The sequence below is a fragment of the Ranitomeya imitator genome, chromosome 1 (assembly GCF_032444005.1).
Source record: "Ranitomeya imitator isolate aRanImi1 chromosome 1, aRanImi1.pri, whole genome shotgun sequence".
In the NCBI taxonomy this organism is placed as follows: domain Eukaryota; kingdom Metazoa; phylum Chordata; class Amphibia; order Anura; family Dendrobatidae; genus Ranitomeya; species Ranitomeya imitator.
Genome location: NC_091282.1, coordinates 306,358,887 through 306,503,065, shown reverse-complemented (window position 1 = coordinate 306,503,065; position 144,179 = coordinate 306,358,887). Strand labels below are relative to the sequence as shown.

General features: G+C 45.1%; 5 protein-coding genes across 7 annotated transcripts; 2 read left to right on the top strand and 3 right to left on the bottom strand.

The window, feature by feature from the left end:
• The first annotated feature begins 13,004 nt into the window (after positions 1-13,004).
• On the top strand, positions 13,005-20,875 carry COX6A1 (cytochrome c oxidase subunit 6A1). The gene is made up of 3 exons (XM_069758157.1): positions 13,005-13,163; positions 13,282-13,421; positions 20,629-20,875. Exons 1-3 carry the CDS (start codon positions 13,064-13,066, stop codon positions 20,725-20,727), a joined length of 339 nt encoding a protein of 112 aa, XP_069614258.1. The 5' UTR covers positions 13,005-13,063; the 3' UTR covers positions 20,728-20,875.
• Positions 20,876-63,400: 42,525 nt separating this feature from the next.
• Positions 63,401-67,897, bottom strand: LOC138657745 (uncharacterized). Its single transcript, XM_069745421.1, has 3 exons — positions 66,262-67,897; positions 64,234-64,393; positions 63,401-64,157 (listed from the first exon to the last, which is right to left on the bottom strand). Exons 1-3 carry the CDS (start codon positions 66,293-66,295, stop codon positions 63,575-63,577), a joined length of 777 nt encoding a protein of 258 aa, XP_069601522.1. The 5' UTR covers positions 66,296-67,897; the 3' UTR covers positions 63,401-63,574.
• Positions 67,898-85,766: 17,869 nt separating this feature from the next.
• Positions 85,767-86,446, bottom strand: TRIAP1 (TP53 regulated inhibitor of apoptosis 1). The gene is made up of 2 exons (XM_069758131.1): positions 86,162-86,446; positions 85,767-86,089 (listed from the first exon to the last, which is right to left on the bottom strand). Exons 1-2 carry the CDS (start codon positions 86,306-86,308, stop codon positions 86,000-86,002), a joined length of 237 nt encoding a protein of 78 aa, XP_069614232.1. The 5' UTR covers positions 86,309-86,446; the 3' UTR covers positions 85,767-85,999.
• A 5-nt stretch (positions 86,447-86,451) lies between these two features.
• Positions 86,452-98,450, top strand: GATC (glutamyl-tRNA amidotransferase subunit C). 3 transcript variants are annotated; one of them, XM_069758098.1, is made up of 5 exons: positions 86,452-86,601; positions 86,679-86,828; positions 97,852-98,021; positions 98,089-98,192; positions 98,273-98,450. In XM_069758098.1, the coding sequence occupies exons 1-5, from the start codon at positions 86,491-86,493 to the stop codon at positions 98,332-98,334; spliced, it is 597 nt and encodes a 198-aa protein (XP_069614199.1). In that variant the 5' UTR covers positions 86,452-86,490; the 3' UTR covers positions 98,335-98,450. The 3 variants fall into 3 exon arrangements, with proteins under 3 accessions (XP_069614199.1, XP_069614208.1, XP_069614219.1); XM_069758107.1 differs by having other exon boundaries at positions 86,454-86,601; positions 86,679-86,726; XM_069758118.1 differs by lacking the exons at positions 86,452-86,601; positions 86,679-86,828 and adding an exon at positions 86,869-86,982.
• Positions 98,362-115,760, bottom strand: SRSF9 (serine and arginine rich splicing factor 9). The gene is made up of 4 exons (XM_069758142.1): positions 115,507-115,760; positions 115,043-115,209; positions 99,068-99,240; positions 98,362-98,983 (listed from the first exon to the last, which is right to left on the bottom strand). Exons 1-4 carry the CDS (start codon positions 115,701-115,703, stop codon positions 98,846-98,848), a joined length of 675 nt encoding a protein of 224 aa, XP_069614243.1. The 5' UTR covers positions 115,704-115,760; the 3' UTR covers positions 98,362-98,845.
• Positions 115,761-144,179: the final 28,419 nt, after the last annotated feature.

Genomic DNA, 144,179 nt, shown 5'->3' with positions numbered 1-144,179 from the left:
CACAAATAATGACTGTGAGTGGAGAGGAAAAAGACATACACAGAATGAAACCAGGATGAGCACAGGAGGCCAGTCTAGCTTGATAGATAGGACAGGATGGAATACTGTGCGGTCAGTATAAAACACTACAAAAATCCACGCAGAGTTTACAAAAAATCTCCACACCTGACTAAAGGTGTGGAGGGAAACTCTGCTTCCCAGTGCTTCCAGCAAGACAGAAAATACTTCAAACTGATAATGCTGGACAAACAAAGAAAGCACAGAATGGATAAGACCACAAACTATGGACAGAAAAAGTAAGCAAAAACTTAGCTTTGCAGAACTGGTCAGGATAACAGGGAACTCCAAAGAGATGTGAATCCAACCAGGAACCATTTACAAGTGGCACTAGCTGAAGGAACAGCCAGGCTTAAATAGGCGAGAGAGGAGATGATAAGTGGAGGCAGCTGACCACAGCTAACTCCAAGGAGCAGCCATACCACTTGAAACCACAAGAGGGAGCCCAAGAGCAGAACTCACAAAAGTGCCACTTACAACCACCGGAGGGAGCCCAGGAGCAGAATTCACAACAGTATTCCCCCCTTGATGAGGGGTCACCGAACCCTCACCAGAGCCCCCAGGCCGATCAGGACGAGACAAATGAAAAGCACGAACCAAATCAGCGGCATGGACATCGGAGGCAACAACCCAAGAATTATCCTCCTGGCCATACCCCTTCCACTTGACAAGATACTGAAGTCTCCGCCTCGAAAAACGAGAATCCAAAATCTTCTCAACCTCATATTCCAACTCCCCCTCAACAAACACCGGGGCAGGAGGGTCAACCGAGGGAACAACGGGCACCACATATCTCCGTAACAAAGATCTATGGAAAACATTATGAATGGCAAAAGAGGCTGGAAGAGCCAAATGAAAAGACACCGGATTAATAATTTCAGAAATTTTATAAGGACCAATAAACCGAGGCTTAAACTTAGGAGAAGAAACCTTCATAGGAACATGACGAGAAGACAACCAAACCAAATCCCCCACATGAAGCCGGGGACCAACACACCGACGGCGGTTAGCAAAACGTTGAGCCCTTTCCTGAGACAACGTCAAATTGTCCACCACATGAGTCCAAATCTGCTGCAGCCTGTCCAAAACAGAATCAACACCAGGACAATCAGAAGGCTCAACCTGCCCAGAAGAAAAACGAGGATGAAAACCAAAATTACAAAAGAAAGGTGAAACCAAAGTAGCCGAACTAGCCCGATTATTAAGGGCAAACTCGGCCAACGGCAAGAAAGCCACCCAGTCATCCTGATCAGCAGACACAAAGCATCTCAAATAGGTCTCCAAGGTCTGATTAGTTCGCTCAGTTTGGCCATTAGTCTGAGGATGAAACGCCGAAGAAAAAGACAAATCAATGCCCATCCTAGAACAAAAGGCCCGCCAAAATCTAGAGACAAACTGAGAACCTCTGTCAGAGACAATATTCTCCAGAATGCCATGCAAACGAACCACATGCTGAAAAAACAATGGAACCAGATCTGAGGAGGAAGACAACTTAGGCAAAGGTACCAAATGGACCATTTTAGAGAACCGGTCACAAACAACCCAGATAACAGACATCTTCTGGGAAACAGGAAGATCCGAAATAAAATCCATGGAAATATGCGTCCAGGGCCTCTCAGGGACCGGCAAAGGCAAAAGCAACCCACTAGTGCGGGAACAGCAAGGCTTGGCCCGGGCGCAAGTCCCACAGGACTGCACAAAAGCACGCACATCGCGCGACAAGGAAGGCCACCAAAAGGACCTAGCAACCAAATCTCTGGTACCAAAAATCCCAGGATGACCAGCCAACACAGAACAATGAACCTCAGAAATAACCTTACTTGTCCATCTATCAGGAACGAACAGCTTCCCCACTGGACAGCGGTCAGGCCTATCAGCCTGAAATTCCTCAAGCACCCGCCGCAAATCAGGGGAGATAGCAGAAAGAATCCCCCCCTCCTTAAGAATGCCAACCGGCTCAAGGACTCCAGGAGAATCAGGCGAAAAACTCCTAGAGAGGGCATCAGCCTTAACATTCTTAGATCCCGGAAGATACGAGAACACAAAATCAAAACGGGAGAAAAACAGGGACCATCGAGCCTGTCTAGGATTCAGCCGCTTGGCCGACTCGAGGTAAATCAGATTCTTATGATCGGTCAGGACCACAACGCGGTGTTTAGCACCCTCAAGCCAATGTCGCCACTCCTCAAACGCCCACTTCATAGCCAACAACTCCCGATTGCCGACATCATAATTGCGTTCCGCAGGCGAAAACTTTCTGGAAAAAAAAGCACATGGTTTCATCAAAGAACCATCAGATTCCCTCTGAGACAAAACAGCCCCTGCCCCAATCTCAGAAGCGTCGACCTCAACCTGAAAAGGAAGAGAAACATCCGGCTGACGCAACACAGGGGCAGAAGTAAATCGGCGTTTAAGCTCCTGAAAGGGCTCAACAGCCTCTGAGGACCAATTCGCTACATCAGCGCCTTTCTTCGTCAAATCAGTAAGGGGCTTAACCACACTGGAAAAATTGGCAATGAAACGGCGATAGAAATTAGCAAAGCCCAAAAATTTTTGAAGACCCTTCACAGATGTGGGTTTGATCCAGTCATGAATAGCTTGGACCTTAACAGGATCCATTTCTATAGACGAGGGAGAAAAAATAAAACCCAAAAAAGAGACCTTCTGAACTCCGAATAGGCACTTAGACCCCTTCACAAATAAAGCATTATCACAAAGGATCTGGAACACCATCCTGACCTGCTTCACATGAGACTCCCAATCATCGGAAAAAATCAAAATATCATCCAAATATACGACCATGAATTTATCAAGATAATTGCGGAAAATATCATGCATGAAAGACTGGAACACAGATGGAGCACTAGAAAGCCCAAATGGCATCACAAGATATTCAAAATGGCCTTCGGGCGTATTAAATGCAGTTTTCCATTCGTCACCCTGTTTAATACGAACAAGATTATATGCCCCTCGGAGGTCAATCTTAGTAAACCACCTAGCCCCCTTAATCTGGGCAAACAAATCCGTAAGCAAGGGCAAGGGATATTGGAATTTGACCGTGATTTTATTAAGAAGACGATAATCAATACAGGGTCTCAAGGAGCCATCCTTCTTAGCAACAAAAAAGAAACCCGCTCCCAAAGGTGATGAAGAGGGCCGAATATGCCCCTTCTCCAAAGACTCCTTAACATAACTCCGCATGGCGGCATGCTCCGGCACAGACAGATTGAAAAGTCGGCCCTTAGGGAACTTGCAACCAGGAATCAAGTTAATAGCACAATCACAGTCCCTGTGCGGAGGAAGGGAACTGGACTTGGGCTCATCAAATACATCCAGGAAATCTGACAAAAACTCAGGAACCTCAGGAGAGGGAGAAGAGGAAATTGACATCAAAGGAACGTCACTATGTACCCCTTGACAACCCCAACTAGTCACCGACATAGTTTTCCAATCCAGCACCGGATTATGTTCCTGTAACCATGGGAAACCTAGTACAACAACATCATGCAGGTTATGCAACACCAGAAAACGGCAATCTTCCTGATGTGCTGGAGCCATGTACATAGTCATCTGTGTCCAGTACTGAGGTTTATTCTTGGCCAGGGGTGTAGCATCAATACCCCTCAAAGGAATAGGGCTTTGCAAAGACTGTAAGGAAAAACCACAGCGCCTGGCGAATTCTAAGTCCATTAAGTTCAGGGCAGCGCCTGAATCCACAAATGCCATGACAGAAAAGGACGACAGTGAGCAAATCAGGGTTACAGATAAGAGAAATTTAGGCTGTATGGTACTAATGGTAACAGACCTAGCGACTCTCTTAGTATGCTTAGGACAATCAGAGATAATATGAGTAGAATCACCACAGTAGAAACACAGCCTATTCTGACGTCTGAATTCCTGCCGTTCTATTCTAGTCAAAATCCTTTCACATTGCATAGGTTCAGGACTTTGCTCAGAGGATACTGCCATATGGTGCACCGCTTTGCGCTCGCGCAGACGCCGATCAATCTGAATGGCTAGAGACATAGATTCGCTCAAACCGGCAGGCGTAGGAAAGCCCACCATAACATCTTTGAGGGCTTCAGAAAGACCCTTTCTGAAAATAGCAGCCAGAGCCTCTTCATTCCATTTAGTGAGCACAGACCATTTTCTAAATTTCTGGCAGTATAACTCTGCCTCTTCCTGACCTTGACACAGGGCTAACAGGGTTTTTTCTGCATGATCCACAGAATTAGGTTCATTGTACAATAATCCGAGCGCTTGAAAAAACGCATCAACATTCAATAATGCCGGATCCCCTGCTTCAAGAGAGAAAGCCCAGTCTTGAGGATCACCCCGCAGCAAGGATATGATGATTTTTACCTGTTGAATGGGATCACCAGAAGAATGGGGTTTCAAAGCAAAAAACAATCTGCAGTTATTTTTAAAGTTCAAAAACTTGGATCTGTCCCCAAAAAACAAATCAGGAGTAGGAATTCTAGGCTCTAAAGCCGGAGTCTGGACAACATAGTCCTGGATGCTCTGTACTCTTCCAGCAAGTTGATCCACACGAGAAAACAAACCTTGAACATCCATGCCAAAGCATATATCCTGAACCACCCAGATATCAAGAGGAAAAAAAAAAAGACAAACGAGAACACAGAAAAAAAAAATGGTTCAGAACTTTCTTTTCCTTCTTTTGAGATGCACTTAATTCATTTTTGACCACTTGTACTGTTATGATGCGGTGGTCTAGGAGCAACATGGAACGAGCTCTGAGGGAAGTGGTAACTGTACTGACCGCAGACCCTAAGCTCAACACAACACTAGAAGCAGCCGTGGAATGCTCCTAACTCTCCCTAGGCATCTCGTCACAGCCTAAGAGCTAACTACCCCTGAAGACAGTAGCAGGAAAACTATCTTGCCTCAGAGAAAATCCCCAAAGGATAGATTAGCCCCCCACAAATAATGACTGTGAGTGGAGAGGAAAAAGACATACACAGAATGAAACCAGGATGAGCACAGGAGGCCAGTCTAGCTTGATAGATAGGACAGGATGGAATACTGTGCGGTCAGTATAAAACACTACAAAAATCCACGCAGAGTTTACAAAAAATCTCCACACCTGACTAAAGGTGTGGAGGGTAACTCTGCTTCCCAGAGCTTCCAGCAAGACAGAAAATACTTCAAACTGATAATGCTGGACAAACAAAGAAAGCACAGAATGGATAAGACCACAAACTATGGACAGAAAAAGTAAGCAAAAACTTAGCTTTGCAGAACTGGTCAGGATAACAGGGAACTCCAAAGAGATGTGAATCCAACCAGGAACCATTTACAAGTGGCACTAGCTGAAGGAACAGCCAGGCTTAAATAGGCGAGAGAGGAGATGATAAGTGGAGGCAGCTGACCACAGCTAACTCCAAGGAGCAGCCATACCACTTGAAACCACAAGAGGGAGCCCAAGAGCAGAACTCACAAAAGTGCCACTTACAACCACCGGAGGGAGCCCAGGAGCAGAATTCACAACAGAAATGCCTCAAGACAAGGAAATGATGCTGAGTAGTGTTTGTGGCCTCCATGTGCATGTATGACCTCCCTACAACGCCTGGGCATGCTCCTGATGTGGAGGCGGATGGTCTCCTGAGGGATCTCCTCCCAGACCTGGACTAAAACATCCGCCAACTCCTGGACAGTCTGTGGTGCAATGTGACGTTGGTGGATGGTGCGAGACATGATGTCCCAGATGTGTTCAATCGGATTAAGGTCTGGGGATCAGGTGGGCCAGTCCATAGCTTCAATGGCTTCATCTTGCAGGAACTGCTGGCACACTCCAGCCACATGAGGTCTGGCATTGTCCTGCATTAGGAGGAACCCAGGGCCAACCGCACCAGCATATGGTCTCACAGGGGGTCTGAGGATCTCATCTCGGTACCTAACGGCAGTCAGGCTACCTCTCACGAACATATGAGGGCTGTGAGGCCCTCTAAAAGAAATGCCACCCCACACCATTACTGACCCACTGCCAAACCGGTCATGCTGATGGTTATTGCAGGCAGCAGATCGCTCTCCACGGTGTCTCCAGACTCTGTCATGTCTGTCATATGTGCTCAGTGTGAACCTGCTTTCATCTGTGAAGCGCACAGGGCACCAGTGGCGAATTTGCCAATCCTGGTGTTCTGTGGCAAATGCCAAGCGTCCCGCATGGTGTTGAGCTGTGAGCACAACCCCCATCTGTGGATGTCAGGAACTCAGACCATCCTCTTGGAGTCGGTTTTTAACTGTTTGTGCAGACACATGCACATTTGTTGCTTGCTGGAGGTCATTTTGCAGGGCTCTGGCAGTGCTCCTCCTGTTCCTCCTTGCACAAAGGCTGAGGTAGCAGTCCTGCTGCTGGGTTGTTGCCCTCCTAAGGCCCCCTCCACATCTCCTGGTGTACTGGCCTGTCTCCTGGTAGCGCCTCCAGCCACTATGCTGACAGACACAGCAAACTTTCTTGCCACAGCTCGCATTGATGTGCCATCCTGGATGAGATGCACTACCTGAGCCACTTGTGTGGGTTGTAGAGTCCGTCTCATGCTAGCACAAGTGTGAAAGCACAACGAACATTCAAAAGTGACCAAAACATCAGCCAGAAAGCATTGGTACTGAGATGTGGTCTGTGGTCCCCACCTGCAGAACAACTCCTTTATTGAGTGTGTATTGATAATTGCCAATACTTTCCATCTGTTGTCTATTCCATTTGCACAACAGCATGCGAAATTGATTGTCAGTGTTGCTTCCTAAGTGGACAGTTTGATTTCACAGAAGTTTGATTTACTTGGAGTTATATTCTGATGTTTAAAGGGAACCTGTCACCTGAATTTGGCGGGACCGGTTTTCGGTCATATGGGCGGAGTTTTCAGGTGTTTGATTCACCCTTTCCTTACCCGCTGGCTGCATGCTGGCCGCAATATTGGATTGAAGTTCATTCTATGTCCTCCGTAGTACACGCCTGCGCAAGGTAAGATTGCCTCCCTCCCTTTTGAGCTTTGCACTGTGCCTCAAAAGTAGTTTCCACCCACACATGGGGTACTGGCACATTCAGGAGAAATTGCACAACAAATTTGGGGGTCCAGTTTCTCCTGTTACACTTGAGAAAATAAAAAATGAGAGGCTAAAATAAAAACTTTGCGGGAAAATTTTATTTTTAAAAAAAATTTCTTAGCTCTGTTATAAACTTCTTAAAGGGAATCTATCACCGCCAAAATCAACGGTGAGGTAAGCCCACCGGCATCAGGGGCTTATCTACAGCATTCTGTAATGCTGTAGATAAGCCCCCGATGTATCCTAAAAGATGAGAAAAAAAGGTTAGATTATACTCACCTGGGCGGTCCCGCTGCCGTCCGATGCGATGGGCGTCGCGGTCCGGGTCCTCCCATCTTCTTATGATAACGTCCTTTTCTGGTCTTCACGCTGCGGCTCCGGCGTACTTTGTCTGCCCTGTTTAGGGCAGAGCAAAGTACTGCAGTGTGCAGGCGCCAGGAAAGGTCAGAGAGGCCCGGCGCCTGCACAATGCAGTACTTTGTTCTGCCCTCAACAGGGCAAAGTATGCCTGCGCCGCAGCGTGAAGACCAGAAGGACGTCATCTGATGAAGATAGGAGGCGCCGAAGCGGACCAGTAGCGGGATCGCCCCTGGGTGAGTATAATCTAACCTCTTTTTCTCATCTTTTAGGATACATCGGGGGCTTATCTACAGCATTACAGAATGCTGTAGATAAGCCCTTGATGCTGGTGGGCTTACCTCACCCTCAATTTTGGGGGTGACAGGTTCTCTTTAAAGAACCTGGTGGATCAAGATGCTCACGACACATCTAAATAAGCTCCCTGAGGGGTCTAGTTTCCAAAATGGTATCAATTGTGGGGGGTTCCACTGTTTAGGCACATCAGGGGCTCTCCAAACACGACATGGCATCCACTCTCATTCCAGCCAATTTTGTGTTCAAAAAGTCAAACCTTGCTCCTTCCCTTCCGGGTCCTGCCATGCGCCCAAACCGTGGTCTTCCTCCCCACATGGGGTATCAGTGTACTCAGGAGAAATTGCACAACAATATGAGACTATTTTCTCCTGCTACCTTTGTTAAACTAAAAAATTTGGGGCTAAAATTTGATTTTTGTGGGAAAAAATTAGATTTTTAATTTTTACAGCTCTACTTTATAAATTTATGCGAAGCATCGGGGGGTTCAGGGTGCTCACAAACATCTAGATAAGTCCCTTGATGGGCTTAATTTCCAAAATGAGGTAACTTGTGGGTCTTTCCAGTGTTTGGGCACATCAGGGGTTCTCCAAACGCGACAGGGCATCTGATCTCGATTCCAGCCAATTTTACTTCAAAACATCAAACGGCGCTCATTCCCTTCAGAGCCATGCTGTAACCCAAACAGTGATCTTCCTCCATGCATCGGATATCGGCATACTCAGGAGAAATTAACAATTTTTGAGACTATTTTCTCCTGCTACCTTTGTTAAAATAAAAAATTTGTGGCTAAAAGATGATTTTTATGGAAAAAAAATTAGGTTAATTTTTACAGCTCTATGTTATAAATTTATGTGAAGCACCTGGGGGTTCAGGGTGCTCACAAAAATCTAGATAAGCCCCTTGATGGGCCTAGTTTCCAAAATGGGGTAACTTGTGGGTCTTTCCAGTGTTTGGGCACATCAGGGGCTCTCCAAATGCGACAGGGCATCTGCTCTCGATTCCAGCCAATTTTACTTCAAAACATCAAACTGTGGTCCTTCGCTTCCGAGCCATGCTGTGACCCACTCAGTGGTCTTCCTCCATATCGGCGTACTCAGGAGAAATTGCACGACAATTTTTTGGGTTCATTTTCTCCTGCTAGCTTTGTTAACATAAAAAAATTGGGAGTAAAAGATGATTTTTGTGGAAAAGTCTAGTTTCCAAAACAGGGTCACTTGTGGGGGGTTTCCACTATTTAGGCACATCAGGGGCTCTCCAAACGTGACATGGCATCTGCTTTCAATTCCAGCCAATTTTACGTTCAAAATGACAAATGGTGCACCTTCCCTTCTGAGCTCTGCCATGCTCTCAAACAGTGGCTTTTCCCCACATACAGTTGTGGCCAAAAGTATTGACACCCCTGCAATTCTGTCAGATAATACTCAGTTTCTTCCTGAAAATGATTGTAATCACAAATTCTTTGGTATTATTATCTTCATTTAATTTGTCTTAAATGAAAAAACACAAAAGAGAATGAAGCAAAAAGCAAAAACATTGATCATTTCACACAAAACTCCAAAAATGGGCCAGACAAAAGTATTTGCACCCTCGGCCTAATACTTGGTTGCACAAACTTTAGCCAAAATAACTGCGACCAACCGCTTCCGGTAACCATCAATGAGTTTCTTACAATGCTCTGCTGGAATTTTAGACCATTCTTCTTTGGCAAACTGCTCCAGGTCCCTGATATTTGAAGGGTGCATTCTCCAAACTGCCATTTTTAGATCTCTCCATAGGTAATCTATGGGATTCAGGTCTGGACTCATTGCTGGCCACCTTAGAAGTCTCCAGTGCTTTCTCTCAAACCATTTTCTATTGCTTTTTGAAGTGTGTTTTGGGTCATTGTCCTGCTGGAAGACCCATGACCTCTGAGGGAGACCCAGCTTTCTCACACTGGGCCCTACATTATGCTGCAAAATTTGTTGGTAGTCCTCAGACTTCATAATGACATGCACACGGTCAAGCAGTCCAGTGCCAGAGGCAGCAAAGCAATCCCAAAACATCAGGGAACATCCGCCATGTTTGACTGTAGGGACCGTGTAAACTCTATGTTGATGCCTTTGCCCAAAAAGCTCTACTTTTGTCTCATCTGACCAGAGAACATTCTTCCAAAACGTTTTAGGCTTTTTCAGGTAAGTTTTGGCAAACTCCAGCCTGGCTTTTTTATGTCTCGGGGTAAGAAGTGGGGTCTTCCTGGGTCTCCTACCATACAGTCCCTTTTTATTCAGACGCTGACGAATAGTACGGGTTGACACTGTTGTACCCTCGGACTGCAGGGCAGCTTGAACTTGTTTGGATGTTAGTCGAGGTTCTTTATCCAACATCCGCACAATCTTGCGTTGAAATCTCTTGTCAAATTTTCTTTTCCGTCCACATCTAGGGAGGTTAGCCACAGTGCCATGGGCTTTAAACTTCTTGATGACACTGCGCACGGTAGACTCAGGAACATTCAGGTCTTTGGAGATGGATTTGTAGCCTTGAGATTGCTCATGCTTCCTCACAATTTGGTTTCTCAAGTCCTCAGACAGTTCTTTGGTCTTCTTTTCTCCATGCTCAATGTGGTACACACAAGGACACAGGACAGAGGTTGAGTCAACTTTAATCCATGTCAACTGGCTGCAAATGTGATTTAGTTATTGCCAACACCTGTTAGGTGCCACAGGTAAGTTACAGGTGCTGTTAATTACACAAATTAGAGAAGCATCACATGATTTTTCGAACAGTGCCAATACTTTTGTCCACCCCTTTTTTATGTTTAGTGTGGAATTATATCCAATTTGGCTTTAGGACAATTCTTTTTGTGTTTTTTCATTTAAGACAAATTAAATGAAGATAATAATAACAACAAAGAATATGTGTTTGCAATCATTTTCAGGAAGAAACTGAGTATTATCTGACAGAATTGCAGGGGTGTCAATACTTTTGGCCACAACTGTATGGGATATAAGCGTACTCAGGAGACATTGTTCAACAAATTTTGTGTTCCATTTTCTTTTGATACATTTGAGAAAAAAAAACAGGGCCGAAGTAATTTTTTTGTGAAAAAAGTTAAATGTTAATTTTTTTTCTTCCACATTGCTTCTTGAATGTGGTGTTGAACAGAGAGAGATTCCCCTGACTACAAAATCCTTCCAGGCATGCTCAGAATACAAAAACTGGATACGTTGCTGGATTTCTGTTTTTGACGGTCAGCGATGGATCCTGCGTCCATAGGCTTCCATTATAGCCAACGACGGGCAGCGCAGGACCCGTCGCTGAGCGATTTTCCGATGTGCAGAAAAAACATTCCTCTTAACATTTTCTCCACCCGACGGACAGCAATTTTCCGACAGATCCAGTGCACGACGGATGAAACGTGTGGCCATCCGTCACAATCTGTCGATAATACAAGTCTATAGGAGAATACAGGATCCTGCAGAAAAATTTGCAGGATCCTGTTTTTTCAAAAATCGAGGGATTTCGATGAGAGCTAAAAGACGGAAGTGTGAAAGAGGCCTTATGTATGTTTATATGAGCATGGCTATTTTTTGCAATCATTAAAGTTATGTTTTAATGGTACTCTCAATGCCTGATATATATAAAGATACAGCGCCACCCCTAAAAATGGATTGTGTATGGAATTGTTCACATCAATAGGGCTGAGTCGCAATACCATGCACAAGTCATTGCCAGGGGTGGCGCTCTTTCAGAAAGCAGCCATGTTATTCTAATCCAAGACAACTCCTTTAACACCATTGTTCCCTTTTACGCATTGCATTATAGTAATGCATGGACCCAGTCTAGATCAGGGGTAATCTTGGCACTCGCTTCACCTTTTGACTCCTTTCCAACTTATGACTCGTTTTTATTAAGTTGTTAAAATAATTGAAAGGCTTATTCCCCAAATCACAAGTAATTCCCCAGCCTCTCCCATGGGGTCCCCATGGGTAGTGTTCACCGACACAAAAAGACTTAGAAATCCTCCATTTTTTCAAAAAACACCAGAAAAAAGGCAGAGATGCTTACCTGCCCAGGCCTCCAAACAAATGCAGTATCAGGGTGCAGTGGACCTGATTAAAGATGGAGGCAACACAGGTGCAGCAATACCGATGAAACAGCCGCTCTCAGCCATCAATCTGTGGAGGAGGGGCGGCTGCTTGGTATATTAGTGCACAATAGATACTAATCTGTATTCGGTGTTATTCACATACAGGTGATACAGAGCATCTGGCTTACAGCCTATTAGTGACGCCCATATTCTTAGATCAGGTGGGCTGCCCAGTGCTAACCAAAAGCATCCGGTGTGAACAGAGGCCACAGTTTACAGAGGAATCTGGGCCCAACTGCACCCTGAAGGGTAAAGTGCAAAAAACACATAGTGAGGTATATGTGAGGTATTAGTTGATATTATGGCCAAAAATGGAAGCGCGCAAGGGTCCCCATGCTTGCTGCCATCTTTAATCAGGTCTACTGCACCCTGTGCATTTCTTTGAGGTCCCCGGTTAACAAGTATGGGCAGGAGATAAATAGTGAACTAGGAAATAATTCTTTAAAGTTGTTTTTTTATTTCAGTGCTGCAGTGTTGCCATGAACACAAGTTCCCTGCCCGTAGTAATATACTCAGCAGCTGCCGTCTTCTGCTCTTGCGCCATCTTGTTCCCGCAGCTTCGGACTGATTGGGAGTCAGACGTAACAGACACAAGCGCTCAGTGTAAGTCTATGAGACTCGTTCTTGCTCTCATACAATTACATCGAGAAGTGACCTCCGTATCACAAACACTGCAGCGATCCGGCAGGTCATATCCTGCAGAAGACGACCGAAGCGGCACCGACAACAGGCGAAGACGGCGGCTGGCAAGTGTAAGACCGGGGCCAGGAACTTACATTAGTGAAACCACTCTGAGGGTGAAATAAGAAAACCTCCCTGGAGTAGTGCATTAATGAAAATTTGCATCTACGGCTCCAAATTTTCCTATTTTCTATGAATTGTTTGATTTTGACCCTATGACAATAGTGAAAGCAATAAGATTCCCTCATGACAGAGACATGACATTGGGAGTCCTCACAGCAGACATTTCCTCCTCCACGTTGTCCTCGTCGTCAAATTCCCGCCCAGCTGCTGCACGTGACGCATGCGCACTCACGGATGAAATTTGAGTTCGCCTGCAGGCAAGAATTTGAACGCATGCGCAGCACGCCGGTCCCCTCCCCTTCCGGTCCCTTGGATAGCAGGTGTCTCACGTCCGCATCCGCTCTCAGTGAGGACATCATGGCGGCGTTGGGCAGGCTCTCTGGCATCCTTGGTCGTTCTGTGGCTAACCGTGGTCGCCTGTTTTCTGCAGCAGCTCATGCTGAGCATGGGGATGCAGGTATAGGGCGACACCAGTGCGGCGGGGTGGCCGGTACTGTGGGTCACCTTCAGCAGGCCGCTGTCCGTGAAGGTCACCCCGGTGATGCAGCCGCTCATCTGTACTTCTCTCCCCACAGCTCGTACATGGAAGATCCTGACCTTTGTGGTGGCGCTGCCCGGTGTGGCCGTGTGCATGCTGAACGCGTACCTGAAGGCGCAGCACCATGAGCCCCGGCCGGAGTTCGTAGCCTATGAGCACCTGAGGATCCGGACCAAGGTAGGGTCTCATCCTGAGGGAGGGGGTCTCATCCTGAGGGAGGGGGTCAGTAATGGCACCTGTGACTGGTCACTGATCTGCAGCGTCCTCCCTATGGAGGTGATCGGGGTGGATGTAAGATTACATGGACACTGGTCACTGATCTGCAGCGTCCTCCCTATGGAGGTGATCGGGGTGGATGTAAGATTACATGGACACTGGTCACTGATCTGCAGCGTCCTCCCTATGGAGGTGATCGGGGTGGATGTAAGATTACATGGACACTGGTCACTGATCTGCAGCGTCCTCCCTATGGAGGTGATCGGGGTGGATGTAAGATTACATGGACACTGGTCACTGATCTGCAGCGTCCTCCCTATGGAGGTGATCGGGGTGGATGTAAGATTACATGGACACTGGTCACTGATCTGCAGCGTCCTCCCTATGGAGGTGATCGGGGTGGATGTAAGATTACATGGACACTGGTCACTGATCTGCAGCGTCCTCCCTATGGAGGTGATCGGGGCGGATGTAAGATTACATGGACACTGGTCACTGATCTGCAGCGTCCTCCCTATGGAGGTGATCGGGGCCGATATATGACTACATGGACACTGGTCACTGATCTGCAGCGTCCTCCCTATGGAGGTGATCGGGTTGGATATGTGACTACATGGACACTGATCTGCAGCGTCCTCCCTATGGAGGTGATCGTGGTGGATATGTGACTACATGGACACAGAACTGCAGCGTCCTCCCTATGGTGGTGATCGGGGCCGATGTATGATTACATGGACACTGGTCACTGATCTGCAGCGTCCTCCCTATGGAGGTGATCAGGGCGGATGTATGACTATATGGACACTGGTCACTGATCTGCAGCATCCTCCCTATGGAGGTGATCGGGGCGGATGTATGACTATATGGACACTGGTCACTGATCTGCAGCATCCTCCCTATGGAGGTGATCGGGGAGATGTATGATTACATGGACACTGATCTGCAGCGTCCTCCCTATGGAGGTGATCGGGGCGGATGTATGACTATGGACACTGGTCACTGATCTGCAGCGACCTCCCTATGGAGGTGATCGGGGCGGATGTATGACTATATGGACACTGGTCACTGATCTGCAGCATCCTCCCTATGGAGGTGATCGGGGAGATGTATGATTACATGGACACTGATCTGCAGCGTCCTCCCTATGGAGGTGATCGGGGCGGATGTATGACTACATGGACACTGGTCACTGATCTGCAGCGTCCTCCCTATGGAGGTGATCGGGGTGGATGTAAGATTACATGGGCACTGGTCACTGATCTGCAGCGTCCTCCCTATGGAGGTGATCGGGGCGGATGTATGACTATATGGACACTGGTCACTGATCTGCAGCGTCCTCCCTATGGTGATGATTGGGGTGGATGTATGACTACATGGACACTGGTCACTGATCTGCAGCGTCCTCCCTATGGAGGTGATCGGGGTGGATATATGACTACATGGACACTGGTCACTGATCTGCAGCGTCCTCCCTATGGAGGTGATCGGGTTGGATATGTGACTACATGGACACTGATCTGCAGCGTCCTCCCTATGGAGGTGATCGCGGTGGATATGTGACTACATGGACACTGACCTGCAGCGTCCTCCCTATGGTGGTGATCGGGGCCGATGTATGATTACATAGACACTGGTCACTGATCTGCAGCGTCCTCCCTATGGAGGTGATCGGGGCGGATGTATGACTATATGGACACTGGTCACTGATCTGCAGCGTCCTCCCTATGGAGGTGATCGGGGCGGATGTATGACTATATGGACACTGGTCACTGATCTGCAGCGTCCTCCCTATGGAGGTGATCGGGGAGATGTATGATTACATGGACACTGATCTGCAGCGTCCTCCCTATGGAGGTGATCGGGGCGGATGTATGACTACATGGACACTGATCTGCAGCGTCCTCCCTATGGAGGTGATCAGGGTCGATGTAAGATTACATGGACCCTGGTCACTGATCTGCAGCGTCCTCCCTATGGAGGTGATCGGGGCCGATGTATGATTACATGTATACATTCTGACAACCCCTAGTCTATTCCTGCCTGTGGCATTAAAGTTTGACACATGAGACCTTGGGTTTTTATATAAATATTATATATTTGGGGCTTTGTGTAAAGTCACTTCTGCGCCCATCTTTGTGGTCTCTTCTAGGGAAGTCCAGGCCACAGTGGAGCTGAGATCATTTAGCCATTAACCAGAATTGTATTGGTAGAGGTTGTCTGCAATGAGCTTCAGTGACAGGCTGCTCGGAAACCACCGTGTAAAATCTCTAGTGAACATCAGATTTCCTACGTACGCTACATAAATGTTGTTGGGAACAACTTTTTTTTATTTAGTATATTGGACTGCGAGAAAGTAAAACTTGTTACTAGAATTGGCTCATGCAGATTAGTTTGAGCACATGCAGCTGAAATACTCGTGCGGTATATTCCAAACTTTCAAGGGCTTGTCCAGTTTTCACTTTCATTATTCCTTAACCCCATAGACATGAAAAATAGCGTCTGCTGCTGTTACTTGCACTTCCTGGTCCAGAGCTGCTTGTCTGCTACTGCCTTAGTCATTGATCAGCCGCAGCAGTGATATCACTTGTCCGGTGCAACCAATTGTTGGCTTCAGAGGCTCTGCATATATAGACCGCACAAGCCACTGAACCAAGGGATTGGCTGCAGTGGTGCCTAGATTTTGTGCCTTTAATTGGCATCGTCGGCTCTGCCCTACTGGTGGTAGAGCACAAGTAAAGGCCCCGTCACACATAGCGAGATCGCTAGCGAGATCGCTGCTGAGTCACAAGTTTTGTGACGCAACAGCGATCTCAGTAGCGATCTCGCTATGTGTGACACGTACCAGCGATCAGGCCCCTGCTGTGAGATCGCTGGTCGTGTCGGAATGGCCTGGGCCATTTTTTGATCGTTGAGGTCCTGCTGACATCGCTGAATCGGCGTGTGTGACGCCGATTCAGCGATGTCTTCGCTGGTAACCAGGGTAAACATCGGGTAACTAAGCGCAGGGCCGCGCTTAGTAACCCGATGTTTACCCTGGTTACCATCCTAAAAGTAAAAAAACAAACGCTACATACTTACCTATCGCTGTCTGTCCTCGGTGCTCTGCTTTTCTGGTCTGGCTGTGAGCGCCGGTCAGCCGGAAAGCAGAGCGGTGACGTCACCGCTCTGCTTTCCGGCCGCTGTGCTCACAGCCAGACCAGAGAAGCAGAGCAGCGGGGACAGACAGCGATAGGTAAGTATGTAGCGTTTGTTTTTTTTACTTTTAGGATGGTAACCAGGGTAAACATCGGGTTACTAAGCGCGGCCCTGCGCTTAGTTACCCGATGTTTACCCTGGTTACCGGGGACCTCGGGATCGTTGGTCGCTGGAGAGCTGTCTGTGTGACAGCTCTCCAGCGACCAAACAGCGACGCTGCAGCGATCCGGATCGTTGTCGGTATCGCTGCAGCGTCGCTATGTGTGACGGGGCCTTAACTGTATGCACCCAGAAGATGTCATTTCGGCAAATAAGTTCCTGTAAACAACAAAAAAAAAAAGCCAGAAAGATGTTTCCTGGGAACGCATACGCAGTTAAGTTTTGTCCTCAGCCCCCCAGTAGGGCAGAGCAAAGTGCTACTGTGCAAGCAGACGATGCTAATACCCATGCGCGAGAGCCTTCGCCTATGTGGATGATGTGAAAGCTGAACGCATCATCCACATCAATCAAAGCCCGGATGACTGCTTTTGGTGGCAAGGAGGCGGCACAGGCGCCATCGGACCGAATAAAAATCATTTACGTGCAGCATGGGGAAATTTTAAAACGTAGTTTTGGTGGTATACAAGGGGAGTAAGGGGATGATGGCCACGTGTGTAATGCTGTACAGGCGCTCAGAAAGGTGGTAGCATTGTTCACACTAAAAGCACAGTTCCCTTTAATCTGACTTGTGAAAACTATAAAGGCAAAAAAAATTGAAATACCAGAATTGCTAATTTTCTAGTTGCCACAACTTCAAAAGAAAATGCAATAACAAGTGATCAAAACGTCTTATCTACCCCAAAATAGTATCACTAAAAACACCAGGTCATCACACAGAACACAAGCTCTCATACAGCTCCATCGATCAAAAAATAGATATGGTAAAATGTGACTCAAGCTACATTTTTTTCTGTAATTTAAACACTTAAAAAAAAAAATAATAATAGATAAAATGCAAGTTTGGTATTGTAATCATACCTACTCAGTCATATTTCCAAGTCACTTTTATTACAGAATGAACTCCTAAAAAGTAAAATGCTAAAAGTTTTTTTTTTGCCTACAATCTCTTACCAACAGTGGCCGTTTTCAGATTTGAGTCCACCTGAGTCAATATCTGATTTTTGTTTACTTTTACAATGTCTGGTTTTCTTGGATACACAAAGGACGGCGATGGACCAGAAGGTGCAAAACAGTCACTTCTCCTTCGTCATTGTCATAATCATTGGAGAGTATATTGGCCAGCCAGCAGCGCCAATCATATTCACTGGTCACATAACCAGTTATGTCATCTATTGCCAATCTTGTGCCGCCTTCAATCATTTCATGGACTTCACTGTCGTTGCTGGATTAAAAAATCCTTGTTTTTATTTGTTTCACTACCTGGAATGACAGTTTGTATTGCCGAGTCCCTTCTTCGAAGTCCTGGTTTGTACAGTACATAAACTGGATGTTAGAAAAAATTTTTCTTACTCCACTTGAAAAGTTGCATGGGTATTAAGATTTGGTGTGAACAAGACCTCTGGAGGCTAGCTCGAGGTGCAAGGCGATTCACGGGGTCTCCTAAACCATCACATACACCTTTGCCATGAACTGTGGCAAAAAAGTACCCTTTAGCTTCCACTCCAATCTTTGTCTTGACATACATTTATAAGGTTTTTCCTATTTTATACTGGGCAAAAGAGCCAGAGAAGTAGTAGACCTTGCTCAAACTTGGTAGGATGTCAGTTTTTATCACTGAAATCAATTTTTTTTTTTTTGGGGGGGGGGGGGGACAAATGGACAGCTATTTAATCATGAAGTGAGCACTCGGATACCATAACTACACTCTTGTATTTTATTTCTGACTGTAAGCAGTGCCGGCTTATTACTTTTCAACGTAGCAGACAACAGACCGGATGCTGCGCTCATTGTACAGGGTGCTGAGGAAGATATTGCACATGGGAGACACTACGGGGACCAGTCCTTGAAACGAGCATCACTGATGATGCTTCATTTCAGGGCGGCAAACAAAGTAAGGGGAGTGACAGGATGTGCCAGCCCCTTCGCTGATTCTATGTTTCTGGCAGGAAAGGGGAGTGACAGCAGTTTCAGCCAGCAGATGACTATTTGTTTGAGTATCCCATCATGCACTGAGGATTCTCAGACGAATCGTCATTGGACGTAGGTAATATATAGAGGCATTCTACCATGACCTGTTACAAAAGTCATTAGTTTTTAAAGATTTATTAATTCAATTTCCTTTTTGGACTAACCCTTTAAGGACTATCAGCTGGTCACAAAAACGTTTTCCAAAGTCTTCTGAACTTTAAGAAACAGTGTCAAAAGTCTATCTGTCACCAGATATCCACTGTTTATAAGTTATACTATCTACCATGGCCTCTTCAAAATGATTTAAAGGGAACCTGTCACCCCCAAAATCAAAGATAAGATAAGCTAAGCCCACCAGCATCAGGGGCTTATCTACAGCATTCTGGATTCCTGTAGATAAGCCCCCGATGTATCCTAAAAGATGAGAAAAAGAGGTTAGATTATACTCACCCAGGGGTGTTACCCACTGTGGTGGGCATCGCGGTCTGGGGCCTCCTCTCTTCTTACAATGATGTCCTCTTCTTGTCTTCACGCCAAGGCTCCGGCGTACTTTGTCTGCCCTGTTGAGAGCAAAGTACTGCAGTGCGCAGGCGCCAGGAAAGGTCAGAGAGGCCCAACAAAGTACGCCTGCGCTGGAGCCGCAGCGTGAAGACAAGAGGGCGTCATCTGACGAAGATAGGTGTCGGACTGCGACATGGACCGGGACAGCCCCTGGGTGAGTATAATCTAACCTCTTTTTCTCATCTTTTAGGATACATCGGGTGCCTATCTACAGGATTTCAGAATGCTGTAGATAAGCCCCTGATGCCGGTGGGCTTGGCTGACCTTCGATTTTGGGGGTGACTGGTTCCCTTTTAATATATACATTTTTTGGAGAGACTTTTTTTCTGGGCACATTATTAGAGACACATTCCCAGATTGGTGATCACAAGTATCTTTCAGCTTACCTCCTTCAATCCTAAGCTTAGTGTTCTGTGGCTGTACATACGCACAGTGAGTGTGCACTACTACTACCAGCCAGGACACAATTGAAAATCCTATTTTGGCAGAAGTTGGGGAAAAAAAAAATTCATAGGTCTCTTTCAAATTGACAAGAACCAGCCTGTTATGGATATGTTTCCTTACACTTAACTTTCATACAGTCCTTTCTTAGCAGGTATAATTCAGCTCATGTCATCCCTATTGTTAAAACCTTTCACTTTAACCACTATAGATTAATTTAATGATTTGCTCGGTTTAATGTTAGAAGTCATGAAACTTTTTTTTTAATTTTTTTTTTATTTTATTTGGAAAATACAGGCCCTACTCTTTAAGAGTTTAAGACCATATTCTGAACAGATCTGAATTTGAGAGCATAGGAGGCACATGTGAATTGTTGAAACATTTTATATCCATTTTTTTTTTTTTTTGAAAATGCTTTTCAAAATTTAGCGTGTTAGCCTGCAAGGGTAAAACATGAACAGATATTCTTGTGACATATCGGTTGAAAGCCTGTATGGTTATGAGTGCAATGTAGTTTTTTTCTGTTTTTCTATCTTGGTTCTGGCCTGAGTTGAGGAGAAACGTAAAGGTACGCAACACAGAAATTCACATTTTTAAAAAAAAAAAAAAAAAATTTTTTTTTTTTCTTCCCATTTTTCATTCTCTAACATAGTATTACCAGAGAACAAAATCTCAAGATAATTAAAAATATACTGTATATAGAAAACCTGAACTCAGGAGTGCTAGAGATGATGCGCCTGACCCAGGGTTAATGGGTCTGAGAATTTCCCTATTATACAGTTATAGTAATAGTGTAATAAATCTCTGTACTTTGCATTTACTGGTGTGTGTGTTCTTTTTACAGAAATTCCCTTGGGGAGATGGAGTGAAGAGCCTTTTCCACAATTCCCATGCAAATGCTCTTCCCACTGGCTATGAAGAGTCTGAGCACTCTGAACATTAGACCTCGGACACCTTGTTATCTGGACCAGTGTGGTGTATGGGCCCATATAATGAGCAGGGATCACGCTATTCTATTTAATGCTGTACATGCCCACAACCTTCTATTGCTGCGGTAGAAGTTGTCTAAATAAAGTTTCTGATTGGACCTATATGCATTGACTGATCCTTTATGGAGCCTGTGCTTTATTATATCTAAATCTGCTGCCTCCTTTCAGTATCCTGTCTCAGCGAATGCCCGCTGATGGTATAGACTGTTGCAGTTATTTGATGTTAGTGACCCCAGGACAGACAGTGGGGAGTAACGAGAAGCTGCACAAGGCTAAAAATGCACATTATTCATTTTTTTCTGCATAAGACTGCAGCTATTAACATCTTCACGCTCCATGAAATGTCTAAGACTTGCTTGTTCCACAGAGGGCAGATGCCAGCTATATCATATAGCATATTCACACTAGCCACTAAATAAACAATCTAAGATAATAATAAAGTGAGCAAATTGGGCATGAAAATAAAATAGGGCACTTAGTTAACATGATTTTGATGATAAAAAAAAAGTAAAAGCCATTCCACCAAGGTGACCCTATTCGGGATGGTCCTAACCTTTAGTATTAAAACCTTATGATCTGGCAAATGACGTATTTGTGATTAAGGGCCGAGCAGAACCGAGACCCCCTACTACATAAACCGTGTCCTTATGATATACATGCATTGTGTAGGTGCACGTTCTCACTGGCCACTAAACAGACAAACCCTAAGATAATAAAGTGAGCAAATACCCTGCAGTAAATAAATTAAATGGCATTACTGTATGACAATAACATGGGGTACTTGGTTAACAACAAAATGCCAGAATTATGGAATTCTTGGCCGCCACAACATTGTAATAAGAGGCGATCAAAACATTGTATCTACCCCAAAGAGGTACCTGTAAAAAAAAAAAACGTCAGCTCAAACCGCCCATATCCCAAAAAAATGAAAACATTACAGGTCACGGAAAATTCTTAAAAATTTCAGAATTTTTTTTTTTTTCAACAATAAAACCCCCCAAACTATACATATTTTGTATCTTCGTACCGACAAGAAGAATCATATTGTCAGGTGAGTTTCACCATATATTGAACAGGTTAAATAAAAAACAAAATAAGGTGACATTGCACTTTTTCTCTTTTTACATTTCAAAGCACTTTGAATTTTGTTTCCATTTTTCAGTACACTGTGATAAAATGAATGGTGTCATTCAAAAGTACAACTCGTCCCACAAAGAACAAGCCCTCATACGGCTATATTGACGGAAAAATAAAAACATTATGGTTCTGGGAAGGAGGGGAGGAAAAACGGAAAATGGTTATGGCGGAAAGTGGTTAAGTGCAGTATTTCAACCCGAAAGTTAGTTTGGGCGCCACTCTGCCCTACCGTGACATGAACGCAGGGAGCTGATGTGATGCCATGACAGCCGGGCATCAGCTAAAGCCGCTGTACCTGTCTTGTGATCTCTTCTGTGGCTGGCTTCATGGAGGTCTGTAATGAAAATACTGCGTTGCATGGTGAAAACGACACATGCACAAGTCCCCTAGAGGAACTAACCAATTAAATCTTTTAAATATAAAAATTTAGAATCCCTTCACCTCCCTCGCCTTTCTCCAATTCACAATAAAACAAAATATGCATATTTGGCATCAGAAAAGTCTATCAATCTAAAATTAAGTTGGTTGGTAAACGCTGTAATGAGAAACAAAACGCCACACATTTTATTTGGCTGCCACAATGATTGAGTCTTTTTTTTTTTTTATAACATTAAAGTATAGTATTTAACATTTTATTTAATTTCTACAAATAAAAGCACCAGCTTGCCATGCCAAGAAGAGGCCCTCTTGCTGCTCCATCAATGATAATATGTCATGGGTCTTGGAAAATGGCTGTTTTACAAAATTCTGACTTTTAAAGCCAACAAAATAGGAAAATAACTATGTTTGGAATAATCATACTGGTCTGGAGAATCATGTTTAGGTAATTTTTATTACACAATTAACGTTGTACCAATAAAACCCCAAAGAACAATGAATTGAATTTTTTTTCCCATATTCAGTGCTTTTGGAAATTTGCCAATTTCCCTTACTCTACATGGTAAAATGTATGGTGTTATTTAAAGGGAACCTGTCACCCCGTTTTTTCAGTATGAGATAAAAATACCGTTAAATAGGGCCTGATCTGTGCTTTACAATAGGGTATTTTTTGTCCCCTGATTTCCCACCTATGCTGCCGAAATACCTTACAAAAGTCGCCGTTTTCGCCTGTCAATCAGGCTGGTCTGGTCAAAAGGGCGTGGTCACAGCACTGTTTCTCCCCCACATCTTGCTTATGTTCCCGTTGGTGGCGTAGTGCTTCTCGCATGCGCAAGTGCCGAATGCACTGCGCAGCTGTAGAAAAAGAGCGCGCTCTCCGCTATTCAGCGGTTTCTCGCTGGGCGAGGCCATCTTCCTGAGGCCGCGCATGCGCAGATGGAGTGTCCTGCTTCCCGGGGCTTCAGGAAAATGGCCACGGGATGCCGCGCGTGCGCAGATGGAGATCGCGGCGGCCATTTTCCTGAAGCCGAGTTCGCAAGATAGCGTCCCATCTCCATTCCAGCCAATTTTGCATTGAAAAGTCAAATGGCGCTCCTTCCCTTCCGAGCTCTCCCATGCGCCCAAACAGTGGTTTACCCCCACATATGGGGTATCGAGGTACTCAGGACAAATTGTACAACAACTTTTGGGGTCCATTTTCTCCTGTTACCCTTGGTAAAATAAAACAAATTGGAGCTGAAGTAAATTTTTTGTGAAAAAAATAAAAATAAAATTTAAATGTTAATTTTTTTTTTTTTTTAAAGATTCCAAAAGTTCCTGTGAAGCGCCAGAACGGTTAATAACCTCTTGAATGTGGTTTTGAGCACCTTGAGGGGTGCAGTTTTTAGAATGGTGTCACACTTGGTTATTTTCTATCATATAGACCCCTCAAAATGACTTCAAATGAGATGTGGTCCCTAAAAAAAATGGTGTTGTAAAAATGAGAAATCGCTGGTCAACTTTTAACCCTTATAACTCCCTAACAAAAAAAAATTTTGTTCCCAAAATTGTGCTGATGTAAAGTAGACATGTGGGAAATGTAATTTATTAAGTATTTTGTGTGACATATCTCTGATTTAAGGCCATAAAATTCAAAGTTGGAAAATTGCAAAATGTTCTAAATTTTCGCCAAATTTCCGTTTTTTTCACAAATAAACGCAGGTAATATCAATGAAATTTTACCACTATTATGAAGCCCAATATGTCACGAGAAAACATTGTCAGAATCACCGGGATCCGTTGAAGCATTCCAGAGTTAAAACCTCATAGGGACAGTGGTCAGAATTGTAAAAATTGGCCCGGTCATTAACGTGCAAACCACCCTCGGGGCTTAAGGCGTTGAGTGTACATGGGCGTAATGTACCAAATCACACAAGGAGTGCACCTGTAAACATAACGTTATAGCCACTAGGGGGCAGGATAAAACTTCCAATACACATCGCTTGACTGTTTTCAGTATCTTCATATGTTAGTCTTGTTAAAAAGTGACTGCATTCATGTGTTGCTTTTTTTGCAGCAGCAAAACGAAAGCAATTTTTTAAAGGGAACCTGTCACCCCCAAAATTGAAGGTGAGCTAAGCCCACAGGCATCAGGGGCTTATCTACAGCATTCTGTAATGCTGTAGATCAGGGGTGTCAAACTGCATTCCTCAAGAACCGCAAACCATGCGTGTTTTCAAGATTTCCTTAGCTTTGCACAAGGTGCTGTAATCATTATGTGTGTAGGTGATTAAATTATCACCTGTGCAGTACAAGGAAATCCTGAAAACATGACTTGTTTGCAGCCCTTGAGGAATGCAGTTTGACACCCCTGCTGTAGATAAGCCCCCGATGTAACTGGAAAGATGAGAAAAAGAGGTTAGATTATACTCACCCAGGGGCAGGCCCGCTGCTGGTCCGGTCCTATGGACATTGTTGTCCGGGGCCTCCCATCTTCTTACCATGACGTCCTCTTCTTGTCTTCATGCCGCGGCTCCGGCGCAGGCGTACTTTGACCTGTTGAGGGCAGAGCAAAGTACTGCAGTGCACAGGCGGCAGGCCTCTCTGACCTTTCCCGGCTCTCCTCGAATGTGAACGGCTGAAAGAGAGCGAAAGTGAGCTTCGGCAATGTCGAGTATGTCTGTGGTGGTGTTCATTAGACACCTTGACCTTGTCCCTCCCTGATGGTTGAGATATGCTACTACTGTTGTATTGTCAGACTGGACCCTTACATGTGAATCCCGCAGAGATGGTAGCCACCTGAGTAGGGCCTTTTTTACTGCCGTAAGCTCCTTCCAATTCGAGGACTCTTGGGCCTCTAAGAGAGACCATTGCAATTGAGTCCAAACATCTCCTATATGAGCTCCCCATTCTATTGGACTGGCATTTGTTGTAACTGTGTTGTTTAGCCACCATCTCAGACTGCTCAGAGTGGTGGTGGATAGCCTGAGTCTTCCGCCTAGATGACCCTGAAGACTCCTTTCCGCATCCAGGACTTGGGCCTGCAATACTCGAGTGTGGATTTGAGCCCACTGGACGGCCGGTATGCAAGATGTTAAGGATCCCAAAAGGGACATTGCGTCTCTCAAGGTCAGATCTGTTTTTTTTTTTTGTCACAGTACTGACTTTGTGCACAATCCTCTGCTTCTTTTCTTCTGGAAGAAACCATAGTTGATTTTCTGAATTTAGCAGAATACCCAGAAAAGTCTGAATCGTTGATGGTTCTAATCTTGATTTTTCCAGATTGACCAGCCAACCCAAGTCCTGTAAGGAAGATATATGTTTTAGGCGACTTTTACACAAAAAACGAATTTCCCACTACTAGGAAGTCATCCAAGTAGGGTATAATTAATGTATCTTGTTCTCTGACATAGGCCATCACTTCCGCAATGATCTTAGTAAACACCCTCGGTGCCATAGATAGACCAAATGGCATTGCAGTAAACTGAAAGTGTCTGACCTGATCGTTTAAGCGCACCGCCATTCTGAGGAATTGTTGATGATCCTTCTGAATGGGCAGATGGTAATACGCATCTTTTAAATCCAGAACTGTCATATAACCTCTGGGAAAAAGTTTAGTCGCCGTTTTAATTGATTCCATTTTAAAGGCATGGTATTGTAGATACTTGTTCAGTCTCCGTAAATTTATGATGGTTCGAAAGGATCCATCTGGTTTGGAGATCAAAAATAGAGGGGAATAGAACCCTTCCCCCTGCTGATCTTTTGGAACCTCTACAATAACCTCCTTTTGTCTTAACATCTGAACCTCTTTTTCCAGGGCCTTCTGTTGGTCTAAGGAATCAGGGGCAGTCAAAATATAAAAATCAGAAGGTTTTTCCTGGAATTCTAATTTTAATCCTGACCTAACCATACCCAGAACCCAATTGCTGTAAGTTATTCTGGCCCACTGAGTATAGAAATGTTTTAATCTGCCCCCTACTCGGAGATCTGCATTAACGGTAATTTTCCTATCGCCACGACAGCACCCCTACGACAGCACTTCTACGAGAGAGGGGATCCGCCCACCTTCCGGACAGGAACCTACAGGATTTAAAGGGGCGGTCCCCCTCACCACTCCAGTTTGGGTTCCTGTCCGGACGGCGGGAGCCTGCAGCAGCAGTCTTACCCGGGCCTCCATGCCTCCGCGCGGTATCTTTTAGGAACAGCGGAATCGGGGGCTTGGAAGCAGCGTCGGGGGTGTCCTGCGTGCAGACCCCCCCTCGTCTGGCCATGAGGAGCGTGTCCCAGGAGTCGGGCAGTGCCGTCCTGGTCCGCGGTTGAGCGCGGTGTGCAGCGTCCACACCGGCGCTGGTGAACCCGGAAGTAGTTGATACGCTTCCGGGGGAGGAGCGCTGCAGCGCTGTAAAAGAGCGACGCCTAGGGTAGGAGGCGCGCAGCCATGTCCTCATTAGGGGACGCCGAGCACCCTCATGGAGAGGGAACGGAACAGCGCAGTAAGAGCGGTAGCGGCCGCTCAAGGAGAAGCAGCAGCAGCGTGGTACGGGGGCAGCAGCGTGCGAGCGCCCCAGCGTCACATTTGGATCCTACTCCAGAACCGGTATTCACAGAATCAGCCTTATGGTGAGTGTTAAATCAGACACCTGGTGCTGATATGGTCTGTTATTTGTGCTTTGTTTTAGGGAAAAAAGACCACAAAATCTAAGCACAAGCAATGTGCCTTATGCATGACTCCAATGCCTGACAGTTATACCAAAAGGCTGTGTCAGGCTTGCATATCTCAGACCTTAGAAGAGGAAGCTCCCCTTCGGTCAAGACCTTAGAGCGGTCATCAGGGAGGAAATTAGCTATTCCCTTAGAGGCAGCCGCCAGGAAAGGTCGGGCAGGGACATATCGCCAGGATCTAGTCTGTCCCTGCAAGAAGGGGAATGTTCCCGCTCCTCATCTCCATCCTCCTCCGATGAAGAGGGAAGGCCTTGTTTCTCGGTGGACAACATGGACATGTTAGTTAAAGGAGTCCGAGCTACCATGGGTGTTGCAGAGAGCAAGGAACCAAGGTCCGCACAGGACAATGTTTGCGGGCTTGTGCCAGAGGAGTCGTAAGGCGTTCCCGGTGGTGGATACGGTTAAGACTCTTATAAAGAGAGAATGGGATAAGCAGGATAAGGGTATCCTTCCGTCATCAGCTAAAAGAAGGTATCCCTTTGAAGATAATGAGCTGGCAGAGTGGATGAAAGTCCCGAAAGTGGATGCAGCGGTGGCTTCTACGTCTAAAGCCGGTACTTTGCCGCTGGAGGACGTGGGCCTTCTGAAAGATCCATCAGATAGGAAGGCGGACATGTTTTTGAGGAAAGTATGGGAATCAACTGCGGGGGCGTTCAAACCTGCTATCTCTAGCACGTGTACGGCTAGATCCGTCATGGTGTGGATATCCCAACTGGAAGAGCAGCTGAAGTCCAAGGTGCTCAGAGACAAGATGTTGAACTCACTTTCGCAAATATGTGAAGGGGTGGCGTATTTAGCGGACGCGTCAGTGGATTCTTTAAAATTGGCGGCAAGATCAGCAGGTCTCTCAAACGCTGCTCGCCGAGCCCTATGGCTTAAGACCTGGAAAGGGGATGCCCAGGCGAAAGCTAAACTGTGTACAATACCGTGTAGGGGTGAGTACCTGTTTGGCCCGGTATTGGATGAAATCCTAGCTAAGGCTGAGGATAGGAAGAAAGGTTTTCCTAAAGCTTTCAATCCTACCTTTAGGAATACCTTCAGGAGACGCTTCCAATACCGAAGACCTTACCACAACCGAGACTGGGAACCATCAGACCCAAAAAAGAAAGGTTCGGACTTTAATGCTTCGTCATCTTCCTCAAGAAGAAGAAGAAACTATCGTTAATAGAGATCTTCCAGTAGGGGGCAGGTTAAAATTCTTCTATGTTCAGTGGGCCAAAATAACTTCGAGCAATTGGGTTCTGGGTATAATCAATTCAGGGTTAAAATTAGAGTTCCGGGAAAGACCTTCTGAATTTTATATCTTGACTGCCCCTGATTCCTTAGACCAAGAAAAGGCCCTTGAAAAAGAGGTCCAAATGTTAAGACGGAAGAAAGTCATAGTAGAGGTTCCAAAACAACAGGGGAAAGGGTTCTATTCCCCTTTATTTTTAATCTCCAAGCCAGATGGATCCTTTAGAACCATCATAAACTTACGGAGATTAAACAAACATCTAGAGTATCATGCCTTTAAGATGGAATCTATTAAAACGGCAACTAAACTTCTCTTTCCCAGATGTTATATGACAGTCCTGGATTTAAAAGATGCGTATTACCATCTGCCCATTCACCAGGATCATCAACAATTCCTCAGAATGGCGGTGCGCTTAAACGGCCAGGTCAGACATTTTCAGTTTGCTGCAATGCCCTTTGGTCTATCTATGGCACCGAGGGTGTTTACTAAAGTCATGGCAGAAGTAATGGCCTATGTCAGAGAACAGGATACGTTAATTATACCCTACTTGGATGACTTCCTGGTAGTGGGGAATTCCTTTTGCCAGTGTAGTACTCGCCTAAATTATGTAATATCTTCCTTACAGGACTTGGGTTGGATAGTCAATATGGAGAAGTCAAGACTCGACCCATCAACAACTCAGACTTTCCTAGGTATTCTGCTGGATTTGGAAGTGCAACAATGTTTCCTTCCGGAGGAGAAAAAGCAGAGGATTGTGCACAAAGTCAGTACGGTAACAAGGAAGCCAGATCTGACTTTAAGAGACGCTATGTCCCTTCTGGGATCCCTAACGTCCTGCATACCAGCCGTCCAGTGGGCTCAATTCCACACTCGAGTGTTGCAGGCCCAAGTCTTGGATACAGAGAAGAGTCTTCAAGGGCAATTAGGCGGAAGACTCAGGCTGTCCACCACCACTCTACACAGTCTAAGATGGTGGTTAAACAGAATACATTTAGGGAAAGGAGTACGCTGGAGTGTAGTACCAGACAACACGGTCACAACCGATGCCAGTCCAATAGGTTGGGGAGCTCACATAGGAGATGTCTGGACTCAAGGGCAATGGTCTCTCTTAGAGGCTCAAGAGTCCTCAAACTGGAAAGAGCTCACGGCAGTGAAGAAGGCCTTACTCAGGTTGCTTCCATCTCTGCAGGATTCACATGTAAGAGTCCAGACAGACAACACAACAGTAGAGGCGTATTTCAACCATCAAGGGGGTACAAGGTCAAGATCCCTAATGAACACCGCCACAGACATACTCGAAATAGCCGAAGCCCACTTTCGCTCTCTATCAGCTGTTCACATTTGGGGAGAGCTCAACACAGAGGCAGATTACCTCAGCCGTCATTCTCTACGTCAGGGAGAATGGGTTCTAGATCGACGGGTGTTCAGACAGATAGTGGACCTGTGGGGATTGCCCGTTATCGATCTATTCGCAACGAGAGAGAACAGGCAGACCAGGAAGTTCGCTTCTCTTTGGGTGGCGAACAAGCCCTGTATAATAGACTCCCTTCAAATACACTGGGATTTTCCTCTGGCTTACGCGTTCCCCCCAATGTGTCTGATCCCGATAGTCCTCAGGAAGATCAGGGAGGAGAGGGCGAGAGTAATCCTGATTGCCCCCTTTTGGCCCAGGAGGGCATGGTTCTCGTTACTCAGGGCAATGTCTGTGTCCGACCCCTGGGTACTGCCGACCAGCCCGGAGCTTCTTTCTCAGGGTCCATTCAGTTACCCCAATGTGGAATCCCTACATCTGACGGCGTGGAATTTGAGAGGGAGTTATTGAGGAGAAGAGGGTTTTCAGAGGCTCTCATATCTACCCTTTTAAATAGCCGGAAAGAAGTCACCACTAAAATCTATGCTAAAACTTGGAAAAAGTTCCTTGCCTTCTACCAAAATCACTTTTCTGGCAAGGTCCCAATTCCGGCTATTCTGGAGTTTTTACAGAAGGGCCGAGAATTGGGCTTGGCGGTAAATACCCTTAGAGTCCAAGTATCAGCTTTGGGAGCGTTATATAACAGCGATGTGGCGGGAAATAGATGGGTTTCCCGATTTATCAGGGCCACTGAATGTAGTAACCCAGTGTATATTCCTAGATTACCACTATGGGATTTAAATTTGGTTTTAGACGCCTTAACAGAACCCCCCTTTGAGCCATTAGATTCTGTCTCCATAAAAAATTTAACTTTAAAAACAGCCTTCCTAGTAGCCCTGACCTCTGCTAGGAGAGTGAGTGACTTACAAGCTTTGTCGATAGACCCTCCTTATTGTCTTTCAGGACAGGGTAGTGTTAAAACCTGATCCAGCATACCTACCAAAAGTAGCTTCCAAATTTCATAGAAGTCAGGAAATAATTTTACCATCTTTCTGTGACAGTCCGAATTCAGCTGACGAGCAGAAATATCACATGTTAGATGTCAGAAGAACTCTATTAGAGTACCTACACAAAACAGAACCATGGAGGCAGAGTAGGGCTCTGTTTGTTTCCTTTCAGAATCCAAGGAAAGGGGCGAGTGTAACTAAAGCGTCTATCGCCAGATGGATAAGAGATGCCATATATCTTGCTTATACTGCTAAAGGCCAGACACCACCAGATGGCATCAGGGCCCACTCCACTCGAGCCATGGCCTCATCCTGGGCGGAAAGAGCGGACGTCTCCATAGACGTAATATGTAAGGCGGCAACTTGGTCATCTCCTTCCACCTTTTATAGACATTATCGCCTTGATTTATCTTCAGAGGCCAATTTAGTTTTTGGCCGTACAGTACTTAGTGCTGTAGTCCCTCCCAGGTGATTGATCTTTGAAAATCTCTCGTAGGGGTGCTGTCGTGGCGATAGGAAAACCGGTTTTTACGTACCGGTAATAGGATTTTACGGAGCCACGACAGCACCCGCACATTCCCCCCCGTAGTTATTCACTGGTTTCTGCACCCTTTGGGGAAAGTGTGCTTGTTAAAAAATCACTCTTTAGAAAGTGATGGTATTTAGTAATGTTGAAGTATATATGTTTATGTACTAACTCAATGGCGGTGTCCCTTATACTCTGAAACACAAACTGGAGTGGTGAGGGGGACCGCCCCTTTAAATCCTGTAGGTTCCTGTCCGGAAGGTGGGCGGATCCCCTCTCTCGTAGGGGTGCTGTCGTAGGGGTGCTGTCGTGGCTCCGTAAAATCCTATTACCGGTACGTAAAAACCGGTTTCATCTACGTCTTGAAGAAGATGATGGGGTATTAAAGTCTGAACCTTTCTTCTTCGGCTCCGTCGACTCCCAGTCTCGGTTTTGGTAAGGTCTTCGGTATGGGAAGCGTCTCCTGAAGGTATTCCTAAAGGTAGGATTGAATACTTTAGGAAAACCCTTTTTCCTATCCTCAGCTTTAGACAGGATGTCATCCAATACCGGGCCAAACAAGTACTCACCCCTACACGGAATAGTACATAGTTTAGCTCTTGCCTGAGAATCCCCTTTCCAGGTCTTAAGCCATAGTGCTCGGCGAGCAGCATTCGAGAGACCCGCAGATCTGGCTGCAAGTTTCAGAAAATCCACTGATGCATCTGCCAAATATGCCACACTCTCACGTATCTGAGATAGGGAGTTTAGTATCTTGTCTCTAGGCACTTTGGATTTCAGCTGTTCCTCCAGCTGGGTTATCCAGACCATAACAGATCTAGCTATGCAAGTACTAGAGATCGCAGTCTTGAATGCTCCAGACGATGACTCCTACACCTTTTTCAAAAACATATCCGCCTTTCTATGTGACAGATCTTTCAAAAGACCTACATCCTCCAGGGGCAAGGTACCTGCCTTAGATGTAGAAGCTACGGCCGCGTCCACTTTAGGGACTTTCAACCATTCCGCTAAGTCGTTATCGTCAAAGGGATACCTTCTCTTTGGAGATGACGGCAAAAATCCTTTGTCCTGCTTATCCCATTCCCGTTTAATAAGGTTTTTAACTGTTTCTACTACCGGGAATGACTTACGACTTTTCTGACACAAGCCTGTAAACATTATATCTTGTGCAGATCTTGGTTCTCTGTTTGCTCGGACCCCTTTGACTAATACATCCATATTTTCAACTGAAAAACATGGCCTTCCCTCTTCATCTGAGGAGGATGGCGATGAGGAGCGAGAACATTCACCCTCTTGCAGGGACGGGCTAGATCCAGGAGATACGTCCCTGTTGTGAGTTCTGTTTTTGGGCTCCCTCTGGTGGTTACTGATGGTACTGGGTGACTTGTCTTTCCTGGGTTTCTGGGTTCCACCTGTTCCATCAGCATATGGGAGTTTCCTATTTAACCTGGCTTTGCTGGCATTTCCTCGCCGGTTATCAATGTATCCAGTGTGTCTTGTTACCTCTGCTCCCTGCTCCTAGAACCTTCTGGACAAGCTAAGTTTGGATTTTCCTGTTTTGTGTTTTGCTTAATTTGGTTTTTAGTCCAGCCTGCAGATTTGTGATTCTCTGCTGCTGGTTGCTCTAGTGGGCTGAAATTGCTTTTCATGTACCATGAGTTGGCACATGAGTTCAAGTAATTTCAGGATGGTTTTTTGAAGGGTTTTTCGCTGACCGCGCAGTTCACTTTTGTATCCTCTGCTATCTAGCTTTAACGGGCCTCATTTTGCTGAAACTGTTTTCATACTACGTATGTGCTTTCCTCTCATTTCACCGTCATTATATGTGGGGGGCTGCTATTTGCTGTGGGGTATTTCTCTGGAGGCAAGAGAGGTCTGTGTTTCTTCTGATAGGGGAAGTTAGATCTTCGGCTGGAGCGAGACGTCTAGGATCATCGTAGGCACGTTCCCCGGCTACTTTTATTTGTGTGTTAGGTTCAGGGTCGCGGTCAGCTCAGGTTCCATCGCCCTAGAGCTTGTTTGTATCTGTGCTTGTCCTTTTTGTGATCCCCTGCCATTGGGATCATGACAGTATAACCGGCCCACAAAGTGTTAATTGTATTGGCTGAAGTAGGAGGATAAGTAGTCTGAGGAAGTTTTTTTTTTTTTTTTCCCCTCAGAGTTTGCTGCCTAGCCTTATTGCAGCCTGGCTACTTCCTCCTCCTCTTAATCTTTGAATGGCTCTGATCTCAGCTGTTTATCATGGACGTCCAGAGTTTGGCTTCCAGCCTGAATAATCTTGCCACTAAGGTTCAAAATATACAGGATTTTGTTGTACATGCTCCTATGTCTGAACCTAGAATTCCTGTCCCAGAGTTTTTTTCTGGAGATAGATCTCGTTTTCTGAATTTTAGGAACAATTGCAAGTTGTTTCTTTCTTTGAAATCTCGCTCCTCTGGAGACCCTGCTCAGCAAGTCAAGATAATTATATCTTTCCTGCGGGGTGACCCTCAGGATTGGGCATTTGCATTGGCACCAGGGGACCCTGCGTTGCTTAATGCAGATGCGTTTTTTCTGGCATTGGGTTTGTTCTATGAGGAACCTAACCAAGAGATTCAGGCTGAAAAAGCTTTGTTGGCCCTCTCTCAGGGGCAAGATGAAGCAGAAATTTATTGCCAAAAATTTTGGAAGTGGTCGGTACTTACTCAGTGGAATGAGTGCGCTCTGGCTGCAAAGTTTAGAGATGGCCTTTCTGAGGCCATTAAAGATGTTATGGTGGGGTTCCCTGCGCCTGCTGGTCTGAATGAGTCTATGACTATGGCTGTTCAGATTGATCGGCGTTTACGGGAGCGCAAACCTGTGCATCATTTGGCGGTGTCGTCTGAACCGTCACCTGAGATAATGCAATGTGATAGAATTCAGTCCAGAAGTGAACGGCAAAAGTATAGGCGGAAAAAAGGGTTGTGCTTTTATTGTGGTGATTCAGCTCATGTTATATCAGCATGCTCTAAACGCACAAAAAAGGTTGATAAGTCTGTTGCCATTAGTACTTTACAGTCTAAGTTCATTCTGTCTGTGACTCTGATTTGTTCATTATCATCCATTTCCGTCGATGCCTATGTGGATTCAGGCGCTGCCCTGAGTCTTATGGATTGGTCATTTGCCAATCGCTGTGGGTTTAGTCTGGAGCCTCTGGAAGTCCCTATTCCTTTGAAGGGAATTGACTCTACACCTTTGGCTATGAATAAACCTCAGTACTGGACACAAGTGACCATGCGTATGACTCCCGTTCATCAGGAGGTGATTCGCTTCCTGGTACTGTATAATTTGCATGATGTTCTAGTACTTGGTCTGCCATGGTTACAAACTCATTATCCAGTCCTTGACTGGAAATCAGTGTCTGTGTTAAGCTGGGGTTGTCAGGGGGTTCATGATGATGCACCTCCGATTTCTATCGCTTCATCTACTCCTTCTGAGATTCCTGTGTTTTTGTCTGACTATCGGGATGTTTTTGAGGAGCCTAAGCTCAGTTCGCTTCCTCCTCACAGGGATTGCGATTGTGCTATAAATTTAATTCCGGGCAGTAAATTTCCTAAAGGTCGTTTGTTCAATCTGTCAGTGCCAGAGCATACTGCTATGCGGGATTATGTTAAGGAGTCCTTGGAAAAGGGACATATCCGTCCATCTTTGTCCCCTTTGGGAGCAGGTTTTTTTTTCGTGGCCAAGAAAGATGGTTCCTTGAGGCCTTGTATAGATTATCGTCTTTTGAATAAGATTACCGTAAAATATCAGTATCCTTTGCCATTGTTGACTGATTTGTTTGCTCGCATTAAGGGGGCTAAATGGTTCACTAAGATTGATCTTCGGGGTGCGTATAATCTTATACGAATAAAGCAAGGTGATGAGTGGAAAACCGCATTTAATACGCCTGAGGGCCATTTTGAGTATTTGGTAATGCCTTTTGGACTTTCTAATGCTCCTTCAGTCTTCCAGTCCTTTATGCACGATATTTTCCGTGAATATCTGGATAAATTTATGATTGTGTATTTGGATGATATTTTGGTTTTTTCTGATGACTGGGAGTCTCATGTTCAGCAGGTCAGGAAGGTGTTTCAGGTCCTGCGGGCCAATTCCTTGTTTGTAAAAGGTTCAAAGTGTCTCTTTGGAGTCCAGAAGATTTCTTTCTTGGGGTATATTTTTTCCCCTTCTACTATTGAGATGGATCCCATCAAGGTTCAGGCTATTTGTGACTGGACGCAGCCTACATCTCTTAAGAGTCTACAGAAGTTCTTGGGCTTTGCTAATTTCTATCGTCGTTTTATAACTAATTTTTCTAGTGTTGTTAAGCCTTTGACGGATTTGACTAAGAAGGGTGCTGATGTTGCTAATTGGTCTCCTGCGGCTGTGGAGGCCTTTCAGGAACTTAAGCGCCGGTTTTCTTCTGCTCCTGTGTTGCGTCAGCCAGATGTTTCGCTCCCTTTTCAGGTTGAGGTTGATGCTTCCGAGATTGGAGCGGGGGCGGTTTTGTCACAGAGAAGCTCCGATGGCTCAGTGATGAAGCCATGCGCGTTTTTTTCTAGAAAGTTTTCGCCGGCTGAGCGGAATTATGATGTTGGTAATCGGGAACTTTTGGCCATGAAGTGGGCATTTGAGGAGTGGCGTCATTGGCTAGAGGGTGCTAGACATCGTGTGGTGGTCTTGACTGATCACAAAAATTTGATTTACCTTGAGTCTGCCAGGCGTCTGAATCCTAGACAGGCTCGTTGGTCACTGTTTTTCTCTCGTTTCAATTTTGTGGTTTCATACCTGCCAGGTTCAAAGAATGTGAAGGCGGATGCTCTTTCTAGGAGTTTTGTGCCTGACTCCCTTGGAAATTCTGAGCCCTCTGGTATCCTTAGGGATGGGGTGATTTTGTCTGCTGTCTCCCCAGACTTGCGACGTGCTTTGCAGGAGTTTCAGGTGGCTAAACCTGATCGTTGTCCGCCTGAGAGACTGTTTGTTCCGGATAATTGGACCAGTAGAGTCATCTCCGAGGTCCATTCTTCTGCGTTGGCAGGTCATCCTGGAATATTTGGTACTAGAGACTTGGTGGCCAGGTCTTTTTGGTGGCCTTCCTTGTCGAGGGATGTGCGTTCTTTTGTGCAGTCTTGTGAGGTTTGTGCTCGGGCTAAGCCTTGCTGTTCTCGGGCCAGTGGATTGTTGTCACCTTTGCCTATCCCGAAGAGGCCTTGGACGCACATTTCCATGGACTTTATTTCGGATCTCCCTGTCTCTCAAAAAATGTCCGTTATCTGGGTTGTGTGTGATCGCTTTTCTAAAATGGTTCATCTGGTACCCTTGCCTAAGTTGCCTTCCTCCTCTGAGTTGGTCCCTCTGTTTTTTCAGAATGTGGTTCGTTTGCATGGGATTCCTGAGAACATCCTTTCTGACAGGGGATCCCAGTTTGTGTCTAGATTTTGGCGGACTTTCTGTGCTAAGATGGGCATTGATTTGTCCTTTTCGTCTGCATTCCATCCTCAGACGAATGGCCAGACTGAACGAACTAATCAGACCTTGGAAACTTATTTAAGGTGTTTTGTTTCTGCTGATCAGGATGACTGGGTTACCTTTTTGCCGCTGGCCGAGTTTGCGCTTAATAATCGGGCTAGTTCTGCTACCTTGGTTTCTCCTTTCTTTTGTAATTCGGGGTTTCATCCTCGTTTTTCCTCTGGTCAGGTGGAACCTTCTGATTGTCCTGGAGTGGACATGGTGGTGGATAGGTTGCATCGGATTTGGAGTCATGTGGTGGACAATTTGAAGTTGTCCCAGGAGAAGGCTCAGCAGTTTGCTAATCGCCGTCGCCGCGTGGGTCCTCGATTTCTTGTTGGTGACTTGGTGTGGTTGTCTTCTCGTTTTGTTCCTATGAAGGTCTCTTCTCCTAAGTTCAAGCCTCGGTTCATCGGTCCCTATAGGATCTTGGAAATTCTTAACCCTGTGTCGTTTCGTTTGGATCTCCCGGCATCGTTTGCTATTCATAATGTGTTTCATCGGTCGTTGTTGCGGAAGTATGAGGTACCTGTTGTTCCTTCTCTTGAGCCTCCTGCTCCAGTGCTGGTGGAGGGAGAATTGGAGTATGTTGTGGAGAAGATCTTGGATTCTCGTGTTTCCAGACGGAAACTCCAGTATTTGGTCAAGTGGAAGGGTTATGGTCAGGAGGATAATTCTTGGGTGGTTGCCTCGGATGTTCATGCTGATGATTTGGTTCGCGCTTTTCATAGGGCTCATCCTGGTCGCCCTGGTGGTTCTCGTGAGGGTTCGGTGACCCCTCCTCAAGGGGGGGGGTACTGTTGTGAGTTCTGTTTTTGGGCTCCCTCTGGTGGTTACTGATGGTACTGGGTGACTTGTCTTTCGTGGGTTTCTGGGTTCCACCTGTTCCATCAGCATATGGGAGTTTCCTATTTAACCTGGCTTTGCTGGCATTTCCTTGCCGGTTATCAATGTATCCAGTGTGTCTTGTTACCTCTGCTCCCTGCTCCTAGAACCTTCTGGACAAGCTAAGTTTGGATTTTCCTGTTTTGTGTTTTGCTTAATTTGGTTTTTAGTCCAGCCTGCAGATTTGTGATTCTCTGCTGCTGGTTGCTCTAGTGGGCTGAAATTGCTTTTCATGTACCATGAGTTGGCACATGAGTTCAAGTAATTTCAGGATGGTTTTTTGAAGGGTTTTTCGCTGACCGCGCAGTTCACTTTTGTATCCTCTGCTATCTAGCTTTAACGGGCCTCATTTTGCTGAAACTGTTTTCATACTACGTATGTGCTTTCCTCTCATTTCACCGTCATTATATGTGGGGGCTGCTATTTGCTGTGGGGTATTTCTCTGGAGGCAAGAGAGGTCTGTGTTTCTTCTGATAGGGGAAGTTAGATCTTCGGCTGGAGCGAGACGTCTAGGATCATCGTAGGCACGTTCCCCGGCTACTTTTATTTGTGTGTTAGGTTCAGGGTCGCGGTCAGCTCAGGTTCCATCGCCCTAGAGCTTGTCTGTATCTGTGCTTGTCCTTTTTGTGATCCCCTGCCATTGGGATCATGACACGTCCCTGACCGATCTTTCATGGCGGCCGCCTCTAAGGGAATAACTTATTTCTTCCCTGATGACCGCTCTTATGAACGAAGGGGAGCCTCTTCCTCTAAGGTCCGACAAATGCAAGCCTGGCAAAGCCTTTTATTATAGCTATCAGGCATTGGAATTGCGCATAAAGCACACTGCTTATGCTTAGATTTTGATGTCTTTTTAACTTAAAACAAAGCACAAAATAAAGTACCAAATCAGCACCAGGTGTATTTTTAACACTCACCAAAAGCTGATCCCATGAATACCGATTTCTGAGGAGACGAATCCACGTGTGACGCTGGGGCGCTCGCATGCTGCTGCCCCCGTACCACTCTGCTGCTACTTCTTGAGTGGCCGCTACCGCTCTTGCTGCGCTGCTCCAGCACCTCCACCTGAGGGTGCTCTGTGTCCCCTACTGAGGACAACTTGCTGCACAGCACATTCCATAGCCGCCGCTCTTTCATAGTCGCAGCCGCACTCCTCCCCCGGCTTACCCCGGAAGTGTAACAACTACTTCCGGGTTCACCAGCGCCAGTGAGAACAGGCAGCAAAGATTGAGACAGAGAGACTCATTGCCAGAGAGAGTAAAAATAATCCTAAAATATTCTTTAACTACATAAATAGTAAGAAACTAAAAAATGATAGTGTTGGCCCCCTTAAAAATAGTCTGGGTGAAATGGATGAGGATGAGGAAAAAGCCAATATGCTAAATGACTTTTTTTCATCAGTATTCACACAAGAAAATCCCATAGCAGTCAAAATGACTAGTGATAAAAATTCCGAATTAAATGTCACCTGCTTAACCCAGCAGGAAGTGCGGCGGCATCTAAAAATCACTAAAATTGACAAATCTCCGGGCCCGGATGGGATACACCCTTGAGTACTGCAGGAATTAAGTACAGTCATTGATAGACCAATATTTTTAATCTTTAAAGACTCCATAATAACAGGGTCTGTACCACAGGACTGGCGTATAGCAAATGTGGTGCCAATATCCAAAAAGGGGACAAAAACTGAACTCGGTAATTATAGGCCAGTAAGCTTAACCTCTACTGTGGGTACAATCCTGGAGGGCATTCTAAGGGATGCTATACTGGAGTATCTGAAGAGGAATAACCTCATGACCCAGTATCAGCACGGGTTTACTAGGGACCGTTCATGTCAGACTAATTTGATCAGTTTCTATGAAGAGGTAAGTTACGGATTGGACCAAGGGAACCCAGTGGATGTAGTGTATATGGACTTTTCAAAAGCTTTTGATACGGTGCCACATAAAAGGTTGATACATAAAATGAGAATAATGGGGATAGGGGAAAATACGTGCAAGTGGGTTGAGAGCTGGCTCAGGGATAGGAAACAAAGGGTAGTTATTAATGGAGCACACTCGGACTGGGTAGCGGTTAGCAGTGGGGTACCACAGGGGTCAGTATTGGGCCCTCTTCTTTTTAACATATTAATGACCTTGTAGGGGGCATTCAGAGTAGAATTTCAATATTTGCAGATGACACTAAACTCTGCAGGGTAATCAATACAGAGGAGGACAATTTTATATTACAGGATGATTTATGTAAACTAGAAGCTTGGGCTGATAAATGGCAAATGAGCTTTAATGGGGATAAATGTAAGGTCATGCACTTGGGTAGAAGTAATAAGATATATAATTATGTGCTTAATTCTAAAACTCTGGGCAAAACCATCAATGAAAAAGACCTGGGTGTATGGGTGGATGACAAACTCATATTCAGTGGCCAGTGTCAGGCAGCTGCTACAAAAGCAAATAAAATAATGGGATGCATTAAAAGAGGCATAGATGCTCATGAGGAGAATATAATTGTATCTCTATACAAGTCACTAGTTCGACCACACTTAGAATACTGTGCACAGTTCTGGTCTCCGGTGTATAAGAAAGACATAGCTGAACTAGAGCGGGTGCAGAGAAGAGCGACCAAGGTTATTAGAGGACTGGGGGTCTGCAATACCAAGATAGGCTATTACACTTGGGGCTATTTAGTTTGGAAAAACGAAGACTAAGGGGTGATCTTATTTTAATGTATAAATATATGAGGGGACAGTACAAAGACCTTTCTGATGATCTTTTTAATCATAGACCTGAAACAGGGACAAGGGGGCATCCTCTGCGTTTGGAGGAAAAAAGGTTTAAGCATAATAACAGACGTGGATTCTTTACTGTAAGAGCAGTGAGACTATGGAACTCTCTGCCGTATGATGTTGTAATGAGTGATTCATTACTTAAATTTAAGAGGGGACTGGATACCTGTCTGAAAAAGCATAATGTTACAAGGTATATACACTAGATTCCTTGATAGGGCGTTGATCCAGGGAACTAGTCTGATTGCCGTATGTGGAGTCGGGAAGGAAATTTTTCCCCAATGTGGAGCTTACTCTTTGCCACATGGTTTTTTTTTGCCTTCCTCTGGATCAACATGTTAGAGCATGTTAGGTTAGGCTATGGGTTGAACTAGATGGACTTATAGTCTTCCTTCAACCTTAATAACTATGTAACTAGCTTACATCTGCGGACCAGGATGGCACTGGCCGACTCCTGGGATGCGCTCCTTATGGCCAGACGAGGGGCGGTCTGCATGCAGGACATCCCCGACGCTGCTTCCAGCGACCCCGTCTCTGCCGTTCCCACGGACACCGCGCAGAGGCTTAGGACCCGGGTAGGAACCTTCCTGCTTTAGCTCCTGTGTTCCCATCTAGGACAGGAACCCAAACTGGAGTGGTGAGGGGGACCGCCCCTTTAAATCCTGTAGGTTCTTGTCCAGATGGTGGGCAGATCCCCTCTCTCGTAGGGGTGCTGTCGTGGCGATAGGAAAACATATTTTCATTCCTGTCAGGTCACTTTGGATTAATTGCTGAAGATCACCTGTAGGGTAAATAAACTACCTGACAGCAGTTTTCAATATATTGAGGGGTGCGGTTTTTAACCCCTTAAGCCCCAAGGGTGGTTTGCACATTAAGGACCGGGCCAATTTTTACAATTCTGACCACTGTCCCTTTATGAGGTTATAACTCTGGAACGCTTCAATGGATCCTGATGATTCTGACATTGTTTTCTCGTGACATTTTGTACTTCATGTTGTTGGAAAAACTTCTTTGATATTACCTGCGTTTATTTGTGAAAAAAACTGAAATTTGGCGAAAATTTTGCAATTTTCCAACTTTGAATTTTTATGCCCTTAAATCACAGAGATGTCACACAAAATACTTAACATTTCCCACATATCTAATTTACATCAGCACAATTTTGGAGCCAAAATGTTTTTTGATAGGGAGTTATAAGGGTTAAAAGTTGACCAGCAATTTCTCATTTTTACAACACCATTTTTTTTAGGGTACACATCACATTAGAAGTCATTTTGAGGGGTCTATATGATAGAAAATAAAGTGTGACACCATTCTAAAATCTGCACCCCTCAAGGTGCTCAAAACCACATTCAAGAAGTTTATTAACCCTTCAGGTGTTTCACAGAAATTTTTGGAATGTTTAAAAAAAAAAATGAACATTTAACTTTTTTTCACTAAAAATTTAATTCAGCTCCAATTTGTTTTATTTTACCAAGGGTAACAGGAGAAAATGGACCCCAAAAGTTGTTTTGCAATTTTTCCTGAGTACGCCGATACCCAATATGTGGGGGTAAACCACTGTTTGGGCGCATGGCAGAGCTCGGAAGGGAAGGAGCGCCATTTGACATTTCACTGCAAAATTGACTGGAATTGAGATGGGACGCCATGTTGCGTTTGGAGAGCCCCTGATGTGCCTAAACATTGAAACCCCCCACAAGTGACACCATTTTGGAAAGTAGACCCCCTAAGGAGCTTATCCAGATGTGATGTGAGAGCTTTGAACCACCAAGTGTTTCACTACAGTTTATAACGCAGAGCAGTGAAAATAAAAATTATTTTTTTTTTCACAAAAATTATTTTTTAGCCCCCAGTTTTGTATTTTCCCAAGGATAACAGGAGAAATTTGACCCCAAAAGTTGTTGTGCAACTTGTCCTGAGTACGCTAATACCCCTTATGTGGGGGGGACCACCGTTTGGGTGAATGGCAGAGCTTGGAAGGGAAGGAGCGCCGTTTGGAATGCAGACTTAGATGGATTGGTCTGCAGGCGTCACATTGCATTTGCAGAGCCCCTGATGTACCTAAACAGTAGAAACCCACAAGTGACCCCATATTGGAAACTAGACCCCCCAAGGAACTTATCTAGATGTGTTGTGAGAACTTTGAACCCCAAGTGTTTCACTACAGTTTATAACACAGAGCTGTGAAAACAAAAAATAATTTTTTTTCCACAAAAAGGGTTTTTTAACCCTCCAAATTTTTATTTTCCCAAGGGTAACAAGAGAAATTCGACCCCAAAAGTTGTTGTCCAATTTGTCCTGAGTACGCTGATACCGCATATGTTGGGGTAAACCCCTGTTTGGGCACACGGGAGAGCTCGGAAGGGAAGGAGCACTGTTTTACATTTTCAACGCAGAATTGGCTGGAATTGAGATCGGACGCCATGTCGCGTTTGGAGAGCCTTGATGTGCCTAAACAGTGGAAACCCCCAATTCTAACTGAAACACCAACCACACCCCTAATCCCAACCCTAACCACACCCCTAAATTCAACACACCCCTAGCACTAATCCCAACCATAACCCCAATCCCAACCGTAAATGTAATCCAAACCCTAACTTTAGCCCCAACCTTAACTGTAGCCCTAACCCTTGCCCCAACCCTAATCCTAGCCCCATCCCTAACCCTAATGGGAAAATGGAAATAAATGCATTTTTTAAATTTTATTATTTTTCCCTAACTAATGGGGTAATGAAGCGGGGTTTGATTTACTTTTATAGCGGGTTTTTTAGCTGATTTTTATGATTGGCAGCTGTCACACACTGAAAGACACTTTTTAGTTTTTGCATCTCCACATTTTGAGAGCTATAACTTTTCCATATTTTGGTTCAAAGAGTCATGTGAGGTCTTGTTTTTTGCGGGACGAGTTGATGTTATTATTGGTGCCACGTGATATTGGGCACGTGATATTTTTTGATCGCTTTTTATTCTGATTTTTATGAGGCAGAATGACCAAAAACTACTATAAGTTTTATATTTTTTCGCTGATGGCGGGTCATTTTTTGCAGGACAATGTGACGTTTGCAGCGGTACCATGGTCATTTATATCCGTATTTTTGATCGCGTGTTATTCCACTTTTTTTTGCCTTTTTTTTTTTTACGGTGTTCACTGAAGGGCTTAAATAGTGGAACAGTTTTATAGGTCGGGTCGTTACGAACGCGGCGATACTACATATGTGTACTTTTATTATTTTTTTATTTTAAGAAATGTATTTATGGGAACAATATATATTTTTTCTTTATTTAGGATTTTTTTTTTTTACACGTGAATATTTTTTTGTTAACTTTATAACATTGCCCCAGGGGGGGCATCATGCCATAGGGTCAGATCGCAGATTTGCAGAGCACTGTGTCAGATCAGCGATCTGACAGGCAGGGCTGCAGGCTTACCAGCGCTTGCTCTGAGCAGGCGCTGGTAAGCCACCTCCCTGCAGGACCCGGATGCAGCCCCGGGGCCATTTTGGATACGGGGCATGCAGGGAGAAGGAGGTAGGAGACCCTCGGAGCAACGCGATCACATCGCGTTGCTCCGAGGGTCTCAGGGAAGCACGCAGGGACCCCCTCTCTGCACGATGCTTCCCTATACCGCACTGCGATCATCTTTGATCGCAGTGTGCCGGGGGTTAATGCTCCGCTCCATCGGCCTCAAGGACACCGTTCTCTCCTGGTTCTCCTATCTCTCTGACCGATCCTTCACTGAATGTTTTGCTGGTTTCTCCTCCTCTCACCTTCCCCTTACTGTTGTGGTTCCTCAAGGATCAGTCCTAGGCCCCCTCCTCTTCTCGTTGTATACTGCCCCTATTGGACAAACAATCAGTAGATTTGGTTTCCAGTACCATCTCTATGCTGACGACACCCAATTATACACTTCTTCTCCTGATCTCACGCCTGCCTTATTAGAAAACACCAGTGATTGTCTTACCGCTGTCTCTAACATCATGTCCTCCCTCTATCTGAAACTAAACCGGTCAAAAACTGAACTCCTCGTGTTCTCTCCCTCTACTAACCTACCTTTGCCTGACATTGCCATCTCCTTGTGCGGTTCCACCATTACTCCAAAGCAACATGCCCGCTGCCTTGGGGTCATCCTTGATTCTGACCTTTCATTCACCCTCCACATCCGATCACTGGCTCGCTCTTCTTACCTGCATCTCAACAAACATATCTAGAATTCGCCCTTTTCTTACAAAAACTGCAAAAACTCTTACTGTTTCACTTATTCATTCTCGTCTGGACTATTGTAACTCTCTACTAATCGGCCTCCCTCTTACCAAACTTTCCCAGCTCCAATCTGTCCTGAATGCTGCTGCCAGGATCATATTCCTCACCAACCGTTACACCGATGCCTCTACCTTGTGCCAGTCATTACACTGGCTACCCATCCACTCCAGAATCCAGTACAAAACTACTACCCTCATCCACAAAGCACTCCATGGCTCAGCACCACCCTACATCTCCTCCCTGGTCTCAGTCTACCACCCTACCCGTGCCCTCCGCTCCGCTAATGACCTCAGGTTAGCATCCTCAATAATCAGAACCTCCCACTCCCGTCTCCAAGACTTTACACGTGCTGCTCAGATTCTTTGGAATGCACTACCTAGGTTAATACGATTAATCCCCAATCCCCACAGTTTTAAGCGTGCCCTAAAAACTCATTTGTTCAGACTGGCCCACCGCCTCAATGCATTAACCTAACGATCCCTGTGTGGCCTATTTAAAAAAAAAAAAAAAAAAAAATCAGGTTCCTCGCATTATGTTCTCATTCACTTTATGCAGTTAATAGCCCTCTGTGTCTGTACTGCTACATACTTAGGCAGTTAACTGGTTCATGCAGCTTTACATGAACACCCGAGCCTTACACTATGGCTGGTCCGAATAACTATAGCAATTGTTACCATTCACCTCTCGTGTCTCCCCTTTTCCTCATAGTTTGTAAGCTTGCGAGCAGGGCCCTCATTCCTCCTGGTATCGGTTTTGAACTGTATTTCTGTTATGCTGTAATGTCTATTGTCTGTACAAGTCCCCTCTATAATTTGTAAAGCGCTGCGGAATATGTTGGCGCTATATAAATAAAAATTATTATATTATTAATCTGCCAGGAGCGGTCCGTGACCACTCCTGGCACATAGTGCCGGATGTCAGCTGCGATAGTCAGCTGACACCCGGCCGTTATCAGCTGATCGCATATGACGTACTATCCAGTCACTGGGAATTAAGTCCCAGGTCACCTCGACGGGATAGTACGTCATATGGGATTAAGGTGTTAAAATGGTATCACTTTTGGGGGTTTAAATATATAGTGACCCCAAAGTCACTTAACATGGATAGGTTGTTAAAAAAATAAATTTTGTGAATTTCCTTGAAAAAATGAAAACTTACTGCTACATTTTTAAACCTCCTAAAATGTCAGCAAAATAAAATAGCTTTTTAAAAATTGTGCTGATGTGAGAAAAATGTTATTTATTAATGTTTTTCTGTGGTATGACTATCTGGATTAAAGGAATAATCATTCAAAGTTTGAAAATTGCTAATTTTTTTTTAATTTGTCGAATTTCTGATTTTTTTTTTTTTTAAAAACACAAAACATATCAACCTAAATTTAACACTACCATAAATTATAATGTGCCATGAAAAAAAAAAAAATCTCAAAATCACTGGGAATTGTCTAAGCATTCCAGAGTTAAACACATAAAGTGACACTGGTCAAATTTCAAAAATTTGGCTTGGTCACTAAGGGGTTAAGCAAGAAATGGTCCTTATTAACAAAGGCTGACATTCTAGTAGATCATCCACCACCCACTGTCATATCAAGGGTACTGGATTCAGAGGCTGATCAGGGGTACATACGATGCCTCTCCTGGATACCGAGGAGTCCTGCGATCTTCCACTCCTCTGCCCAGGATGGCTGCCACTTGAGCGGCTGCTCCCCTTAGTGCACCTGTTCTGGTGACCAGGCACTGGTAGTGGTGACTGCTGCTGCAAAGGCTGCTGTCCTCTCAGATCCACCATGATGGGTAGCTTTGGACATAAGCACGTCTATGGTGATCATCTCCCATTTTGTAAGGGATCCATTGAGCTTCTCCTAGGACCCGCCTCCTCCGATGCCCGAAACAATGCCCGAAACAATGCCCCTATACACTCTACCTCCCCCGCCAGGATGCGCAAAGTCCCCACGGATCCCAACCGACTTTTTTTTTGCCTATAGCTGGAATAAAAATATCTTCCACTCGCCCGGGTCTCCGCACGAGGGTTCCCGTCAGGACAGGAAACCCAACTGAAGCCGGGGGGAGGTACCACACTTATTTCAGTGGGTTTCCTGTCCGGGGTGAAGGGAAAAAATGTAGTTTTTTTTCTTCACTGCCCAAATGGTATAAAATTCTGTGACACACCTGCGGTGTCAATATGATCACTGCACCCCTAGTTGAATTCATTGAGAGGTGTAGTTTGTAAAATGGTGTCACTTATTGGAGGGTGGGTTCTGCTGTTCTGTCACATCAGGGGTTCTGCCAATGTGACACCGCACCAAAAAACCATAACAGTAAAATCTACACTATATGATACATTCAGCAACTGCAGTGGTGCATGGGAAGGGGAGGGGGAGAAAAAAAACGAAAAAAAAATTAAATGTGATCATCTCGTTATTGAGGCATATGCAGCAAATCATCCTTCAAAGTAGCATTTTCTGAATGTTAGATGACTGTTACGGCACTAGTCTATGGAGATTTCCATATGCGCACAGTGAAGATCCACTAAGCTCAGGTACAAGACTATTCTAGATCAGTGCTTATTGTCCGCTATGGGACTTTTCCGTATCTCTGCATGCCTCTGATTGTATCTTGAAACCGCTAGTGTAACTTTTTGCCCAAGAGACTTAATTAAAAAATTCTCATGAGGGCCCCCAACTATAATGGGGTTATTAATAGGATTGGAATTCGCATATGGGCCAATGGGCCTTTTAGGCCACCATAAGTTCCTCCCCCAGGTGCGACTACAACCCTTGCTGTCACTCTAGCTACACCTTTGCTTGAGGCACAGTGTTGTTCTGGCACACATATATATATTACAGGTATTCTTCCTGTACATGGGCATTATACAACAGCAAATATATTGCCAGATTACAGATCTAATATAACACTAATGAGCTCAATCTGTACCTTAATGACACATTTTATAAGGACCCGTGTTCCTTAGCTGCCAAAAGATTTAGACATTCTCTCTTAAAAAGATTAATTTTATAAGTCTTAAAGGGGCTGGCTGTCTAATCCAAATCGATAAGTCTGCAGTCACTCTGTGTGACTGCAGACTTACGAATCACCCCAGCACACGTATTTTGTGCTGCAGGGATTCCCTGATTTCTGACCCAGGACTGGAGGGTATGTATGTGTTATACATACTCGTGGAAAGTGGGCGCAACCTCACCTCCAAACACTTGTATTGAGCGAGTCTACGCCCTCTAGTTGACCACACCCATGTCACTAGATTGGAGCAAGTGAGGCCACATCCTTAGTATGAAGGCAGAGCCAAGCACATTGGCAGGATTATGTATAACTCATACATACCTTCCGGTACCGGGTCAGAAACCGGAGAATCCTGCAGCACACAGTGCATGCTCACAAGTCTGCAGTCACACAGTGATTTATCGATTTGGACCGGACAACCCCTTTACCTGACTTGGGACTCTCCACAAGAAGAAACTTTAACCCTTGTACCACCTGTCAGAGCCATATCACCCAAAATCAGTTGTTCTGCTTTGCACTGATGAGAGGCAAGCACACTGAAACACTTCTCTGTAAATGGAGTTTCTAGTTTGTTTTCTTACCCCAAGCCATGATCAGGCCCTTTAAAAGGGTGCCGTCATGGGTTCTGGAAAAAACAGCTACCAGTAAGTAACCTTGGTGTTTTTACTTCACCCATGACAGCACACCCGAGAGATTTTTGGAGAACTGAAACACCTTAGGGAGGGACCACCTCTTGCAGCACCCTTCTACCAAATGTCAAGTCAGCAGAGGAGGACAGATTCAGTCTGTAGTGCTTAAAAGAAAGTAGAATGGCGAGGACCAGGTAGCGGCCTTACAGATCTGATCAATTGATACCTTGCCTTCTCTGCTGAGGAGGTTGCCACAGCTCTGGTGGAGTGAGCCTTGATGCCTTCAGGAATCAGAGCACCACTTGTAGTGCAAGGTAAATGAATGAGCTCCCTGATCCATCTGGCAATGGTACCCTTGGATACCTCATACCCCTTTCTGCTACCTTGAAAGGCTACAAATAGGGACTGGTCCTTGCTCCACTGACTGGTCATGGTCATGGACATATACTCCAACTTGGACCTCCTCCATTCTAAGGTATGGAATTTTTCCTCCACTGGATTTTTAGGGGTATTACAAAAGGAAGACAAAATAATCTCTTGGCTCCTATGGAATTTAAGAACCACCTTGGGGAGATAGGCCGGGTCCGGCCTTAGAACAACTCTATCATCATACACCTGTGTGTAGGGGAGACATATGGACAATGCCTGTATATCACTCACCCTGCGAGCTGATGTCAAGGCCACTAGTAAAACTGTCTTAAGTGTGAGGAACTTTGCAGATAAATCCTGTAAGGGCTCAATTGAGTTACTAGTTAGCGCCTCTAAAACTAGGTTCAGGTCCCATGGAGAAATATTTGGGACTATAACCAGTCTGGACCTACTACAGGATCTTATAAACAGAGACACCCATTTATTTGCTGCTAAGTTGCAATTATATAAGACAACCAGGGCCAATACCTGTACCTTGAGAGTAACATAGTAACATAGTAACATAGTTAGTAAGGCCGAAAAAAGACATTTGTCCATCCAGTTCAGCCTATATTCCATCATAATAAATACCCAGATCTACGTCCTTCTACAGAACCTAATAATTGTATGATACAATATTGTTCTGCTCCAGGAAGACATCCAGGCCTCTCTTGAACCCCTCGACTGAGTTCGCCATCACCACCTCCTCAGGCAAGCAATTCCAGATTCTCACTGCCCTAACAGTAAAGAATCCTCTTCTATGTTGGTGGAAAAACCTTCTCTCCTCCAGACGCAAAGAATGCCCCCTTGTGCCCGTCACCTTCCTTGGTATAAACAGATCCTCAGCGAGATATTTGTATTGTCCCCTTATATACTTATACATGGTTATTAGATCGCCCCTCAGTCGTCTTTTTTCTAGACTAAATAATCCTAATTTCGCTAATCTATCTGGGTATTGTAGTTCTCCCATCCCCTTTATTAATTTTGTTGCCCTCCTTTGTACTCTCTCTAGTTCCATTATATCCTTCCTGAGCACCGGTGCCCAAAACTGGACACAGTACTCCATGTGCGGTCTAACTAGGGATTTGTACAGAGGCAGTATAATGCTCTCATCATGTGTATCCAGACCTCTTTTAATGCACCCCATGATCCTGTTTGCCTTGGCAGCTGCTGCCTGGCACTGGCTGCTCCAGGTAAGTTTATCATTAACTAGGATCCCCAAGTCCTTCTCCCTGTCAGATTTACCCAGTGGTTTCCCGTTCAGTGTGTAATGGTGATATTGATTCCCTCTTCCCATGTGTATAACCTTACATTTATCATTGTTAAACCTCATCTGCCACCTTTCAGCCCAAGTTTCCAACTTATCCAGATCCATCTGTAGCAGAATACTATCTTCTCTTGTATTAACTGCTTTACATAGTTTTGTATCATCTGCAAATATCGATATTTTACTGTGTAAACCTTCTACCAGATCATTAATGAATATGTTGAAGAGAACAGGTCCCAATACTGACCCCTGCGGTACCCCACTGGTCACAGCGACCCAGTTAGAGACTATACCATTTATAACCACCCTCTGCTTTCTATCACTAAGCCAGTTACTAACCCATTTACACACATTTTCCCCCAGACCAAGCATTCTCATTTTGTGTACCAACCTCTTGTGCGGCACGGTATCAAACGCTTTGGAAAAATCGAGATATACCACGTCCAATGACTCACCGTGGTCCAGTCTATAGCTTACCTCTTCATAAAAACTGATTAGATTGGTTTGACAGGAGCGATTTCTCATAAACCCATGCTGATATGGAGTTAAACAGTTATTCTCATTGAGATAATCCAGAATAACATCCCTCAGAAACCCTTCAAATATTTTACCAACAATAGAGGTTAGACTTACTGGCCTATAATTTCCAGGTTCACTTTTAGAGCCCTTTTTGAATATTGGCACCACATTTGCTATGCGCCAGTCCTGCGGAACAGACCCTGTCGCTATAGAGTCACTAAAAATAAGAAATAATGGTTTATCTATTACATTACTTAGTTCTCTTAGTACTCGTGGGTGTATGCCATCCGGACCCGGAGATTTATCTATTTTAATCTTATTTAGCCGGTTTCGCACCTCTTCTTGGGTTAGATTGGTGACCCTTAATATAGGGTTTTCATTGTTTCTTGGGATTTCACCTAGCATTTCATTTTCCACCGTGAATACCGTGGAGAAGAAGGTGTTTAATATGTTAGCTTTTTCCTCGTCATCTACAACCATTCTTTCCTCACTATTTTTTAAGGGGCCTACATTTTCAGTTTTTATTCTTTTACTATTGATATAGTTGAAGAACAGTTTGGGATTAGTTTTACTCTCCTTAGCAATGTGCTTCTCTGTTTCCTTTTTGGCAGCTTTAATTAGTTTTTTAGATAAAGTATTTTTCTCCCTATAGTTTTTTAGAGCTTCAATGGTGCCATCCTGCTTTAGTAGTGCAAATGCTTTCTTTTTACTGTTAATTGCCTGTCTTACTTCTTTGTTTAGCCACATTGGGTTTTTCCTATTTCTAGTCCTTTTATTCCCACAAGGTATAAACCGCTTACACTGCCTATTTAGGATGTTCTTAAACATTTCCCATTTATTATCTGTATTCTCATTTCTGAGGATATTGTCCCAGTCTACCAGATTAAGGGCATCTCTAAGCTGTTCAAACTTTGCCTTCCTAAAGTTCAATGTTTTTGTGACTCCCTGACAAGTCCCCCTAGTGAAAGACAGGTGAAACTGCACAATATTGTGGTCGCTATTTCCTAAATGCCCAACCACCTGCAGATTTGTTATTCTGTCAGGTCTATTAGATAGTATTAGGTCTAAAAGTGCTGCTCCTCTGGTTGGATTCTGCACCAATTGTGAAAGATAATTTTTCTTGGTTATTAGCAGAAACCTGTTGCCTTTATGGGTTTCACAGGTTTCTGTTTCCCAGTTAATATCCGGGTAGTTAAAGTCCCCCATAACCAGGACCTCATTATGGGTTGCAGCTTCATCTATCTGCTTTAGAAGTAGACTTTCCATGCTTTCTGTTATATTTGGGGGTTTGTAACAGACCCCAATGAGAATTTTGTTACCATTTTTCCCTCCATGAATTTCAACCCATATGGACTCGACATCCTCATTCCCTTCGCTAATATCCTCCCTTAAAGTGGACTTTAGACAAGACTTTACATAGAGACAAACCCCTCCTCCTCTCCGATTTTTACGATCCTTTCTAAACAGACTGTAACCCTGTAAGTTAACTGCCCAGTCATAGCTTTCATCTAACCATGTCTCGGTTATTCCCACTATGTCAAAGTTACCTGTAGATATTTCTGCTTCTAGTTCTTCCATCTTGTTTGTCAGGCTTCTGGCGTTTGCGAGCATGCAGTTTAGAGGATTTTGTTTTGTTCCAATCTCCTCACTGTGGATTGTTTTAGAAATGTTCTTACCTCCCTTCTGAGTATGTTTTCCTGGGTCGTCTTTGTTCGAGTCTAATGTTTTTCTTCCCGTCCCCTCTTCTTCTAGTTTAACGCCCTCCTGATGAGTGTAGCGAGTCTTCTGGCGAATGTGTGTTTCCCAGGTTTGTTGAGGTGTAGTCCGTCTCTGGCGAGGAGTCCATCATACCAGTAATTCACACCGTGGTCCAGGAATCCAAATCCTTGTTGTCTGCACCATCGTCTTAGCCAGTTGTTTGCATCAAGGATCCTGTTCCATCTCCTGGTGCCATGCCCGTCTACTGGAAGGATAGAAGAAAAAACTACCTGTGCATCCAGTTCCTTTACTTTCTTCCCCAACTCTTCAAAGTCCTTGCAGATTGTCAGTAGGTCCTTCCTTGCCGTGTCATTGGTGCCAACATGTATCAGAAGAAATGGGTGGACGTCCTTGGAGCTGAAGAGCTTTGGTATCCTATCGGTCACATCCTTGATCATCGCACCTGGAAGGCAGCATACTTCTCTTGCAGTTATGTCCGGTCTGCAGATGGCTGCTTCGGTGCCTCTCAGTAGTGAGTCTCCCACCACCACCACTCTTCGTTGCTTCTTGGCTGTACTTTTTGCTGTCACTTGTTGCTGTGTGCCCTTTTCTTTTTTGCTTGCTGGTATTGCTTCATTCTTAGGTGTGCCATCTTCATCCTCTACAAAGATTTGATATCGGTTCTTCAGTTGTGTGGTTGGTGATTTCTCCATGGTCTTCTTGCTTCTTTTGGTCACATGCTTCCACTCATCTGCTTTTGGAGGTTCACTGACACTTTTTGCACCTTCTGTGACCAGTAGAGATGCTTCTGTTCTGTCTAGAAAGTCTTCATTCTCTTTGATGAGTTTCAAAGTTGCTATTCTTTCTTCCAGACCCCGCACCTTTTCTTCTAAAAGGGCCACTAGTCTACACTTCTGACAGGTGAAATTGGATTCTTCTTCTGGTCGATCTGTGAACATGTAGCACATGCTGCAGCTCACCATGTAGGTTGTCACATCTGCCATGTTGCTCCTAGATCCTGCTGACTTGCTGTGTGTTTTCCTTCTTGTGTAATCTACTCAGCCAAGCTCTCTTGCAATAATGTCCTACAGGCAAAATTACGGCGCGCGGTTTGGTGATGCTTTCGAAGCAGCTGGTCCCGGCTGTACCCAACGATCTTCTAGCTTAGGGAGACTTCGCTTCTCCCAGAAGGCACCTGGAATATGCAAATTAGCCTCCTGAAGCTTGAATCCCTGGTTTGGTGATGCTTTCGAAGCAGCTGGTCCCGGCTGTACCCAACGATCTTCTAGCTTAGGGAGACTTCGCTTCTCCCAGAAGGCACCTGGAATATGCAAATTAGCCTCCTGAAGCTTGAATCCCTGGTTTGGTGATGCTTTCGAAGCAGCTGGTCCCGGCTGTACCCAACGATCTTCTAGCTTAGGGAGACTTCGCTTCTCCCAGAAGGCACCTGGAATATGCAAATTAGCCTCCTGAAGCTTGAATCCCTGGTTTGGTGATGCTTTCGAAGCAGCTGGTCCCGGCTGTACCCAACGATCTTCTAGCTTAGGGAGACTTCGCTTCTCCCAGAAGGCACCTGGAATATGCAAATTAGCCTCCTGAAGCTTGAATCCCTGGTTAGAGTGTTAGTTGCTAACCCTAGTTACGACCCAGATCGCAGAAACTTTAGAATGGACCCCACACGGGGCCTCATCCCCTAAGGGCTGCCCTGAATAATCCAGAAATTTATTCTATGTCCTACCATAGATCCTTGATGTAATCGGTTTCCTACTTTTCGACAGCTTGGAGACTACCCTGGTGAGAACCCCTGCTGACTCAGTAATGCCCTCTCAAATTCCATGCTGCTAGATGGAAGTCCTTCACTTGAGAGTGGCAGGATCCATGGATCGGACACAGACATTAGATTAGCCTTTTGAAGGGAAAACCATCGTCTCTTCGACCAGAATGGAGCAATGAGAAACACCCTCGCCTGATCCTCCTCACAACTGTTGGAATGAGCTATTGGAGAAAATACATATGCCATCCTGAATCTCCAAGGAATCTGAAGAGCATCCACTGCAAATTGTTTCTCCATTGGGTTTAATGGACAGAAGTTCTTCACTTTTCAGTTGTGTAAGCTGGCAAACAGATCTATCTCCATCCGCCTCCATGCCCGCACTAGCTGATGGAAAATCTGGGAATATAGAGACCATTCTCCCTGTCTCAAATTCTCGAGACTCAGAAAGTATGCCTTTTGAGTTGTCTATTCCCTTTATGTGAAGTGATGTAAGGTACAGTAAGTTTTGCTCTGCAAACTGGAGTAGAATGTCCGCTGCCATCATTAGGGTATGCAACCTTGCTCCCCCCTGGTGGTTGATATAAGCCACGACTGCTCGATTTTCTGATATCACCTGGTCATGGCGACCCTGGAGAAAATGTCTCAAGGCCCTTTCCACAGCTCTTTCAAGTTCGATCTCTGGCCCCTCTCTAGAGGAGCCCAGATCTCGTTAACTGAGTGAGACATTAGATGTGCTCATCTGGTAATGCTTGCATCTGTCGTGGTAAGGTCCCCTACTGGTCTTATCCTCTGGACCCCTGACAACAAGTTTTTCCTGACTGTCCACCAAGACAGGAATCCCCTATTGTAGAAGAAAGATGTATCTTTCCTTCTAAATGCCCTTTTAATGACCTCTGCGCAGACAGGACTTCCCACTGTAGCTGCCTTAGGTGAAATTGGGCCCATCTTACTGCCGGGATACAAGAGATTAGGGATCCTAGCAAGGACATTGCTTTTCTTAGGGTCTTTCTTGGCTGATCTATCGCTGACTGTGCCAGAGCCATTATCTTGGCTATTTTGTCCTCTGGTAGATGACAGATCTGGTGCTCGGAGTCCAAAACCAGACCCAGGAAGGACTGAATCCTTTCTGGTTTGAGTCTCGATTTGAGGATATTTACCATCCAGATCAGCTCTCCTAGGACAACAGTTACCTCCTTCAGCTGTTCTGCACAGGGATCTTCCAACCTTCTGACTATAAGGAAGTCGTCCAGGTAAAGGGATGATAACGGTTTCGAGAACGAAGGTAGACCAGCACCTCCGATATTACCTTGGTGAATACTCTGATCTATTGTCAGTCCGAACGGAAGGGCTGTATATTGGTAATGCCTGACCCGTCCTTGGACATAGAGAACCACCTGCAGGAATTTTTGATGGTCCTGATGGATTAGGATGTGATAATAAGCATCCTTCAAATCAATGACCATCATGAAACAATTCTGGAATAACAGCTTTATAGCTATTTTGACTGATTCCATCTTGAAGGAATAATTCACAATCCATCAGTTGAGCTTCCTCAGGTTGATAATAGTTCTTAGGGAACCATCTGGCTTCATTATAAAAGAAAAAAAAGGGGGGAATAAAATTCCATTCCTATCTCTTCCATTGGGACTTCACACAGAACAACGCTTTTGCAAGAGTCCCATGATCTCTGCCTCCAGAGCTACTGTTCTCCTGGTGATTTCCTGAAGGGTGTTAATATGAAGGTCTGGCGAGGTGGATGGACACCTAAGTCTAAAATCCAGCGACTGGGGGAGATGTTCACCCAGGAGGGCTTTTTGGAAGATGTAGCGGGTCCACTTAACATATACCCGGACTTTCTTCTACCCTAGAACTCCCACCTCTTCCTTTCTCCCGGAGGACGTCCCCTATTTAAACTTCCTCATTCAAAAGGAAGGCTTCCTAGCTTCAGCAGGGAAACGAGGGAATCCCTTCTTTTTGTTGCCTGCTTTCTCCAAAATGTCTTCCAATTTCTGCCCAAAGAGAAACTGGCTGTCACATGGGATGAAGCAGAGTCTATTTTTTTTGAAGGCAGGTCTCCTGGACACCCTTTCAGCCATAAGACCCATCTGGCTGCACTGGATAGGCTCACCAACCTAGCCGCTAACCTCAGTCTGCAGAGGTGTCCGCCAGAAAGGCCGCTGCTCCATGCAACAGAGGCATATTGGCTAAGATTTCATCTCTCAGGGCCTTGTTCTTAAGCTGCTCCTCCATTTGTTGCAGCCAGATCATAAGGGAGCTGGCAGTACAAGTCCCAGCTATTGCCGGCTTCAGACCCCCCCACGTGGCTGCCTCTCAGGTGTGACTCAGGGACCCATCAGCTTTTTTATCCAATGGGTCTCTAAGTGCATTGGAATCCTCATAAAGGCAGTACTGACTTCGTGGAGGATGTTGCCACTGCCCCGTCGATTTTAGGGATTTTATCCCAACTCTATGAGCCTTTCTCCTCAAAGGGGTATCTCTCTTCTTTGAAGATGAGGGCAAGCTACCAGATCTTTCCGGCTTTTTCCACTCTTATCTATGAGAGCTCATATCCTGGAATTAAGTGGAAAGGCTTGCTTCCTACATTATATCATCTAGGGATTTAGATGCTTTCTCCTCCTTCAGGCCCATTGTTGACCTGACTTCCCTGACAAACCTATCCATATCCTTAGCCGGAAAACAAGGTCGGCCACATATATCACTGTCTGAGGAGGACGGGGATTCACTATGGCATTCTTCAAGAGACCGTGGAAAGGCCTCAGATTCTGTTACGACCTCCTGAGCTCTTTTGCTCTGCCTCTTTTGCTCCGAACTTTCCACCTCAGCTCTCATCACAGACCTAAGGCTTGTGGCGAAGTCAGGGGTCTCATCCCCTATGTTGTTTTGGATGCAGTCCGAGCAGAGACTTTTCTGCCAATGGATTGCCAGCGGGGTCCTACAAAGGGCACATTCTTTGTTCTTTTTGGCGCTAACCTTCCTAGGCCCATAGTGATTTAACCCCTTAATGACTGCCAATACGTCTTTTTACTGATCTGAGATATAAGAGAATAGCATCCCTATGCAGGTGACAATCCAGCAGCTGTCGGCTGTACACTATAGCTGACGAATTGGTGCACCAGTCACGATCAGTGTTGTCACTGTCTATATCTGTTTAACGCCTTAGATGCTGCTGTCAATAGTGACTATATTATACAAATGTTTAACAGTGTGGGGGCTCTCTCTTATCCCCATTGGCATCAAGAGATCGTGATTGTGTGGTCCTGATGTTTGCCATGGCAATTCACGACCAAATAGTGGCCTTTGAGTCTGCCGGCTACAGTAACCTATTCATAAGTTAGCGATATTTAGATGGTAAAAATACCGGTTTTTACGTACCGGTAATAGGATTTTACAGAGTTCACGACAGCACCCCTACGAGAGAGGGGATCCGCCCACCATCTGGACAGGAACCTACAGGATTTAAAGGGGCGGTCCCCCTCACCACTCCAGTTTGTGTTTCAGAGTATAAGGGACACCGCCATTGAGTTAGTACATAAACATATACACTTAAACATTACTAAATACCATCACCTTCTAAAGAGTGATAATTAATGGCACACCTTCCAAAGGAGTGTAGAAAACCAGTGATTAACTACGGGGGGAAATGTGTGGGTTTTCCTATCGCCACGACAGCACCCCTACGAGAGACTTTCAAAGATCAATCACCTGGGAGAAACTACAGCACTAAGTACTGAACGGCCAAAGTCTAAATTGGCCTTAGATGATAGATCAAGACGGTAATGTCTATAAAAGGTGGAAGGAGATGACCACGTTGCCGCCTTACATATTACATCCGCTCTCTCCGCCCAGGATGAGGCCATGGCTCGAGTGGGCCCTGATGCCGTCTGGTGGTATCTGGCCTTTGGCCGTATAAGCCAGATATATCGCATCTCTTATCCATCTGGCGATAGACGCTTTTGTTACACTCGCCCCTTTCCTTGGATTCTGAAAGGAAACAAACAGAGCCCTACTCTGCCTCCACGGTTCTGTTTTGTGCAAGTATTCTAACAGTGTTCTTCTAACATCTAGCATATGACATTTCTGCTCTTCTGCTGAAACTGGATTGTCACAGAATGATGGTAAAAATATTTCCTGACTTCTGTGAAATTTGGAAGCTACCTTTGGTAGATATGCTGGATCTGGTTTTAACACTATCCTATCCTGAAAGACCATTAAATAAGGGGGGTCTATCGACAATGCTTGCAAATCACTCACTCTCCTAGCGGAAGTCAAGGCCACTAGAAAGGCTGTTTTTAAAGTTACATTTTTAATGGAGACAGAATCTAATGGCTCAAAGGGGGGTTCTGTTAAAGCATCCAAAACTAAATTTAAATCCCATGGCGGTAATTTAGGAACATAAACCGGGTTACTACGTTCGGTGGCCTTAATGAATCTAGATACCCATCTATTTCCCGCCACATTGCTGTTATATAATGCCCCCAAGGCTGAAACCTGGACTCTAAGGGTATTTACCGCTAAACCCAGTTCTCGGCCCTTCTGTAAAAACTCCAGAATAGCCGGAATTGGAACTTTGCCTGTAAAGGGATGTTGGTAGAAGGCAAGGAATTTCTTCCAGGTTTTAGAGTAGTTTTTAGTGGTAACATCTTTACGGCTATTTAAAAGGGTAGATATCAAAGCGTCTGAAAAACCTTTCCTCCTCAATAACTCCCTCTCAAATTCCACGCCGTCAGATGCAGGGATTCCACATTAGGGTAACAGAATGGACACTGAGAAAGAAGTTCTGGACTCACAGGCAACACCCAGGGGTCGGTCACCGACATTGCCCTGAGTAAAGAGAACCATGCCCTCCTGGGCCAGAAGGTTGCACTCAGGATCACTCTCGCCCTCTCCTCCCTGATCTTCCTGAGAACTATAGGGATCAGACATATTGGGGGAAATGCCTATGCCAGAGGGAAATCCCAATGAATCTGAAGGGAGTCTATTATACAGGGTTTGTCTGCTACCCGAAGAGAAGCAAACTTCCTGGTCTGTCTGTTTTCTCTCGTTGCAAATAGGTCTATATCGGGTAACCCCCACAGGCCTACTATCTGTTTGAACACCAGTCGACTTAGAACCCATTCTCCCTGACGTAGAGAATGACGGCTGAGGTAATCTGCCTCTGTGTTGAGCTCTCCTCGAATGTGAACGGCTGAAAGAGAGCGAAAGTGAGCTTCGGCAATGTCGAGTATGTCTGTGGTGGTGTTCATTAGACACCTTGACCTTGTCCCTCCCTGATGGTTGAGATATGCTACTACTGTTGTATTGTCAGACTGGACCCTTACATGTGAATCCCGCAGAGATGGTAGCCACCTGAGTAGGGCCTTTTTTACTGCCGTAAGCTCCTTCCAATTCGAGGACTCTTGGGCCTCTAAGGCTAGGGTCACATTGCGTTAGTGCAATCCGTTTAGCGCTAGCGGATTGCGCTAACGCAATGTTTTCTATGGGGCTGCGGTCGGGGTCGCGGTAACGTCCCCGCTCTTGCAGATCCCCGATCTGCGAGAGTGGGGAACGGACCGCGGGCGCGCCTCGGACGCTGCAAGCAGCGTCCGCGGCGCGCCAGGAATCACCGGCGCGTCGCTAGCGCGTGCTGAACATGGCACGCGCTAGTGAAGCGCGTTCCCATTGCCTTCAATGGGCGCGTTAACGGCCGTGCAACGCTGTCCGTTTAACGCGGTCCCATAACGCAATGGGAACCCAGCCTAAGAGAGACCATTGCAATTTAGTCCAAACATCTCCTATATGAGCTCCCCATCCTATTGGATTGGCATTTGTTGTAACTGTGTTGTTTAGCCACCATCTCAGACTGCTCAGAGTGGTGGTGGATAGCCTGAGTCTTCCGCCTAGATGACCCTGAAGACTCCTTTCCGCATCTAGGACTTGGGCCTGCAATACTCGAGTGTGGAATTGAGCCCACTGGACGGCCGGTATGCAAGATGTTAAGGATCCCAAAAGGGACATTGTGTCTCTCAAGGTCAGATCTGTTTTTTTTTTTTGTCACAGTACTGACTTTGTGCACAATCCTCTGCTTTTCTTCTGGAAGAAAACATAGTTGATTTTCTGAATTTAGCAGAATACCCAGAAAAGTCTGAGTCGTTGATGGTTCTAATCTTGATTTTTCCAGATTGACCAGCCAACCCAAGTCCTGTAAGGAAGATATATGTTTTAGGCGACTTTTACTCTGAAAAAACGAATTTCCCACTACTAGGAAGTCATCCAAGTAGGGTATAATTAATGTATCTTGTTCTCTGACATAGGCCATCACTTCCGCAATGATCTTAGTAAACACCCTCGGTGCCATAGACCAAATGGCATTGCAGTAAACTGAAAGTGTCTGACCTGATCGTTTAAGCGCACCGCCATTCTGAGGAATTGTTGATGATCCTTGTGAATGGGATTTCAGCTGTTCCTCCAGCTGGGTTATCCAGACCATAACAGATCTAGCTATGTAAGTACTAGAGATCGCAGGCTTGAATGCTCCAGACGATGACTCCCACACCTTTTTCAAAAACATATCTGCCTTTCTATCTGACAGATCTTTCAAAAGACCTACATCCTCCAGGGGCAAGGTACCTGCCTTAGGCTAGGTTCACATTGCGTCAAGTACATGGCGTTAAACGGATTCGTTAAACGCATGTATAGAAAAGGAGCCAAAATATGTGAAATTCGTCGTCACGGTAACGCTAGCGTTAACGCATGTGATCGCGTTTTTTTCATTTTGATGTCCGTTTACGAAGTATCCGTTTGGCACTGTCAAAGTTGTTGTTTTTTTTTTTTTTTTTTCCCTTTTGTCATTGTCGGGTGTGGGCACAGACTCATTCTCCATTTTGAAAGCATTGAGTGAACTTCTGCTAGCAAGATGTTTGTGTCTGAGCTCGTCAGATTTCGCTTGATGCGGTTGCGACTTCGGCAGAGAAAGCGTAGTTCGCAAAGGAGATATTGGATCCACGAAGTGAATTTCTTGCGGAGTACATATGGTGCCTTTCACACTCTGTATGTGCAGCTTTGGGATCATCCCTTCAAATTCCAACGCTATCTACGGATGTCCATTGAGACCTTTGATGTTCTGCTCTCACATGTGAAGGATGAGATACATCATCATCGCAGCACTTTTCGTGAAAGCATCAGTGCGGAGCAACGTTTAGTAGTGACTGTGAGGTAATTATACATTTTTTTTTATCATTCTATTGACAAAGACTAGATCTCGGTATCGTGTGGCCTAATGTTCATTTAGCAATTGTATATTCTATTGTAACTAGCCTTTAGATGATCATTAAAATCCTAATTTTTTTTGTTTTTGTTTTTGAATGTCGACAGATATCTGGCTACCGGAGAAACTTTTGCGTCACTGCATTATCAGTTTAGACTTGGGAAGTCAACAATTTGTCAACTGGTTCGGGAAACTTGTGATGCCATTTGGAACAACTTGCAACCACTTATGCTACCAACACCAACATCAGAAATGTGGCTAGCGATTTCCCAACAGTTCGAGGATGTGGCTAATTTCCCCAATTGTATTGGTGCCGTGGACGGAAAGCACATTCAGATTCAGAAACCTGCGCATAGTGGTTCCCTCTACTATAACTATAAGAAATACTTTTCTATAGTATTGATGGCGATTGCGGATGCCAGGTACCGTTTTGTTGCTGTGGATATTGGTGCTTATGGCCGGACTAACGATTCCAGAGTCTTTAGAGACTCCAACATGGGCCGATGTTTGTACAGCCAAAGTTTAAACATACCCTCATCACGACCTCTTCCGGGGACCGAAGGCCCCAGTTTGCCCTATGTTTTAGTTGGTGATGAGGCCTTCCAACTAGGACAAAATCTCCTCAAGCCGTACTCAAGCCGTAGTCTAGACTCCAGCAGGCGCATTTTTAATTATCGCTTGAGCCGGGCTAGACGTTATGTGGAGTGTGCCTTTGGGATTTTGACATTAAAATGGCGGATTTTACTAACCTGCATGCAACTGCAACCAGAAAATGTGGACCGTTTTGTGAAGGCGTGCATCTGTCTGCATAATTTTGTGGCGAGACATGAACCCCAGGTGGTAGACCCCGATGATTGTGAGTCGAACCTCAGTAGCATTGAATCGAATGCAGTTCGGTCTACAGCACAAATAATGAGGATTCGTGATCAATTTGCACATTACTTCACACATGAAGGCCAGGTTTGTTATGAGAGGCAATTCAGTAACACAATGTACATAGCGATCAGAGCACATACAGTGATCTGACAATAACCCAAAATAATAGAACGAGCTCTGAGACGTGGAAACTCTGTAGACCGCAATTCCTGATCCTCTCCAAACACAACTAGAGGCAGCTGTGGATTGCGCCTAACGCTCCCTATGCAACTCGGCACAGCCTGAGAAACTAACTAGCCTGAAGATAGAAAAATAAGCCTACCTTGCCTCAGAGAAATACCCCAAAGGAAAAGGCAGCCCCCCACATATAATGACTGTGAGTAAGATGAAAAGACAAACGTAGGGATGAAATAGATTCAGCAAAGTGAGGCCCGATATTCTAGACAGAACGAGGATAGGAAAGATAACTTTGCGGTCTACACAAAACCCTAAAGAAAACCACGCAAAGGGGGCAAAAAGACCCTCCGTACCGAACTAACGGCACGGAGGTACACCCTTGCGTCCCAGAGCTTCCAGCAAAACAAATAGACAAGCTGGACAGAAAAAATAGCAACAAATAGCAAAGAAGCACTTAGCTATGCAGAGCAGCAGGCCACAGGAATGATCCAGAGAAACACAAGTCCAACACTGGAACATTGACAGGAAGCATGGATCAAAGCATCAGGTGGAGTTAAGTAGAGAAGCAGCTAACGACCTCACCAGATCACCTGAGGGAGGAAACTCAGAAGCTGCAGTACCACTTTCCTCCACAAACGGAAGCTCCCAGAGAGAATCAGCCGAAGTACCACTTGTGACCACAGGAGTGAACTCTGCCACAGAATTCACAACACAGGTTCCATGGCAAGACAGATACGTGTGAAAATATTTTAAAGTCTTCCTGATGTCGTGTAAAAAGTTATGTTGTTTAAAGGGAACCTGTCACCTGAATTTGGCGGGACTGGTTTTGGGTCATATGGGCGGAGTTTTTGGGTGTTTGATTCACCCTTTCCTTACCTGCTGTCTGCAATATTGGATTGAAGTTCATTCTCTGTCCTCCGTAGTACATGCCTGCACAAGGCAAGATTACCTTGTGCAGACGTGTACTATGGAGGACAGAGAATGAACTTCAATCCAATATTGCAGCCACCATGCAGACAGCGGGTAAGGAAAGGGTTAATCAAACACCCAAAAACTCCGCCCATATGACCCAAAACCAGTCCCGCCAATTTCAGGTGACAGAGTCCCTTTAACCTTATGTCGTGTAAAAAGTTGTTTAACCTGATGTCTTGTAAAAAGTTACCTTATGTCGTGTAAAAAGTTATGTTGTGTTAAAAGTTAAAGTCATACAAGAATCTTAAATTTGAAACAGTTTACTAAATGTTTTTTTATTTTTCCAACAAACTGTTGGTACACAGGTTTAACATATGATATCCCATAGGGATGAAAAAAAAGGAAAATAGAAATTTACAACAAAAAACATAAAAAAAAAAAAAAAAAAAACTTGCAACGCAGTAATTGCACCTGGCTGGGGACAGTGAACGGTACTAAAGACTTTGGTACTGCACGGGAGTATTGTCTGCCCAACTGTATGATGGACTGCTACATTGTCTATGAGGTTCCACGCTCGTTTCACCCCGGCCTCTATATTGAGGGTTGTAGGCCGGCATGTCCATTCTTCTTGTTCCCGATGGAGCGGGTTCCTGGGGGCCCACAAATTCCTCAAGAAGGTCGTTCAGTCTTTGTCTAAACATAAGGTTTCTATGTGCCGGGATATTTTGTGCTACAGGCACATAGGATAAGAAAAGTAGCTTCCACTCATTAGCAGAGTATACAGACTCGCGTGCTTGCAGCTCGGTAATTTCCCGCCTCAGGTCTTTGAGCTCACTGCAACACATGTCCTCTACCCGTTGGAGTCCATCCACGATAATTGCATCAGCTTCATCTTTTTGTGATGCTCGCTTGCGTCCACGCTGTGATTGCAACCGGGCACTCACACCTGCAGTAACAGTGCTTCTATCCACAGATCGTGGCTCGCTGATGCCAGACACATCTTCAGGTTGGGTTGGTTCCACTGGAGAAGGCTCAAGTTCCTCTGCCGGTCTAGGCTCAGCGGTACTGCATATCGTGCTGTAACCCAAAAAAAAAAAATTAATTATTTTCCTTTCAACAATTTTGTCTCGCACACAGACCTATTTGTACTTACGAGCGCTGAGACACTGTTTTTTGAAGAAAGAGCAGTTGTTCGTAATGCACATACGGGGTCACCCGTTTGCCACTTGATCCGCTTGGTGCATTCTGACTGTTCCGGTAGTCACGGACAAAGCGATCGCGGATGGACCTCCAACGGGTATGGACAGCATCGGCTTTAAATTTAAACAAAAACAAAAAATATATAAAAATAGTATAGATAGTTTTAAGATATAGGAAAAATTGTTCATAGTTTGTTAAGATAGTTGATATATAAATACAGTGGGGCAAAAAAGTATTTAGTCAGTCAGCAATAGTGCAAGTTCCACCACTTAAAAAGATGAGAGGCGTCTGTAATTTACATCATAGGTAGACCTCAACTATGGGAGACAAACTGAGAAAAAAAATCCAGAAAATCACATTGTCTGTTTTTTTAACAATTTATTTGCATATTATGGTGGAAAATAAGTATTTGGTCAGAAGCAAACAATCAAGATTTCTGGCTCTCACAGACCTGTAACTTCTTCTTTAAGAGTCTCCTCTTTCCTCCACTCATTACCTGTAGTAATGGCACCTGTTTAAACTTGTTATCAGTATAAAAAGACACCTGTGCACACCCTCAAACAGTCTGACTCCAAACTCCACTATGGTGAAGACCAAAGAGCTGTCAAAGGACACCAGAAACAAAATTGTAGCCCTGCACCAGGCTGGGAAGACTGAATCTGCAATAGCTAACCAGTTTGGAGTGAAGAAATCAACAGTGGTAGCAATAATTAGAAAATGGAAGACATACAAGACCACTGATAATCTCCCTCGATCTGGGGCTCCACACAAAATCCCACCCCGTGGGGTCAGAATGATCACAAGAACGGTGAGCAAAAATCCCAGAACCACGCGGGGGGACCTAGTGAATGAACTGCAGAGAGCTGGGACCAATGTAACAAGGCCTACCATAAGTAACACACTACGCCACCATGGACTCAGATCCTGTAGTGCCAGACGTGTCCCACTGCTTAAGCCAGTACATGTCCGGGCCCGTCTGAAGTTTGCTAGAGAGCATTTGGATGATCCAGAGGAGTTTTGGGAGAATGTCCTATGGTCTGATGAAACCAAACTGGAACTGATTGGTAGAAACACAACTTGTCGTGTTTGGAGGAAAAAGAATACTGAGTTGCATCCATCAAACACCATACCTACTGTAAAGCATGGTGGTGGAAACATCATGCTTTGGGGCTGTTTCTCTGCAAAGGGGCCAGGACAACTGATCCGGGTACATGAAAGAATGAATGGGGCCATGTATCGTGAGATTTTGAGTGCAAACCTCCTTCCATCAGCAAGGGCATTGAAGATGAAACGTGGCTGGGTCTTTCAACATGACAATGATCCAAAGCACACCGCCACGGCAACGAAGGAGTGGCTTCGTAAGAAGCATTTCAAGGTCCTGGAGTGGCCTAGCCAGTCTCCAGATCTCAACCCTATAGAAAACCTTTGGAGGGAGTTGAAAGTCCGTGTTGCCAAGCGAAAAGCCAAAAACATCACTGCTCTAGAGGAGATCTGCATGGAGAAATGGGTCAACATACCAACAACAGTGTGTGGCAACCTTGTGAAGACTTACAGAAAACGTTTGACCTCTGTCATTGCCAACAAAGGATATATTACAAAGTATTGAGATGAAATTTTGTTTCTGACCAAATACTTATTTTCCACCATAATATGCAAATAAAGTGTTAAAAAAACAGACAATGTGATTTTCTGGATTTTTTTTTCTCAGTTTGTCTCCCATAGTTGAGGTCTACCTATGATGTAAATTACAAACGCCTCTCATCTTTTTAAGTGGTGGAACTTGCACTATTGCTGACTGACTAAATACTTTTTTGCCCCACTGTAGTAGATAGATAGTTGTTAGATAAGAAATAGTTTAGATAGATATATAGTGTACAGATAGTTGATAATTGAGAGATAGACAACAAGTGGATAGGTTGATAGGATAAAAAAAAAAAAAAATTTTTCTAACATTTTCCGATGTTACGTCACCAATATTTACCAATTTTTTTCTTTGAGGTTGTCGACTTCTCCATGTATCGGGGATCAAAGTGACATATAATTTGATCCCACAACTTGCGGTTCTTCACGATGTCATGGTGGGAGCTGTCGCTCTGGTCCCATATGGAGGGGTTGGCTTCCACAAGGTTGATCAGTGTCTCGTTGTGAATAGTCAATGGCTCTTCGTCAACGACAATCCTTTTTTTTTTGGTCGCTGACTTGGACTATGTAAACACAAAACGTTATGTTGATAGTGTCAATTTCACTGGATGGCCATATTCCTATATACAGAGATAGATACATAGATATAGCGATATATAGATAGATAGATACATAGATATAGATAGACAAATAGATGGAGCGATAGATAGTTGATAGATAGTTTATAGGTATAGTAGATAGAAAGTGAATAGATAGATTGTTGGTAAATATTGGATAGAATATTTCTAGTTTTATATTTACCACTGGCAGTTGTGGCGACGACAGACGGCTAGGGACCTTCTTTCTTTTGTGTCCTCCGTGTGCCACAACCTATTGTGTATGTAAAATGTAAAAAAAATTATTTTAACATTAAATAATGTTAACATTCATTGGATCAATAAATTTATGCCTGAAAAATTCAACATGTGTGCTATGTACCTTTGTGGTTTTTGCATGTTTTTTTTGGGGGAGGTCTAGCAGCCTCGGGCTCAGAAGACTCCTATTCACAAAAACAATAAACATGATTTTTATTACGTGCCTAGCTCAATACAATGGAGTTTCACACAACATTATTGTGGTTTTTTAAAGTGCAAGCCTACCGACTGAGACGAAAAAAATCGCAGACACGGTGCTGCTGCTGCTGACATCTGTATCCGACATCTGTGTGCAACAAAGCAATACATGTTTAGTACACACACATCCGACGGACATTACAGACTCCCATGATGTATACAGAGATATATATATAGAAATGTACTTACATTTCCGGTGATCTCTTGCAACACTCTGTCACGTGCAGTAGACCTCAGGAGAAATGTGTGGGTGGGATATTCCTCCTTCAATGGCCGAAATCACATTTCCTGTCACATGACCACATGTGACCACCCTCAAACGCTATTAAAACGTGTGGTCCTATTTAGAAATTTTTCATGATTTGCGTCTGACTGCGTTTGCCATAGCCTTCTATGGCAGAATGAACGCTTCCGTTAGTAGTGCGTTAGCTTGGCCGGACCCGAAAACGCTGCAAGCCGCGTTGAAGGTCCGTCAGAAAAAAAACGTTATGTGACAAACGCATACCAATTTAGGGATGCGTCACGATGCTTCAGACAATGCAAGTCTATGGGCGTGTTAGTATGTGCGTTACATTGCGTTTTTACTACTTAAAAACGAGTCTGTTAGACGGACACACCTAGCGCAATGTGAACCCAGCCTAAGATGTGGAAGCTACGGCCGCGTCCACTTTAGGGACTTTCATCCATTCCGCTAAGTCGTTATCGTCAAAGGGATACCTTCTCTTTGGAGATGACGGCAAAAATCCTTTGTCCTGCTTATCCCATTCCCGTTTAATAAGGTTTTTAACTGTTTCTACTACCGGGAATGACTTACGACTTTTCTGACACAAGCCTGCAAACATTATATCTTGTGCAGATCTTGGTTCTCTGCAACGCCCATGGTTGCTCGGACCCCTTTGACTAATACATCCATATTTTCAACTGAAAAACATGGCCTTCCCTCTTCATCTGAGGAGGATGGCGATGAGTAGCGAGAACATTCACCCTCTTGCAGGAACGGGCTAGATCCAGGAGATACGTCCCTGACCGATCTTTCATGGCGGCCGCCTCTAAGGGAATAACTTATTTCTTCCCTGATGACCGCTCTGAGGTCTTATGAACGAAGGGGAGCCTCTTCCTCTAAGGTCTGACAAATGCAAGCCTGGCAAAGCCTTTTATTATAGCTATCAGGCATTGGAATTGCGCATAAAGCACACTGCTTATGCTTAGATTTTGATGTCTTTTTAACTTAAAACAAAGCACAAAATAACGTACCAAATCAGCACCAGGTGTATTTTTAACACTCACCAAAAGCTGATCCCATGAATACCGGTTTCTGAGGAGACGAATCCACGTGTGACGCTGGGGCGCTCGCATGCTGCTGCCCCCGTACCACTCTGCTGCTACTTCTTGAGCGGCCGCTACCGCTCTTGCTGCGCTGCTCCAGCACCTCCACCTGAGGGTGCTCTGTGTCCCCTACTGAGGACAACTTGCTGCACAGCACATTCCATAGCCGCCGCTCTTTCATAGTCGCAGCCGCACTCCTCCCCCGGCTTACCCCGGAAGTGTAACAACTACTTCCGGGTTCACCAGCGCCGGTGAGAACAGGCAACAAAGATTGAGACAGAGAGACTCATTGCCAGAGAGAGTAAAAATAATCCTAAAATATTCTTTAACTACATAAATAGTAAGAAACTAAAAAATGATAGTGTTGGCCCCCTTAAATAGTCTGGGTGAAATGGATGAGGATGAGGAAAAAGCCAATATGCTAAATAACTTTTTTTCATCAGTATTTACACAAGAAAATCCCATGGCAGACAAAATGACTAGTGATAAAAATTCCCAATTAAAGGTCACCTGCTTAACCCAGCAGGAAGTGCGGCGGCATCTAAAAATCACTAAAATTGACAAATCTCCGGGCCCGGATGGGATACACCCTCGAGTACTGCAGGAATTAAGTACAGTCATTGATAGACCAATATTTTTAATCTTTAACCCCTTCATAACCCAGCCTATTTTGACCTTAAAACCCTTGCCGTTTTTTGCAATTCTGACCAGTGTCCCTTTATGAGGTAATAACTCAGGAACGCTTCAATGGATCCTAGCGGTTCTGAGATTGTTTTTTCGTGACATATTGGGCTTCATGTTAGTGGTAAATTTAGGCCAATAAATTCTGTGTTTATTTGTGATAAAAACGGAAATTTGGCGAAAATTTTGAAAATTTCACATTTTGAATTTTTATTCTGTTAAACCAGAGAGTTATGTGACACAAAATAGTTAATAAATAACATTTCCCACACATCTACTTTACATCAGCACAATTTTGGAAACAAATTTTTTTTTTGCTAGGAAGTTATAAGGGTTAAAATTTGACCAGCAATTTCTCATTTTTACAACGAAATTTACAAAACCATTTTTTTTAGGGACCACCTCACATTTGAAGTCAGTTTGAGGGGTCTATATGGCTGAAAATACCCAAAAGTGACACCATTCTAAAAACTGCACCCCTCAAGGTGCACAAAACCACATTCAAGAAGTTTATTAACCCTTCAGGTGCTTCACAGCAGCAGAAGCAACATGGAAGGAAAAAATGAACATTTAACTTTTTAGTCACAAAAATGATTTTTCAGCAACAATTTTTTTATTTTCCCAATGGTAAAAGGAGAAACTGAACAACGAAAGTTGTTGTCCAATTTGTCCTGAGTACGCTGATACCTCATATGTAGGGGTAAACCACTGTTTGGGCGCACGGCAGGGCTTGGAAGGGAAGGAGCGCCATTTGACTTTTTGAATTAAAAATTGGCTGCACTCTTTAGCGGACACCATGTCACGTTTGGAGAGCCCCCGTGTGCTTAAAAATTGGAGCTCCCCCACAAGTGACCCCATTTTGGAAACTAGACGCCCCAAGGAACTTATCTAGATGCATAGTGAGCCCTTTAAACCCCCAGGTGCTTCACAAATTGATCCGTAAAAATGAAAATGTACTTTTTTTTCACAAAAAAATTCTTTTAGCCTCAATTTTTTCATTTTCACATGGACAACAGGATAAAATGGATCCTAAAATTTTGTTTCTATAAAAAGACCAGTAGCGCTTCAACCCTTAAGAAACTCGGCAGCAAGTAATGATACAATTCCACCTTTTTGTATCGTAATCTATATACAAAAATAAAAAACAAGTAATACCTGCGCTAAGTAACAAAAAATCCTCCAAACCACACAATTTATGTTGTCAAAGAGAAAGAATTTCTATAGGTTACCATACCAAAATAACCAGAGTATAACCGTGGTATGGATAAGTGTCCTATTTCATAGGATACCAGGAGCGTTTTGGTTATCAAATGGGTAAATAAATTGTTACCTTTGAATAATCAGTGGAATTAACCGGCCCCTTGTGGTGGTCTTACTGAATCATGTCCATTGCATCCGTAGTATGAAAGAAACTGGCAGGCTTCCTGCAATTGTCTTATTAGGCTATGTCCACTGCGGTTTATGTCTTCAGATAAAGCCACTCTGGGTTGAGTCCGCTGCGTCCGTCTTTCCGGTATGTCTCTTCAGGTGGAGCCGCTCTGTGCGCTGCCCCGGCCGGCGGCAGAACGCTCAAAGCACGCTCCCCGCTTGGGATTATTGAGCGCTGGAGTAGCCGCTGGGTCCTCTGCCGAAGCAGGACCTTCCGTGACGTCACGGTCACGTGAGTAAACACGTGACTAGGCTAAGGAGAGCAGCGAGGACCAAATCCTACGCGTTTCGGAACTACCGTGTTCCTTCTTCAGGGATGGAAGGGGTAATTTACGCCATTAGGTGCCCGTGTGATAAGATCTACGTCGGGAGGACGAAGCGTCCCCTACATGTAAGGATAAACGAACATCTTAGGAACATAAAGAAAAAATTTCAGGGTCACCCTTTATCTAAGCATTTCTTCACCTATCATGGAAGTTCACCCAGTGGTACATGTATCACAGGTTTGAAAACTGTACCTAAAAGTTGGAGGAAGGGTGACTATATTAGACAAATGTCAAGAGAAGAAACAAAAATGATTTTTGAACTGGATACGTTGGCCCCAAGGGGCCTTAATAGCGAAGTAGAGCTGTTTGCGTTCACCAATTAAGGGCATTGCTAGAGCGCTGGAGGATATATAAGATGGAGAGCTGCTAGTACGGACCATCCCTGAAGAAGGAACACGGTAGTTCCGAAACGCGTAGGATTTGGTCCTCGCTGCTCTCCTTAGCCTAGTCACGTGTTTACTCACGTGACCGTGACGTCACGGAAGGTCCTGCTTCGGCAGAGGACCCAGCGGCTACTCCAGCGCTCAATAATCCCAAGCGGGGAGCGTGCTTTGAGCGTTCTGCCGCCGGCCAGGGCAGCGCAAAGAGCGGCTCCACCTGAAGAGACACACCGGAACGACGGACGCAGCGGACTCAACCCAGAGTGGCTTTATCTGAAGACATAAACCGCAGTGGACATAGCCTAGTAGGACAATTGCAGGAAGCCTGCCAGTTTCTTTCATACTACGGATGCAATGGACATGATTCAGTAAGACCACCACAAGGGGCCGGTTAATTCCACTGATTATTCAAAGGTAACAATTTATTTACCCATTTGATAACCAAAACGCTCCTGGTATCCTATGAAATAGGACACTTATCCATACCACGGTTATACTCTGGTTATTTTGGTATGGTAACCTATAGAAATTCTTTCTCTTTGACAACATAAATTGTGTGGTTTGGAGGATTTTTTGTTACTCAGCGCAGGTATTACTTGTTTTTTATTTTTGGACCCTAAAATTTGTTGGGCAATTTCTCCTGAGTACACCGATACCTCACATGTGGGGGTAAACCACTGTTTGGGCACATGGTAAGGCTCGGAAGGGAAGGAGAGCCATTTGACTTTTTGAATGAAAAATTATCTCCATCGTTAGCGGACACCATGTCGCGTTTGGAGAGACCCTGTGTGCCTAAACATTGGAGCTCCAACACAAGTGACCCCATTTTGGAAACTGGACCCCCCAAGGAACTTATCTAGATGTCTAGTGAGCACTTTAAACCCTCAGGTGCTTCACAAATTGATCCGTAAAAATGAAAAAGTACTTTTTTTTCACAAAAAATTTCTTTTCGCCTCAATTTTTTCATTTTCACATGAGCAATAGGATAAAATGGATCCTAAAATTTGTTGAGCAATTTCTCCCGAGTACGCCGATACCTCATATGTGGGGGTAAACCACTGTTTGGGCACACGGCAGGGCTCGGAAGGGAAGGCGCGCCTTTTGACTTTTTGAATGGAAAATTAGCTCCAATTGTTAGCGGACACCATGTCGCGTTTGGAGAGCCCCTGTGTGCCTAAACATTGGAGATCCCCCACAAGTGACCCGATTTTGGAAGCAAGACCCCCCAAGGAACTTATCTAGATGTGTGGTGAGCACTTTGAACCCTCAAGTGCTTCACAGAAGTTTATAACGCAGAGCCATGAAAAAAATAAAATAATTTCTTTTCTCAAAAATGATTTTTTAGCCCGCAATTTTTTATTTTCCCAAGGGTAACAGGAGAAATTTGACCCCAAAAGTTGTGGTCCAGTTTCTCCTGAGTACGCTGATACCCCATATGTGGGGGTAAACCACTGTTTAGGCACATGCTGGGGCTCGGAAGTGAAGTAGTGACGTTTTGAAATGCAGACTTTGATGGAATGCTCTGCGGGCGTCACGTTGCGTTTGCAGAGCCCCTGATGTGGCTAAACAGTAGAAACCCCCCACAAGTGACCCCATTTTGGAAACTAGACCCCGAAAGGAACTTATCTAGATGTGAGGTGAGCACTTTGAACCCCCAAGTGCTTCACAGAAGTTCATAACACAGAGCAGTGAAAATAATAAATACGTTTTCTTTCCTCAAAAATAATTTTTTAGCCCAGAATTTTTTATTTTCCCAAGGGTTACAGGAGAAATTGGACCCCAAAACTTGTTGTCCAGTTTCTCCTGAGTACGCTGATACCCCATGTGTGGGGGTAAACCACTGTTTGGGCACACGTCGGGGCTCAGAAGGGAAGTAGTGACTTTTGAAATGCAGACTTTGATGGAATGGTCTGCGGATGTCACGTTGCGTTTGCAGAGCCCCTGGTGTGCCTAAACAGTAGAAACCCCCCACAAGTGACCCCATTTTGGAAACTGGACCCCCCAAGGAACTTATCTAGATATATGGTGAGCACTTTGAACCCCCAAGTGCTTCACAGACGTTTACAACGCAGAGCCGTGAAAATAAAAAATCATTTTTCTTTCCTCAAAAATGATGTTTTAGCAAGCAATTTTTTATTTTCTCAAGGGTAACAGAAGAAATTGGACCCCAGTAATTGTTGCGCAGTTTGTCCTGAGTATGCTGGTACCCCATATGTGGGGGTAAACCACTGGTTGGGCGCACGTCGGGGCTCGGAAGTGAAGGAGCACCATTTGGCTCTTTGAATACAAGATTGGCTGGAATCAATGGTGGCGCCATGTTGTGTTTGGAGACCCCCTGATGTGCCTAAACAGTGGAAACCCCTCAATTCTAACTCCAACACACCCCTAACCCTTATCCCAACTGTAGCCGTAACCCTAATCACAACCCTAACCCCAACACACCCCTAACCACAACCCTAATTCCAACCCAACCCTAAGGCTATGTGCCAACGTTGCGGATTCGTATGAGATTTTTCAGCACCATTTTTGAAAAATCCGCGGGTAAAAGGCACTGCGTTTTACCTGCGGATTTACCGCGGATTGCCAGTGTTTTTTGTGCGGATTTCACCTGTGGATTCCTATTGAGGAACAGGTGTAAAACGCTGTGGAATCCGCACAAAGAATTGACATGCTGTGGAAAATACAATGCAGCGTTTCCGCGTGGTATTTTCCGCACCATGGGCACAGCGGATTTGGTTTTCCATAGGTGTACATGGTACTGTAAACCTGATGGAACACTGCTGCGGATCTGCAGCCAAATCCGCACCGTGTGCACATAGCCTAATTCTAAAGGTATGTGCACACGCTGCGGAAATCGCTGCGGATCCGCAGCGGTTTACATTCCGCAGCATGTCACTTCTTTCTGCGGATTCCGCAGCGGTTGTACAACTGCTCCAATAGAAAATCGCAGTTGTTAAACCGCAGTGAAATGCACAGAAAAACCGCGGTAAATCCACAGCGGTTTAGCACTGCGGATTTATCAAATCCTCTGCGGAAAAATCCGCAGAGGACCAGAATACGTGTGCACATCCCGAACCCTAACCCTACCCTTAGTTCTTACCCCAACCTTAGTGGAAAAAAAAAATTCTTTACTTTTTTTTATTGTCCCTACCTATGGGGGCGACAAAGGGGGGGGGGGGGTCATTTACTATTTTTTTTTTATTTTGATCACTGAGATATAACCTATCTCAGTGATCAAAACTCACTTTGGAACGAATCTGCCGGCCGGCACTGCAAATGCGCCCGCCATTTTGGAAGATGGCGGTGCCCAGGAAAGAAGACGGACGGACCCCGGGAGGCTAGGTAAGTATAAGGGGGGGGGGAGATCAGGGCACGGGGGGGGCATCGGAGCACGGGGTGGGGGTGGATCGGAGCATGGGGGGGGGGGGTGGATCGGAACACGGGGGGGTGTGGATTGGAGCACGGGGTGGGGGATCGCTGTGCGGGGGGGTGGATCGGAGCACGGGGGGGATCGCTGTGCGGGGGGGGGGATCGGAGTGCGGGGGGTTGGATTGGAGCACGGGGGGAGCGGACAGGAGGACGGGGGAGCGGAGCACAGGACGGAGGGGAGCGGACCAAAGATCGGTGGGGTGGAGTGGGGGCACATTAGTGTTTCCAGCCATGGCCGATGATATTGCAGCATCGGCCATGGCTGGATTGTAATATTTCACCAGTTTTTTAGGTGAAATATTACAAATCGCTCTGATTGGCAGTTTCACTTTCAACAGCCAATCAGAGCGATCATAGCCACGGGGGGGGGGGGGGGGGGGGGTGAAGCCACCCCCCCTGGGCTAAACTACCACTCCCCCTGTCCCTGCAGATCGGGTGAAATGGGAGTAAACCCTTTCACCGGATCTGCAGGGACGCGATCTTTCCATGACGCATATGCTGCGTCATGGGTCGGAATGGCACCGACTTTCATGACGCAGCGTATGCGTCAAAGGTCGGGAAGGGGTTAAAGACTCCATAATAACAGGGTCTGTACCACAGGACTGGCGTATAGCAAATGTGGTGCCAATATCCAAAAAGGGGACAAAAACTGAACTCGGTAATTATAGGCCAGTAAGCTTAACCTCTACTGTGGGTACAATCCTGGAGGGCATTCTAAGGGATGCTATACTGGAGTATCTGAAGAGGAATAACCTCATGACCCAGTATCAGCACGGGTTTACTAGGGACCGTTCATGTCAGACTAATTTGATCAGTTTCTATGAAGAGGTAAGTTCCGGATTGGACCAAGGGAACCCAGTGGACGTAGTGTATATGGACTTTTCAAAAGCTTTTGATACGGTGCCACACAAAAAGTTGATACATAAAATGAGAATAATGGGGATAGGGGAAAATATGTGCAAGTGGGTTGAGAGCTGGCTCAGGGATAGGAAACAAAGGGTGGTTATTAATGGAGCACACTCGGACTGGGTAGCGGTTAGCAGTGGGGTACCACAGGGGTCAGTATTGGGCCCTCTTCTTTTTAACATATTAATGACCTTGTAGGGGGCATTCAGAGTAGAATTTCAATATTTGCAGATGACACTAAACTCTGTAGGGTAATCAATACAGAGGAGGACAATTTTATATTACAGGATGATTTATGTAAACTAGAAGCTTGGGCTGATAAATGGCAAATGAGCTTTAATGGGGATTAATGTAAGGTCATGCACTTGGGTGGAAGTAATAAGATGTATAATTATGTGCTTAATTCTAAAACTCTGGGCAAAACCATCAATGAAAAAGACCTGGGTGTATGGGTGGATGACAAACTCATATTCAGTGGCCAGTGTCAGGCAGCTGCTACAAAGGCAAATAAAATAATGGGATGCATTAAAAGAGGCATAGATGCTCATGAGGAGAATATAATTTTATCTCTATACAAGTCACTAGTTCGACCACACTTAGAATACTGTGCAGTTCTGGTCTCCGGTGTATAAGAAAGACATAGCTGAACTAGAGCGGGTGCAGAGAAGAGCGACCAAGGTTATTAGAGGACTGGGGGTCTGCAATACCAAGATAGGCTATTACACTTGGGGCTATTTAGTTTGGAAAAACGAAGACTAAGGGGTGATCTTATTTTAATGTATAAATATATGAGGGGACAGTACAAAGACCTTTCTGATGATCTTTTTAATCATAGACCTGAAACAGGGACAAGGGGGCATCCTCTGCGTTTGGAGGAAAAAAGGTTTAAGCATAATAACAGACACGGATTCTTTACTGAAAGAGCAGTGAGACTATGGAACTCTCTGCCGTATGATGTTGTAATGAGTGATTCATTACTTACATTTAAGAGGGGACTGGATACCTGTCTGAAAAAGCATAATGTTACAGGGTATATACACTAGATTCCTTGATAGGGCGTTGATCCAGGGAACTAGTCTGATTGCCGTATGTGGAGTCGGGAAGTAATTTTTTCCCCCAATGTGGAGCTTACTCTTTGCCACGTGAGGTTTTTTTGCCTTCCTCTGGATCAACATGTTAGGGCATGTTAGGTTAGGCTATGGGTTGAACTAGATGGACTTATAGTCTTCCTTCAACCTTAATAACTATGTAACTATGTAACTTGCTTACATCTGCTGACCAGGACGGCACTGCCCGACTCCTGGGATGCGCTCCATATGGCCAGACGAGGGGGGGTCTGCACGCAGGACACCCCCGACGCTGCTTCCAGCGACCCTGTCTCTGCCGTTCCCACGGACACCGCGCAGAGGTTTAGGACCAGGGTAGGAACCTTCCTGCTTTAGCTCCTGTGTTCCCATCTAGGACAGGAACCCAAACTGGAGTGGTGAGGGGGACCGCCCCTTTAAATCCTGTAGGTTCCTGTCCAGATGGTGGGCAGATCCCCTCTCTCGTAGGGGTGCTGTCGTGGCGATAGGAAAACATATTTTTATTCCTGTCATGTCACTTTGCATTAATTGCTGAAGATGACCTGTAGGGTAAATAAACTACCTGACAGCAGTTTTCAATATATTGAGGGGTGCGGTTTTTAACCCCTTAAGCCCCAAGGGTGGTTTGCACATTAAGGACCGGGCCAATTTTTACAATTCTGACCACTGTCCCTTTATGAGGTTATAACTCTGGAACGCTTCAATGGATCCTGATGATTCTGACATTGTTTTCTCGTGACATATTGTACTTCATGTTGTTGGAAAAACTTCTTTGATATTACCTGCGTTTATTTGTGAAAAAAACTGAAATTTGGCGAAAATTTTGCAATTTTCCAACTTTGAATTTTTATGCCCTTAAATCACAGAGATGTCACACAAAATACTTAACATTTCCCACATATCTACTTTACATCAGCACAATTTTGGAGCCAAAATGTTTTTTGATAGGGAGTTATAAGGGTTAAAAGTTGACCAGCAATTTCTCATTTTTACAACACCATTTTTTTTTTAGGGACCACATCACATTTGAAGTCATTTTGAGGGGTCTATATGATAGAAAATAAAGTGTGACACCATTCTAAAATCTGCACCCCTCAAGGTGCTCAAAACCACATTCAAGAAGTTTATTAACCCTTCAGGTGTTTCACAGGAATGTTTGGAATGTTTAAAAAAAAATGAACATTTAACTTTTTTTCACTAAAAATTTAATTCAGCTCCAATTTGTTTTATTTTACCAAGGGTAACAGGAGAAAATGGACCCCAAAAGTTGTTTTGCAATTTGGCCTGAGTACGCCGATACCCCACATGTGGGGGTAAACCACTGTTTGGGCGCATGGCAGAGCTCGGAAGGGAAGGAGCGCCATTTGACATTTCACTGCAAAATTGACTGGAATTGAGATGGGACGCCATGTTGCGTTTGGAGAGCCCCTGATGTGCCTAAACATTGAAACCCCCCACAAGTGACACCATTTTGGAAAGTAGACCCCCTAAGGAGCTTATCCAGATGTGATGTGAGAGCTTTGAACCACCAAGCGTTTCACTACAGTTTATAACGCAGAGCAGTGAAAATAAAAAAAAAATTTTTTCTCAAAATTATTTTTTAGCCCCCAGTTTTGTATTTTCCCAAGGGTAACAGGAGAAATTTGACCCCAAAAGTTGTTGTGCAACTTGTCCTGAGTACGCCAATACCCCTTATGTGGGGGGGACCACCGTTTGGGTGAATGGCAGAGCTTGGAAGGGAAGGAGCGCCGTTTGGAATGCAGACTTAGATGGATTGGTTTGCAGGCGTCACATTGCATTTGCAGAGCCCCTGATGTACCTAAACAGTAGAAACCCCCCACAAGTGACCCCATATTGGAAACTAGACCCCCAAGGAACTTATCTAGATGTGTTGTGAGAACTTTGAACCCCCAAGTGTTTCACTACAGTTTATAACACATAGCCGTGAAAACGAAAAATAATTTTTTTCCCACAAAAAGGGTTTTTTAACCCTCCAAATTTTTATTTTCCCAAGGGTAACGAGAGAAATTCAACCCCAAAAGTTGTTGTCCAATTTGTCCTGAGTACCCGATACCGCATATGTTGGGGTAAACCCCTGTTTGGGTACACGGGAGAGCTCGGAAGGGAAGGAGCACTGTTTTACATTTTCAACGCAGAATTGGCTGGAATTGAGATCGGACGCCATGTCGCGTTTGGAGAGCCTTGATGTGCCTAAACAGTGGAAACCCCCCCAATTCTAACTGAAACCCTAACCACACCCCTAAATCAAACACACCCCTAGCACTAATCCCAACCATAACCCCAATCCCAACCGTAAATGTAATCCAAACCCTAACTTTAGCCCCAACCTTAACTGTAGCCCTAATCCTAGCCCCATCCCTAACCCTAATGGGAAAATGGAAATAAATGCAATTTTTAAATTTTATTATTTTTCCCTAACTAAGGGGGTAATGAAGGGGGGTTTGATTTACTTTTATAGCGGGTTTTTTAGCTGATTTTTATGATTGGCAGCTGTCACACACTGAAAGACGCTTTTTATGGCAAAAAATAGTTTTTGCATCTCCACATTTTGAGAGCTATAACTTTTCCATATTTTGGTTCAAAGAGTCATGTGAGGTCTTGTTTTTTGCGGGACGAGTTGATGTTATTATTGGTGCCATTTTTGGGCACGTGATTTTTTGATCGCTTTTTATTCTGATTTTTATGAGGCAGAATGTCCAAAAACTACTATAACTTTTTTATTTTTTCGCTGATGGCGGGTCGTTTTTTGCAGGACAATGTGACGTTTGCAGCGGTACCATGGTCATTTATATCCGTATTTTTGATCGCGTGTTATTCCACTTTTTTTTTGCCTTTTTTTTTTACGGTGTTCACTGAAGGGCTTAAATAGTGGGACAGCGTTATAGGTCAGTTCGTTACGGACGCGGCGATACTACATATGTGTACTTTTATTATTTTTTTATTTTAAGAAATGTATCTATGGGAACAATATTTTTTTTCTTTATTTAGGATTTTTTTGTTAACTTTATAACATTGCCCCAGGGGGGGCATCATGCCATAGGGTCAGATCGCAGATTTGCAGAGCACTGTGTCAGATCAGCGATCTGACAGGCAGGGCTGCAGGCTTACCAGCGCTTGCTCTGAGCAGGCGCTGGTAAGCCACCTCCCTGCAGGACCCGGATGCAGCCCCGGGGCCATTTTGGATACGGGGCATGCAGGGAGGAGGTAGGAGACCCTCGGAGAAACGCGTTCACATCACGTTGCTCCGAGGGTCTCAGGGAAGCACGCAGGGACCCCCTCCATGCGTGATGCTTCCCTATACCGCACTGCGATCATCTTTGATCGCAGTGTGCCGGGGGTTAATGTGCCAGGAGCGGTCCGTGACCACTCCTGGCACATAGTGCCGGATGTCAGCTGCGATAGTCAGCTGACACCCGGCCGTTATCAGCTGATCGCATATGACGTACTATCCAGTCACTGGGAATTAAGTCCCAGGTCACCTCGACGGGATAGTATGTCATATGGGATTAAGGTGTTAAAATGGTATCACTTTTGGGGGTTTAAATATATAGTGCCCCCAAAGTCACTTAACATGGATAGGTCGTTAAAAAAATAAATTTTGTGAATTTCCTTGAAAAAATGAAAACTTACTGCTCCATTTTTAAACCTCCTAAAATGTTAGCAAAATAAAATAGCTTTTTAAAAATTGTGCTGATGTGAGAGAAATTTTATGCATTAATGTTTTTCTGTGGTATGACTATCTGGATTAAAGGAATAATCATTCAAAGTTTGAAAATTGCTAATTTTTTTTTAATTTGTCAAATTTGTTAAACACATAAAGTGACACTGGTCAAATTTCAAAAATTTGGCCTGGTCACTAAGGGGTTAAGCAAGAAATTGTCCTTATTAACAAAGGCTGACATTCTTGTAGATCATCCACCACCCACTGTCATATCAAGGGTACTGGATTCGGAGGCTGATCAGGGGTACATACGATGCCTCTCCTGGATACCGAGGAGTCCTGCGATCTTCCACTCCTCTGCCCAGGATGGCTGCCACTTGAGCGGCTGCTCCCCTTAGTGCACCTGTTGTGGTGACCAGGCACTGGTAGTGGTGACTGCTGCTGCAAAGGCTGCTGTCCTCTCAGATCCACCATGATGGGTAGCTTTGGACATAAGCACGTCTATGGTAGTCATCTCCCATTTTGTAAGGGATCCATTGAGCTTCTCCTAGGACCCGCCTCCTCCGATGCCCGAAACAATGCCCCTACACATTCCACCTCCCCCGCCAGGATGCGCAAAGTCCCCACGGATCCCAACCGACTTTTTTTTGCCTAGAGCCGGAATAAAAATATCTTCCACTCGCCCGGGTCTCCGCACGAGGGTTCCCGTCAGGACAGGAAACCCAACTGAAGCCGGGGGGGGAGGTACCACACTATTATTTCAGTGGGTTTCCTGTCCGGGGTGAAGGGAATAAATGTAGTTTTTTCTTCTTCACTGATTAAATGGTATAAAATTCTGTGACACACCTGCGGTGTCAATATGATCACTGCACCCCTAGTTGAATTCATTGAGAGGTGTAGTTTGTAAAATGGTGTCACTTATTGGAGGGTGGGTTCTGCTGTTCTGTCACATCAGGGGCTCTGCCAATGTGACACCGCACCAAAAAACCATAACAGTAAAATCTACACTATGATGGCACTCCTCCACTTCTGAGCTTTGCACTATGCCTCAAAAGTAGTTTGCAAACACATATGGGGTATTGGTGTACTCAGGACAAATGGTACAACAAATTTTGGCTTAAATTTTCACGTTACCGTTGTGAAAATTAAAAAAACTAAAGCAAACCTTTTTTTGGGGAAAAATTTGATTTTTTTAAATTTTCATGGCTCTACGTTATAATCTAGATTGTTTTGCGCAGGCGTGTACTACGGAAGACATAGAATGAACTTCAATCCAATATTGTGGCCAACATGCAGCCAGCGGATAAGGAAAGGGTGAATCAAACACCCGAAAACTCCGCCCATATGACCGAAAACCAGTCCTGCCAAATTCAGGTGACAGGTTCCCTTTAACTATTTTGTGTGACATCTCTGTGGTTTAAGGGCTTAAGGATTAAAATCTTGGAAGTTGCAAAAATTTCCACATTTCTGATATTTTCACAAATAAACTCAAATCATAGTGAATCAATTTTTACCAATGTCATGAAGTACAACTGTCAATAGAAAAATCTCAGAATCCGTTGAAGCGTTCTCGTTATTACCACATAAAGTAACACTGATGAGAATTGTAAAATTTGGCCTAGTCATGAAGGTAAAAACAGGCTGGGGGTGAAGGGGTTAAAGGGCTACAGAGTCAAATTATTTTTTTGGTGGGAAAGCCTTCTTTCCTTACACTTTAGTTCTCTATGTGGAGTGCCATCTGGCAGTGGTTAATTTGACTACTGAACAAAGAAATGGGCAACTCAATTCAAAGCTTTGCAATATTGCTCTCCTGAAATCTTTTGGGGGAGGTCGGCAGACCTAGATACACATTGAATGGTTGGTGGTTTCAGATGACTTGGGGAGTTGCTTTTATATAGAAAACTTACACATCTGCTGTACGTATGATCCTTCTATACTTTGATATTACCAGAAAACAGAACTAGTAAGTAAAACGGAATATTAAATTCCTTGTGTCTGGTGTACATAGAATTAACTGCACTGTGGTCTGTATGTACGGAGCAGGGTGAGGTGCCGCCTGAAGAAGTCCAAACGAAACATGCATTGGCGCAGCGCGGACAATTCTGTTACTTTCCCTCACTTCAGTATTTTCTTCCTCCCATCTTTGCACACATGCCGGTTAGGGTATTCTTACCCACCGCCTGTTGTCTTGACTGCACCGCCATTCAGGCCTTTTTCATTAGTTGCACTAATGCACACAATTCAGTTTGTTTCTACACTTAGGCCGGTTTGGTACGATATATAGATTTATATTGATGTGCACTATGCACTTTACTTGATTACATTTAATAGCCCTGCATTTTTGTGCTCAGCAGCCTTGTATATATTACGTATCGTCTATATTGTAATAATAAAATGAATATTTTGGGATTATACTCTGTATACCCTTTGTGTCCAATAGTTTGAGTTGTTCTTTATATATTTGGGACATTTGTGTTAAATACTATAATAATAAGACTTACAATATCACCATTTCTGACAGAACTTCTCACTCCACATTGCACAGATTCTTAAAATGTTCCTATTGGACATGGATAAAAAAAAAAAAATTTGACATTCAGCCACCCATACAAATAACTGTGAGCTTAATGGCCCCCTTCCCATTACCCAGAAAAGCTTGGGGATGCGTGAGGAGCGGTGTGAGGTGCCACCACAATCACCTAGTTGTTTATACATATTAGTCCAAAAAGGTGAATACGGAACACATTCACAATATCAATACCTCAAAAGAACCTAGTAGATGTATAAACCAGGCTATAGAATGTTCTTGTTCAAAACTAGAAAATTTTATTGACATAAATAGAATAAAATATATACACACACAGTAATAAAACAGGATGCCTCCAATCCAAACACCAGCACTGAGAGTGTTAACAGTTATGTAGCCAATAATAATTTAACTTTAAGACACAATATGTAAGGAACATTTCCATTATAGTCATGTGACTAATATTTTGTGGCTACAAAGAATGTCTATGATCGAGTAGGGTGCTGGGGAGAGATTGCTATACTCTGGTACTACTAAGGCTGTATAAAAATACTAAAGAAAGCCTATTGCATATGTATATGTTGTTTTCTTATAATTCTGACTACCATGCCTTGCATGTATATGTTCCCAGAGCATATACACCTCACTAACGGTATAAATGCATGCAAATAACAAAAGTACAACATCATTACGATAAATAGTCAGGGAACCCTATAACCGATGGTATCCAGATACTATTACCCTAATTAGTAAAGGCTGAATGCACTCCAAACCCCAGCAGTAACCTAATCAGATTTCATAGTTACCTCTAAACACTCACTGTGCCGGAAAGTACCCCTACGCGCGTTTCGATAAGCTTCTTCTTCCGGGGGCGTGTGTAGTTAGGAGGAGAAATGAGGGCTAATTTAAGTAAGTTCCCAGCCAATCACCATAGATGAAAAGTCCATGTGAGCCACCCTTATAAGTACGGTATCTTGCGCTATATCCTGTGCGGCCTAGTTCAATCATAAAAAAGCGCCAGGTTGCTAGATTACCGTACGCTTGGTATGAAGCACTGTGCAGTTGTACGCAAGAGCGGAAGTCAAAGAACATCGTACACCCATGATCCAATGCGCAGCTGCTAACCACGATGCTGCCCAGCAGTCATAATGCCAGGTTGCTAGGTTACCGTACGCTAAGTATAAAGCACTGCGCAGTTGTACGTAGGAGCGGAAATCAAAGAACACCGCACACCTATTATCTAATGCGCAGCCGCTAACCAAGGATTTGCCTAGCAGCCATAATGCCAGTAGAGGATTGGTGCACACAAGAATGGCCTCTACATACCTCCAAATATGCAGCCGCAGGTCCGGTAAAACTGAGCAGGAAACCCTACCGTTATCCCCCTAGGGAAAAATCAGCTGATGCCTAGTATAGCGCTGATATAGATACAACACATCTATACCAGCGCGAGCAGTGGAAGAGTGCGCAAGCGCACGAATGACCGCACCAGCCGCCCACCTCACACTGCGCAGCTGCAAACAGAATACAAGTAGATAAGAACCGGCTACTGTCCCACTACGCAACAGCCAAGGTGAACGCCCACCCACCGCATCACCCAGCAACGGTAACCAAGACGCTTGCTGCGGATAAGGAAACCCTAAGCCAGACACAAGCAATGCTGAGCTGTAGTAAATACGGCAATATATGAACAAGGGGGTCACATCAGTATCCCCAAAGGTACATGACAATACCGCCAAGCTCACCACTACAAATATATGATGAAATACATGGGATTAAAATTCACAACCGTAAATTAAACAAAAACAATGTAAGCCTCAGTAACTCTGAGGGAACCCTAACATAGTGCATAAACAAAAGGAAAGTGGGTTAGAATGGCGCATGGAAATACAGTGATGCCACAGCTATAAGGATCCACGCATCACCGCAAATTTTCGTTTAATGTTGCTTTGTTCACCTTAGTATAAATTATTTATTATGTTTCACATTAAAACCTCATCCATGAGGTTATGTTTATGTATATATATTCACTTTAGCTGATGAAGCTACATGTATTCCTTTGGCTGTACACTGCATTAGGAAGTTGGTGTGCGCATGGCGTCACGGGGCCACATTCTGGATCCTCTTATCCCCGGTATAGGATCGTCGCTGCATCCCACCCCTTTGGTTTGTGTGCGGCTGCGTCCACCTCCGGTGATGCGTGGATCCTTATAGCTGTGGCATCACCTAGTTGTGCAATATCTTTCCACAGAAGGGATCGGATTATTGAATGCCAACCGCCTGATGCGTATGTCCCCTCACTTAATTTGTCGGGGGACAACACCCTCCCTTCAACTCTCCATACAAATTAGCTGGGCAGCGTTTTATATAATACACAAGGGGGTCTTTCCTAATGGGATGACCCTTCACACACTGTTGCCTTGTACAGTGCTGTTTGTGCTACCCCAACCCTGGTGACATGAGAAATAATAGAGGCACAAAGATTTAGGGAACGCTGGTCCAGCATCCACACTGGTGCCCTATGGCAGCTGGACCAGGGGCCCGTGAAGATTCCTAGGTTGGCACTTGAATACTGAAATCCTGGGCCGCTCTGGCGTTTACAAGACCCCTGCAATGTCATGATGTATCCAGGATGCTGGAGGAAGGCTCCGGCCGCCATGGGCAACTGGCATGGCCGCCATGGGCAACTGGCATGGCCGCCATGGGCAACTGGCATGGCCGCCATGGGCAACTGGCATGGCCGCCATGGGCAACTGGCATGGCCGCCATGGGCAACTGGCATGGCCGCCATGGGCAACTGGCATGGCCGCCATGGGCAACTGGCATGGCCGCCATGGGCAACTGGCATGGCCGCCATGGGCAACTGGCATGGCCGCCGGACCATGGGAGTGGGAATCTTAGGCAGTTTCCCAGCAGTAAGCAGGAGCTGCAAAAAAAGAGCACAATTTATGTATTAAAGAAGCCACCATTACATAAGTCATTTATTCTTATATACAGGGAGAAGTACAACGCTCCGACACCACGGTACGAGGAGGCCGCCCGCACTGCACTACCTCCCATTTCTGGCCCCTCCAGAGAGACAATAGGGGACTCTCCACAGCCCCCATTATAGTATGTACTGGGGCACACACCAGTCCTCACATAGAACCAGGCAGAAGCACGAGGTCGGGCCCCAACACTAGGGCCCTGCTGGCCGTCACGACCCGGCGTCAGCCTCCGGTTTGTCTTTGCTCGGTTCCATGAACTCCACTCCGTCTACCGGGATCTCCTTGTCCTTAATGGCTTTCTGCAAAACACAAGAGACACGTTCCAGACAACTGTGCAGCCACCACCGTCGGCCGGTCACCGCTGCCCTCACCTGCACACAGTGCCGGTAGCGCTGGAACAGCTCGTTGCACGGGTCCCCGCTGCCTTCCCCTTTAAGGAACTTCTCCGCGAACCACCGGTTGAAGCACTGGTCGTACTCGCGCTTCATTTCTGTGCATTCCTCCCCAACACTGTTCATAATGTCAGGAGAGACCACCGCCAACAGGCAGCACTTCAACTATTACCGACACCGCACTCACCTAGGTCAGGACGCTGCAGACGCCATCTCATATGAGGGCGAGGCACAAGCTGCTCTTACAGCCGCCCTTAGTAAACATGGCCGCCGCGCTCATCAAGGTCACGTTGGTGTAATGGTGGCGCATGAGCTCTGACGTCACACAAATAACAAGCATGTGGCTGCAAATGGCAGCTAGTGCTGCTCGCTGCTGGCGGCCGGCGGAATTCAAGCGGCTGCTGTCCCTGCAGAGTAAGGTAAAGGCTTGTCCGGTGCGCAGTGTGCGGCTGGCAGGGAGCAGCAGTCCGGTCACCACGTGACGTTTGCCTTTCAGGTACCACAGAATCCAACTTGGAACATTGAAGCAGACACAAGCAAGCAGGTAATGGCATCCTTATATACCAGCCTCCATCATAACCTGGGCATACAGGCAGGTAATGGCATCCTTATACCAGCCTCCATCATAACCTGGGCATACAAGCAGGTAATGGCATCCTTATATACCAGCCTCCATCATAACCTGGGCATACAAGCAGGTAATGGCATCCTTATATACCAGCCTCCATCATAACCTGGGCATACAAGCAGGTAATGGCATCCTTATACCAGCCTCCATTATAACCTGGGCATACAAGCAGGCAATGGCATCCTTATATACCAGCCTCCATTATAACCTGGGCATACAAGCAGGCAATGGCATCCTTATAGACCAGCCTCCATCATAACCTGGGCATACAAGCAGGTAATGGCATCCTTATATACCAGCCTCCATCATAACCTGGGCATACAAGCAGGCAATGGCATCCTTATAGACCAGCCTCCATCATAACCTGGGCATACAAGCAGGTAATGGCATCCTTATATACCAGCCTCCATTATAACCTGGGCATACAAGCAGGTAATGGCATCCTTATAGACCAGCCTCCATCATAACCTGGGCATACAAGCAGTTAATGGCATCCTTATATACCAGCCTCCATCATAACCTGGGCATACAAGCAGGTAATGGCATCCTTATAGACTAGCCTCCATCATAACCTGGGCATACAAGCATGCAATGGCATCCTTATAGACCAGCCTCCATCATAACCTGGGCATACAAGCAGGCAATGGCATCCTTATAGACCAGCCTCCATCATAACCTGGGCATACAAGCAGGCAATGGCATCCTTATAGACCAGCCTCCATCATAACCTGGGCATACAAGCAGGCAATGGCATCCTTATATACCAGCCTCCATCATAACCGGGGCATACAAGCAGGCAATGGCATCCTTATATACCAGCCTCCATCATAACCTGGGCATATGACTGAGAGGACCACAGGTTCCGTTCATTTGCACCGTCACTCCCACAATTGTCGAGTGCTAGCCTTCTATACTCTCTCTCTCCATCATAACCTGGGCATACAAGCAGGCAATGGCATCCTTATAGACCAGCCTCCATCATAACCTGGGCATACAAGCAGGCAATGGCATCCTTATAGACAAGCCTCCATCATAACCTGGGCATTCAAGCAGGCAATGGCATCCTTATAGACCAGCCTCCATCATAACCTGGGCATACAAACAGGTAATGGCATCCATATAAGAGCAGCCTCCATCATGGGCATTGATGGATAATACATGACCATACATATAGCGGTTTGTTATTTAAAGGGATTGTCACCTCAGTGTGCTGAGCAGCATGACATAATCTACACTTATTGCTTCAGCCAATCAGTATCTTATATAATCTTTGTCAGATTCTGTTCTGGGGAAAAAATTGAATTGTTGCTGTTTATGTCCAACCAGCTGGGAGCCGAGCAGCGGCACTTGTCTTTGAGGCAAGGATTGTGTTTCCCCTTTATCTAGTAATTTGGCTTATTAATATTCTGTTGCCCAGAAATTGACAATCCCCAAAGAGTAATAAAATGGTCTCCGTCACATAAAATTGCAGCATGTTTTCGTCACTCGTCAGGATGGCTGCAGTCAAAACCCAGCTCCCGAGACCTGTGTCTCAACTGGCAGAGGAGCTGTATCTAAGCACATACCAGTGAGCTGCTGGAAAATCCCTGTGACTGGAGAAATGCATCCCCTCGGCTGCCTGTACACACAGGACTGAGGCTGGGGGGATAAAATCCTTTGTACACAGTCAGCCGAGAAGATTTATTTCTTCTCCTTGACACTTTGTTTGTTTCTTCAGACTGCAGCATGTCCTGAATCATGTCTAAGATGGACTACTATTTGAATGATATGACTCTGGCCATTTTATTACATTCTTGGATAATCCTTTTAAGGGTTTTTTTCCCCCCATCTCAGCCTTTTATGGCTAAGACGGGAATAACTGCTTTTAGGTCCTGGCTGCCAGTGGCTGCACTACACGGTCTTCCATAGAAGTGAATAGTAATTGTAGAAACGGGGTAGCACCGCGAGCTATGCGACTTCCTCTCAGGAGATGCGCCAACTGCCTGCCTCGTGACAATGCTTCTATAACTCCCGTTCGTTTCTAGGTGTTACACAAGCAGTGCTCGACAATGTTTATATTCCCGGCTCTGGTGGTCGGGACATAGAAGCAGTTATTCCTGTCTTGGCCATGAATGGCACAGATGCGGTTAACCCTTTATCACATAGAGATCACAATTTGTTATTGACAGGACTTGGGCTTCAGACGTTTTATATATCACAGTCTGTGTAGTTTGATCTTCGTTCTCCTGACCCAAACTCAGCAGCCTCATACACCTAGGACCCCATCAGGAGACCCACAGCCCGTTCATGTATCGTGGTCCGTACTCATACAGGGATGCATGGACCGGACATCTGAACCTAGCCTTGGCTACCTTACACAAAGTTGTTCTGGAAGTTACTTCAATGCTACTGCCTTGTAAAACTTACAACACCTGATGTCTAGAAGGGGAAATATTAAATGGAACCTGTCGCCCCGTTTTTTCGATATGAGATAAAAATATGGTTCAATAAGGCCCGAGCTCTGCTTTACATCAGTACCTTTCATATCCCGATTCCCCACCTTTGCTGAGAAAATACCTTAGTAATCTCTGTTTTCGTATGTCAATCACCCCGATGGGCGTGGCCTAATTGCCGTCTCTCTCCCCCGCTCCTCGGCGTGTCAGATGTAACTAGATCTGTGAGTAGCACAGATCCTGGTCACTTTCTGCGCGTGCGCATTGAATTGGCCTTTAGCGTCTACGCAGTATGCTTTGACCAACTGTGGGCAAAGCATGAAATCATTATTGCGCATGTGCCGGCTTTTGACCCTATGCTCTGTGCCCCACATAGAAAGACTTCCGGGGCACAGAACGTCAAGAAAAATGCCGGCGTATGCGCAATAATGAGTTGTATGCTTTGCCTACTGTTGGGCAAAACATACTACGCATGCGTGAGAGGCCACTTCAATGTGCAGGTGCAGAAAAACCCGCCAACATCGGAAAGAAGATTCGTAGAGCAAGGCAGGAGGTGGGGAGAATCAGGCGAACAGGCTACACCCATCTGAACGGGGTGATTGACATGCAAAAACGGAGAGATTACTAAGGTATTTCCTCAGCAAAGGTGGGGAATTGGGGGATATGAAAGGTACTGATGTAAAGCAGAGCTCAGGTCCTATTGAACCATATTTTTAACTCGTATCGAAAAAACGGGGTGACAGGTTCCCTTTAAAGCATTACAGAATGCTGTAGATAAGCCCCTGATGCTTGTGGGCTTAGCTCACCTTTGATTTTGGGGGTGACAGGTTCCCTTTAATAAAAACTAAGTACAAGTACCTTGCCTATCAGTGGAAACTTCTGTTATGGTATGTGCACACGTTGCGGATCCGCAGCGTTTTTTGCAGTACAGAAACGTTGCAGATCCGCAATTGATTTACAGTACAATGTAAATCAATGAGAAAAAAAAATGCTGTGCACACTTTGCGAAAAATCCGCTGTGGAAACGCTGCGGTTTAAAAGTAGCATGTCACTTCTTTTTTGTGAATCTGCAGCGTTTTTGTACCCATTCCATTATAGAAAACCGCAGGGGTAAAAAAATACAGCAAATCCGCAAGAAAGCGCCGCAAAAATGCACAAAAAACGCTCCGAAACCGCACAAAAAATGCGACAAATCCGCAGGTGCGTTTTCTGCCAGGAGAGGCAGAATCCGCACCAGAAATTCCTAAGGCTAATCTGCAACGTGTGCACATAGCCTTAGGCTACATTCACATTTCACTCGATCGCCAAATTTATGCATATGGCCCTATTCACCCAAGAAAGGGTGCTTGTTCACCTTTTCTGTGGACTAGTGCAGCAAACTGCTCTAATATCACACAGAGGCATCCCGAGGTACAAGGGAAATATTATGTATTGTACTTAGCCTTTTTTTTTTTTAATTGCCAAAACATAACATGTTACAAATGTTTGCGCCAAACAGATGTGAAAGTTGCACTTTTTTTTTACCAATAAAATGTCTTGTACTCAGACTAGTTTTATCACTTCTTCCCCTTGTATGATCGCTCCAGTTAACTGACCACCAAAATTAGGAATGTTAGATATGCTTTCCTGATATCGCCATACACATTTGGTGGATGTCAGGAGTGGGAGTACGTGGTCCCAGGAGCAGAGCCTGTGGCTAAAGGCTATATTCACACTTTGCGGATTTTGCTGCGGATCCGCAGCGGATTTGACCGCTGCGGATCCGCAGCAGTTTCCCATGAGTTTACATTTCAATGTAAACCTATGGGAAACAAAAAACGCTGTGCACATGCTGCAGAAAAATCCGCGCGGAAACGCTGCGGATTACATTCCGCAGCATGTCACTTCTTTTCTGCGGATTTTCAGCTGCTCCAATAGAAAACTGCAGTTGAAAATCCGCAGAAGAAAACGCAGTAAAAACCGCGATAAATCCGCAGTAAAAACCGCGATGGGTTTTCACTGCGGATTTTGCAATTCCGCTGCGGAAAAATCCGCAGTGGAATCTGCAAAGTGTGCACATAGCCTAAGACAGAAGCTGGGTGTGTTATACAGCTAGAATTTGCCTGTGACAACTGCGATCACTGCTGTTAATCCCCCTACAAAAGTCTATTTCTGACGGTAACATTTAAAGGGACCTAGTCATGTCTAATGATGCTATGAAAGGAACTCATCAACTCAGGATGGCTGGTGAAATGAAGTACTTCCACTCAGTGCTTCATGGTGTGGCCAATTATTTATATACACCTTCCCACATGCTTTGTTTTACCTCAATCTTCACCCCCTCTTTGACAGATCTGGCTTCATAGGGCCATAGAAGGGCGGAGATGAAGTGAAACCAAGCAGGTGGGAAAGTGCATATAAACGATTGGCCTGGCACCATCAAGCACCGAGTGTCTGTATTTGGTTGAACAGTCACTGTCCCTTTAACCCCTTTACCCCCAAGGGTGGTTTGCACGTTAATGACCAGGCCAATTTTTACAATTCTGACCACTTTGTTAGGGAGTTATAAGGGTTAAAAGTTGACCAGCAATTTCTCATTTTTACAACACCTTTTTTTTTAGGGATCACATCTCATTTGAAGTCATTTTGAGGGGTCTACATGATAAAAAATAACCAAGTGTGACACCATTCTAAAAACTGCAGCCCTCAAGGTGCTCAAAACCACATTCAAGAAGTTTATTAACCCTTCAGGTGTTTCACAGGAATTTTTAGAATGTTTAAATAAAAATGAACATTTAACTTTTTTTCACAAAAAATTTACTTCAGCTCCAATTTTGTTTTATTTTACCAAGGGTAACAGGAGAAAATGGACGCCAAAGGTTGTTGTACAATTTGTCCTGAGTACGCGGATACCCCACATGTGGGGGTAAACCACTGTTTGGGCGCATGGCAGAGCTCGGAAGGGAAGGAGCGCCATTTGACTTCTCAATGCAAAATTGACTGGAATTGAGATGGGACGCCATGTTGCGTTTGGAGAGCCCCTGATGTGCCTAAACATTGAAACCCCCCACAAGTGACACCATTTTGGAAAGTAAACCCCCTACGGAACTTATCTAGATGGGTGGTGAGCACTTTGACCCACCAAGTGCTTCACAGAAGTTTATAATGCAGAGCCGTAAAAATAAAAAATCATATTTTTTCACAAAAATGATCTTTTCACCCCCAATTTTTTATTTTCCCATGGGTAAGAGAAGAAATTGGACTCCAAACATTGTTGTAAAATTTGTCCTGAGTACGCTGATACCCCATATGTGGGGGTAAACCACTGTTTGGGCGCATGGCAGAGCTCAGAAGGGAAGGAGCGCCATTTGACTTTTCAATGCAAAATTGACAGGAATTGAGATGGGACGCCATGTTGCGTTTGGAGAGCCACTGATGTGCCTAAACATTGAAACCCCCACAAGTGACCCCATATTGGAAACTAGACCCCCCAAGGAACTTATCTAGATGTGTTGTGAGAGCTTTGAACCCCCAAGTGTTTCACTACAGTTTATAACGCAGAGCCGTGAAAATAAAATCTTTTTTTTTCCCACAAAAATTATTTTTTAGCCCCCAGTTTTGTATTTTACCAAGGGTAACAGGAGAAATAGGACCCCAAAAGTTGTTGTCCAATTTGTCCTGAGTACACTGATACCCCATATGTGGGGGGAACCACCGTTTGGGTGCATGGGAGGGCTCGGAAGGGAAGGAGTGCAATTTGGAATGCAGACTTAGATGGAATGGTCTGCAGGCGTCACACTGCGTTTGCAGAGCCCCTAATGTACCCAAACAGTAGAAACCCCCACAAGTGACCCCATATTGGAAACTAGACCCCCCCCCAAGGAACTTATCTAGATGTGTTGTGAGAGCTTTGAACCCCCAAGTGTTTCACTACAGTTTATAACGCAGAGCCGTGAAAATAAAATCTTTTTTTTTTCCACAAAAATTATTTTTTAGCCCCCAGTTTTGTATTTTCCCAAGGGTAACAGGAGAAATTGGACCCCAAAAGTTGTTGTCCAATGTGTCCTGAGTACGTTGATACCCCATATGTGGGGGGGAACCCCTGTGTGGGCACATGGGAGAGCTCGGAAGGGAAGGAGCACTGTTTTACTTTTTCAACGCAGAATTGGCTGGAATTGAGATCGGACGCCATGTCGCGTTTGGAGAGCCCCTGCTGTGCCTAAACAGTGGAAACCCCACAATTATAACAAACCCTAATCTAAACACACCCCTAACCCTAATCTCAACGGTAACCCTAAACACACCTCTAACCCAGACACACCCCTAACCCTAATCCCAACCCTAGTCCCAACCGTAAATGTAATCCAAACCCTAACTTTAGCCCCAACCCTAACTGTAGCTTTAACCCTAGCCCCAACCCTAACCCTAGCCCTAACCCTAATGGGAAAATGGAAATAAATACATTTTTTAAATTTTTCCCTAACTAAGGGGGTGATGAAGTTTACGTTTATAGCGGGTTATTTATCGGATTTTTATGACTAGCAGCCGTCACACACTGATAGACGCTTTTTATTGCAAAAAATATTTTTTGCGTTGCCACATTTTGAGAGCTATAATTTTTCCATATTTTGGTCCACAGAGTCATGTGAGGTCTTGTTTTTTTGCGGGACGAGTTGACGTTTTTATTGGTAACATTTTCGGGCACGTGACAATTTTTGATCGCTTTTTATTCCGATTTTTGTGAGGCAGAGTGACCAAAAACCAGCTATTCATGAATTTCTTTTGGGGGAGTCGTTTATACCGTTCCGCGTTTGGTAAAATTGATAAAGCAGTTTTATTCTTTGGGTCAGTACGATTACAGCGATACCTCATTTATATCATTTTTTAAATGTTTTGGCGCTTTTATACGATAAAAACTATTTTATAGAAAAAATAATTATTTTTGCATCGCTTTATTCTGAGGACTATAACTTTTTTATTTTTTCGCTGAAGATGCTGTATGGTGGCTCGTTTTTTGCGGGACAAGATGACGTTTTCAGCGGTACCATGCTTATTTATTTCCGTCTTTTTGATCGCGTGTTATTCCACTTTTTGTTTTTCAGTATGATAATAAAGCGTTGCTTTTTGCCTCTTTTTTTTTTTTTTTACTGCGTTCACTGAAGGGGTTAACTAGCGGGACAGCTTTATAGGTGGGGTCGTTACGGACGTGGTGATACTAAATATGTGCACTTTTATTGTTTGTTTTTTTATTTAAATAAAGAAATCTGTTTATAGGAACAATATTTTTTTTTTTGGGGGGGGGGGAATTTTTTTTACACATGTGAATATTTTTTTTTTTTTTACACTATAACATTGCCCGGGGGGCATCATGTTATAGTGTAAGATCGCTGATCTGACACTTTGCTGTGCACTGTGTCAGATCGGCAATCTGAGGTGCACAGATCCAGGCTTCACAGTGCCTGCTCTGAGCAGGCGCTGTGAAGCCACCTCCCTCCCTGCAGGACCCGGATACCGTGGCCATCTTGGATCCGGGCCTGCAAGGAGAAGGAGGAGGTAAGAGACCCTCACAGCAACGCGCTCACATCGCGTTGCTGTGGGGGTCTCAGGGAAGCCCGCAGGGAGCCCCCTCCCTGCGCGATGCTTCCCTATATTGTCGGCACACTGCGATCATGTTTGATCGCGGTGTGCCGGGGGTTAATGTGCCGGGAGCGGTCCGTGATGTGTATATGGCGATGACTATGCAGGGAAGTGGGGGGAGCACCTTATCAGCACGCACACCGGAGGGCACTGAAGTCGCCTGCGCAGAAGATCCCTGAATGCAGCAGCGCCCTTAGAAGGAAGGATCAGGTATGTATTTCTCAGGGAGTGCACTGCGCAGGATTCCAGGCCCGTAACGGACGCTGATGGGGAGGGGGCAAGTATTACAATGAAGACAGGAGGCCGAGATTTCTTCCAGGCACCAAACACCCCGGAGCCTGGAAAAAAATCATTAACAAAGAAAGGATATAACATTTCTCAGCATCTAGACCATTAGGCTGGGTTCATATTGCGTTAATGGCAATGCGCTGACGGCATCTGTTACATAGCGGCACTAACGTTATGTAACGGATCCGTTAGCGCACCCATTAACTGCCATTATGTAGCGCATTGCTAACGCATGTCATAATTGGCATGCGTTAGCAAAGTGCCATCATTCAGTGACAGCCCCTCGGACGCAGTCTGCAGCGTTTTCGGGTCTGTCACCGCTAGCGCAGATGCTCTTAAACACGATCTTTTTCGGCACTTGTGTTAACGCAGTCCGTTTAACATATGCGTTGAACGGACTGCACTAACGTAACGTGAACCGAGGCATACAGGTAGGACTAGTGTAACATTTCTATTACCTGTATGCCCATATTAATAGGTCATATGTCTTGTGGGGTAACAGATTCCCTTTAACCTGCACAGATGGTGTTAATCTGCAAGTTACGGTAATAGCATTATGAAGGTGCCCGGCTGCAGTACTGAAAGTGTGGCATCCTGGAGAAAATGAACTTTTTTCATCTAGGAGCCACTAGCTTTCAATCATGCAGGCATTCCTGGAGCAATTAGTCACTGTTCAAAGCTGTGAGAGCGGCGGCTGTATGTAGGACGTCCAGCTCTACACTGCTGCACCACAATGCCGACTGTCAGCCACTGTTCAGTGTAGTGAGCTCTGACTGAATTTGCCTGAAAGCCAACAGTTCCCTGGAGAAAGTCATTTTTCTCCCAATCCTAAATAAAACACCATTTAACATTTTAAGTTAGAACTAGCGCCAATCATGTTACAGTGCACATTATTATACGGTATTTGTAGCTACATAGGTGTACAGCTCAAATAGCCTCAGGTGGTATTACAATCCCTGATGGTTAGATACTGTAATGTAGGGCAGTTGCTTGACACTAGTTATTAGTAATGAGCGAGTGTACTCGTTGCTCAAGTATTTTTTAATGCTCGGAGATTTAGTTTTCATCGCGGCATCTGAATGATTTACAACTACTAGCCAGCTCGATTACATGTGGGGATTCCCTAGCAACCCCCACATGTACTCAGCCTCTGCTAGTAGCTGTAAATCATTCAGCTGCCCCGATGAAAACTAAATCTCCGAGCATTAAAAAATACTTGGTCACCCGAACAACGAGTACACTCGCTTATCACTACTAGTTGTACAACTGGAGGCTATTTGAGCTGCACACTTATTTGGCAACAAATGATTCCACTTCTGCACAATTTGCTTGATACATTAAAACAGGCAGGACCAGTAAGTTTAATGTGCACCACAACGTATAATTTGCACTATTGACTCACTTTAATGAACAATTAAAAGTTTTGCTTGGTTAGATTTTTTTTTTTTTTTTGCCTCTGGCTATTAGATTTAAAATGACTTAGTCTCTACAGATGCCATTGAGCAATTTGGCGACATGAAAATGGCAGCTTGCGCTTTGTAAAAAAAATTAGAAGGCAACTCAATTTCAGATTATTTTTTTCCTTCAATAAATAAAAGTATATGAAGCTTGGTGGCAGCATGATCACATGAGAATCATGGTGTAGTTATTTTTCCAACACATCTATATTGCACCATTGCTTTTTATAGATTATTATTATTTATATAGCACCACTGATTCCATGGTGCTGTACTTGAGAAAGGGGTTACATACAAATTAGATATCACTTAGGCTAGGGTCACATTGCGTTAGTGCAACCCGTTTAGCGCTAGCGGGTTGCGCTAACGCAATGTTTTTAATGGGGCCGCGGTAACGTCCCTGCTCTCGCAGATCCCTGATCTGCGAGAGCGGGGAACGGACCGCGGGCGCGCCCGGAAACACCGGCGCGTCGCTAGCGCGTGCCAAACATGGCACGCGCTAGTGCTGTGCGTTCCCATTGCCGTGAATGGGCGCGCTAACGGACGCGTTGCACGGCGTTAATTTAGCCGTGCAATGCTGTCCGTTAAGCGCGTTCCCATAACGCAATGGGAACCCAGCCTTACAGTAAGCAAACTAGCAATTACAGACTGATACAGAGGGGCGAGGACCCTGCCCTTGTGGGCTTACATTCTACAGGATTATGGGGAAGGAGACAGTAGGTTGAGGGTTGCAGGAGCTCCGGTGTTGGTGAGGCGGTATCTCCAGGAGTGATGAGGAGGCAGATGGGTCATTGTAGGCTTTCAGGTTCCGTCTGAAGGATCTGAATGTGGTGGATAATCGGACATGTTGGGGCACAGAATTCCAGAGGATGGGGGATATTTGGGAGAAATATTGGAGGCGGTTGGATGAGGAGCGAACAAGTGTGGAGGAGAGAAGGAGGTCTTGGGAGGACCAGAGATTACATTGCTATTTTTTCCAATATATTGATAAATTAATTTAATGCAGGTTTTACCCCCTATAGCCACAGGTAAATGGTGGTTCTGATCAATGCAAGTTCTCTTTAAATGGATCCAATCTAATGAGCATCCACCATCTTGCTCACTTGTGGCAGATAAGCCATCTTGCCCCTTTTCCATCTATATACTTTACTCTTGTTCTGTATTAAATCTATTCAGCGTGCTAATGCAAATCATTTCAGGAAACCTTATTAAACCTAGAGTATTAAAAAATGTATGTATTCTTTTTAGGACTGTCATGTATCTGCAGATGTAATAGATCACCTAGAACGACTGGCATTAGTTGACTTTCGCAACCAAGAAGGAGTAGAACGCTTGGCGACAGCAATTCATTTTGCCAATCAGCTGCACAATGTGAACACAGAAGGTGTTGAACCACTGTCATCGGTGTTAGAAGACAGGTACAGTAAAGTAGTGTGTCCTCCAACCTACCAAAAAAGTTAACTACAAATCCTGCTTCTATTGTAGGACACTTTACATGAGAAATGACGCAGTCACAGCTGGGAACTGTACAGACCAACTACTAGAAAATGCAAAGACTGTTGTTGAAGATTATTTTGTAGCACCTCCCGGTATTCATATATAATATACTATGTATATGTAGAGATGCAATTGTGCAGTGGAAGCTGATTATATTCCTCTATACCAACAGGAAACATTCCTTTACCACCCCAGGACCATGTATACCTCTCTTCCAGCAAAGATGATCCATGACTTGTGTGAAAACAAAGAATGCCGCACTTGGAAATCTCACTGTTTTATTAGGACAGCTACAGATGTTTATTCAACTGAAACACTTTCATAATAAAAGGAAACACATACAAACTTGATCGGGGATTAAAAGTTATTTCAAATAATATTGTTCTAACAAATTTGTGGGAGTAGATCTATATAGAAGACAAACATCAACATTCCCTTATGTTTGTCTCAGTGCCACAGCATTCCACCTTGCTATGTCCCGTATACCTATCACTCACTGCACACTTACTCAAACATCAGATCAGGCACAATACTGTGTTGCCTTATTAAAAGATGACAAATTGAAAGAAACCATAAACATCTGATGTACAGAGCACACGTCTCCTAAAAAATAAAATAAAAACAAAACGCAATACGGGCAGAAAATAATGGTATAAAAGACAGTTGATGAAATCCATCAGTTGTGGAATGTAAGAGCAGATGGTCTTCAGAATTAAACGCATAGAAAGTGTCTCTGCGTGGCCGCTCAGTACTGTCGGAAGGGGGAGGCATAACGGGGGGAACGACGACTTTGATAGGGAGAATCACGGCCCCTAGAGCGGGATCTGGATCGGGAATAGCTGGCATTCCTTTCAGCACAGACACGGATATAAGAGGTTTCGCCCTAGAATGAAAAAAAAAAAAAAAAATTAAATTCCTTTCTGTACAATGATGTACAAAATACACAATCACATATAAGCCATCTTACTTCATGAGAACGAAACTTTGTGTCATCCAGTTTCCTCAAAGCATATTCCATGTCTTCCTTGCGAATAAACTCCACGATCCCCATTCCATCCTTGTGTACATCAGCATAGCAGACATCTCCAGCTTCTCTCATGTGATCTTTCAGATCCTGCCAACTGCCTGATGGGGGCAGCCCTGAAACAAGAGATCATATTGTTTTTATGGGTGTAGAAAGGAACATGGGGTTGTTACAATGGGAATATAGGTTTAAAAAAAATGGCTGTGCCTACAAGACAATCATATGCACTTAAATTCACTTGTATGCTACAATAATAAAGTAATTTGCACTTCAAGGGACTTTGATCAGTCATGTGCTGATAAAGTCCCACCTCTCGGTCCTTCATGGTGGAGACAATCCTACACCTTCCCACCTGCTTGTTTTCCCTCAATCTCCACCCCCTTACTCGATTGACAGTTCTGGCTTCATAGAACCAGAGATTTAAATTGGCCCCGCCATGAAGCACCAAGGGTCTGTACAAACATTCACGTTTGCTCTGCCAGCACCATTAACCAATGGCACCATCCAAGGGCACACGTCAGAATCCTATGTTGCAATGTCCACTTATTGCACTTTTAACTCGTCAGCATACAACTATTAATTCCTCTAGAACTGCATAAAAAAAAAAAGTCAGAATTAAAGCGCCTTTACATACTGAATCGTGACTGAAAAGATGCAAGGAGCAGTGTGAGATTTCAGCAGCTGGAGAGAGACCAAGTGTGTGCAGGTATTGGAACAAAAAAAAAAAAAAAAAAGTTTACTTAAAGGATTGTACAGCCATTCTGAAATGGATTTTCACAGAAAGTACACCAACCTTATCAGGTATAAGATCTAATAGCGCGGTGCAGCTATATTTTGGATGACCCTGGACTAGCAGGCCAATAGTTTGATCTCCAGTCGAGAACCCTGCAAAACTCAAGAATCCACAACACCTCTTGATTTGTAGACTGTGCAACTTCATCGTTGCGGACATAATAATCAGAAGATACACTGGGGATGTCAATCACAGGGCTCCTATCTGGCATCCAGACTACTGATGTGGCCACTGGGCCAGGGTCTGCGTATTAGAGTGCAGTTTTTGTTCTGAGAACTATTGACAGATTCAGTTTATGCAAAAAGAAAAAAAAACATAATACACATTTGGGCTGCTAAGGGAGTGGTTTTGCCTTCTGGGTAATTGCTCTACTGTATATACTTGTAGAGGTAATTTAAGACCATGCCAATGACAACCTGCCAGCGAGCACAAGCAGCAGAGTGATATTACTAAACTAAACATGTAACTGAACCAAGTTTGGAAAGGCTCTACCCATAAAATAGATAGCTTGTTGATCACTGGGGGCCCTGGCACTGTGCTCTGCCATCTGTGGCAGTCTCAGAATGAACTGAGCAAAGGTGCATATGCTCAACCATGGCTTCATTCAGAAGAGGCTCAGCTGTGGTCCCAGCGATTTGGGTTGTTATCATTTGACGTCCAAACTTATGACCCATTTAAAAAAATGAGCATTCAAGAATTTGTACAAAAAAAAAAAAAAAAAAATCAGGCTGTTATAACCCATTTAACCCCTTTCTGACCTCGGACAGTATAGTACGTCCGAGGTCAGATCCCCTACTTTGATGCGGGCTCCGCCGGTGAGCCCGCATCAAAGCCGGGACATGTCAGCTGTTTTGAACAGCTGACATGTGCCCGCATTAGTGGTGGATGGAATTGCGATTCACCCACTGCTATTTAAATCACCCCCTTTCGCTCCACTCAAAATAAAATAGAAATCAAATATACACATATTTGGCATCGCCGCGTTCAGAAAAAAAAAAGGATTAACCTGATCGCTAAACGGCATAGTGCGAAAAAATTTAAAACGCCCAAAATACCTTTTTTTGGTCGCTGCGACATTGCATTAAAATGCAATAACAGACGCTCAAAAGAACGTATCTGCACCAAAATGGTATCATTAAAAATGTCAGGTCGCATGCAAAAAATAAGCCCTCACCTGACCCCAGATCACGAAAAATGGAGACGCTACGGGTATCAGAAAATGGCGCTTTTTCTTTTTTAAGCAAAGTTTGGAATTTGTTTTCACCACTTAGATAAAATAAAGAACCTAGACATGTTTGGTGTCTATGAACTCTTAACCCCTTTACCCCCAAGGGTGGTTTGCACGTTAATGACCGGGCCAATTTTTACAATTCTGACCACTGTCCCTTTATGAGGTTATAACTCTGGAACGCTTCAACGGATCCCAGTGATTCTGACATTGTTTTCTCGTGACATATTGTACTTCATGACAATGGTAAAAATTCTTTGATAGTACCTGCATTTATTTGTGAAAAAAACGGAAATTTGGCGAAAATTATGAAAATTTCGCAATTTTCCAACTTTGAAATTTTATGCAATTAAATCACAGAGATATGTCACACAAAATACTTAATAAGTAACATTTCCCACATGTCTACTTTACATCAGCACAATTTTGGAACCAAAATTTTTTTTTGTTAGGGAGTTATAAGGGTTAAAAGTTGACCAGCAATTTCTCATTTCTACAACACCATTTTTTTTTTTTAGGGACCACATCTCATTTGAAGTCATTTTGAGGGGTCTGTATGATAGAAAATACCCAAGTGTGACACCATTCTAAAAACTACACCCCTCAAGGTGCTCAAAACCATATTCAAGAAGTTTACTAACCCTTCTGGTGCTCCACAGGAATTTTTTGAATGTTTAAATAAAAATGAACATTTAACTTTTTTTCACAAAAAAATTAATTCAGCTCCAATTTGTTTTATTTTACCAAAGGTAACAGGAGAAAATGGACCCCAAACATTGTTGTACAATTTGTCCCGAGTACGCCAATACCCACATGTGGGGGTAAACCACTGTTTGGGCGCATGGCAGAGCTCGGAAGCGAAGGAGCGCCATTTGACTTTTCAATGCAAAATTGACTGGAATTGAGATGGGACGCCATGTTTCGTTTGGAAAGCCCCTGATGTGCCTAAACATTGAAACCCCCCACAAGTGACACCATTTTGGAAAGTAGACCCCCTAAGGAACTTATCTAGAGGTGTGGTGAGCACTTTGACCCACCAAGTGCTTCACAGAAGTTTATAATGCAGAGCCGTAAAAATAAAACAATTTTTTTCCCACAAAAATAATTTTTTTAGCCCCCAGTTTTGTATTTTCCCGAGGGTAACAGGAGAAATTGGACCCCAAAATTTGTTGTCCAATTTGTCCTGAGTGCGCTGATACCCCATATGTGGGGGGGAACCACTGTTTGGGCGCATGGGAGGGCTCGGAAGGGAAGGAGCTCCATTTGGAATGAGGACTTAGATGGAATGGTCTGCAGGTGTCACATTGCATTTGCAGAGCCCCTAATGTACCTAAACAGTAGAAACCTCCCACAAGTGACACCATTTTGGAAACTAGACTCCCTAAGGAACTCATCTAGATGTGTTGTGAAAGCTTTGAACCACCAAGTGTTTCACTACAGTTTGTAACGCAGAGCCGTGAAAATTAAAAAAAAAAAATCTTTCCCCCCAAAATTATTTTTTAGCCCCCCAGTTTTGTATTTTCCCGAGGGTAACAGGAGAAATTCGACCCCAAAAGTTGTCAAATTTGTCCTGAGTACGCTGATACCCCGTATGTTGGGGGGAACCACCGTTTGAGCGCATGGCAGAGCTCGGAAGGGAAGGAGCGCCATTTGGAATGGAGACTTAGATGGAATGGTCTGCAGGCGTCACATTGCGTTTGCAGAACCCCTAATAAACAGTAGAAACCCCCCACAAGTGACCCCATATTGGAAACTAGACCCCCCAGGGAACTAATCTAGATGTGTTGTGAGAACTTTGAACCCCCAAGTGTTTCACTACAGTTTATAACGCAGAGCCGTAAAAATAAAAAAAATCTTTTTTTTCCCACAAAAATTATTTTTTAGCCCCCAATTTTGTATTTTCCCAAGGGTAACAGGAGAAATTGGACCCCAAAAGTTGTTGTCCTATTTGTCCTGAGTACGCCGATACCCCATATGTTGGGGTAAACCCCTGTTTGGGCACACGGGAGAGCTCGGAAGGGAAGAAGCACTGTTTTACTTTTTCAACGCAGAATTGGCTGGAATTGAGATCGGACGCCATGTCGCGTTTGGAGAGCCCCTGCTGTGCCTAAATAGTGGGAACCCCCCCAATTATAACTGAAACCCTAATCCAAACACACCCCTAACCTTAATCCCAACAGTAACCCTAACCACACCTCTAACCCTGACACACCCCTAACCCTAATCCCAACCCTATTCCCAACTGTAAATGTAATCTAAACCCTAACCCTAACTTTAGCCCCAACCCAAACTGTAGCCCTAATGGGAAAATGGAAATAAATACATTTTTTTAATTTTTCCCTAACTAAGGGGGTGATGAACGGGGGTTTGATTTACTTTTAGAGCGGGTTTTTTAGCGGATTTTTATGATTGGCAGCCGTCACACACTGAAAGACGCTTTTTATTGCAAAAAATATTTTTTGCGTTACCACATTTTGAGAGCTATAATTTTTCCATATTTTGGTCCACAGAGTCATGTGAGGTCTTGTTTTTTGCGGGACGAGTTGACGTTTTTATTGGTAACATTTTCGGGCACGTGACATTTTTTGATTGCTTTTTATTCCGATTTTTGTGAGGCAGAATGACCAAAAACCAGCTATTCATGAATTTATTTTGGGGGAGGCGTTTATACCGTAACGCGTTTGGTAAAATTGATAAAGCAGTTTTATTCTTCGGGTCAGTACGATTACAGCGACACCTTATTTATATCATTTTTTTATGTTTTGGCGCTTTTATACGATAAAAACTATTTTATAGAAAAAAATAATTGTTTTTGCATCGCTTTATTCTCAGGACTATAACTTTTTTATTTTTTTGCTGATGATGCTGTATGGCGGCTCGTTTTTTGCGGGACAAGATGACGTTTTCAGCGGTACCATGGTTATTTATATCTGTCTTTTTGATCGCGTGTTATTCCACTTTTTGTTTGGCGGTATGATAATAAAGCGTTGTTTTTTGCCTCTTTTTTTCCCTTACGGTGTTTACTGAAGGGGTTAACTAGTGGGCCTGTTTTATAGGTCGGGCCGTTACGGACTCGGCGATAATATATGTACTTTTATTGTTTTTTTTTTATTTAGATAAAGAAATGTATTTAAGGGAATAATTTTTCTCTTCATTATTTTGGAATTTTTTTTTTTTTACACATTTGAAATTTTTTTTTTTTTTTACTTTGTCCCAGGGGGGGACATCACAGATCGGTGATCTGACAGTGTGCACCGCTCCTGGCACATAGTGCCGGATGTCAGCTGCGATAGGCAGCTGACACCCGGCCGCGATTGGCGGCGCTCCCCCCGTGAGCGCCGCCGATCGCGCTGGACGTACTATACCGTCCATGGTCATGGGGGGCCACCCCACCTCGACGGGATAGTACGTCCCATGTCAGAAAGGGGTTAATGACCTGGAGAGTCATAATTGCAGGTCAGTTTTAGCATTTAGTGAACCTAGCAAAAAAGCCTAACAAAAAACAAGTGTGGGATTGTGCTTTTTTTGTAATTTCACCACACTTGGATTTTTCCCCCCCCATTTTCTAGTACACGACATGGTAAACCCAATGATGTCATTCAAAGTAAAAACTCGTCCCGCAAAAAATAAGCCCTCACATGCTCATATTGACGGAAATACAAAAAAAGTTATGGCTCTGGGAAGGAGGGGAGCGAAAAACAAACACCGAAAATCCCAAGGTCATGAAGGGGTTAATGTCTTGGGATTCAATGGGCATCTTGTTGTGCTTGTTCTAACATTGCTGAATTTATTTTAAGATTAACTTTTCATTTAAATGTTTACATGGCTCTACTGTAATGCCTGGTGTTTGGGGAACCTCTAATTTAAGCTCTAGGGGCAAAGATACACTAGATTTACTCCAAAGACAAACACCAGAAACCGCACATCTGCTTCCTTTGACATTACCACCATGAACAGTGACAAAATGAAGAACCCTGGGGAAACCCTCCTTCCAACAACGCTGCTAATCAGAAGTGAACACTTGGCAACAGAAAGCTTTATAGCAGGAGTCTGGCAAGGAAGTTACCTGCAAATACCAGGTGACTTATGCAAGATGGCAGGACAAGTGTGCCTGCTATTTTAGGTGGCAGTGTCAATCAGCAAAGCCACCTTAATCTAAAGATCTTCAACCTTTCAATTTAAAGAGAAGCCATAATTAGAAAAGAATTTGGTAATTAAATCAGGTTTTTTGATTACGGTACATTAAAAAAAAAACAAAAAAAAAAACCTCATATCATGATCTTTATTAAAAAAAAAAAAAACACTGGCTGCTGGGAGATTCATACTTCCTATTCTTTCAGAAAGTTTCCAGCAGCCTCTTTTTACGCAGAATTAAAATGCAAAGTGACACACACCGATGATAACCCAGGATCCATTAATCACAGTAGGCCATGTCACAGCTGACCCTGCTCCCCTGTCTTCACAATGACCCTTGCACAGGCTTGTTAGATGCTTTAATACAAAAGCTAGGGTCTGGATGTGCCCATTGTGCCAATGTATGCGTGTGTTGTCTCCAGAGTTATCAGTGTAAAATAGCCCCTATGGCCAGTATGAAAATTGCTAGATTTCTAATGCTTTTTTTTTCTCTTCTTAATACAGATCGTGATATGGGAAAATGGTAAAACCCCAATTTAAACAATGTGTCAATTTCTGATTTCTTCCCTTTACGGTGTAGCTTTAAATCACAACTCCAGCAAATGTTATTTTACCGCTGGAGTGGTGCTTCTACCTCACCTCAACCACCTTCACCCGCACCATCGATCTCTGGTAGTTTGTGGCCTGGAGAGTCACTCCAGTGGTCCAGAGGTCACTCTTCAATGCAAATCTATGAGAGTCTCGTTCTGGCCTCATTCTCATATGTAAAGCATCATGGAATAAGTGGCGCTATAATAAATGAATAATTCTGGCTCTCAGACTTGAGAGCTTGTGACAATTTCTAACTTCCAGCCACTCAGAAGCCACAAGATGATGCTGCAGCACTGGAGAGGCGCCAAAATAAAGGTGAAGAAGCCGGAGGGAGTGTATGAGATCGGGGTAGGGACCTTACATTAGTAGCACCACTCCAGCGCTGAGAAAACAAAATGCTGGAGTGGTGCTTTAAGCATTAGCAGATATCCTTCAGAAAGTCAGTGCAACTAAGCACAGTAATCAGACTGGTCATTAACCACTTTGTGCCATCAGATGGAATAGTACTTCCGATTGCAGTACCCTCGCTTCGATGTGGGCTCCAGCGGTGAGCCCGCATCAAAGCCAGGACATGTCAGCTGTTTTTGCACGTTGGCATGACAACCAGGTCTCCTTGAGACCTCTATGGTTGTTGATGCCTGATTGCTATGAGCGCCACCCAGTGGTCGGTGTCATAGCAAGTCAACAATTCTACTACATAGAGGCGATGGTTAGTTCACCTCTATGTAGCAGAGCCGATTGGATTACGGCAGCTTCTAGTCTCCTATGGACTATTGAAGCATGCCAAAAGTAAAAAAAAAAAAAAAAAGTAAAAAAAAAAAAACATAAGTTCAAATCACTCCCCTTTCAAAATAAAACAAAAAAATAAAATCAAACCTACATATATTTGATATTGCCGTGTTCAGAATCACCCGATCTATCGATTTAAAAAAAAAAAAAAGCATTAACCTGATCGCTAAACGGTATAGTTAGAAAAAAGTCAACTCCAGAATTACGTTTTTTTTTGGTCGCTGCGACATTGAATTAAAATGCAATAACGGGCGATCAAAAGAACGTATCTGCACAAAAATGGTATCACTAAAAACGCCAGCTCGGCACGCAAAAAATAACCTCTCACCCGACCCCAGGTTACGAAAAATGGAGACGTTACAGGTATCAGAACATGGCGCAACTTTTTTTTTTTTTTTTAAACAAAGTTTGGAATTTTTTTTCACCATTTAGGTAAAAAAGAACCAAGACATGTTTGGTGTCTATGAACTCGTAATGATCTGGAGAATCATAATGGCAGGTCAGTTTTGCATTTAGTGAACCTAGTAAAAAAGGCAAACAAAAAACAAGTGCTGTGAGCGACACCCTGTGGTCAAAACTCATAGCAACTCAACAACTCATAGTTGTGCCAGCTTCTAGCCTCCCATGAAGGCTATTGAAGCATGGCAAAAGTAAAGAAAAGAGTGTTTTTAAAAACACAGAAAAAAAAAAAAAGGTTCAAATCACCCCCCTTTCGCCCCATTCAAAATGAAAAAAAATAAATAAAAAATTCAAACACATTTGGTATCACCGAGTTCAGAATCGCCTGATCAATGAAAAAAAAAAAAAATTAACCTGATCGCTAAACAGCGTAGCGATAAAAGCCAAAACGCCAGAAATGCATTTTAATGCAATGTAGCGGCGACCAAAAAAGTAATAACGGGCGATCATAAGAACCTTATCTGCACTAAAATGGCATCAAAGATGTCAGCTTGGCACGCGAAAAATAAGCCCTCACCCAACCAGAGATAACGAAAAATGGAGGCGCTACAGGTATCGGAAAATGGCACAATTTTTTGTTATAGCAGTTTGGAATTTTTTTCACCACTTAGATAAAAAAATAACCTAGACATGTTTTGTGTCTATGAACTCAATGACCTGGAGAATCAGAATGGAAGGTCAGTTTTAGCAAAAAAAACAAGCAAAAAACAAGTGTGGGAATGCATTCCCCCCCCCCCCATTTTGAGGGGTCTATATGATAGAAAATAACGAAGTGTGACCCCATTCTAAAAACTACACCCCTCAAGGTTCTCAAAACCACATTCAAGAAGTTTATTAACCCTTTACGTGCTTCGCAGGAACTGAAACAATGTGGAAGGAAAAAATGAACATTTAACTTTTTTTTGCAAACATCTTTATTCAGAACCATTTTTTTTATTTTCACATGTGTAAAAACAGAAATGTAACCATAAATTTTGTTATTCAATTTCTCCTGAATACACCAATACCCCATATATGTGGGGGTAAACCACTTTTTGGGCGCACCGCAGAACTTGGAAGTGAAGGAGTGCCGTTTGACCTTTTCAATGCAGAATTGGCTGGAATTGAGATTGGACGCCATGTCACGTTTAGAGAGCCCCTGATGTGCCTAAACAGTGGAAACCCCCCACAAGTGACACCATTTTGGAAACTAGACCCCTTAAGGAACTTATCTAGATGTGTGGTGAGCACTTTGACCCCCAAGTGCTTCACGGAAGTTTATAACGTAGAGCCGTGAAAATAAAAAATAAAAAAAATCGCTTTTGTTTACACAAAAATGATCTTTTCGCCCACAAATTCTTATTTTCACAAGGGTAACAGGAGAAATTAGACCACAAAAGTTGTTGTGCAATTTCTCCTGAGTACGTCGATACCCAATATGTGGGGTTTGTAAACCACTGTTTGGGCGCACCGCAGAGCTTGGAAGAGAAGGAGTGCCGTTTTACTTTTTCAATGTAGAATTGTCTGGAATTGAGATCGGATGCCATGTCGCGTTTGGAGAGCCCCTGATGTGCCTAAACAGTGGAAACCCCCCACAAGTGACACCATTTTGGAAACTAGACCCCCCATGGAACTTATCTAGATGTGTGGTGAGAACTTTGAATGCCCAAGTGCTTCACAGAAGTTTATAATGCAGAGTCGTGAAAATAAAAAATATTTTTTTTTCAACAAAAAAGATATTGTAGCCCCCAAGTTTTTATTTTCACAAGGGTAACAGGAGAAATTGGACCACTAAAGTTGTTGTTCAATTTATCCCGAGTACACTGATGTGCCATATGTGGGGGTACCCACTGTTTGGGCGCACGGCAGAGCTCAGAAGGGAGGGAGCACCATTTGACTTTTTGAGCGCAAAATTGGCTGTCGTGTTTGGAGACCCCCTGATGACACCCCCTGATAAAACCCTGATCTGAGGGCAGATTTGCTTTAAACGAAACCTGTGCCCTACTAAAAAAATAGAGCTATTTATCTGACACCACCCCCCCCCCCCCACCCATTTTACTCCCAAATTTGGGGGAGGAGGGATGGAAGAAAAAAAAAGGGCGTCTTGTAAGTTAAATTAATTTTCTCCCTGTGATTGCTTTCTACAGGGTGGACCATGTATATGGATACACCTAAATAAAATGGGAATGGTTGGTGATATCAACTTCCTGCTGGTGATATCAACTTCCTGTTTGTGGCACAATAGTATATGGGAGGGGGGAAACTTTTAAAGATGGGTGTTGACCATGGCGGCCATTTTGAAGTCGGCCATTTTGGATCCAACTTTATTTTTTCCAATGGGAAGAGGGTCATGTGACATCAAACTTATTGAGAGTTTCACAAGAAAAAAGATGGTGTGCTTGGTTTTAACATAACTTTATTCTTTCATGAGTTATTTACAAGTTTCTCTTTGTTTAAAGATATTGGGTTGGGCATACAGTGACCCAGGGGGGCATACAGTGACCCAGGGGGACATGTGCCTGCCAGCAGCACAGAAGGGCATATAGCGACCAAGGGGGGCATGTGCCTGCCAGCAGCACAGGGGGCATATAGTGACCAAGGGGGGCATGTGCCTGCCAGCAGCACAGGGGGCATATAGTGACCAAGGGGGACATGTGCCTGCCAGCAGCACAGGGGGGCATATAGTGACCAAGGGGGACATGTGCCTGCCAGCATCACAGGAGGGCATATAGTGACCAAGGGGGCATGTGCCTGCCAGCAGCACAGGGGGCATATAGTGACCAGGGGGGGCTTGTGCCTGCCAGCAGCACAGGGGGCATATAGTGACCAGGGGGGGCTTGTGCCTGCCAGCAGCACAGGGGGCATATAGTGACCAAGGGGGGGCATGTGCCTGCCAGCAGCACAGGGGGCATATAGTCACAAGGGGGGGGGGGGGGGAGCATGTGCCTGCCAGCAGCACAGGGGGGTGCCATATGCCGGCACAAGCATGGGGGTTATATAGACACCAGGATGGGGGACATATGATTTCTAAGACAGACACTGGCATTTTAAGACAGACCCCATTTAACATAAAAAAAAAATTTTTTTCTCTTTCTTCACCAAATTTGGGGGTGCGTATTATAATCTGGTGCGTCTTATAAAGCGAACAATCCAGTAAATGGCCCACCCAAAAAAGTTTGCCTCATCACTGAAGATAATGTTCTGTGTAAACGGAGGGTCCTGTTCCAATTTTTGTTTTGCCCATTCTGCAAATTCAGCATGCTGATCTGGGTCATCCTCCAGATGCTGCAGCAGCTGGATTATGTAAGGGTGCCATTTGTGAGTAGCTAATATCCGCCTAAGGGATGTTCGACTGATGCCAGATCGGCGCGCTGTATTTGCAGAATGGGCAAAACAAAAATTGGAACAGGACCCTCTGTTTACACAGAACATTATCTTCAGTGATGAGTCGCATGTCAGTTTCCACGGGTGATCCGCAGGCATAGTGGACATGGGATTTTTTAAAATTCCTTCCACTCTGCTGTCACATCTGGTTGCTGCGGGTTTGACGCTGCATAAATCTGCAGCAGTTCCTGATCGTGGGAACATATCCTTAGCTACGAGGGTAAATCTTCAGTGGGCCGCCAACAAGCAATGGACCCAATCAGCAGATTCTCTCTATTTGTTCTCTGCAGGATTTCTACTAGACTGACTGCAGAAAACTATATATGACTAATTTGAACATTCATTTACAGGTTAAGTATTCCTTTAAAGGAAACCTGTCACCAGGATTGTGCACAGTAACCTACAGACAGTGTCAGGTCGGCGCCATTAGACTGGTTAAAATTATATTTTGGTTGCATGAATCCATCTTTTGGTTGTTTAATCTTTATTTTCAGTTTTGTGTTAAGGATATGCTCGTGCCATGGGTGGGGTCTTCATGTGGTGCTGTGATTAGGTATTCATAATGCAGCCTGCCGACAGGTCACTGAACCCTTATTGACCTGCCCTTTAGTATACATGATGAATATTATATGTACTGAAAAAAAAAAAAAACCTTCTGCAGGCGCCAGCCATGGCACCTTTGCTGCAGCATAATAACGGATGTTGACTGTGTTAATAATAAATGTGGTTAAAGTTATCCTGATAGTATTAAAAAATCCATTTGAAAATGGTGCCCGCCGTGCCTGCGCAGCAGCACCTGTTGGTGTAGATGTCCCCCTCCAGCAAGATTGTGCCGCCTGCACAATAGCAGCTATCGGATCACAGCTATATACACGAATACCTGCTACTGCACAGGTGCAAATTTCAAATTTTTTTTCTGTATATCAGGACAACCTCAACCACATTTATTATGAACACAGTACACATGATTATGCTGCAGCACTGGAGCCACGGCTGCCATCTGCCTGCCCAAGGTTTTTTTTCTCTCCAGTATGTACATATAATATTCGTTATGTAAACTAGGCTAGGGGGCAGGTCAGTGACCAGTCAGAAGCCATACAGATGAATACCTAATCAGAGCACCACATGAAGACCCCCACAGGCCGCCCCCGAAGCACGGGCATATCCTTAACTCAAAACTGAAAGATTAAACAACAACCACAAGACGGATTTCATCACCAGGTATCATTGTAATCAGTATAACGACGTTGACCTGACACTGTAAGGGTACCGTCACACAGTGCAATTTTGATCGCTACGACGGCACGATTCGTGACGTTCGAGCGATATAGTTACGAGATCGCAATGTCTGACACGCTCCTGCGATCAGGGACCCCGCTGAGAATCGTACGTCGTAGCAGATCGTTTGAAACTTTCTTTCGTCGTCTAGTGTCCCGCTGTGGCGGCATGATTGCATGGTGTAACAGATATCGTATACGATGTGCGCATAGTAACCAACGGCTTCTACATCGCACATACGTCATGAAATTATCGCTCCAGCGTCGTAGATTGCAAAGTGTGACAGCAGTCTACGACGCTGGAGCGCTATTGTTACGACGCTGGAGCGTCACGGATCGTACCGTCGTAGCGATGAAAATTGCACTGTGTGATGGTACCCTAAGTTACTGAGCACAATCCTGCTGACGGGATCCCTTAATACACTGCTCTTTGTAAGGACAGCATATTACAGGGAAAGGGCTGTATCCCTTGTAGCAAAGACTACACAGAAAATGCAAAACCAAGCAGTTCTGGGCTAGTAGGAGCCCTGCACTGGCACAGATGACGGAGTATGAGGCTTGTATGTGGCTAGGGGTATGCAGGGCAGCCTGACAAACCGCACCGATTCTGTGCACTCCATGTTCCTAAAGATATTTCATCGTGTGTTATTTTGGCTATGGGGAATACGGATCTGTATGTTATAGGCTTACGCTACCCACAAATTTACCACATGGGTAAATCAGGCATTTATGCAGGTTGGTTGTAGCCAGGGACTCCTTCCTGATAATCTACATTTGCACATTCACACACAACGTACACTTTGTATTCATACACCCCCCCCCTCCATAGTACATATTCATACACCCCCCCCCTCCATAGTACATATTCATACACCCCCCCCTCCATAGTACATATTCATACACCCCCCCCTCCATAGTACATATTCATACACCCCCCCCTCCATAGTACATATTCATACACCCCCCCCCTCCATAGTACATATTCATACACCCCCCTCCATAGTACATATTCATACACCCCCCCCTCCATAGTACATATTCATACACCCCCCCCTCCATAGTACATATTCATACACCCCCCCTCCATAGTACATATTCATACACCCCCCCTCCATAGTACATATTCATACACCCCCCCTCCATAGTACATATTCATACACCCCCCCCTCCATAGTACATATTCATACACCCCCCCTCCATAGTACATATTCATACACCCCCCCCCTCCATAGTACATATTCATACACCCCCCCCTCCATAGTACATATTCATACACCCCCCTCCATAGTACATATTCATACACCCCCCCTCCATAGTACATATTCATACACCCCCCCCTCCATAGTACATATTCATACACCCCCCCTCCATAGTACATATTCATACACCCCCCCTCCATAGTACATATTCATACACCCCCCCTCCATAGTACATATTCATACACCCCCCCCTCCATAGTACATATTCATACACCCCCCCTCCATAGTACATATTCATACACCCCCCCCTCCATAGTACATATTCATACACCCCCCTCCATAGTACATATTCATACACCTCCCCACCATAGTACATATTCATACACCCCCCCTCCATAGTACATATTCATACACCCCCCCCCTCCATAGTACATATTCATACACCCCCCCACCTCCATAGTACATATTCATACACCCCCCCACCTCCATAGTACATATTCATACACCCCCCCACCTCCATAGTACATATTCATACACCCCCACCATAGTACATAGTCATACACCCCCCCACCACCATAGTACATATTCATACACCCCCCATAGTACATATTCATACACCCCCCCTCCATAGTACATATTCATACACCCCCCCATAGTACATATTCATACACCCCCCCCACCATAGTAGATATTCATACACCCCCCCACCATAGTACATATTCATACACCCCCCACCATAGTATATTCATACACCCCCCCACCATAGTACATATTCATACACCCTCCCACCATAGTACATATTCATACACCGCCCCCCCTCCATAGTACATATTCATACACCCCCCCATAGTACATATTCATACACCCCCCCCACCATAGTGCATATTCATACACCCCCCCTCCATAGTGCATATTCATACACCCCCCCCTCCATAGTACATATTCATACACCCCCCCACCACCATAGTGCATATTCATACACCCCCCCCTCCATAGTACATATTCATACACCCCCCCCCCATAGTGCATATTCATACACCCCCCCCCCTCCATAGTACATATTCATACACCCCCCCTCCATAGTACATATTCATACACCCCCCCCCCTCCATAGTGCATATTCATACACCCCCCCTCCATAGTGCATATTCATACACCCCCCCCTCCATAGTACATATTCATACACCCCCCCCCCCATAGTGCATATTCATACACCCCCCCTCCATAGTACATATTCATACACCCCCCACCATAGTGCATATTCATACACCCCCCCCACCATAGTGCATATTCATACACCCCCCCCTCCATAGTACATGTTCATACACCCCCCCATAGTGCATATTCATACACCCCCCCCTCCATAGTACATATTCATACACCCCCCCTCCATAGTACATATTCATACACCCCCCACCACCTCCATAGTACATATTCATACACCCCCCACCACCACCATAGTGCATATTCATACACCCCCCCCCCTCCATAGTGCATATTCATACACACCCCCCTCCATAGTACATATTCATACACCCCCCCTCCATAGTACATATTCATACACCCTCCCTCCATAGTACATATTCATACACCCCCCCATAGTACATATTCATACACCCCCCCACCACCACCATAGTGCATATTCATACACCCCCCCCCTCCATAGTACATATTCATACACCCCCCCCCCTCCATAGTACATATTCATACACCCCCCCCCTCCATAGTACATATTCATACACCCCCCCATAGTACATGTTCATACACCCCCCCCTCCATAGTACATATTCATACACCCCCCCCCCTCCATAGTACATATTCATACACCCCCCCATAGTACATGTTCATACACCCCCCCTCCATAGTACATATTCATACACCCCCCCATAGTACATATTCATACACCCCCCCATAGTACATATTCATACACCCCCCCCCCCCACCACCACCATAGTGCATATTCATACACCCCCCCTCCATAGTACATATTCATACACCCCCTTCTCATGACAATCTTATCGCCATTAGCTCGGGGTCACCTCATCAGGGCGCACCATGGTGGGCTGGTGAGGGGCAGCGCATTACCTGAGACGAGGACTCTGTATTCAGAGCGCCGGGACGGGGGTCCGTTCCTCCCGCGGGGTCCGCCATATCCGCCTCCTGAGCCGCGGTTTGACCTGGGAAACTCCACGCGTAACCGACAAGACCCGAACTCGTATCCGTTGCGTCCAAACACGGCGTCCTCGGCATCCCTGAGAGAAGAACAGAGCAGTGAGGCCGCGCTCTCCCGCCGCCCACCGGCACTACGTTACCTCAGGAGTTGTAAAACCAGGAGCGGGACAGTCAGGGGAAAAGGCTAACAGAACCACGTGACCGCTCCTGGATTTATCCCCCGCTCCCGGCTGCGGCTTACACACGCCGCGGGCAGGCACGTGGCCTAACAAAGCCGCAGTCGGGCCTAGGACCCGGAAGCCTCCGCCCCCTCCCGCCACACGCGGTCAGCGCCTGCACCACGGGAACACGCCGCAAAGCATGGGGGCGCCACTCACCGCGGATCCTGGAAGCTGATGAAGGCGAACGGTGCGGCGCCGCTCCCGCCGCGATTCTTCAGCTCGACGGTACGGATCCGCCCGTACCGGTGAAACAGCTCCTCCAGCTCCTTCTCCCGCACATCGGCGGGTAAGTTCCCCACATAGATGCGTCCATCCCCAGAGCCCCGTGCGCTCTCCCGCTCCCAGCTAGACATCCTGTCGCTTCCTGTGACCGGCCGCGCGGAGCACGGCGGGAGAGCACCGGAAGTACCTAGAAGCGGAAGTGCCAGCGGGGTCGAGCCTTAAAGGGAACGTCTTAGCGGGAGCGCGCAGTGCAGAAATGGTCACGACGGAAGCCGGGGCGTGCGCGATGCAGTCAGGCGCCTTCACCCGAGCTTTACTATAGCGTAGGGCCATGGAGGAAAATGGCCGAGTGTGCTCAGTAATGTAAACCATGTGCACCGGCCGATGTCGGGGAACGTGCTGCCATGTACAGGGGTGGAGGGCGAACAGTGCCAGCCTGGTCCTGTGGAGAAGCCCGGCCATTTATAGACCATAGAACTGTCATTCCGCTCCGGCAGGGGCGTCTATATATGCCTTTATATACCGCGTCACTTACTGACGGCCGCTGCGGACTGTCACCATGACACTGCGTCTGTCACAAGCCCGCACCGCCATGTCGGGGGATACAGAGCAGGGGTGTGTGGGTCATGTCCTCTGATCCATGCTGTCTAATCCACGTCCTCTCATCCGTGCTGTCTAATCCATGTCCTCTCATCCGTGCTGTCTAATCCATGTCCTCCCATCTGTGCTGTCTAATCCATGTCCTCTCCGCCGTGCTGTCTAATCCATGTCCTCTCATCCGTGCTGTCTAATCCATGTCCTCCCATCTGTGCTGTCTAATCCATGTCCTCTCCGCCGTGCTGTCTAATCCATGTCCTCTGATCCATGCTGTCTAATCCATGTCCTCCCATCGGTGCTGTCTAATCCATGTCCTCTCCGCCGTGCTGTCTAATCCATGTCCTCCCATCCGTGCTGTGTGATCCATGTCCTCCCATCCGTGCTGTCTAATCCATGTCCTCTCATCCGTGCTGTGTAATCCATGTCCTCCCATCCGTGCTGTCTAATCCATGTCCTCCCATCGGTGCTGTCTAATCCATGTCCTCTCCGCCGTGCTGTCTAATCCATGTCCTCCCATCCGTGCTGTGTGATCCATGTCCTCCCATCCGTGCTGTCTAATCCATGTCCTCCCATCCGTGCTGTGTAATCCATGTCCTCCCATCCGTGCTGTCTAATCCATGTCCTCCCATCCGTGCTGTCTAATCCATGTCCTCCCATCCGTGCTGTCTAATCCATGTCCTCTCATCCGTGCTGTCTAATCCATGTCCTCCCATCCGTGCTGTCTAATCCATGTCCTCTCATCCGTGCTGTCTAATCCATGTCCTTTCATCCGTGCTGTCTAATCCATGTCCTCCCATCTGTGCTGTGTAATCCATGTCCTCTCACCCGTGCTGTCTAATCCATGTCCTCTCACCCGTGCTGTCTAATCCATGTCCTCCCATCCGTGCTGTCTAATCCACGTCCTCTCATCCGTGCTGTCTAATCCACGTCCTCTCATCCGTGCTGTCTAATCCACGTCCTCTCATCCGTGCTGTCTAATCCACGTCCTCTCATCCGTGCTGTCTAATCCACGTCCTCTCATCCGTGCTGTCTAATCCACGTCCTCTCATCCGTGCTGTCTAATCCACGTCCTCTCATCCGTGCTGTCTAATCCATGTCCTCTCATCCGTGCTGTCTAATCCATGTCCTCCCATCTGTGCTGTCTAATCCATGTCCTCTCTGCCGTGCTGTCTAATCCATGTCCTCTCCGCCGTGCTGTCTAATCCATGTCCTCTGATCCATGCTGTCTAATCCATGTCCTCCCATCGGTGCTGTCTAATCCATGTCCTCTCCGCCGTGCTGTCTGATCCATGTCCTCCCATCCGTGCTGTCTAATCCATGTCCTCTCATCCGTGCTGTCTAATCCATGTCCTCTCATCCGTGCTGTGTAATCCATGTCCTCCCATCCGTGCTGTCTAATCCATGTCCTCCCATCCGTGCTGTCTAATCCATGTCCTCTCATCCGTGCTGTCTAATCCATGTCCTCCCATCCGTGCTGTCTAATCCATGTCCTCCCATCCGTGCTGTCTAATCCATGTCCTTTCATCCGTGCTGTCTAATCCATGTCCTCCCATCTGTGCTGTGTAATCCATGTCCTCTCACCCGTGCTGTCTAATCCATGTCCTCCCATCCGTGCTGTGTAATCCATGTCCTCCCATCCGTGCTGTCTAATCCATGTCCTCCCATCCGTGCTGTCTAATCCATGTCCTCTCATCCGTGCTGTCTAATCCATGTCCTCCCATCCGTGCTGTGTAATCCATGTCCTCCCATCCGTGCTGTCTAATCCATGTCCTCCCATCCGTGCTGTCTAATCCATGTCCTCCCATCCGTGCTGTCTAATCCATGTCCTCCCATCCGTGCTGTGTAATCCATATCCTCCCATCCGTGCTGTGTAATCCATGTCCTCCCATTTGTGCTGTCTAATCCATGTCCTCCCATCCGTGCTGTCTAATCCATGTCCTCCCATCCGTGTTGTCTAATCCATGTCCTCCCATCCGTGTTGTCTAATCCATGTCCTCTCATCCGTGCTGTCTAATCCGTGTCCTCTCATCCGTGCTGTCTAATCCATGTCCTCCCATCCGTGCTGTCTAATCCATGTCCTCCCATCTGTGCTGTGTAATCCATGTCCTCCCATCCGTGCTGTGAAATCCATGTCCTCCCATCCGTGCTGTCTAATCCATGTCCTCCCATCCGTGCTGTCTAATCCATGCCTTCTCATCCGTGCTGTCTAATCCATGCCTTCTCATCCGTGCTGTCTCTCGCGTGCCTTCTCATCCGTGCTGTCTCACGCGTGCCTTCTCATCCATGCTGTCTCACGCGTGCCTTCTCATCCGTGCTGTCTCACGCGTGCCTTCTCATCCGTGCTGTCTCACACATGCTGTTTCATTCATGCTGTCTCACTCGTACTGTCGCACATGTTATCTCACTCATGCTTTCTCACAAGACTCTGTTATGGTGGCCATGGGCTACCAGTGTTGCAGCTGGATCAGAGTCCTGCTAATCTTTCTGCTCAAATCTATTTTCTCATACACATAGACACCAATGTATGTATCATAGTGAGGCTGGGGCTGCAAGGTGATTTTGGTGGTGACACAGTTTGCTATTTTCACAGCTATATTATAGCACAATACAAGTGAATGGGGTCGCATTGTGACCCTGAGAATACTGCGACAAACAAGACACAAAAAATCCAAACGATTTTTGTCGACTTCACTTGAATGCAAGGACCAAAGGTTTCCCCACAGATCAGTGCCTAGAGCAGCACACTGCCTGCACCAACTTGCCTTCCGGATACGGCATGAGAGAACAATGGCAGCATGCTGCGATTGGCAGCAAGACTCGGCTCACTTCCACCCGTACAAGACTATGGGTGTGAGTGAAAAATCGAACTGCACTCAGATGTCATCCCAGTGCAGTCCGATATACACTGAGTCAGGCCGTGGAGGGGATGGAGAAATATTTTCCCCGTCACCTCCGCACCTGCGCTGCCATCCTTCATGTGAGAGGATCCGAGCACAGAGCACTGAAACTCGACTCCCGCTCGCAGCAGAGCTGGATCTGAGTGTCATTAGTAGTTGCATCAGATGCCATACGCTAGTCTGTTTCCAGCCTTAGGCCGGAGTCACACTAAAGGTATCAAAAAAATCCGTCTGATTCTCACTGCCGAGAGAGTCGCACAAGTATAATGCGAGGGTCATGTGAGTACAATCCAATTTTTCACACCTAGCATCCGATTTGCATCCGAATGCAGTCCGATTGCTATCTGACTTCAATGCGATTTTAACATGAGCTTTTACACACAGCAATTCTCTTTGTCATTTAGGCTACTTTCACACTAGCGTCGCACGACGTACCGACGCATGCTGTGAAAGCGCAGCACAACGGGGGCAGCAGATGCAGTTTTACAACGCATCCGCTGTCTCATTGTGAGTTGCGGGGAGGAGGGGGAGGAGTTCCGGCCGCGCATGCGCGGTTGGAAATGGCGGACACAACGCACCCAAAAAACGTTACAAGCAACGTTGTTTGGTGCCGACAGTCCGCCACAACACGACGCAACCGTCGCACATCGGTTGGGACGTGTGGCAATGCATCGCTAATACAAGCCTATTGAGAAAAAACGCATCCTGCAAACAACTTTTCTGCAAAACGACGCATTGCGACGTGCGTCGTACGACGCTAGTGTGAAAGTAGCCTAACACATTGTTTTCCAAGAAAATATTCTTCAAAACACACGTACAGGTGCTTCTCACAAAATTAGAATATCATCAAAAAGTTAATTTAATTCAGTTCTTCAATACAAAAAGTTAATCTCATATATAGAGTCATTACAAACAGAGTGATCTATTTCAAGTGTTTATTTCTGTAAATGTTGATGATTATGGCTTACAGCCAATGACAACCCAAAAGTCATTATCTCAGTAAATTAGAATAATTAACAAAAAACACCTGCAAAGGCTTCCTAAGTGTTTAAAAAGGTCCTTTAGTCTGTTTCAGTACGGTATTTTTTGGACTATAAGACGCACCGGACCATAAGACGCACCCCAAATTTGGGGTGAAAATTGCAGAAAAAAAGATTTTTTATAAGATGGGGGTCCGTTTTATTGTCCGAATTTACAGTATCTTACCTGAGGGCTGGCAGTGGCAGAGCAGGGTCACAGGAGGCAAGGTGTCGGCAGAGGTGGGGTGATGCTGGGATGCGGAGGTGCTGGGATGAGGAGGTGCTGAGATGAGGAGGTGCTGGGATGAGGAGGTGCTGGGATGAGGAGGTGCTGGGATGAGGAGGTGCTGGAATGAGGAGGTGCTGGGATCAGGAGGTGCTGGGATCAGGAGGTGCAGTGAGAGGTATGGCGTGAGAGGGGTCCCAGACTTACCGTGCAGGCAATGCAGGCTTACCGTGGCGGCAGAGGTGCGGTGGCAGAGGTGCAGCGGCAGAGGAGGCGCAGTAAGCGGGGTCCCTTTCCCCGGTATGGTGATTCAGCAGCCCGGTAAGCAGCAGAGCCGGGTGAATCCTGTTGTTATCGGTGGGCGCGGCCATCTTCCTGAGGCCGCGCGTGTGCAGATGAAGCCCTCTGCTTCCCGGGGCTTCAGGAAAATGGCCGCGGGAGGCCGCGCGTGCGCAGATGGAGATCGCGGCGGCCATTTTCCTGAAGCCCCGGGAAGCAGAGCGCTCCATCTGCGCACGCGCGGCCTCGGGAAAATGGCCGCCACCACCGATAACAACAGGATTCACCTGGCTCTGCTGCATCACCTCACCGGAGAAAGGGACCCCGCTTACTGCACCTCCTCTGCCGCCGCACCTCTGCCGCCACGGTAAGCCTGCATTGCGACTATTAGATGCACCCCCCATTCCCCCCCCCTTTTTTTGGGGGGAAAAAGTGCGTAGTCCGAAAAATACGGTAGGCTCCACAATCCTGGGGAAGACTGCTGACTTGACAGATATGACCAGAAGGCAGTCAGGCTATGTGCACACGTCAGGATTTCTTGCAGAAATTTCCTGAACAAAACCGGACATTTTCTGCAAGATATCCGCATGCGTTTTTTGCGCGGTTTTTGTGTGGATTTTTTGCGTTTTTTTCCAAAGGTTCCCAATGCAATAATATAGTGGGAAATCCACAAAATTAATGAACATGCTGCGTTTTTTACCATGATGCATATTTTTTAGTGGAAAAAAAAGCAACCTATGCACAAAAATTGCGGAATGCATTATAAATGATGGGATGCATATGTATGCGTTTTTTAAGCGTTTTTATAGCGAAAAAAACGCAAACAATCCTGAACGTGTGCACACAGCCTCATTGACACACTCCACAAGGAGGGTAAGCCACAAAAGGTCATTGCTAAAGAAGCTGGCTGTTCACAGAGTGCTGTATCCAAGCATAGTAATGGAAAGTTGAGTGGAAGGAAAACGTGTGGTAGAAAAAGGTGCACAAGCCACCGGGATAACCGCAACCTTGAAATGATTAAGAAAAGGCCATTCAAAAATTTGGGGAAGATTCATAAGGAGTGGACTGCTGCTAGAGTCATTGCTCCAAGAGCCACCACACACAGACCTATCCAGGCATGAGCTACAAGTGTCGCATTCCTTGTGTCAAGCCACTCATGACCAATAGACAACACCAGGGGCGTCTTACCTGGGCCAAGGAGAAAAGAACTGGACTGTTGCTCAGTTGTCCAAGGTGTTGTTTTCAGATGAAAGTAAATTTTGCATTTCATTTGTAAATCAAGGTCCCAGAGTCTGGAGGAAGAGTGGAGAGGCACAATCCAAGCTGCTTGAGGTCTAGAGTGAAGTTTCCACAATCAGTAATGGTTTGGGGAGCCATGTCATCTGCTGGTGTAGGTCCACTGTGTTTTATCAAGACCAAAGTCAGTGCAGCCGTGTACAAGGAAATTTTAGAGCACTTCATGCTTCCCTCTGCTGACAAGCTTTTTGGACATGTAAATGTCATTCTCCAGCAGGACTTGGCACCTGTCCACACTGCCAAAGTAGCAATACCTGGTTTAAAAACAACAGTATCACTGTGCTTGATTGGGCAGCAAACGTGCCTGACCTTAACCCCATAGAGAATCTGAATTTGATACATGGCCGAACAGGACCTGTGGTCAGTTGACCGGGAGGCAAGGCATCTTAGAACTTAAACGCTACCTGCTATTTAGCCGCATTTACAAAAGAAGGGTATCATACAAGTGATGTCTAATTAAATAAGATACTTCGCTATTAATTGGGTGTCTGGTATGATTTATACTCCTGATGAAAGGGAACGTTTAGCCCACAGTAGGAAGTGATGAAAGACGCCATGGTAGCAGAAGTACTGCCCACCTCCCTATATAAAGACAGCAGGCTTTATTTGAGAGATCTTTTACCCTCACACTGGGACACTTATCATATAGGAAGGTCAGACCTGCCACTGCAGGAGACCTTTATGAACCTGAACTATTTCCCCTGATTAACCCCCTGAACAGGGGAGGAAACGCGTTGGGAAAGGAAGACACATTACTCAGGGAGACTATGCTTGTCATGGGCACCATGTAGTAGATCTATACTTGGGTACTGCCCTTGTCAGGGCGGCAGTCTTTTTGCAGAGGGCACGACAGGGAAGTCAGACCCCGAGACCCACCCCATATTTTTTCCTCATTACTTCAACTTCACCTGTCCTGATCCTTTATGAATGGTGGAAAATCAGGAAACAACAATTGGGTGAGATTGTACCATTTTATTACATGCACTGGTATTTTTGAGCACTTTATAATTTTTTGTCTGTTTATTGTCTTTTTATTATATAAATTAAAGGTTAAGTTTTATCAGATTTAGAAGCTGGCTACGCTAGATGGTGGATATATGTACTAGTCAGAGTAATTTAGAGCAAACTGCTCAGATTTGAATTGCTGAGTATACGGTATTGTCAAGAGGAAGATGAGAGACACCAGACCCAACAATGCAGATGAGCTGAAGGCTGCTATCAAAGTAACCTGGGCTTCCATAACACCTCAGGAGTGGCACAGGCTGATCGCCTTCATGCCATGCTGCATTGATGCAAAAGGAGCCCCGACCGATAGAATAAAAGCCGGCAATTCATCTGCCACGTAGTAAACTCACAGAGTGACAGGTTAGAATAGAATAAATATATACTCAGAATAGATAGATATATAGATGTCAGTGACACACACATAAATATATATGTTTGAACTATTCCCTGTCTGACGGCACTGCGAATGTGAGAAAGTGCTCATGCTTGCGGTGCCGTCAGGAACGTCCTGAGAGTTTACAGCCAATAATCTCTCTGCAGCTTTCTGATGTTAGTGTGAGCGCAGTGTCGTCAGGCAGGGAATAGGAGTTCACAGGGAGACACTGAGCAGACGCTGCTCAGTGTCTCAGCTGGATGACAGGCTGTATGGTCGCATCATGCAACAATGCAGCCTGCCAGCTAGATGTAGCAGAGCTAGACCCGTTGTGGGACAAATGGATTATCATCTCTGCGGAAAGGTGAGGAATATTGTTTGTTATTTTTACTCTTTTGCAGAAGACATTGGTGTCTGTGGAATGTGTGAGGTCGTAAGTGTGGTTAAATTAAGATTTATTAAAGGAGTCTGTGTCATTCTTTCAATTAAAGAACTTTGTTCTGGGTGTCTGTGTTTTTATACAATATGTCTATGGGGTTATGTTATGGCTGGCAATCAGGCAACACAGCGTGCAGTAATCAACGCACATACAGAGATCTGGCAATAACCAAAAACAATAGGACGAGCTCTGAGACGTGGAATCTCTGTAGACTGCAGTACCTGATCTATCCTCACACAACTATAAGCAGCAGTGGATTGCGCCTAACAACTACCTATGCAACTCGGCACTGCCTGAGGAGCTGACTAGCCTGAAGATAGAAATACAAGCCTGACTTACCTCAGAGAAATACCCCAAAGGAATAGGCAGCCCCCCACATATAATGACTGTTAGCAAGATGAAAAGACAAACGTAGGAATGAAATAGATTCAGCAAAGTGAGGCCCGATATTCTAGACAGAGCGAGGATAGCAAAGAGAACTATGCAGTCTACAAAAAACCCTAAAACGAAAACCACGCAAAGGGGCAAAAAGACCCACCGTGCCGAACTAACAGCACGGCGGTGCACCCCTCTGCTTCTCAGAGCTTCCAGCAAAAGACAATAGCAAGCTGGACAGAAAAAACAGAAAACAAACTAGAAGCACTTATCTAGCAGAGCAGCAGGCCCAAGGAAAGATGCAGTAGCTCAGATCCAACACTGGAACATTGACAAGGAGCAAGGAAGACAGACTCAGGTGGAGCTAAATAGCAAGGCAGCCAACGAGCTCACCAAAACACCTGAGGGAGGAAGCCCAGAGACTGCAATACCACTTGTGACCACAGAAGTGAACTCAGCCACAGAATTCACAACAGTACCCCCCCCTTGAGGAGGGGTCACCGAACCCTCACCAGAACCCCCAGGCCGACCAGGATGAGCCACATGAAAGGCACGAACAAGATCTGGGGCATGGACATCAGAGGCAAAAACCCAGGAATTATCTTCCTGAGCATAACCCTTCCATTTGACCAGATACTGGAGTTTCCGTCTAGAGACACGAGAATCCAAAATCTTCTCCACAATATACTCCAATTCCCCCTCCACCAAAACAGGGGCAGGAGGCTCCACAGATGGAACCATAGGTGCCACGTATCTCCTCAACAACGACCTATGGAATACATTATGTATGGAAAAGGAGTCTGGGAGGGTCAGACGAAAAGACACCGGATTGAGAATCTCAGAAATCCTATACGGACCAATAAAACGAGGTTTAAATTTAGGAGAGGAAACCTTCATAGGAATATGACGAGAAGATAACCAAACCAAATCCCCAACACGAAGTCGGGGTCCCACACGGCGTCTGCGATTAGCGAAAAGCTGAGCCTTCTCCTGGGACAAGGTCAAATTGTCCACTACCTGAGTCCAGATCTGCTGCAACCTGTCCACCACAGAATCCACACCAGGACAGTCCGAAGACTCAACCTGTCCTGAAGAGAAACGAGGATGGAACCCAGAATTGCAGAAAAATGGAGAGACCAAGGTAGCCGAGCTGGCCCGATTATTAAGGGCGAACTCAGCCAACGGCAAAAATGACACCCAATCATCCTGGTCAGCGGAAACAAAACATCTCAGATATGTTTCCAAGGTCTGATTGGTTCGTTCGGTCTGGCCATTAGTCTGAGGATGGAAGGCCGAGGAGAAAGATAGGTCAATGCCCATCCTACCACAAAAGGCTCGCCAGAACCTCGAGACAAACTGGGAACCTCTGTCAGAAACAATATTCTCAGGAATGCCATGTAAACGAACCACATGCTGGAAGAACAAAGGCACCAAATCAGAGGAGGAAGGCAATTTAACCAAGGGCACCAGATGGACCATTTTAGAAAAGCGATCACAGACCACCCAAATGACCGACATTTTTTGAGAAACGGGAAGGTCAGAAATGAAATCCATCGAAATATGTGTCCAAGGCCTCTTCGGGACCGGCAAGGGCAAAAGCAACCCACTGGCACGTGAACAGCAGGGCTTAGCCCTAGCACAAATTCCACAGGACTGCACAAAAGCACGCACATCCCGTGACAGAGATGGCCACCAGAAGGATCTAGCAACCAACTCCCTGGTACCAAAGATTCCTGGATGACCGGCCAGCACCGAACAATGAAGTTCAGAGATAACTTTACTAGTCCACCTATCAGGGACGAACAGTTTCTCGGCCGGACAACGATCAGGTTTATTAGCCTGAAATTTCTGCAACACTCTCCGCAAATCAGGGGAGATGGCAGACACAATGACTCCTTCCTTGAGGATACTCGCCGGCTCAGATAACCCCGGAGAGTCGGGCACAAAACTCCTAGACAGAGCATCCGCCTTCACATTTTTAGAGCCCGGAAGGTATGAAATCACAAAATCAAAACGAGCAAAAAATAACGACCAACGGGCCTGTCTAGGATTCAAGCGCTTGGCAGACTCGAGATAAGTCAAGTTCTTATGATCAGTCAATACCACCACGCGATGCTTAGCACCCTCAAGCCAATGACGCCACTCCTCGAATGCCCACTTCATGGCCAGCAACTCTCGGTTGCCCACATCATAATTACGCTCAGCAGCAGAAAATTTCCTGGAAAAGAAAGCACATGGTTTGAACACTGAGCAACCAGAACCTCTCTGTGACAAAACCGCCCCTGCACCAATCTCAGAAGCATCAACCTCGACCTGGAACGGAAGAGAAACATCAGGTTGACACAACACGGGCACAGCAAAAACGACGCTTCAACTCCTGAAAAGCTTCCACGGCAGCAGAAGACCAATTAACCAAATCAGCACCCTTCTTGGTCAAATCGGTCAATGGTCTGGCAATGCTAGAAAAATTACAGATGAAGCGACGATAAAAATTAGCAAAGCCCAGGAATTTCTGCAGACTTTTTAGAGATGTCGGCTGAGTCCAATCCTGGATGGCCTGAACCTTAACCGGATCCATCTCGATAGTAGAAGGGGAAAAGATGAACCCCAAAAATGAAACTTTCTGCACACCGAAGAGACACTTTGATCCCTTCACGAACAAGGAATTAGCACGCAGTACCTGGAAAACCATTCTGACTTGCTTCACATGAGACTCCCAATCATCTGAGAAGATCAAAATGTCATCCAAGTAAACAATCAAGAATTTATCCAGATACTCACGGAAAATGTCATGCATAAAAGACTGAAAAACAGATGGAGCATTGGCAAGTCCGAACGGCATCACCAGATACTCAAAATGACCCTCGGGCGTATTAAATGCCGTTTTCCATTCATCTCCCTGCCTGATTCTCACCAGATTATACGCACCACGAAGATCAATCTTAGTAAACCAACTAGCCCCCTTAATCCGAGCAAACAAGTCAGAAATCAATGGCAAGGGATACTGAAACTTAACAGTGATCTTATTAAGAAGGCGGTAATCAATACACGGTCTTAGCGAACCATCCTTCTTGGCTACAAAAAAGAACCCTGCTCCCAATGGTGACGACGATGGGCGAATATGTCCCTTCTCCAGGGACTCCTTCACATAACTGCGCATAGCGGTGTGTTCAGGTACGGACAAATTAAATAAACGACCCTTAGGGAATTTACTACCAGGAATCAAATCGATAGCACAATCACAATTCCTATGCGGAGGTAGGGCATCAGACTTGGACTCTTCAAATACATCCTGAAAGTCCGACAAGAACTCTGGGATGTCAGAAGGAATGGATGACGAAATAGACAAAAATGGAACATCACCATGTACTCCCTGACAACCCCAGCTGGTTACCGACATAGAGTTCCAATCCAATACTGGATTATGGGTTTGTAGCCATGGCAACCCCAACACGACCACATCATGCAAATTATGCAGCACCAGAAAGCGAATAACTTCCTGATGTGCAGGAGCCATGCACATGGTCAGCTGGGCCCAGTACTGAGGCTTATTCTTGGCCAAAGGTGTAGCATCAATTCCTCTCAACGGAATAGGACACCGCAAAGGCTCCAAGAAAAATCCACAACGTTTAGCATAATCCAAATCCATCAGATTCAGGGCAGCGCCTGAATCCACAAACGCCATGACAGAATACGATGACAAAGAGCACATTAAGGTAATGGACAAAAGGAATTTGGACTGTACAGTACCAATAACGGCAGAGCTATCGAACCGCCTAGTGCGTTTAGGACAATTAGAAATAGCATGAGTAGAATCACCACAATAGAAACACAATCTGTTCAGACGTCTGTGTTCTTGCCGTTCTACTTTAGTCATAGTCCTGTCGCACTGCATAGGCTCAGGTTTACTCTCAGGCAGTACCGCCAGATGGTGCACAGATTTACGCTCGCGCAAGCGACGACCGATCTGAATGGCCAAGGACATAGACTCATTCAAACCAGCAGGCATAGGAAATCCCACCATTACATCCTTAAGAGCTTCAGAGAGACCCTTTCTGAACAAAGCCGCTAGTGCAGATTCATTCCACAGAGTGAGTACTGACCATTTCCTAAATTTCTGACAATATACTTCTACATCATCCTGACCCTGGCATAAAGCCAGCAGATTTTTCTCAGCCTGATCCACTGAATTAGGCTCATCGTAAAGCAATCCCAGCGCCTGGAAAAATGCATCAACATTACTCAATGCAGAATCTCCTGGTGCAAGAGAAAACGCCCAGTCCTGTGGGTCGCCGCGCAAAAAAGAAATAATAATCAAAACCTGTTGAATAGGATTACCAGAAGAATGAGGTTTCAAGGCCAAAAATAGCTTACAATTATTTCTGAAGCTCAGGAACTTAGTTCTGTCACCAAAAAACAAATCAGGAATCGGAATTCTTGGTTCTAGCATCGATTTCTGATCAATAGTATCTTGAATCTTTTGTACATTTACAACGAGATTATCCATTGAGGAGCACAGAGCCTGAATATCCATGTCCACAGCTGTGTCCTGAAGCACTCTAATGTCTAGGGGAAAAAAAAGACTGAAGACAGAGCTAAGAAAAAAAAATGATGTCAGGATTTCTTTTTTCCCTCTATTGGGAATCATTGGAGAGGCTCCTTGTACTGTTATGGCTGGCAATCAGGCAACACAGCGTGCAGTAATCAGCGCACATACAGAGATCTGGCAATAACCAAAAACAATAGGACGAGCTCTGAGACGTGGAATCTCTGTAGACTGCAGTACCTGATCTATCCTCACACAACTATAAGCAGCATTGGATTGCGCCTAACAACTACCTATGCAACTCGGCACTGCCTGAGGAGCTGACTAGCCTGAAGATAGAAATACAAGCCTGACTTACCTCAGAGAAATACCCCAAAGGAATAGGCAGCCCCCCACATATAATGACTGTTAGCAAGATGAAAAGACAAACGTAGGAATGAAATAGATTCAGCAAAGTGAGGCCCGATATTCTAGACAGAGCGAGGATAGCAAAGAGAACTATGCAGTCTACAAAAAACCCTAAAACGAAAACCACGCAAAGGGGCAAAAAGACCCACCGTGCCGAACTAACAGCACGGCGGTGCACCCCTCTGCTTCTCAGAGCTTCCAGCAAAAGACAATAGCAAGCTGGACAGAAAAAACAGAAAACAAACTAGAAGCACTTATCTAGCAGAGCAGCAGGCCCAAGGAAAGATGCAGTAGCTCAGATCCAACACTGGAACATTGACAAGGAGCAAGGAAGACAGACTCAGGTGGAGCTAAATAGCAAGGCAGCCAACGAGCTCACCAAAACACCTGAGGGAGGAAGCCCAGAGACTGCAATACCACTTGTGACCACAGAAGTGAACTCAGCCACAGAATTCACAACAGGGTTAGTAATGGGGGCGTCTTATTGACACCTCTCCATTACTAACCTCAGGGCTTGATGTCACCTGACAATACAAAAGTGACATCATACATCATAGCCAGTTCTAACAAAACTCTTCTGTGGGTTGCGGTAAAATGGAAAGTCCTTGATCCTAATGCCAGGGGAGCTTGGTATGACTATAAAAATATTGTCAGTTCACTGTACTCCCTTGGGTCACTTTTGGCAGGTGCTAATCGCTGTATACCAAGAACATCCCTCGAAACCTGTTTTGATGATGCTTTAGTCATTATATTATGAACCTTGCCCACATCACACAGATCATGCTTGCCTATTTTTCTGCTTCCAATACATCAAGTTAAAAAGAGTGACTGGTTACTAGCTCTAACTACTCTGACTTCTAGTGATGGGTCGTTCACAACCATGCTGAAACAAAGAGCTGGCTCCCTTCTGTGACTGAGAGCTTCCTGCAGTTTCTGAATGGCTCTTAAGGTACCGTCACACATAACGATATCGTTAACGATATCGTTGCTTTTTGTGACGTAGCAACGATATCGTTACCGAAATCGTTATGAGTGACAGCAACCAACGATCAGGCCCCTGCTGGGAGATCGTTGGTCGCTGGGGAATGATCAGAACTTTATTTTGGTCGCTGATCTCCCGCTGACATCGCTGAATCGGCGTGTGTGACGCCGATTCAGCGATGTGTTCACTTGTAACCAGGGTAAACATCGGGTTACTAAGCGCAGGGCCGCGCTTAGTAGCCCAATGTTTACCCTGGTTACCATTGTAAATGTAAAAAAAAACACTACATACTTACATTCCGGTGTCTGCTCACGTCCCTCGCCTTCAGCTTCCCGCACTGACTGTGAGCGCCGGCTGTTGTGAATTCTGTTATCGAGCTCCCTGCTGTGGTCATGAATGGTACTTCGGCGAGTTCTGTCCATGGACTCCCTCTGGTGGCTGTGAGTGGAGCTGCTGCTTCTGAGGTTCCTTCCACAGGTGACGTAGGTTATTCTTTGGCTGGCTGCTCTATTTAAATCCACTCAGATCGTTACTCCATGCCAGCTGTCAATGTTCTTGTACTGGTACAGTTCGCTCTTGGATCTTTCTGGTGACCTGTCTACTCCAGCAGAAGCTAAGTCCCTGCTAGTTATTTATTTGTTCATTGTTTCCTTGTCCAGCTGGCTATCATGATCTTGCCCTGCTAGCTGGAAGCTCTGGGATGTAGAGTGGCACCTCCGCACCGTGAGTCGGTGCGGAGGTCTTTTTGCACACTCTGCGTGGTCTTTTTGTAGGGTTTTGTGCTGACCGCAAAGATACCTTTCCTATCCTCAGTCTGTTTAGTAAGTCTGGCCTCCCTTTGCTAAAACCTGTTTCATTTCTGTGTTTGTGACTTTCATCTTATCTCACAGTCAATATATGTGGGGGGCTGCCTTTTCCTTTGGGGAATTTCTCTGAGGCAAGGTAGGCTTTATTTTCTATCTTTAGGGCTAGTTAGCTCTTAGGCTGTGAAGAGGCGTCTAGGTCGTGTTAGGTACGCTCCACGGCTATTTCTAGTTGTGTGATAGGATTAGGGGTTGCGGTCGGCAGAGCTCCCACTTCCCAGAGCTTGTCCTGTGTGAGCTTAACCATCAGGTCGTTCCGGGTACTCCTAACCACCAGGTCCATAACAGCCGGCCGGCCGTAAAGCAGAGCACAGCGGTGATGTCACCGCTCTGCATTACGGCCGGCCGGCGTGCCGCTCACAGTCAGTGCGGGAAGCTGAAGGCGAGGGACGTGACCAGACACCGGAATGTAAGTATGTAGTGGTTTTTTTTTACATTTACATTGGTAACCACGGTAAACATCGGGTTACTAAGCGCGGCCCTGCGCTTAGTAACCCGATGTTTACCCTGGTTACCCGGGGACTTCGGCATCGTTGGTCGCTGGAGAGCTGTCTGTGTGACAGCTCTCCAGCGACCAAACAGCGACGCTGCAGCAGTCGGCATCGTTGTCTATATCGCTGCAGCGTCACTTAATGTGACGGTACCTTTACATGGGGTAAAATTATGCACTCCGACTGCTGATGCGCATAAAATCTCACCCACCAACCCTGAAAATGCTTTGCCATTGGCTGACTTGTTCATAAAGTTAACCTGTTGCCATGAAAGTGCAATCCAATCTGCTTTCACCATGTTGTAGGGCAGAGAGAGCAGAGTAGATTGATATATAGTTTTGTGAAAAAGATTCAGTATAACTTGGAACTTAATCATTTAAACCTCTGCTCTTTCTGGGATGTTTGATCCAGTGGTGGTAAGATCAGTGACTGACAGTTTTGTTGGTTTAAGGCTGCTTTCACACATTCAGTATTTTACATAATTATTTGTAAGCAAAAACCAGGAGTGGAACAATCGGAGGAAAAGCATAATAAAAACACGCTGCAGTACTAACCACGAGCCACTGTGCCGCCCCACTTCATTTGTCACCCACTCCTGATTTTAGCTTACAAATACTGTTGTAAAACACTGACCAAATACTCAACATGTGCTCGTGGCCTTAGAATGCATAGAGAGGTAGCCATTGATAAATGAGAAGACAGAAATTCCCAGAAGGAGCAGAGGATTAAATGATTAAAACGTGGGTTATCCTGAATATATTCTCGCGTAACTATCAATCTGCTCAGCTTCCCTTGTTCAATAAGGGCTCCTTTACATGTCCGTGTCTCCAGTACGTGTGGTGACTGTTTTCACACGTACTGGAGACAGTTACACATGTAGTCCCATTCAAATCTATGGGTCTGCGCACGTCAGTGTGTTTGCACGGACTATGTAACCGTGTGCAAAGCACGCAGACATGTCCGTTCTTTGTCAACACCAAGGTCCGCAAAACGTCCCACACAGATCTACGTCCTTCTAAAGAACCTAATAACTGTAAGATACCATATTGTTCTGCTCCAGGAAGACATCCAAGCCTCTCTTGAACCCCTCAACTTAGTTCGCCATCACCACCTCCTCAGGCAAGGAATTCCAGATTCTTACTGCCCTAACAGTAAAGAATCCTCTTCTATGTTGTTGGAAAAACCTCCTCTCCTCCAGATGCAGAGAATGCCCCCTTGTGACCGTCACCTTCCTTGGTATAAACAGATCCTCGGAGAGATACTGTATTTCTATTGTCCTCTTATATACTTATACATGGTTATTAGATCACCCCTCAGTCGTCTTTTTTCTAGACTAAATAATCCTAATTTTATAAAAACATAGTTAATTGTATAGTTACTAGGTTGGAAAATTAAGGAGGACCCCATGCCATTTTTTTTAAGCGCAATATACAGACTGCGGGTGCTGACTCCACTCTCATCAGCGTCATCTTGTAGCGCTGATCGCAGGGAGACCAGGCAACAATGATGTGAGTTGTAGTTAGTGCTATTTCCAGGAGGCGTGTGTTAACTATAACAGTCACCAGCGTCACTTGGTTTCGCTGATTGCAGGGACACCAGGTGACAATGATGAGAGTTGGAATTGTGAAGGGTTAAACTAAGAAAAAATTAAAGCAGGCCTCATTTTGTTGTTTTCGACTCTATCTTGCTCTTTTGAGATACATTTTGTTACTAGGTAAAGTTCACGGCTGTTATGAGACTTTGATTGTTTCAACCTGGACAGGACATGAGACTGAGGGTGTATTGTTCTACGAGACTTTGACGCACAGACTGTTCCTGCATTCTTATAGGTTAAGAACTGTGAGCGTGTTCTTATGTTGATTGGTTGAAGTATAATTTCTAAGATTATGAAAAGTGTGACACAATAAACGGGGCTCAGAGATCTGCTCGATCTCCCCAAACAGAGACACACGTCTCCGTCTGGTCATTTTCAGTTTCCGGCAACGCCCTGTGGATCAATTTGAAAATCACTGTGTCAACCGTGAAGGGTCACTTCAGATCCTCCCTCAACAGAATCAGCACCCGGCGTCTGGGAACAGCGCTAACTGTACTGCTTTTCCCAGATGCCAGTACGTGTCACACTGAATGGTGCACATAGACGGCACACAGATGTTACACGTGGACACGGATAACACCGGTAGTGGTTTTTCCAGTACGGGAAATATCAGGCCGTGTGAAGAGGCCTAACATGATCCCTGCAGATTGCACTGCATTTTCATGGTGACAGGTTCTCTTTTATTCCACAGACAACACCTCTATACAGGTCCTTCTCAAAAAATTAGCATATAGTGTTAAATTTCATTATTTACCATAATGTAATGATTACAATTAAACTTTCATATATTATAGATTCATTATCCACCAACTGAAATTTGTCAGGTCTTTTATTGTTTTAATACTGATGATTTTGGCATACAACTCCTGATAACCCAAAAAACCTGTCTCAATAAATTAGCATATTTCACCCATCCAATCAAAAAAAAGTGTTTTTAAATAACAAACAAAAAAACCATCAAATAATAATGTTCAGTTATGCACTCAATACTTGGTCGGGAATCCTTTGGCAGAAATGACTGCTTCAATGCGGCGTCGCATGGAGGCAATCAGCCTGTGACACTGCTGAGATGTTATGGAGGCCCAGGATGCTTCAATAGCGGCCTTAAGCTCATCCAGAGTGTTGGGTCTTGCGTCTCTCAACTTTCTCTTCACAATATCCCACAGGTTCAGGTCAGGAGAGTTGGCAGGCCAATTTAGCACAGTAATACCATGGTCAGTAAACCATTTACCAGTGGTTTTGGCACTGTGAGCAGGTGCCAGGTCGTGCTGAAAAATGAAATCTTCATCTCCATAAAGCATTTCAGCCGATGGAAGCATGAAGTGCTCCAAAATCTCCTGATAGCTAGCTGCATTGACCCTGCCCTTGATGAAACACAGTGGACCAACACCAGCAGCTGACATGGCACCCCACACCATCACTGACTGTGAGTACTTGACACTGGACTTCAGGCATTTTGGCATTTCCTTCTCCCCAGTCTTCCTCCAGACTCTGGCACCTTGATTTCCGAATGACATGCAAAATTTGCTTTCATCAGAAAAAAGTACTTGGGACCACTTAGCAACAGTCCAGTGCTGCTTCTCTGTAGCCCAGGTCAGGCGCCTCTGCCGCTGTTTATGGTTCAAAAGTGGCTTTACCTGGGGAATGCGGCACCTGTAGCCCATTTCCTGCACACGCCTGTGCACGGTGGCTCTGGATGTTTCCACACCAGACTCAGTCCACTGCTTCCTCAGGTTCCCCAAGGTCTGGAATCGGTCCTTCTCCACAATCTTCCTCAGGGTCCGGTCTCCTCTTCTCGTTGTACAGCGTTTTCTGCCACATTGTTTCCTTCCAACAGACTTACCATTGAGGTGCCTTGATACAGCACTCTGGGAACAGCCTATTTGTTGAGAAATTTCTTTCTGGGTCTTACCCTCTTGCTTGAGGGTGTCAATGATGGCCTTCTTGACATCTGTCAGGTCGCTAGTCTTACCCATGATGGGGGTTTTGAGTAATGAACCAGGCAGGGAGTTTATAAAAGCCTCAGGTATCTTTTGCATGTGTTTAGAGTTAATTAGTTGATTCAGAAGATTAGGGTAATAGGTCGTTTAGAGAACCTTTTCTTGATATGCTAATTTATTGAGACAGGTTTTTTGGGTTATCAGGAGTTGTATGCCAAAATCATCAGTATTAAAACAATAAAAGACCTGACAACTTTCAGTTGGTGGATAATGAATCTATAATATATGAAAGTTTAATTGTAATCATTACATTATGGTAAATAATGAAATTTAACACTATATGCTAATTTTTTGAGAAGGACCTGTAATTCCAAGCCAGTTCCCCGCAGTTGCAGGCACAGTAACCCATTACAGCACTGACCTCTGTTTTACTGATTTCACAAGAACCAGCAGGCACAGAAGGTCTGCCATTCATTTCCACAGCATGTAGCACCCAATGCAGCCTTGTTATTGTCCCTCCTTGGGTGTTCCCGCTCATTCTCAAATCACTGAAAAAACCTGATTAGACATGTTGAAATCCAATATTTCTGTTCCCTCTTTTTCCCAGCATCTGCTGTCATCTGAAGGACAGGAAGAGATTGCCAGTCATTTTCATGGAAAATGGTGTGGTCTGTTGTCTTTCATCTTGTGTATATGGCGAGTTTTACAAGAGAAGGACATCTGATCTGACAGCTCCCCTTCGTGTGGGCATAAACAGAGCAGTAGTCTCTATCCATCATTATTAATGCACTATTGTTTGTAAATTATTGTCAATTATCAGCCAGGATAAATAGCACATCCCAAAGCATAAGGCTTTTTCATAAGCAGCGTATTTGTTTGCTAGGTTTTTCTTTCTGCAGAACATAAGTTGCTTTTTACAATACCAGCAAAAGCTATGAGATTTCTGAAATCTCATGCACACAATTCATTTTTCTTGACTAAATTTGAGAACTGGAGCGTTTTTTGAAACTTGCAGCATATCAGTTCTTTCGCACAATTTTTTCACCCATAGGAAGCAATGAGAAAGTGCAAAAATACTGCAAAACCATAACAGATTTTGCGGCATTTTTTTTGCTGAGTTTTTTGTTAATAAAACTAATTTTATTAAACATGTACTGTAGACGAATAATACATGTAATCCGCTTCAAAAAAGCCCATTGCAAAACCTGTGCTTTGAACTCAGAGTTTTTACTGCAAAGAAAGCAGATGTTGGCTGCAGAAAAAAAATGCTGTTTATGAACATAGCCTTCATGTTTATGCACACGTTTAGATTACATTTTTCCATAAATGGGTTGTCTGGGAATGTAATCTTGAAGGCCAACCCTTAGGATAGATCATCAATGTCTGATCTGCCCAGTCCGACAACCGGCACCCCTACTGATCAGCTGTTCCGGTGTTGGTGGCTGGAAATGCTCAGTTGGGGAGCTGCACATCTTAGCTCCATCAGCTGTATAGTGGTCTTGGCCGAGAACTGCACATCTGCCCGCTCTTCACATCAATAGGGTGAATGTGCAGTACCCGGATGCAGCCATTGTTCTGTCAATGGCGCTGTGTAGCTTCAGAACTGAGCAGTTCCAGCTACCGCCAACATCGACAACAGCTGATTGGTGGGGGTGTCTGGCGTCGGACTCCACTGATCAGACATTAATGACCTATCCCGAGGATAGGCCATCAATGTTAAAGTCCCAGACAACCCATTTAAACTGTTGGCTTTAGGCTGCTTTCACACATCAATTTTTTGCCGTCAGCCTGAATCCGGCGAATTTTGAAAAAAGCGGATCTGTCGCAGATTGTGAAAAACTGATGCGACGGTTCCTTTTTTTTTTTTTTGCCGGATCCGACTAGCTGATCCAGGGGGGAGAGAGACAAAGAAAGACCCCAGAATGGGAAACGCCGAGCGTGCTCACTTTAAAAAACGGAATCCATCACCGGATTCCATCATTGTACGGATCCGGCGCCATAGGCTTACATTATAGCAAACGTCGGACCCATCGCTGTCTGTTTTTTCGACGGACACAAAAAAACGTTACCATGTCCGTTTTCTCGGATGTTCGACAGATTTTCGACAGATCTGGCAAAAAAACGGATGAAACGTTGGGCCATCCGTCGCTAATACAAGTCTATGAAAAAAAGGATCCGGCGGCAACTTTTGCCGGATCCGTTTTATTTAAAATTTGCCGGATTGTGACTGACGGCAAAAAACTGATGTGTGAAAGGGACCTTACAGTAGAAGGTTTTCATTTCACATGCACAGTAAGACAGAATATACTATATACCCTGCAGTATATGTCTATAGCTTGCACCTAATAGCTAATTTGCAGACACATACAGCCATATGGCCATTTAGGGTTGCCAATACTCCCACACAGCAAATGTGCCCATATTACAGCTATGTCCACACACAATCTGTGCCCACGCAGCAGATATGAAAGCATAGTATTTGTGCTTATAATGCTGCGATTATGCTCTCATTTCGAATCGGCATGAGAAAATAATCACAGATCTGAGTTGCCTCACAGATTAACAATGGTCCAAGTGCTATGCGATAAAACATTGCATAGCACTCTGCTGTGTTATACACTCGTGTGATTCCGGCCTTAGATGAAGAGTCTAAGGAGTAACATTTCTCTTTATCCTTAACAAATAAGTGGTCTGTTTAGAAAATGTAGTAGTGAAAAAAAAAAAACCTGTTTAACGTCTATTGGCGGGAAAATCCCTTTAAAACACGTGTGTCTTCTGGTTTCACTTTCATACATAGTCCATGCTGTTCGTCCAGTATCAATAGCACCACCTAGTGTCAAAATTAAGTAGAGATCCCATGGTGTACTTTTTTTATTGCTTTAATATAAGTACTTCTAATAACAATCCAAAATAAAAGGGTTTTTCACCTTTTTTTTTCCAAACTGGCCAGATTAAAGGGATTGTCAAAAAATAAAGAAAGAAGTGTTGCTAAAGTAAACTAAAGTTTTTTATGTGGTTTCTCCTTGCTCTCGTGTCTTGCTTTGTGTATTTAGGCTTTTAGCCACGTTTCGTATTTATTATGAGCCTTGTCTAAATAAAATTTAACTTTTTGATATTATTATTCTGAGACTCAGGGTTCTATTTACTTTATTATATCTATACATGAGAGTCTACTCCTGTTCGCTTGTAGGTTTCTCTTATATCTTGTGGAGTTGCGGTTGCGCTCTCATAGTTCGGTCCTGCATGTTTAGGACCACACATTCTTGTATGTGTATCCAGTATGTCAGTTCTTGTTAAACCCATCAATAGCACCACCTAGTGTCAAAATTAAGTAGAGATCCCATGGTGTACTTTTTTTTATTGCTTTAATATAAGTACTTCTAATAACAATCCAAAATAAAAGGGTTTTTCACCTTTTTTTTTCCAAACTGGCCAGATTAAAGGGATTGTCAAAAAATAAAGAAAGAAGTGTTACTAAAGTTGAGCAAAAGGATTTCTATTGTCTGGACCTGGTGTCCAATCCGGTCTTGCATGGCAACCGGACCAGGGCGGTCTTCACTTCTGCAGCCAGCACCCTGGGCACATCTGACGTTAACTACGCTCTGCTGCATCATCATGTCTCAGGACTTAGTAAACGATAGAGTTGCCCATGATTGAGAAGCCGATGATGCCACAGCAGAAGTGATGATTGCCCTCCTTTGGCTGCCAAGGAAGACCGGAGTGAACACCAGTGTAAGTCTTTTTGCTCAGCTCTATTAGGTAACGTTCACATTAGCGTTTCCCGACGCAGCGTCGGGAAACGCTGCGGCGACGCATGTGTCATGCGCCCCTATATTTAACATGGGGAACGCATGGACATGCGTTGTGCTGCGTTGTGCGAAGCATGCGTTTTTTTTGCCGCAAGCGTTGGGTGCAGAAACCGCAACAAGTTGCATTTTTTTTGCGTCCAAATTTCGGCAAAAAAGGACGCATGCGTCGCAAAACGCAGCGTTTTTGCATGCGTTTTTATTTGCGTTGTGCGTTGCGTCGCCGACGCAGCGGCGCACAACGCAAATGTGAACGTAGCCTTAGTTACTAGTCCATCTCTGTGCTGCTCCTGCTCCATCACTCCAATGGTCTCTGCTGAGATCGGTAGTGATCACCACTCATCCATACAGTCAATTGTCTGCTGACACAATTGATTGGATGGGACGCCATCACTCTCACTGGAGGATACTGTTGATTTTAGGGATGAGATTATGTGGAAAGGTCATGCTTAAAGTGTACCTATCATTAATCTAGGGTTGCCCGTTCCATTTAACAGAAGAGTGGGCATCCCAAGACTGGTGATTTTTGTAAATAACACCTATTAACAAAAGTGTCCCCCAATGCCCCCCTAAAGGGTCCAACTTTTGGTAACCCAGGGCCGCCATGTACTTTATATTAAGCTGTTATCAGATGTGTGGACTCATTAAAAACATCACTCCACCATGGATACCATATATTGATAATGATCAGAAGCCATCATAGGTCCTCTGAAATAATAGTATATTGGTAAGGCACAATAACAAGTAAATATACCGTATATGGTGAGGGGAGCAGGATTAGGGGTAGCAACATTTATAAACTATACTTTTCCTATACCGTCCCTAATGAGGTCAAATAGTTTATGCCTTAACGCAGAGGTTGGCCCCATATCTGAGACAAAAAATGGATCTCTCACTCCTCGACAGCTCTCCTTAAATGTCCCTGGTGAGACCCAGATTCTGTATTAACTAAAATATTCTTATATCCGCAAGTTATAGGGAACTGCTATTTTTCCTCAAATAGTACCCATAATAAATGTTTTACTTGCTCATTCTATAGTGAATGAAGCACTCCTCCCATTTTTTTTCCTCAAAATATTGTAATCATATTATATAGCACTGTGTACTTACAATTGCTCATTTTGCCTTTATACCCATTTATTCTGTTTTACATTAGGTCTATGACATCAAGTGGTTAAAAAACTATGTAAATCCTTCTAAGCTCTATGTAGAAACAGGAGGTCTATTTTCCTTACATGACTCATGAGTCATTACAAAGTCCCTGGGAGTGGGGAGGAGCAGAGCAGCTGGATCAGGGGTTGAAGAGGGGGATGATAAATGCAGGGACAAGAAACTTCCTGTTTCTACATATAGAAGAATTAGCTGGGTAGAAAGGCTAAATGAGCAATTGTAAGTACACAGGTCTATATAATATGATGTCTGTAATATATTATTAGGATAAAAACTTTGATAGGAGGAGTGCTTCTTTAATACTACCAATTAGGACATATACAGTATAACAGAAATTTCAAAAGTCCAGTACCTTTCAAAGTATGAAATTAAAATCATACTTCTCTTCCCACGTGTTTCCACCCTATGATCTGGGGTTGTCTGTGGACCAGTAGGGCCAGGTGCACTAAAACATTAGTCCATTAGGAGATTAGCATGATGCACCCACATTTCGTGGATATATATGATGCTGGTGTTCCACCTTGGCTGCTCTTGTCCTCTCCCCTGACTGGTGACAGGCTAATGTGTGGGCCTGTAACATGGTGACATAGAAAGCATGGCTGCTGTCTTAGATAACAGGCCAGCTTTACTTAAAGCAGGGGGACATAATGCTGCTCCTGTAACAATTCAGGTATGTGCACACGATGCGGAAAATGCTGCGGGTCCGCAGCAGTTTCCCATGAGTTTCCATTACAATGTAAACCTATGGGAAACAAAAAACGCTGTGCACATGCGGAAAAAAACGCGCAGAAATGCAGCGGTTTACATCCTGCAGCATGTCACTTTCTGCGGATTCCGCAGCGGTTTTACACCTGCTCCAATGGAAAACCGCAGTTGTAAAACCGCAGTGAAATCCGCAGAAAAACCGCGGTAAATCCGCGATAAATCTGCAGCAAAAACGCGTTTTTGCCCTGCAGATTTATCAAATCCGCTGGGGAAAAATCCGCAGTGGACCATTAAACGTGTGCACATAGCCTAATTGCTTTGACTGGCCAGCCAATCACTGTCACAGGGAGCAGGTAAAAGATAGTGATTGGAGCTGTTTAAGGCAGCGCCAAGTGCCAAAGAGGGTGGTCGACACAAATACTGTCTAATAGAACTGGTGATCGAAAGATTTTTACCAGCAATCACTTTAATTTATCTCTTTTGGAATTTTTCATAGGTTGATATGCAAGTCAGTGCGACTCAGCGATGACATGATCGACGGGTGTTAGGGTATGTGCACACGTCAGGATTTTTTCCTGGCAAAATCCTGAGAATTCTGCCAGAAATCCGCGTGCTTTTTCGCGCAGATTTCTTGCGGAATTTGCGCGTTTTTTGCGTTTTTTTTTTTTTTTTTCCGGAATGTTCTTTTTGATAGGAAATCCGCAGAAAATCCGGAAAAAAAGATAGAGCATGTCCGGATTTTTTGCGTGATGCGTTTTTTTTGCGGAAAAAAAACTCTAACATCTGCACAAAAAATGCGGAATGCATTCTAAATGATAGGATGCATAATGTTAGCGTTTTTTTTACCGGATTTATAGCGTTTTATGGCGAAATTCCGCAAAAAAACGCTAAAAATCCTGACGTGTGCACATACCCTTACTGTGGTGGGCTCTGGCAGTCCCAATTACGGTGGGAAAAAATAATTAACATAGGGGAAAAAATATGTTCCCCAAATATCTATGATTTTTGCTGTAGAACATAAATGCAAAACATCTGCACATTAAAATAAATAAAAAAATCACCACCACAAAAATAATGTAAAAAAAAAAAAAAAAAAATTTACATTTTATTACATACATGTAATAAAAAACTTGTTCACATATTTGATAGCCACGCATTCGTAATAGCCTGGAGAATTCTTTCCGCAAGTTATTTGGTGTGAAACATGAACAGTAAAAATTATAAACAAGCTAAACGAAAATTTGTTGTAATATATATATATATATATATATATATATATATATATATATATATATATATATATATATATATATATATATATATATATATATATACGAGGGGCGATCCAAAAGTAATGATAATCAATACTAAACACAATGAATATAGTCAAAAAATAAATTTATTTTTCTACATAGTCTTCTAACAAGTCTATACATTTAGTCCATTTCTTTTCTAAACTTAGAATTCCCTTCGAAAAAAATTCTTGATCTTGACCCTCTCTTCGATCTGCCAACTTCTTCTTCGAACTTCTTCAACTTTTTCCACGTTTTCTTCATTGAGGGACGTGGATGGGCGTCCTTCACGATGGTTATTTTCCGTCGATGTTCTTCCCAGCTTAAATTCCTTGGCCCAGCGTGCAACTGTGGAATATGGAGGAGAAGAGTCCCCCAATGTTTCCACCAAGTCGCTGTGTATGTCTTTGGTAGTCATTTTTTTTCAAGCAGAGGTATTTGATGACAGCTCTGAGCTCGTTTTTTTCCATTTTGATGTTCACTCCTCGGCAGTTCATATTCAAATGAATGTAGCTCCCGGGAATCGTGGTCTATTTAAGTAAAAAATTTTTCCTGGACTAGTGGGTACCTAAGAGAGAAGAAAACATTTTATTTTAATTTCTGTGTGCAGTAGAAATAACCGATTATCATTACTTTTGGATCGCCCCTCGTATATATATATATATATATATATATATATATATATCTATAATATAACGCTGGGAGCGTCACTCTGTCCGAAGCCTCTATAGACTGCGCAAGCGCAAGCGCCGGCGCAGTCTGGGCCTCACAGAGCGACGCTCCCGGGAGATCGCGGTATGCGTAAGCACTGAACGCATACCGCGATCTCCACCGGAGAGTCAGGGACCGCCAGGAGGGAGGGTAAGTATACTCACCTTTCCCGGTTCCAGCGCTGCTTGCGGCTCCGTCTCCCGCCTCCTCTGCTCCCGGCTCCGGAGGGCGCGGACTGCGCAGGCGCCGAATCCTGCTGCCGGAATCGGCGCCTGCGCAGTCCGCGCTTTCCGGCGCCATTTTCTTGAAGACACACTCCGGCTCCACTGCAGGTGTGTCTTCAAGAAAATGGCGCCGGAAAGCGCGGACTGCGCAGGCGCCGATTCCTGCTGCCGGAATCGGCGCCTGCGCAGTCCCCGCTTTTTGGCGCCATTTTCTTGAAGACATACCTGCAGTGGAGCCGGACGATAGGCGAGTATGGTATTTTTATTTTTTTTATATGGCAGCAGCATTCGGGGGCATACACACTGGAGCGGGGGGCATATAATACAATGGTGGCGCAGGATGGGAGCAGCACATGACAGAACGGGCGCAGGATGGCAGCAGCACATGACAGAACGGGCGCAGCATGGCCGCAGCACATGACAGAACGGGCGCAGGATGGCCGCAGCACATGACAGAACGGGCGCAGGATGGCAGCAGCACATGACAGAACGGGCGCAGGATGGCAGCAGCACATGACAGAACGGGCGCAGGATGGCCGCAGCACATGACAGAACGGGCGCAGGATGGCAGCAGCACATGACAGAACGGGCGCAGGATGGCAGCAGCACATGACAGAACGGGCTCAGGATGGCCGCAGCACATGACAGAACGGCCGCAGGATGGCAGCAGCACATGACAGAACGGGCGCAGGATGGCCGCAGCACATGACAGAACGGGCGCAGGATGGCCGCAGCACAAGACAGAACGGGCGCAGGATGGCAGCAGCACATGACAGAACGGGCGCAGGATGGCAGCAGCACATGACAGAACGGGCGCAGGATGGCCGCAGCACATGACAGAACGGGCGCAGGATGGCCGCAGCACATGACAGAACGGGCGCAGGATGGCAGCAGCACATGACAGAACGGGCGCAGGATGGCCGCAGCACATGACAGAACGGGCGCAGGATGGCCGCAGCACATGACAGAACGGGCGCAGGATGGCCGCAGCACATGACAGAACGGGCGCAGGATGGCCGCAGCACAAGACAGAACGGGCGCAGGATGGCCGCAGCACATGACAGAACGGGCGCAGGATGGCAGCAGCACATGACAGAACGGGCGCAGGATGGCAGCAGCATATGACAGAACGGGCGCAGGATGGCAGCAGCACATGACAGAACGGGCGCAGGATGGCCGCAGCACATGACAGAACGGGCGCAGGATGGCCGCAGCACATGACAGAACGGGCGCAGGATGGCAGCAGCACATGACAGAACGGGCGCAGGATGGCCGCAGCACATGACAGAACGGGCGCAGGATGGCCGCAGCACATGACAGAACGGGCGCAGGATGGCCGCAGCACATGACAGAACGGGCGCAGGATGGC

What these genes read in the sequence shown, in the direction of transcription:
- COX6A1 (XM_069758157.1), top strand. Translation starts at nt 13,064, where the DNA reads ATGGCGGCGTTGGGCAGGCTCTCTGGCATCCTTGGTCGTTCTGTGGCT. An exon ending in TGCTGAGCATGGGGATGCAG is followed by an intron (nt 13,164 to 13,281) that starts GTATAGGGCGAC and finishes CTCTCCCCACAG; the next exon opens with CTCGTACATGGAAGATCCTG. An exon ending in ACCTGAGGATCCGGACCAAG is followed by an intron (nt 13,422 to 20,628) that starts GTAGGGTCTCAT and finishes TTCTTTTTACAG; the next exon opens with AAATTCCCTTGGGGAGATGG.
- LOC138657745 (XM_069745421.1), bottom strand. Translation starts at nt 66,295, where the DNA reads ATGGAGAAGTCGACAACCTCAAAGAAAAAAATTG. An exon ending in AACCTCAAAGAAAAAAATTG is followed by an intron (nt 64,394 to 66,261) that starts GTAAATATTGGT and finishes TTAAATTTAAAG; the next exon opens with CCGATGCTGTCCATACCCGT. An exon ending in AAAACAGTGTCTCAGCGCTC is followed by an intron (nt 64,158 to 64,233) that starts GTAAGTACAAAT and finishes TTTGGGTTACAG; the next exon opens with CACGATATGCAGTACCGCTG.
- TRIAP1 (XM_069758131.1), bottom strand. Translation starts at nt 86,308, where the DNA reads ATGAACAGTGTTGGGGAGGAATGCACAGAAATGAAGCGCGAGTACGAC. An exon ending in GCTACCGGCACTGTGTGCAG is followed by an intron (nt 86,090 to 86,161) that starts GTGAGGGCAGCG and finishes TGTGTTTTGCAG; the next exon opens with AAAGCCATTAAGGACAAGGA.
- GATC (XM_069758098.1), top strand. Translation starts at nt 86,491, where the DNA reads ATGAGCTCTGACGTCACACAAATAACAAGCATGTGGCTGCAAATGGCA. An exon ending in TGCTGTCCCTGCAGAGTAAG is followed by an intron (nt 86,602 to 86,678) that starts GTAAAGGCTTGT and finishes TTTGCCTTTCAG; the next exon opens with GTACCACAGAATCCAACTTG. An exon ending in TTATTTTGTAGCACCTCCCG is followed by an intron (nt 98,193 to 98,272) that starts GTATTCATATAT and finishes CTATACCAACAG; the next exon opens with GAAACATTCCTTTACCACCC.
- SRSF9 (XM_069758142.1), bottom strand. Translation starts at nt 115,703, where the DNA reads ATGTCTAGCTGGGAGCGGGAGAGCGCACGGGGCTCTGGGGATGGACGC. An exon ending in ATCAGCTTCCAGGATCCGCG is followed by an intron (nt 115,210 to 115,506) that starts GTGAGTGGCGCC and finishes TTCTTCTCTCAG; the next exon opens with GGATGCCGAGGACGCCGTGT. An exon ending in ATACAGAGTCCTCGTCTCAG is followed by an intron (nt 99,241 to 115,042) that starts GTAATGCGCTGC and finishes CTCTTGTTTCAG; the next exon opens with GGCTGCCCCCATCAGGCAGT.